The sequence below is a fragment of the Simochromis diagramma genome, unplaced genomic scaffold (assembly GCF_900408965.1).
Source record: "Simochromis diagramma unplaced genomic scaffold, fSimDia1.1 OVJJ01000216.1, whole genome shotgun sequence".
Lineage (NCBI taxonomy): Eukaryota > Metazoa > Chordata > Actinopteri > Cichliformes > Cichlidae > Simochromis > Simochromis diagramma.
The window spans coordinates 8,899,504-9,043,682 of record NW_024386883.1 but is presented as its reverse complement, the minus strand read 5'-3'; the positions used below and the strand labels follow the sequence as shown (position 1 = coordinate 9,043,682).

Here is a 144,179-nt window from a genome sequence, read left to right as displayed (position 1 = left end):
CTGTTTGTGTTGACTGATTCAGTGATATTAGATCTGAACACAAAATATTCTAGGCTCAGCTAGCTCCTCCTCATCGGTATCTTAGCATATTTGCTAAAAATAGGAATGATCATACTCTCCAGATACCAAGGTAGAACTTAATGCCAATGTAGTCTAGCCACAGGAAAAAAACTGCTGCATTTGTGTATTTTAAAACATAAATGAGACCGTTTGAGTTTGACATTTGTTTGAGTAGCAGCTAGGTAGAAAATGCCATAGCTGCAGGCTATCTATATGATACGATCGATCATCCTGTCATCATGTAAAACATTTGGAGAAGTCAAAGCTTGCGTCCACTCTGGCCTTCCTTTTATCTCCTTCTCTTTCTCTTACACACACACACACACACACACACACACACACACACACACACATACACACACACATCGTGATTCACACATTATTTCATTACCTCCTTGAGGAGTTGTTAGATAATGAAGTCAACAGTCTCAGGGATAACTAGTGGGGCTTGAGTGTAAACAAGTCACTCTCACGTCTACTTTAGAATTCTCTTTATTCTATCAAGGATGTCCTCTAAAGGAGTCTGCAGGCTATAAAATTGGCAAGGTAGAAGAGCTTGAAAATTCACTTCAGTGCTACTTAACTGGGCGACCTGACAAAAGGAAAAAGGAAGAGGAGTACGAATAGCCATGTGGAAAACACAATAGCACATTTGTAAAGAGAGAAATCTGTGTGTGTCAGAAGTAAAGTTTGAGTGTATCTCTCATAAATAAAAGGTTAACAACTCACATATTTCATAGTTATTGAAGAAAACAACATAAATGCTTTCAGACTATAATACATGATCACTACACTAACTGATTTCATAGGACGTACAGTTGGAAATTTAATCTACACAATTGGTAACATCCTTTACTGCGGCACTTTCATGTCAGGGGTCACTCTTTGTCTTCCTGGATATAAAGGCGATGCAGAACCAGAAGGCAATTTAGATGTAAAGTAAGATGCACCACCTTTAATTTTAAAAAATGAATAGCAGGAAATAAATAAATACATATTTAAGAGGTGGCACTAAAGGAACAAGTAGAAAAGGAAAAAGGCCAAGAGATCAGGAGCACAGACAAGCATACTGATTTTGTTTTTCGAAAGTTAAGGACTTGGAGAAATTTAAAAGAAACTGAACAATTACCTGATTCATGTGTTTGCCTCGATTCTAGATTAACATCCTTTAGTGAAGTCTTTCCATTTCCAACTAGTTGTTCAGTCAAAAAGTATATTTTTCTGTCACCAGTTGAAATACCACAGCTTGTCAAAAATCAGTGGATAATTTACGGTACTTTGATCAATAAGAAAAATGCTGTTTCTGCTCTTCAAGTACAGATCTAAAGATGGTAAACAGTCTCTAAAGATTTTCCACAACAACATTTTCCCACTGCAATGGAAATTAAACAAACAGCCTAAAATCTATGTCTGACTTCATTTACAATTGTTAAAAATGAAATTTATAAAAAACAAAAACTAAGTACACTTTTACTGCTTCCATAAGAAGTCCACAAGTTCAAACTGATCAGAATGATCAGAGAAATTGCAACAAACCCAAGAGCTGCATCTTACTTACTCTCTTACTTTGCATGTATGTGGTAAACGTCATGACAGTATAGTTAAAAAGAACATGCCAGAATACATCTAAGCAAATCACATGACTTGTGGAACAATGTTCTTTGGACAAGCAAAACCAAAGTGGAGAAGTGTGGCCATAATTCACAGTGCCATGTTTGGTGAAAACACAATAGCATATCTGCACAAACACCTCATACCAACTGAAAATTACAGTGGTGGTAGTGGTGGTAAGACATTCATGGTCATGATTTTCAAAATATTCTAGAGTGAAGAAATCTGTACAAACACTAAAGCTTTGTACTAATTGGCTCATGCAGCAAAGCAATGATCCTTAGCACAGCGGCAAGTCTACAACAGAATGACTGTAAAAGAAAGGGAATAAAGTTGTTGCAATGAGGTCAAAGTCTAGATCGCAATCAGATTAAAATGCTGTAGCAGGAACCTAAGAGAGCTGAGCATAAACAAACACCCACAAACTCCAATGAACTGAAACAACATTATAAAGAAAGGTGGGCCAAAATGCCCACTCTGCAAGATGTTTGAGACTACATAAAGTCATGATGAAAATAAGTACTGTAATGGCCCAGTCAACATCCCAGGCTAAAATACTGAGGTGGGACCTCAAGAGTGCTTTGCATAAGTGAATGCCAGTGGGTGAGCAAACCATCGATTGTATCATGATAGCGCAAGTCTGCACGCAAAACCACCACACACTTGTGCCCTCAACAGCTCCCCCAAAACTGTTCTTGTTACGGTCACTGCAATTCCCAACTAACGATCTTTCTGTATCAATCAGCTTTTCTCCCATAAGGTAATCTACTGCTACAGCTGCTTCCACCATCACAGCAACTCTCAGTCTCTGTGTTTCCACCAGTCTGCCTCACACTGCCTCAGTCCAAGACATGTTGGAGAGCGGCCCAACAGGGTGTGAATTGATGCCTCATACCCATCTCCTTTTCTGATTGGACTCCAGCTCTTCAAAGATGAGCATCTTCTCAGCAGCCGGGCAGAAGCTGCCAAGGCTGCTGTGATGGGATTATGGTGATTATTGTGTGGCACATGCAGCCAGTGACAAATAATAGCTCGGTTGACTGACTGTCGTTCAGTATGTGGCCATTTAGAAAATTGTTTTACAGGTACGATGTAACAAAAGTTTAATTTGTAAATGTATGTTATTATTTTTCCTTGTGATCCAGTCTTAAAAAACAAACATGACTACGGGAACGTTGTTTTCTGTTGTTCTCACTTCAAAAGTGTGGTGAGCTCAGATTAGTGCCAGTATTCTAATACTATTTCTCTTTAAATAGCAAAGTGTGTTGCTGCTTTATTAAAGTTTAAAATCTTATTTATAGAACCTTTAATTCGCAACCTTGCACCTACCCACACAAAAGCACTAACCTCATGCCTAATCAACTGAAATTACGTAGGTGAAATTGCATGGTGAGATATACTGTTATTAGCTTGTCCTCTATTATAAATATTTTATATTTTTTCAAGCTGTGCACCATTTTCAACAACATGAAAAATAAAGAAAAACATTTAGCTTCTGTTTATTCACATTGGCAGCAGAAAGTGCCATTATTTTTCTTCTTTTCTTCTTCTTTGGTCACTTGATCACTTAACAAAAGAATCAAATCCTCAAAGAATGAAAATCTGTTCCTCTTTCTAACCTGCTTATCACAGCAGGTTTCAATGAGGGTGTAATTGATGACCAATCAAGGTGTCTTCTGCTTCATATTTTAGTAAACATCAATCATTCACCTCTTTAATATTAGGAGATATAGTACTTACATTTCAAATTTGCCACAAAACTATTTAAAAAATAGTTTTTTATGTATCTGTTAGCTATATTTACTTACCCCTCAATTATTAGTAACTAAAAAGAATACGTGAACACGCTTCTATATGCTACATTAAATGACAGGATAATAAAAATAAATGATTTTACCTTCCACTCGTCTTTATCGGAAATACACTTTACACGATATTGCTACCATCATTAATAATCTATAAGTCTTGCCACATTTATATCACTGTGACACCAACTTTATACCAACCATCTTTACTGACTGTCTCAATAAAATAGATTGACTAAGGACCAAATAGATTTTTCAGCCTCTTGTCTTCTTGTTAGGAATGAAATGTTCATATTTTAAATACATTAAGTGCATTAAGGGGGTCCAGAAGAGCCATTACTTGCTAGCATTACCTGCTTATGTAGCAAAACACAATAATTATTTAAGCTGGCTGTAAGCCAGTGATCCCTTTCTTCTGTAGCCTTCTTTGTTGCTTTCAGTAGAAGATGTGCAGGTCCACTTATAAAGGGCTCACATTTGAACACACACAGTACATTTGGGCAATCTTTGATACAATTATCCTAAGCTCATGCAAATCCAAAACAGTGATAGTTTTTTTTTTAAATTTAAGAAGATTATTTATTGTTATGATAGATGCATTTCCATATATACAAGCAAAACGTGTGTAATGTAAAATAAATAAATAAATAAGAGCCATGCATTGTGCTTTCCGGATCCTATTTTGGGATTTGTACACATTTCTAACCATAATGTAATATTAAGTAAATTGTAAAGAAGGCCAAATGTAACATTCTCAGAAGGAACAGAAAAATAATATAATGTATAGAGGAAAGAACAATAGATTTGTTTTCACAAGATAGGGTGAAGATTGTGTGTTTCTTGTGATTTTTATGATTTGCGCTTAAAAAAATATTCCAACAAGTGAACACGCCAGATAGACCTGCAAATGATCTGATTTTTTTGTCATTGTTAGTAATAATACTTTTGTCATAGTCAGTAGAGCCGTAGGACTCAATATGCAGGACTTGGAAGGATCAGTTACAGTGTGTTTATTCACAGAGCAATAGGGAACAATGTTAACAATGGAAGGTTTGTTAGTAAGTGGGTCCAGGCCTCCAGTATTAACAGGTTCTACAGAATGAATGTTGAGCTGCAGTCCACGAAGAGCATCCTCAGGCCTTCAGACAGGTGGGAACCGTGGCATGAGTCAGGGAGAAGTTGAACAGCCTGATGAGAATCCCTGTCAGTTGGTCTGGGCAGGCTTTAACCACAGCCCCTCGGTCAGGGCAGGCAGCTCTCCTGGGGTTCGCCACTCTCAGGGGGTTAGGGGGCTCTGGGCTCTTCAACTTGGGTGTTGAAGAGAAAGCCCTATATCCTCCTCCTGTAGCTCTCCTTGCCTTGTTTGAATCCCCTCCTCAGGTTGGCTCTGGCAGTGCTGTACAGAGAACTGTCCCTCAGCCTGAAGGCTGAGTTACTTGTTTTGATCAGAGCTTGTACTTCACTCGTCATCCAAGGTTTCCGGTTAGGTTTTAGTCAGTGTCAAATCCTCTACAGAGCACTTAATGTAAAGAAGGACAGACTGAGTGAAGGTCTTCAGGTCCTGCTGTTCAAAGCTGGACCAGTCTGTCAGATTGAAACAGTCCTGTTACTGGAGGAGAGCATCATCTGGCCATGCTTTAATGACCTGGGTGCTTGGTAGGGATGGGTACCGGTATCCGGTGCCATCATGGCACCGGTTCTGACATAAATGGTAGTAACCAGACCGAAAAGCAGCGCACATTTCGGTGCTTTATTTCGGTGCTTTTTTTTCCTGAGATGTCATACACTTTGAATTCTAGCCAATCATTTTACGTTTCCGAGGATAGTAGGCGGGTCCAGGTACGTACGTTCTTTTAGAGCAGAGCTACAGATTAAAAATGCCCAAGGCGAAGCGGTCAAAAGTCTGGCTGTACTTCACAGCAAAATATGCAAACTCAGCAGCCTGCAACAAGTGCTTTAAGGTGATACTGTGCAAAGGAGGTAACACCTCGAATCTGATGAAACACCTGGCGACGCATAGCGTTTTTTTTAAAAGCCGAAAAATGCGCCGTATTTGATAGCTTGCTGCGAGACCTCACACCAAGCGCATCTACTGCGGGTGTGGTGCCTGTTATCGGACCCGGAGTTAGCAGCATCCCCCAAAAACCCGAAGAGGAGAGTCCTGGCCCCTAGCCCTGCCAGTGTAGTAGAAATGATGACGGATGATGACGGCAGCAGCAGCCGTTCTTCTCTGCGTGAGTAGCTTAATGTTGTTCGTGTATAATTTACGTTGAGCAGGCTCACCACGTTATTACATTAATGCATGTAAGGTGAACTAGCAAACACCATGGTAGTTACATGCAGCTGTCTTCTTGTGGAAAACAGTTAAACATGAGAGGTTTTTGGACAAAGTTTGTGTTTTTTCCATTGTTTAAGCACTGCTTCCAGCCAAGAGCGATACCATATATGCCCTATAGCTGCAGAAAAGGCTAACATTGTTATCTTTTTACAAAAAAAAAACAGCTGAACATGAGAGGTTTTTGGACCAATTTTGTGTTCTCCATTCTTTAAGCACCGGTTTAAGCACCGTTTAAGCATCGGCACCGTTTCAAAAGTACCGGTTTGGCACCGGTATCGGATAAAACCTAAACGATACCCATCCCTAGTGCTTGGAGGAGTTTGTTTCCTGAGAGGGGTGTGGCCAGGGATGAGAAGCAGAGAGAGGTGGTCAGGTTGTCATAGGTGGGGGAGGGGTGTCGCTCTGTAGGTATGCTTGATGTTACTGTACACATGGTCCAGTCTCCTGCCCCCCTGCAGGTCACTTAACATGCTGGTGGAATTTGGGGAATACAGAATGCTGAGCTAACATTAGCACTGGTAACAATAGCTACCGTTAGCTAGTAAGGTTCAGCAGGAAGACGCAGTGAAAAGGCATGAGAAACACAAAAAAGGTGTGCAGTATTTCTTGAGGGCACAAACGTGTGCTGACATTAAATTTATAGTGAAGTAGCAGGTAATGTACAACTTACCAATATAAGACATGAGCTACAGGCAGAAACACAAAAACAAAGACGTCTCACTTACCTATCTCACTCATTTTCATTGAATGAGATAAATAGTTGTGGGACCTCATATAATTTGCAGTTTAGTAATAAAACAAATGTAAAATTTTTTCCAGTAAGGCAGCATCAGAGTTAATAACATATGAGCCATGACAGTGATTCTGAAAGAGAACTGTAGTCACACACCTCAAGCTGATCAGCGTCAGGTGAAACACAGTCGTCAATCACGTTCAAACAAAACCAGTCTTCATCATCAGCTTTCACTCCCAGGTAATGGAACCCTTCTGGTGATTTTTTTATTTATTTTTTGATTGGCATGACTGATTACTCTGTCCATCAGTGTGCCTGTTTCAGTTCTTATTACCGCACTGAGTGATCATTTTTCTCACTCTGTGAATTTTGTGTATCACATATCTCATGTGACACTGAGTCTTTTGGGCTCTGCTCTGCGCAGCACAGTGCAGATTGCTCCAGCCCTGGCCGATTCATACTCTGTGCTTAAACACACTGGGGAGTGCCTTCAGGAGCAGAGCCTATTTCATGATATGAAAAGCCCCGCCTTTCCTCTATATACAGTACATCTCCCTCTCTGTCTCTAACAAGAAGGTTGTGTGAGGACCCTTTTTGTCTTAAATTATAATTGGTAGATTTAACTTTGCCTTTACTGTGTTGCTCAGTGGTATTTGCACAAGGTAGTTTGTAAACAACAGGAAATCGACAGAAACAACATGTGGCACAGTTCACTTTACACTAAAGGATTGTTTACATACCGAGAAAGGAATTCATTCTAGTTTGCTGTTGCATAAATGTTTGCTTGCTAGCTTCTCAATTCCACTTGGGAGATGCTTTAGGACTATAAATTGATTTCTGTTCTGACTGATAAATATTCAGTATATGATGAAATGTTTGCATTTGTTTCACCCTGAAGCAGCAAAGCTAGTTCAGTCAGGGAGATATCATGCTGGTCTGCATTTGCCTAAGGGAGATATTTTGCTGTCTGGCTTTTTAAAGAGAAACGATTAAACCCACTGTTTGGATTCAAGACACTCTGCATGTTTTAGTTGCCCTTCTAACCGCTTTGCTGCATCATAAAACCTGCAGTGTCTGAATTATTATTTTTTTTAATCAAATCATGGCTGTGAAATTAGTTGGAAACGCACTGGATGGTGCAAAAGTTTTCGATGCTTTGGATGTTGAAATGTTGAAAGGCTTTTGAATCATTCTAAATTCAGTCTACAGCATGCCAATGACCCTAAATATCTGTTGTCTATATAGCAAGAGACAGCAAAAGGTAGACGAGGTGTCCCACAGACAGTGGAATTGCCCCCACAAAGCCAGTCTGGAGCTAAATGAAGATGCCACTGAACCCACCGAGACAGCTTAAAGACGAGCTCCGCCAAGTTCCCCAGGAATATTGTACATTAGTCAGTCACCACCGAAACAAAATGACTTAAACTGTTTTCCTGGAGTTAACATGAAGTTAAATAAGAAGAATATTCTTGATGTGACTTTAAAAAGCATCCTCACTTTGTTTTTAATGGCAAAAACTTTTTGTGTGCTTGCTAATATAAGAAAATGTACAGGCTCTGAGCGGCAACCTCGAGAATCTGCTACATGGATGAAGTACTTCATTTTTTCAATCCCTTTAAATAACTGCAGCTAAATGTGGTGATGACTAGCTAGTGAAACCTTTTTAAAAGTCCTAACTGTATATAAAAGTTGGCTGCTTCCCTCTTTTCTTTTCTTTTCTTGAAGGCCAATAGGGTGGAGTGGTACCTGTGTTATCAGGTTTATGAGCAAGCATTACACAGACATATACAAAAAAATGCTACTTGGATACATTTCAAGAATGTCACTTATTAAAAACAAAAGTGATAAACTTGCAGTCATGTGTATCGTTATTTTCCATGTTTCAAAAGTGTTGCTACCACTCAGCGAGTTGCAGGCAAGTGTTTGTAGACAAGTTGCCATCTTCTATACAAACTACAGGCTGTTGCAACAATTTTCTTGTGACCAAAGTATTCACAGGGACATTTTTAGTCTTTGTGACCATTTACATTTCAGGATATACACTCTTTCCTATTGCAAGCTGAGCTATAGGCCTGTGTGACTGGGCCCTAAGAGATTGCTGTCACCTAAAGTGGCTGTGCACCTGATTTTGATTTATATAGGTTTCAATCTTATAGCTTAAGGAGCTATAAGGTTGTCATTATGTTTCTTTAAATTTAAATCTAAATTTGGGGATTTTGACATGGAGACCTGTGGGGTTTGACATGATTTTTGGCCATTTGAGGAACTTTTTTTTGGCACCTCACACTGGCTTCAGCTTTCAGCCACATGTACCACAATAACGTGTCAGTACTTGTCATTTGTGATGCCAACTTCCTGAAAGGTGCCACCTTCCTGAAAAAAAAAATTATAGTTAAAAATTATTACACTTTTAATTCAGTTTAATTCAATTTCATTTTTATAGCATCAGTTTACAGTATTGGAAGGTAAAGACTCTACAATATTAGAGAGACGTCCCAACAATCATAATGATTCCAATAAGTAAACTCTAGATTTTAAAGTAGTTTCTATCTTTCTGTTCATATTTTGCTGTTGCACAAATGACCATTGCCACAGGTCTGCACTGTAGTACAGCGGTTAATACTTTCACCTCACACTAAAACTCTAAAAAGGAAAGCAGGTATGGCTAATGCTGTGGTACATTTGCCTTAGTGCAGACCTTTAAATCAGTCCACTCTACTGAATTGACTTTTTTTTTTTGATGGATATGTTATGTAATAAGCTGAAAATTCTCTCTGATATCAGGCAATTTAAAGTGCGCTGCAGCGCTTGTAATGGAATAGGTCAACAGTTTTATGAATTCAGTCCATAAACTGCAGAATTCCCCATCCTCTGTGTTTTGCGGTAGTTTAATCTTTTGTTCCTAATTCCGGTGAACATGAAATTTGCCAGCAAAGCCTCCAGAATGAGGAATTAGAGGCAGCGAAAAGAGCCATGCTCAACTGTCGTTGAAAAGCCACAAAAAGACTTTAATTTGTTCTCCAACTTTCTGGATCTCTCTCACACATGCATGAGCAGGTGCGCATGCTGGGAATGGATAGAGTCATTAGAAGTTTCCACAAACTTGGAGGTGGACTCCAGGGATGTAATTCGAAAGATTCGTCACAGGTTTACTGTCTCTTTGACACCACAGTCTAAGAAAGCTTTTAGTATTCAGGATGTTTCCATATAGACTGCTTTGGGTGGCAATAGGCCTGGCCAGCCGATAAGGCAGGTGGAAATCACATGACACAAATTTTTATGGGACTGATTTATAAATTCGGGTTTTAGCTGCACTCTCACCCTAAGGCAGTACCGAAAGAGGGCTTTGGGTGTTGGACATTTGATGGGATTGTACAAACAGATTTTTATTTTTCTCATTTGCTAACACAAGAGGGGGGGAGAGTGCTGTAGACTACTGCACATAAACTGAAACTAAGTTGCAGCAGGACACACAGGAATACATAGTTATATATTTACATGATCTAGCACTAAAAACAAACAACTACGGGATTCTGACTTGATGCAAGAATCATCCATGGATGCTGGTGTTCTCAGACAGTGCAAAGAGCATTGCATGAAGTCATCCTGTTTTGATGGTGTGCAAGAAGAAGACCATTGCTCACAGAAGGGGAAAGAACCCTGTTGGACACTCCCATGCTTTGGTCAGATGGAACCAAAATGAATGTATTTGGATTAAACATTAACATGAGGCAAAAACGTGATCTCAGTGACTTACCGTGGCATTAGTGTTGGATCAAAAATGCGTGACACTCTTCTTTGATGCTTTCGTTTTTGGATTTTTAACAGTCCACAAGGTTTACTCAGAAAGGTTTGAAAAAAAGAAAGAAAGAAACACTTTGTTGATGAGAGAGGCCAGAGGAGAATGGCAAGGCTGGCTGAAGCTTGAAGAAAAGCTACGGTAACTCAGATAACCTCGCCTTATAAATGTTGTGAGCAGAAAAGCATCTCAGCATTCACAACACATCCTTGAGGCAGATGGAGCTTCAAGAGAAGTGGAAGTTCACTTTGGGTTACACACATGTCAGCCAAGGAAAGAAATCTGAGACTGCAGCTGCCAAAAACTCGCCGAAATCGGAGTTTTTATACAAAGAAACAGATTAAATTGAGATGGTTGTAGCATCAGATATTTCCAGATAGATTTAACTTTATTGTACGTTGCTAGAAATATGACTATCATACTTATTGCTGATGGTAATTTTTACTTGTTTATTTCTTTGATTTATAATCACTAATTGTTGTGTTGTTAAATGTTAATTGTATTTGAATACTTTTTGTAATTAAAAGGAAAATGTGATTGTTACTCTCCCTGCAGAGAGGTCAGAGGTTGGGAACAGCTAATAGACGCTGAAGCCAGGGCGAGTGGGTTGGAGTAGCATTTCGCCTGACAGAGTACATACTTGCTGTGATGAAGGTTTAAAGCCACAACAGCTTCTCTAATCAGCTTCTCTCTAATCACTGCACAATCACTATCCTGCTGCTGTGATCTAATAAAATGAGGCTGTAGCCAGATAATATTCTAATATTTAGCTACTGCTAAGACATTATGCTGGTAAATCTAAAATCTAGAAGATTTCTTCTTTTTTCTCCCAGAAAGTATCTAATTATATGAAAACTCCTCAGTACTACTCAAAGAGAAAAAGTTAGGGTTTTCACCAACACGTTATTGTATGAGTGCTTATGATTAATGCCCACAGGCTGCTCCCGGCTTGTTTCCTTTGTGTTATGGGCTTTAGGAAATCACAGATATTTTTATCTATGAAACACCAGAAATGTTGAATCCACTAGTGAGGGGACTGTGCTCTTCTCAATTTAAAAGCCATTGTTTGCTAGCTGCCGTGGGAAGACAGGACATTATCTCAGATTGCAGTGGTTTTGGTGTTTTTATAGTTTTGGCTCCTGTTTTTTTTATGTTGTAGGACCACGTTCCCAGTATCTCAGCTGCTTCCCAGGCCTTCTCTTTCCCCCCCGTTTGTTTATATTTGCTTCTAGTGTTTTGGTTAATCATGCTTTCATTTCCTGTCTTACTGGGTTAATTTTTCTTGTAAGTCTCTGTTGGTTTTACTGTCTTTTGATGTGTCTGTGGACTTCTTATTGATAAATCAGTCTTCTCTGAGCTTCTCTGAACCATAGATAACACAATGAATTTCACATTTCTCAGACTGCAATGATTTTGGTGTTTTTATAGTTTTGGCTCCTGTTTTTTTTTTTATGTTGACCAAAAACCAGCATATGAGATTTGCACTGAATTTGAAAAAAAGAAAAACACCTTCTAAAGTTTAAGAAGCAGCTCTCGATGAATAAGCTTAAGATGTTGATGAAATGCATATGAGAGCATGAGGGTGGGAATGGATGTTTGTGTCTGTGTGTGCCTGTATGTCTGTGTCTATATGTCAGGTTGGGTATCAGACGCCACCTCTCTGGGGACATCTCAGGCCCTCCAAGGTTTGGAGGCCTATCTCCACCCACCACCACTTCCCCTGCCAGTGGTGGACTCCCTCAGGTGTCGGTGCGTTGGTGGTTCTTTGTGTCTGGGGGTGGGCGTCCGGGTACACACCGGCTCACTCCTTGGCGGCCGCTTATCGTGGCCTGGAGCCTGGGGCTCGCTCGGGCCACTTCGGAGGTGGGGTGCTCGGTCACTCAGGCACAGCTGGCTGCCGGCGGAGCTCATGGGTGCGTCACTGCAACTCCCCCTGGCTTTTACTCCGCGGCTGCTGAGTGAGCCCTCATCTGGGACTCTCCTCAGCTCTTACTGGGACAGTGGCGCGGCTGCCCCTCTGTTGGTCTTCCTTGGTCTCTTGTGTTCTGGGGGCCTCTGGATGTCTGGAGTTTTGATCTCCTCCATACCTGCTTCATACCCTGGAGGACGGGGCTGTGGCTCCCCACACTCCCTAGCAGATCGTTACATGGAGAAACCTTTGGAATGCAAGCATGCTGATCCACACAGGTATGCACACAGGTGTACACACGGGTATTCACAGACGCGGACTACAGCTTTCTTGGCTGCTGCCTCAAAGCACATTGTGCGCTGTCTATCTTGCGTGCTGCACAATATCGTTTATTATTTAGTATCTACTGATATCTACTGCTAGCTAGTTTATTGTGATGGTGCCGGTTTTTTTTATTATGTTGCTCTTTGTTGTTTGCTTTCTCTTCTGTTTTTTTTCTCCCTACAGGTGACCCAGGTGTTTTGTTTTTTTTGGGGTTTTTTTGTTTTTTTTCTTTCTTCCCCCCCTTCTCACCGTCTCTTCTCCCCTTTGGTTTTCTTTCTCTCCCTCTCTTTCTTTCATTCTCTCTCCCTGTCCTATCCCCCAGTCATGTCTGTCCCGTTTGTAGCAACTGAAAATAAAATAAATTCATAATTATAATAAAGGTCAGTCAAATGGACCAATATGGCAAGGCCATGACGATCCACTTGGTAAAATAAATCCGCTTGGCACCTTTCTTGGCCTTAAGACAACAATTCTGATGGCTAAAGATCCAAACGGGACACAAAAAAAAAAAAAAAAAAAAAAAGATGTTGATGAAATTTTAGTCTTCACTGTTAATACACTTGGGCTGTTTTTGCATTTTACTCTTCATCACTTGTACTGTGGTGTACTTATTTTTTGTATTTTCACTGTGTGTTTTGTTATACAATCAGATATCCCTGTGTCACTATTGTTGTCATTGTTGTTCCTCCATCGTCATAATTAAGTTGACCCAGGGCCCATACTGCAACTGACCAGAGATGTTGCCTGAACATTCAGTTAGACAAGAAGTTAGCTAATGCTATTAAAAACAAACCAACACGAATAACCTAAAATCTGGCTGACAGCAAACCTAACTTGATGTTTATTAAACTGTTTAGTTAATAAAGAAAACAGAAGGCTTGAAATGTTCCAGAAAGGAGTTAATACAGTTTAATTAGGCAGTTTTTTCCTTTTTCCCGGAGCTATGACAAAGCTATGACATCACAACATTACATCCAAACATGATTGGTCAGTTGCAATGTTGATCCTGGATCAACAATATTATGATGATGCAGGAACATTATCAACATGCATCACATACACTCTGTGTTTGTATTACTAGTCTAAGCAAGATTTTTTTTTTGTCTTTACCAGCCCAGAGATGTTTAATAATGAGTCCTATTATTTTGATTTAATAAAAGCTAAATTAGAAAAATAAAGTAAAATAAATTCATAAAGTGTTTACTGAGGGTTCTGCATAACCCGACATCCATTGGCAGCCAGTGAGGATGCTCCCTGCTGGCCATTAAGAAGAATGTATGTTAGGTCACGTCAGCATTAGGGATGGGTATCATTTAGGTTTTATTCGATACCGGTGCCAAACTGGTACTTTTGAAACGGTGCTGGTGCTCAAACCGGTGCTTAAAGAATGGAGAACACAAACTTTATCCAAAAACCTCTCATGTTTAGCTGTTTTTTGGTAAAAAGATAACAATTTTATCTTTTACGTTAACAAACGTAAAATGATTGGCTAGAATCTGAAGTGTATCACATCTCAGGAAAAAAAAGCACCGAAATAAAGCACCGAAATGTGCGCTGCTTTTCAGTCTGGTTACTACCGTTTATGTCAGAACCGGTGCCAGATACCGGTACCCATCCCTAGTCAGCATCGGTGTCCTTTTTTCATACCCAGAAGTTGCTCCTATTTTTCATAAAGTCTGTAGTGATGAGGCATCACAGACAAAACACTGTGATTCAGTCTATGAGTACATGAAATGAATAAGCTCCCAAACCTAATCAGACTCAATCATACAATTATGATTGTTTCGCTAAAAATAATTTTTTACACACTTCGATTTCCTGCGCTCAGTGATGCCAGTAATTTGAGTGATTGGGACAGGTGAAGTGGGATGATATTTATCAGACTTAATGGGCTGTATTCCTGTTTTTGGGTACCTATGCATAATTACAGTGCATGGAGGTCATCACTAATTCTCGGTGACTGGCTGTCAACACATATCCAAAACATGTCATGCTTATCAGGTCTTATTGCAGTACAACTAAGGAAACTATAAAAGAAAAATAAAAAATAAAAATTAGCACTTCTTATTGAGTCTTAGGCATAATTATTAAAATATTTCTATGGGGATATAGATGAGCTGGATGTGTGCATCCTGGGACATATAATCAAATGTACAAGGGCATTTTCTTTACCGAACTTTTCTTTACTTTTCTGCACTTATTAAAAGTAACACTTGTACACACAGCTACGCTTTTTGAACTTACAAAGTGTGTGATTTCCATTCCCCAGTGAATATCATCTGTCTCAATTCCCCTTTCTGGAGTCCTATAAACTTACAGTATTTAGTGTTACACTTGAGTGTTTTTACCTTCTCCCTTATCACTGTAGGTCCTGCAGGATAGAGGAGGCCAAGAACAGTGGCAGTGACCCAGTTTCCCCTCACTCTGGTTTACCCCATGGAATACTGAGTGAGAAGCGCTAAAATGACAACGTTGGAAAAACACAATTTTAACTTCTGCATGGGTGGCAGATTTTTTAAGCAGAGAAAGAGAGTGAGACAGAAAAAGAGAGAATGTAGAGTGAAAAAAGAATAAGAGTGTGGATTTGGGCTACCGTGGTCATCCCAGAAATAGACAGAATCTGATTGCTGATGGGGCTTTTGACCAGGCTGCTGCTAACCCTTATAGTTTCCTTTTAAACAGAATAAAATAGTTGAAGCCCAAGCACAAATATAGGTGCAGAGGCAGGGATAGAGGGCTCTAATGGTGCTTGTCTGGCATGACTTTTTGCCACTGACATCCCAGAAGATGTGGTCAGTGCTATTGAAAAAGAATTTGATTGATCATCTCTGCCTTGCCAAATAAAAGGTAGTGGTGAAAAATGCTACTTCAGCAGCCACTGGAAAATGTCCTGGGGATCATTGCAGTTCAGATTTGATTATAAAGGCATACTAAGGGGAGCATGCTGTTTTGAACTGCAAACTATAGTCAAATGCACAGACATGAGAAATCCTCTGATTTTGGACTTTAAAGTTAAACTTTAAAGACTTGAAAAAACCTCATGGGTAGATTTTATTAGCGCTTGCAATGAGTTGATGTAACCTTGCAAAAATCAAATGCATGAAGGTGATCACTCAAAGCTGACAACAGCAGTGTCAGAGCTATTAAAAGCTTTTCCCAGTGAGGCAAAAAGATTTAATTTTGTTTTCCTTTTCTGTTAAATCATCCTCAAATGTCATGATAGAAAGTAATATGGTTGATTGCCTTTGATTTGAGGTGCAATGAATACGATGCAGAGACTGGGGATTGTGTGGCGTGTTGCATGTTTCCTATTTTTCAAATTTGTAACAATAAACAACTAACTCACAGTAAAAACAGCCATCTGAGGAAAGACTTTTAGGTAATCAAACATGTATGATTGGAGACAGAGAGTGACGCATAAGGCTCAGTTAAAAGGCAGGAGACTTTTAGGAATAAAGTCAATAAAACATATGCTCACTGCAAGCGTCACTGTTTTAATAGATGAGATCTGAAATGTTGCCATGAAAACATGTCTCCATGGGGACCCTGGGATGTGGATTATACAGAGGACAGAGTAATCTGATCCATACAACAATCCTTTTTGCATCAAAAGCTAAACTTTAAAACAATAATGAATAAAATAAAATAAAAAACATTGAAAAGGTATTCAGGTATTTTTATTTAATTAATTCACCCCCCAAAAAATGTGTAGATATATCTTTAAATGATCTAAAAGTGTTACAAAACAATCCCAATCTCCTGAGCTGGTCTACAATAAATCACTTCTGTCATTTAAATCATTATTTTCATTCATATTTTCATCCATAACACCTCTTAGACTTTTTATTATTAACACACCATCTGAAATCAATACTGAGAATGTCAAACATTTATTATCTGTTGAGATGAAAAGTGGTTTAAAAAGTTTGCATATTTACCCCCCACCAACGAGAAAAGCTCTGGTCGACACGCACGTCTGTGTTGCAGTAACACCGTTATTTGGGGGGAACTCACATTAAACATCATCTCCTGATTATTGCTGTCGCCGTTTATCAAACAGTCCCATTTGTCTCATTCCTCTCTGTATTTTTCTAAAAAATAATAGCATCAATTATCCCGGTACAACCCATTATGTTCAAGTGAAAAAGGTTTCAGTGTCTCTGGTGAATAGACAGGGGAGCTATGAACAGGGAACCCTTCCCAGTAGACACAATAAACTGTGAAATGTTTGCATCATTTTAATTAAAATGATAACTCTGTTGTGGAACCAGGTTTTATCAGGATGAAGGCAGCAGATGCAAAATAACGTGACAACAAAAAAAAGCGATTATGTATTTGTGTTATCGCAAGCCATGTTCACTGCACACAGTAATTGTATTTTATGATTTTGTGCCCACAGTCACAATCCCCCTCTCCAATGTCCAATGATGGCTTATGTTTCCTAGTAGTGCACCCCACCAAGAACGTTTTGGATTAGAGCAATACTGCCACTGAGACAATTCTGACAAACCCGTAGCACACTGGGCTTACACTCACTCAGCCACACACTCTCATTCACTCACTCACACGCTCACTCTCTCACTGCCAGATATGGGTGTCAGCCAAATGGTGCTATTTATTGGAGCAGGACTGGCACTTCTCCAGACCATAGGGGTAACAGGCTTGGCAACGCAGATCACTGATGGACTCATTGAAGCGGTTCGCCAGCATGGACAGCTTGCTACCGTGACACAGAGAGCAGGGAGCGGAGCCTGAACCGCCACAATGCTGGCAGCTGTCAGCCTCCTGGAGACAGAAAAAACACATTAGGAGATGGAAGAGGGGTCCTGTGAGGTGAGCAAAGGGGTCACAAAGGGAGGAAGGGGTGAAAAGAAGAGGGGATGCAGGGATAAAGATTGAGCTGAAAAGGGGAGTCGGTCAAGTTTGAAGGAAAGGCTCACGTCCCCCCATATCTGAAGGCCTGTATGAAAAATGTGTGCAAATGTTTGTTGCTTTTGAATTACAAACATCTGTTTCTGATAATAAAACAGATTTTTCCACTTAAAGTTAACACAAACATTTACAGTGCCACCAAAGGCCGCGTCATAATCAGCAAACATTAACGCCGCTATCATGTATAACTGGCGTGCCTGCTGGCAAAACACTAGAAACCTTAATGATACAAAGAATTTTTCCAATAATATTTCTAATTAAATGGCTGTGGTAAGTAGCTGTGCTGCAGGATAATGTCCAGCCAGTCTGTCATTTATTATACCCAGTTGGTCATTATTGCAAAGTTTACAGTAATGAGCAGCTGCTCTGTATGTTATCAACCGAATGATGACTGAACAGAAACAGAAGCTGAGCTGTGAGGTTACATTTGAAACAGGATAATTAAAAAAAAAAAACATATTCACTTAGATCCTTCATGAGTCCCAAATTGTTGTAAAAGGAAGAGCTAGACAGCTTGTTATGCAAGGGTCAGCCAGAAAAAAGTCTATAACACAAAAGAAAAAAAGTCAACAACAACAAAAAACCCTCTAAAGGTGCTGATTTAGTAGGGCCCATTATTTGCTTCTATATGAGTGCAATACAACAGAGTCATATAAAACAGGACACGGTATTTTCCAGCAGAAAGCAGCTACAAAAATAAAATGGTGCTGAAATTCACAAGGCAAAGGGGCAGGTAAGGTTTGTCTTTCAATTACAGTTTATGTTCTCACTTATAGCTTTGGTGACTCCAAGATAAACATAAGGATGCTTGTATATACAGCTATTATTATTTCACAATCAGGTTCATGTCCAGATTGTTGTCCAACAGTTGCAGAAAATTTTCATGTATAAAATCAAGTGTGAATCTAAGCTCTTCTTGGAAAAAAAGGAAGACGATGAATATAATGAATTGAAGATGGTGAAGAAGAGAACGGAACAAACAGGAGTGAGATGACGAAATATAAAACAAAAAACAGGCTGAGAATGAACTTGTATGGAGGCGGAGAAAATGCGAAAATAACAAGAGAGCTGAGAAAATGATGGAGGGATAAGGGAGAAGAGAACAGTAATCATCCAAGGAGGTGAGAGGGAGGGAATAATAGCGACCTGGGTATCCTTGCTGGCTGGTAAGCAGCAGGCAGATGCTGCAAGGGCAGAGTAAAACTGTGGACTCATCAGTATTTGTTCACAGTTGTCAGATAACACTAGGACAATAGGTTGGTGGCTGTTGCAGCAGGAAGGTAGAAAAGAAAGCGAATAAGGATACAAACAAGTTTGCATTTACAAGGAAACACAGAGGAGACTTTGGTGTGAGGCAGAAACAGAAGCAGATCCTGCAGTTGTTTTCTTGAAAGCAAAGATAAAGTGAAGAAAAGATGGCTGAAGACACATGCAGAGAAAGTGGGATGGGGAGGAGGACATGGCGAGAGTGAGAAAAGCAAGAAACAGAAATGGGGTGATAAAACCTTACCACACCACTGAGAATAATTTGACCAAGGATCATTACCTTGGTATCAGTGTCGCAGATCTGTTTCTCCTCCTTCTCCGCCTCCTCCTGTGTGAAAACTGCTTTAGCCCTCCTCCTGCTCCCCCTTTCCTTGGCCTTTGGGTATCCTTCCAAGTCAATGAGAGGCACTGTGTGCTGCCGAAACATTTCAGGCTTCTTCTGCGGTGCTTTGATAATGCGCAGATTGCTGGTATAGATGATTATCTTACCAAAGTCCAACACTGGGGACTGAAAGAAATGTAAAATATCAGATAATCCTGCATCATTTTCTATTAACAACATCAGTGCCATGTTGTTGTCTGTGTCTGTCTATGTCCATATGTCTCTCATCCAGAATTATGAGTTTTGTTGGTTCATGATTTCTTTTTGGTTTTTAGGAAGAAATTTATGATTTTTAGTTCTTGTGTATTCTTGTAAGCTACAACATTAAAGTTGATTTTATTTCGTTCATTCACATCTCCCCAGTCCTGCATCTGAGTCTGCATTCTGTCTGCCACACAGCTGTTTCATGACAATTAGGCCCAAACAGACAAATAATTTTAATTAACTTATACATATGCTAGATGTCGTCTACATTTCCCAACTCCAACTGCTCTCTGATATTAAGAAAAAAAGATTTCATGTTGAAAAGTGTCATCGCTTGTCTAGAAAAACATGCACATCCGCAGTGGTTATCTAGACAATGAAACAGTGCATCTGAACAGGGCAATAGCCCTAATCAATGCTAACAGCTGACCTAATTGTCTACCTACAGGCACTGTTTTGGGGGGCAATAATGTGCAAATATTTATTCTTTAATCTATTATTCATACCATTTTTGTAGTTTTTATCCACTTTAAAGTTTACTGTGTTGTGTCTGACGTGGGATAGTTTTCCAGTTTCACTGTACTATTGTAAGTATGACTGTGCAATGACAATAAAGAGTTATCTTATCTTATCCTATCTGTAATAATGACAAATATCGATACTTTTTATATATATTATATTCGCTGGCCACTAGTATCTGCTTGGACCCCCTTTTACCTTCTGAACTCCTTTATTCTTCATGGCATGGATTCAACAAAGTGCTGGAAACACTCCCCTGAGATTTTGGTCCATATTAATCTGACAGCATCACAGAGTCACTGCAGATTTGTCAGCTGCACATTCATGATGCAAATCCTATTCGCTCTGTTGGACTGGGCTCTAGTGTCTGTGCAGGCCATTTGAATATATCAAACTCCTTGTTACTGTATGTTTAAGATTCCAGTTTGAGTTGATCTGAGCTGTGTGACATTTTATGCTATACTCCTGGAAGCAGTCATCAGAAAATGGATACACTGTGCCATTGATGGACATGGTTAGAAAGAATACTCTGGTAGGCTGTGGTGTTGGTACTAACGATCCCAAATTATGCCAAGAAAATATCCCACATACCATTATACCACCCCCATTTGGTTATGCCAAATTCTGACCCCTATAATCCGGATGCTGCAGCAGAAATCTAGACCCATCAGACCAATTTTTTATCGCACAGTTTTGGAGAACCGCGCAAAAAGACTCTGTGTTTGCAGCTGATATGACTGGCATCCCAGTGTGGTCTTCTGCTGCTGTAAACCATCCGGTTCAAGGTTCAAGGTCATCTTCACCATATCTATTTTAGAGCTTTTTTAAAATAAAAAGAAATTCTTCATTACATTTAACCCTTTGTTATTTTGATGGCTGCTTTCTGTGGGAACAAAGCAACCAGAGAAGATTGGCAACCTTCATCTTATTATGCAGGGATGTCTTGCTGAATCCAGACTCATGTTCACACTCTCTGCAGTATTCAGGGTGATGTAAAAAAAATTAATACATATATATATATATATATATATATGAAAATATGAAAAATATACAAGCAAAATAAAAGAAACATATTGATTCAATTTATCTCACTTACTTTAAAACTGAAAGTGAAACCCTAAAATAATGCAGCCTAGAATTATCATTAAACCTTGTTAGGTGAGGGACCTCTGTAGAACCATTGTGCCATCCTTTCAATAATGCCCTAAAAGGATAAGCTAACTCCAGATTGCTGCTCTCTACTGATAAATGTGCTAAATACTGACTTGGTGACCAGGGCCAAGCATTCCTTTGTTTGGAGGATAAAGGAATGAAACTGACATCAAGCCAGCAGGCAATGTGGCTGACCTCCCTTTTAGCCTGCTGCACTAATGAAGCTGCTGCCGTTGTAGCTCAGTAAAAATGCATTTTTCAGTCAGATTAACAATTTTATTGCTTTTGTTGCACAAATTTCATTGAGCAGCATGCAGCTGATGTTCTAATTGCCTAAGATCCCTGTTTCATATTTTAAATCTGGATTGTATGTTTTGTTTTTGTGTAGCCATAAATTAATTATTACATAACTTTGCATTCACTGATAATTGTGTAATGCTTTACTGTGGTGTGTCTGCTTGCTTTTCAGTACATGGACTCTTACTATGCATGTGTATAGTGTATAGTTTAAATCACTGAAATCAGTTTTTAGGTGTGACAACTGGCCATAAAACATATTGAGAAGATCATGTAAACAGTGTAAAAACAAAACAAAAAAATCTTGATCTGCATAATATAGAACTCAAGATTATTCATTAAACCAAATATATTAGAAATTTACAGTTAATTGCTAGCTCAAGTCTGTAAAATCTGCGATATAGCTCGTTGGTGTTAGCAATTTCTTTTAGCATTGCGTGGTCTGACTTTGGGCTAAATTTGTTGAGAAGTCTGCATTGTTTTTTTACACACCTGAATGCTCCGGAGCAGAAAAGTGCGATTAAGAGTTTATGAGTTTAAGAGTTTATTAAGTTTACAAAACATTAGTTTTTGTCTTGATTGGCATTTATTCTTGTCAAAAATTATTTTTAGTTTTCTTACATAAAAAACTATTAATGAAGACAGATAATTGCTATCATTAAATCCAGATGGTGTATTTGCCAAAAATATAAATGTATTATTCTAAATCAACTGATGCATGTAAGTTATCAGGCTTCCTCTACAGCAGCGGTCTCCAACCTTTTTTGCGCCACGGACCGGTTTATGCCCGACAATATTTTCACGGACCGGCCTTTAAGGTGTCGCGGATAAATACAACAAAATAAAACTAGTACCGGTACCGAAAAAAAGAAGATTTATTCATAACACACGTGAAAAGACCTGGGAAAACTGAGTTAACGATAAAAACAATAACAAAATAACGCTGAAAACCGATAAAAACCCTGAAAAACATACATTTCAGACCTGAGCCTCAACTCTCGCGGCCCGGTACCAAACGACTCACGGACCGGTACCGGTCCGAGGCCCGGGGGTTGGGGACCGCTGCCCTACAGTATATGCCACAAAGTAGCTACGAACTGCCCATGGAGACAACCCTTGATATTTGGTCAGCTGTGATGTGCTGTGATATACAGTACATGCTGTAGACAGGGATGGTTATTGCAAAACAATGTGATGAGAAAACTTTTACAAACCCAAAGTATTTGTTTGTGCATTGTATACTGTTTCATATACCAATCTGGACCAATCTGAATATCACCTGGTACAGCTGATACTGGCCAGCCTCTTTTTTATGTACACACTGTTCCACTGTAACCCTAGGTGTCTGTATATCAGTGCTTTCATTTTATATGCAGAGAGAAACAATGACACTTTATGCTTTCCATAAAGCATCATTGAGATGCTAATGACTCAATTTCGTTGCCAGTATGTTTTTTTGAGAATAAAAGTTAACTAAATCGTTCATGAAACTCTTAATAGCAACTGACTGTTTTGGTTCCAGCTCATTTAAACTGACAAGGGAATTAGAATCTTTCAGAATTTACAAAATCTGAATTATCAGAACCAAATGGACAGTGTCCAAAACGTATTTACTGAATTAATCTTTTTTTTGGCAAAACCTTGAACAATTGTATACAGTTTGCATATAAACACATTTTGACTGCAGTGTGTCATAACAGCAATGATGGGTGGCAGAAAACATGCAGCACAGATGCCATTGCATTAAAAAAATGCTACAAAATTGTTCACATTTGTTGCTAATGACATGATAAAACCAGTAAACACCAGTTTGCAGTGCACAGACAGCAGTGAAAATAAAAAGGCACTAAACACTTATATTAATTAATTAAAAAAGAGCATGCCGCTTAAGAGATTAAGTGGTGTTGTATCTACACATCACAGATAACTGATGTGCTAGCACAAAAAAACACGCATAGTTACCATCTCTTTTTAAACAAAACTAACAAAGTTTCATAGCATTTCTGCACAAACAATGTGATTCCCATAGAGCCATTGACTGAAAACTTGTCATGCCATAGCATGGAGTGCACCCAGATTAATGTAAAAACCAAACAGTTGCAGTTTCACGACTTTCAGTAGTCCACAAGATTAAAAGCAGTCACACTGACTTCTGTGTTTTCTCAACCCTTTAAACTGACTTAGACCCAAAATTTCAGGTCCTTATGTAGATTATTGCAGGAACAAGCAATGTTTTTTAACGTTTTTTACACATGTGTACAGTCCTGACAGTACTTTGACACACTCAACCCCCTCAACTTTTTTCTGGCTGTCCTTCAACTCAAGGGGGGGGGGCACTCATTAAGCAAGTGTACAACACAAACTTAGAACGATCAAAGATGGGGTCAAAGCCTTTTCTCTGGTATTCTCTAGCTCAAAAATGTGACGCTGATGAATAACTATCTTGTTTACCATATGCTGTAAGATGCAACAAGTCAGTGAGTCAAAAGTAAATGTTTTACTTGTATATGCGAGTAAAGCATTGATCTTGACCGTCATATATGATTTATTTGTAAGTTGGAAAATAATCTGTAGTTCAGCAGTTAACACATTTGCTTAATTCACAAAAGTTTCCCAGCTCAGGATCAGGGAGAAGACACGAATGCCTGGGAGGGTTTCGTCAGAAAGGGCATCCGGCATAAAAAATCTGTGCAAATCAAATATGCAACCCCTTGCAAAAGGAGCAGCTGAAAGAATCTTTCTTTTTTTTCTCATGACATCTTCTTATGTTACAAATGAAGCACCTTTCATGAAATCTGACACCTCAGCCCAGACCTATGCATAAAGCACATTCCTAGCCTCACAATTCATGCCCAAACGTAGAGTTCTTTAAATTAATGTAGTCTGAAAACAATGTGTTTAAAATTTTGAGAAAAACAGACATATATAATTGGCACTGTTAGTGAAAAACCTACAATAACTCAACTAAAATATAATATCAAATTCTGGATTTTTACCTTGCTGTCTCCCTCTCCTTCCTCAGTCTGGCCAACTGCAGGTTTGTAGCTGCCCATTCCTCTATATACATTTATTCTCTGGGCTATGAGCCCTGTTGGAGGATAGACACCTGGGTACAGAATAAAACATGTTGTCAGGCTAGAGTGAGAACTTGTATACAGTATTACAGACTCAAGTGCAGTTTTCATCTGTAGCAACAGCATGTGCTCTATTTCTAACACATCGATGTGCAGTGATCACATAGAGCCAACTACTGAAACCAAGCCTATAAACAGTGGTATCCAAAGTGGCTGGTGGGAGTGTGGACCAGCAAAAGACATCCAAAGTGGTAGAGTCCATTTCCTTAGAGCTGTTTTTCTTATTGGGTGTGGATAAGTTGTGGAACACTTAAAATATTGCGACCGTGTCCAATCAACTTGCAATCGCTCTGCCTTTGAAATGGTCGCTTTGAAGAGGGAGACGAGGCTTGAGGCCACTCTAGTCAGTTGCCCTCTTCAAACCAACTCTGTTGCATCAAAACAGTGATAAAATGGTGATAAAGTGGCAATAAGATGGGTTCAGATTGCTATCTGATTTCCCCAATCTATTTGTGATAATACAGCAAATAAATAAATAATGCATTTGTTGCCGTCTGTTGCAATTCTTTTGCCCTCTGATGTAGATGGCAACCAGTAGACCATGCAGAATTCACAACTCTCTCAGCCACAGACTGAGACAGATGGAAATAGGACAATACAATTTATAAATTTAGAATATCTAAATTTATGTAAAGTACAATCAAAGATGAAGATACTTCATTTAATCAATGACCATAAATCTACTTAGAGAAGTGTACAGTAGATCTGCATAAAGCTTCAAGATCATCAAGCAAGAAACAGATGACTAACAGCTGACTAATCAACAACGTTAGGGGGTGGCTGTAGCTCAGGAGGTAGAGCTGGTCACCTACTGATCGGAAGGTTGGTGGTTCAATCCCTGGCTCCTCCAGTCTGCATGTCAAGTATACTTGGGCAAGATACTAACCCCAACTTGCTCTCCGAAGCATCCATCGGAGTATGAATGTGTGTGAATGTACTTAGAAAGCACTACGTATAGATAAAGTGCTTGTGAGAATGGGTGTGATTGGGTGAATGAGGCATGTTGTATAGAGCACTTTGAGTAGAAAACTGCTATATAAGAATCAGTCCATTTACCATTTAGTTAGCTGGTTATAAACTCCCATTATACCAGCTAATCTTAAACTTGAGTGTCCTAAAAATAATCACACTTTTCCTCTGATAAATAGTGTGATTACATTCTCAGATCATAAGTTTATTTGTTAAGTGTTTGAGTCCCACATTGTTAGCTCCACTTCAAAAAGAGTTTTACTAACGCCAGCTAATAGCAGCAAAACCAACAATGCTAACCAACATAAACGTTCAGGATATTCTCAACAACTCACTTCAGTATCACTGTCATGAGACAGAAATGAGCTTCATCTACTTGTATTGTACACCTTTTATAAAGTTTTACAGCCTCCTCCAGCACAAATAGAAGTGGACACCTGGCATATTTGCAGGTGAGGTAACACTGACACCTTACGATCACTACAGATGAACAGCAGCCAGAGAATTCTGCACTACAGCAGCCGCTATAGTTAGGACTATGCATTTGAACTGGGAGGGTAAGAAAAGAGAATTCAGCTGACTGAAACTACTGACATCTAGTGGGGAAATTTTACACACAGTACCTTTAAATACATTGATTAGGCAGTCAAATAATCATCTCGGTCACCAACATCAAAATGGGCTTTAAATTCATTTTATGCTACTGGATTCATGCTACTGGATTAACTGTGCATGTTTTTACTTTAATGGGGAAAAAAAGATCACTTTATGCAAACTACTACACCTTGCTTGCCTTGCCTCCTCCCAGTTTACATGCAGTACTGCCCAAACAAATAATCCTAAGGGCAACCATGCATATAAAGTAAAAACCCACTCTGTTGGTCTCCATGAGTGTCCTCAAATCCGCAGAGCTGCTCCATCTCGAGGTGGCTGGGAGGGATTTTGCGGTGGATAAAGCTGTGAGGGTATTTCTCCTCGGGGCTGTCCAGCTCTTGACCGTCCTCGTACACGTGCTTCAGCACTCGGCCACTGTAGGATGATGCCAGCTTGAACCTCACCTGTAGTTTGGAGTGGAAGGTGACATCTTTGATTCCACTGCTTGTTGTTGCTTGTCACACCAAAAACATTAATTAGTAACTAATGAGTGATTAACAAGTAACTGTAGAGTTTCTTTTATCTTATAGTACAAAGCACGTTGAGGTGATTGTTGCTGTGAGTGGGGCTATATAAATAAATAGAATATAGGTAGGTTCATAAGCAGAAAAATATGGTATCTGACCATGTGTGCAAATATTTGCAGAATGTTAATACACACATCAACAGTCCTGTGTCATTCTCTATTTGCAGCTTCACAACATGAGCTGCAAATAGAGAACTCTTTAACTATGTGCTTAAAATCACCTGCTAATAGTTTTGCAATTGTTTAGAAAAAAGAGAGAAAGAGGAGGCTTGATAATTGAAACGACCTTAACAAGTCTTTTCCTCTGAAACATTTATAACGGTGAAACCTATAATTTCAAAATAAAGTGGTGTCATAAGAACTCACCTTTCTTGGCTTGGTGTCTTCGTAGCGCTGATTCAGTTTTCTCTGGAGTTCCTCCATGATGGCTGATTGAAGAGTGGATGCAGAAAGGGGGTCACTCCATCCAATGAGCTCCTTACCTTCTTCTAGCTGGACAGCGTGGAGCCTGCTGTGCTGAAGGGTTGTTTGTAAGGATGGATAAATTCAAACTTGGATTAATATACAGCTCGATGGAAGCACAGCAGCCGGACTAAAGAGCTGTAAGTAAGGAGTGGGCGGATGACAAAGATAGGATGGCAATGCTCTCTCTCTGTGTCCTGCTTCCAGAGTTTGCCTGTACCTGCTGTTTTAAGGGACCCACCTTTCTAGCTCTCAGTGCTAAATTATTCACAGATAGATCGAGTGTACAAAAGGGTGGTTGCGAAACCAGAAGCCCTGTCATCAAATAATTATGATCACAAAAATAGAAAGCATTTGGAGCCTGCGTGTTGCTCTGTGTGTTTGTGTGCAAAATGGAGAGAAAGAGAGAGTAAGGCAGTGAGTATGGGTACATGTGGGAGTTGTTAGATAGTTGTAGCTGCAGCCTGTCATTGGACAGGAGCCGAGAGTATCTGTGGTGGAAAGTAAACATGGCATTTGATGTCTGTTGCTGTCATAAAGAAAACATTTAGCCTTATCAAAATATCTCTATAATTAGCGAGCTTCAAGTGGCATCTGACTGAAATAACATATTACTTTTGTAATGTGTCTTCACATTATTATACTGTTAACAGATTGAGTGGCTCATCCCTGAAAGTCTAATCTGAAGTGCCGTGGAAGTGAAACACTAGTGTTCTAATTTATATGTGCTTGGGTCTGATTGATGTAAATTTCATCAACAAAGAGTGACCACAAGGCTCCAAGAAGACCTCTGTGTGACCTCCCAGTGTGAGTCTGTGCTACCTGCACTATGAAGGCACCTTCTACATATGAGTCTTTCAAGTGGACTATGCAATAGGATTATAAGAACTTTCCCATTATATCTGTTATCCATGTCTGCAAATCGAGGGAATTCTGGCATGATGTGCCCAGAATCACCACAACCTCAAAATCACCTTTGCTCCATGAGTTAAGACTTCACAGACATTCCAGAAGATTTTGGATACAGAAATATCAAATATCCCAAATGTTAGTCCTTCACAAAAAATTGAAGGTTACTTCAATGCAGACATGAAATAAATATTACTAAACATTGGTTTAGGCTTCAACATTGTGATTTACAGACATGAACTTAGAGCAGCGGTCCCCAACCTTTTTTGCACAACGGACCGGTTTATATCCAACAATATTTTCACTGACCGGTCTTTAAGGTGTCGCGGATAAATACAACAAAATAAAACCCAGTACCGGTACCAAACAAACAGATTTTTTTTTTCATAACACACAGGAAAAAACCCAGGGAAACCGAGTTAACGATAAAAATGATTTAAAAAATAACGATAAAAACTCTGAAAACCATAAATTTCACATGCGAGCCTCAACACTCGTGGCCTGGTACCAAGCGACTCACGGGACACGGACCGGTACCAGTCCATGGCCCAGGGGTTGGGGACCGCTAACTTAGAGCACTCCTCTGTGCCTTTTCTGGACAAACTTCAAGCATGAGTAAGTTCAAATGGTACAGAAAAATGACCACAATGATTTTTTATATGAACATTTTATTGATAAAGTAATATGGGATTTAAATGTTTTGCTTTATTGATGCAGAGATCTTTTTGCTACCTATAGTTATAGTATAGTATAGTGGAAAAAAGTTTTCATAGACCTCTGTGATGTCCAGTGGAAGGTAAACCTATAGCTTCCATAGAAATTAAGAGGATACGTAGCAGCCAGGTGCTGCTAAACAAATGAACTTGATTAATTGGTCATCTGCAAGTATGAACATACATCTTTTTTGAGTGTATGATAAAACAATGTCACAATCAATGAACTACATCACAAACATGGCAACATAACTTAGATTTGCAAAGTTGCATCTGAACAAACCACAAGACTTCTGGTATAATGGTATATAAAAAGAGCACAGTATATCAGCACAAATACCTCATACCAACTGTCAAGTACTGCCACAGGACCTGGGCATCTTGAGGTCATCGAGTCAACCATGAACTCTTCAGTTTACCAAAGTGTTCCAGAGTCATATGTGATGCCATCTGTCCAATAGCCAGAGTCATGTGACAGTACGATGACCCCAAATATAACAAAACATCTATAATAGAATGGCTGAAAAAGGCCCAGGGAAGGTGCAGACCTCAACCCAATTAAACTGCATTATATCAGCAAGATTGATAAGCATTAGTGAGACCTTAGAGTTGTGAATAAACAAATGTCTGCAAATTTCAGTGAATTTAAACAACATTGTAAAGAATAGAGGGCCAGAATTCCTCTACAACGATGTGGCAGAGTGATGAGGTCATACAGAAAAAGATCGCTTCAGGTTATTGCCACTAAAGATTGTTCTACAAGCTACTGAACCATGGGTTGAGTTAGTTTTTCACGGAACAGCACAGAGTCCCTAAAAAATGTTCACAACTTGCCCAATTAAGCAGTGCTGTGGAAGTTTTCCTTTTAATAGATATTATATCAAATCCAAAACAGTACATTATGTTACACTGCCCACCAAACGGAGCCACACACTTTCTCAAGTTTAAGCCTTTCTAAGAGGGTCTTTGATGTGAGCAAAGGAATACACTGCTTTCCAGGAGAAACTGAATTTTACACTATGTACAAGACTGATATTTGATGCCTCTCTAATGCCTTTGATAAGCAATGTTTTTTCTGTTTTTCAAATGATCTCATCATATAAAGGGGTCACTGATATCTCTGATTGTGTTCTTCATCTTTTCCAGAATTGGCCCATCAGACTATTATTAGGACTAACTGAGTGTGATCAGCATTCATTTAAGCTTTATCCACAAATATAAAGAGTAATTTAAGATTTCAGCCACAATTTTGAGTGGAGGTACTAAAAGAAAATTCTGCATCCCCTCTGCTTAGTCAGTTGTAGGTCATATCCTGGTATCACGTGTGGGGCCTTGTGTGTATCTGTGTGTCAGTGAGTATGTGCATCTATTTTCCAAAAACCTGTGTAAATCCTATGTAAACAATGGATCTGGAATATACCGATAGCTATTTGAATTGCTCTGTTTACACAGTTTTCTTATTCAAAGTTTGAAACTGCTGACGGCAGTAGCAACTTTTCCCCTGCATCTTCAAGAAGCGATTTTACAGAACAAACACTAATCTAACAAATGGATCTCATTTACTCCATGCATGTCGAGATCAATCTCACAATTATCCTTACAGATGACTGTTATTAAATCGAGAGGGAATGGATGGTCTTAAAGTAGGGGGTGAGAGCATTCAGATCACACAGAGAACCTCCCTTGTCTCTTCCGTGACCGAGAGTCAGCTTAATCAGACTGCAGAACAAGCAAGTATGCCTACTCAGGCGAGAAATTGTTTTGGGTGCATCGCAATGAAGGAATCATTTAATGTGCCAGGATTCTTGCTGCTTTCGGTTTAAATGATTGCCACTGTAAATGCGTATCTCTGTGTCTCCACATTAACAGTTCATGTATATTCTATTATCCCCATTAAAGCTCCCCCAATACAATATTCAGTATGAGCTTCATCACTCAGGTGCAATGCATGGTGTCTATCTATAAATCACCTAATTCATTTTAGTGCTCTAAAGACAGTGATCAAAACTGGGAAATAACAGTTTTGTTTTTACTGTACTGGTGATAATGCCCTTTGACTCAAGTGAATAAAAGAAGCTTCAATGAAGCACAAATTGAAATCCAAATAGAGGTCCAGCCACCCAGATGGCCTGATGCAACATCTATGTACTAAATTTGGATTTGTAAATTAGAACTACAACTATAACTTGTATTGCACCAACAAATCAGTAATTATTAAGATGAATGCATGTTGTTGCTCTGCAGATCTTTTAATCTAGTTCTGGTCTGTTACACCCCGTGTACATTTAATGGCCTCGTCTCAGTTGTTTATGCCTCAAACCCTGCGCAGCTATTGTACCACATCTTACCTTATGCTACATCAATCATACACACTTTGTATTTAAGTTATCGTGTGTGGGCTAAGTTTGATTATCCACACCCCCCAACCCAAAGAATCCAAGCGCACTCAAAGGAACTTGGTGTGTTTTACTAGACAAGTCTCACTTTCAGGGCCTGAGGGCAGCATATGTCCTTGCAACCCTTTTTGTATACCCTCAAAGTTTCCTCATCTTTGTCTCTCCAGATGTAAGTGCAACAATAAAATGAAAAAAAAAAAAAAAAAAGAAAGAGAGAGAGAGGTGAAAAACTCACTCACAGGAGACATACTCATTATTTTTTCTTTTTCTGACACCCTCCCAAGGGGGATGATATTGACTGACTCTCACACGAGCTGCCTATTTTCAAGCAACAATAGAATTTCTCCACCCTGGTCGTGATCGTGAAGGCAAATGGTTTGGGCAAGGTGGAATTAGTGACATTTAAAGAGTATATAACTATGAAAAAAAGAGGACAGGCGCTTTGCCATTTTTAATGAAACCACTTATATTCTACAGCCTCGCTCTCTTTATCTACCCGTTTCAGTACCAACCTCAAATTTTAACTCTACTGCTCTGCCCTTAGCAGACTAACAGGCAGGAGCATTGGAGGAGGAAGAGAAAAAGACAGAAATTAAAAGAATTGAAAGGCTGAAATTAGAGATGGATGGGACTATGAGGGTGGTACCCAAGAAGAGATAAAGGAGGAGTGATGAAGCTACAGATGAATTTGAAAGACTGTATTTATCTTCAGACATTTCCCAACACACTAATGTCACATCTTTTCTGAAGGTTACAGACAAAAAGAAAGAAAAAATGGACCCCAGACAATAGACTGGGACAGTTTCTTCTGTGTTAACTGAATGGAATACAATTATCATATGTTCACTGTAGAAAGAGATCAAATTTACGATTTGCAGATGATATAACATGTTGTCTAGACACATGAAATAGTATAACTAAAATTACTGTGTGAACAACCGAACAACTTCTTGTTTTCTTCTTCTTCTTTTTTTTTTGATGAATGTCATTGAGTACATCAGGAAAAAACCCTGGTTGATAACTTCACACCACAATTTTTAGCCTAACAGTAATAAAGGCAAGTGTATATTGTAAGAATCACATTTTTTTAAAAACACATGAGAGCTAGTGGTCCAAGTTTACAAAAAGACTTGATGACAACGCATAAACCTTTAACACTTAATTTAATTAAGCTGCCATTTAAAAAAAAAAATCTCTTCCACAGCAGCAATGCTTTAAATAGAACTACTTATGCATTTAAACTTCATTATCTTAATTACAGTGTCTATCAAATGATAAATGTGGCAAGTAACACTGAAATTAATATTTAATATTTCACTGGGACTGATTTTCTATGTCGTTTTAATTAGCTGTTCGCTGGTGATGATGGTGTGTGCAGCTTTCATAAAAGCTTATGCACATGCAGAAACTCATGTCTGGGATGTTTCAAAGGCCTCCTTCTGTGACCTCTCCACCCCACTCTAATTTCATCTTCAGGAAGAAAAAAAAAGTCTCAGAAATGATGCACGGCTGTCTCTGCCAACTGCAATCCCAGCCACAATGAGATTCAGGACAGCGGCAGGGAAATCATGGCCAAGAATAAGCATTCCACTCGTACTATGCTTTGTATTTTGCTGCAAGGCCTATTTGATTACATTGTCCAGAAAATAATTGAAGGTGGCTTGAGGTGGTGCCCACAAGCAAGACAAGTTAGTCTCGCAAGACAAGTTAGTTCAAGTGGAAGAGGGAAAGAATTAAAGTACAAAAGTTCAAATATATTTAGACGCCTTTTACACTATACTTATAGAGAGAAGTGCTGCGAACAAAGATTTATTATAAATCATCACTATTTATTTGTCACCATCTCAGTTTAGTGTGTTAATGTTAAAAGCACTGATGGGGCTGTGATTAATTTTGCACTTTTTATTTTATTTTATTTTTAATATTAATATAAAATACTGGCTTTTTTACTTAACCTGCATGAACTCACTCAAATGATGCAACAACGTAACAGCAAGCAATCCATCTGACAGAACACTGTCGCTAGCATGGCTAAAAATACAGAAGTATTTTGAGTAATTGTTACAAGTTGTTTTTCTTAAGCAAACCTATTGATGTGAAGGCTAAGAATCCACTTACATAAAAAATAACCACCAATAGAATTATGTGTCACTGATAAATCAGCCTTGGCTGACAGAACTAGCCCAGTGGGACCTTTTCAGGTTGTCTAGCTAAAGTCCTAAGTAACTAAGTTAAGTATGTAAGCAAAATTTATCATAAAGCACGATTCAAGACACCTTTTTACTGAACAAAATGTGGTACATAGTAGTAGGAAATACGGTGCTTAGGAATAACTCATTTACAGAAAACACAAATATTTTACAAATCTGTCAAAAACTTAATACTTAAACTGATGTTTTGGCACACCGGACTTCTCTGAGAAATCAGAAATTATTCAAGCATCACACTCAACCACAAAAAAACAACTAATTATTCTGTCCAGGAATACAAATAAATAACTGTAATTTGGCATCTTGATCAAAAATGTAATGTGCTTTACTGCTTTTTTCAGCTTGTAAAGCAGTAAATTTGAAAATGAATGGATGACAATAATTACATGTCAGTATTAAAAAATATCATTTTGATTAAAGTGACTGCAAATACTAATATAGTTAACATTACAGAAACATGAACAAAATTATTTTGGTTATTAGCAACTCTGTTGATTTAGTGCAGCTGTGACAGAAACCTTACATTGACTGATTAGACAGACAGACAGACAGACAGACAGACAGACAGACAGATAGATAGACAGATAGATAGATAGATAGATAGATAGATATCCATAAAAATATGAAAATATTATAGATAAATACATAAGACACAGATTAAGAGACCTTCACCAGTATACTGACAGCAACAACCAGAGAACAGCGAAGGAGAAGCAGAGTTACAGACATAACAACAAATGGGAGATTAGTGGGCTGGAAAGGACAGGGAATAACGGTGAGTGTTGAGCCTAGACTTAAAAGCAGAGATGGAGGCAGCACTGAGGGAACATGGAGGGAACTTTTGATTTGATGCGTGACCTTGGGGCATGTAACTTTCCCAGTGGAGCTGAGAGACTGGAGGCAGAATGTAAACAAATGGGGTTGGTGGTATATGTTGGAACCTGCCTGTTAAGAGCCTTAAAAACAATTAGTAAAATATTGAGAATATTGAGTTGAGTGCAGAGAAGCCAGGATACGAGTGATGTGCTTCTATTTTCTAGTACCAATGAGTAGTCTTTTGCTTGTATTCTGCACCATTTGCGGGGGAGACCAAGGTCTAAGAAACTGTAATAGGTGACTTTGGCAAAGGTGACTTTTTCCAAATCATGATGAGACAGAATAGACAAACTTATCTGGTAAAGTCATATAGAATGACCTCATACCAAAGCCCACAAGACAACCTGGACATAATGTTGTTGGTACATCCCATAGAAAGGCAGACATTGTGATTGAAGTTGAAGTTGTATATAATCTGCAGAATATGACACCGGAGACTGAATGAATTCAAACTGACTGAGGTCACTTGATTTTAAACCATCTACATACTGTAGTAAATACAGTTTTTCTCAGTCATCTTGGTGCTTTTCTCAGATCAGAATGAAAATTCTCAAAACCATTAGTGCAACCTCCAAACATTTAGTCGTTTTTGCACATCATAGTAGCAATGTCTCCTTCCTCTGAACAAATTGCAAATGCTCTTGGACATGTATCACTTGCTTTCATACAATTATCTGGCGTCGACAACATTATCATTTGCTTATGTCATGTCAGTCAAAATGAACTATACTTTTGGATGCTGAATAGTCATTCCCAATAAAACTAATAGTCTTTATTTCATTGCTTGAGTCATTACATACAAAATTGGTGAATTCGTTTTCAAATGCTGTCTAGCAAATGTTATACCTTTTTTTATTATTATTTTTTCCTGGAAATGAAGCCGAAATTGAACAATTTCTTCAACTTCAGCTTTCACTGACAAGAAGGTGTGTGAAGTATTAGTTGTAACCAATGACAAGCCACTTGTTCACAGTCACTCATCGATCAATCCCATGAACCCTTAATTGGAAAGCATATATGAATCGAGCAGGACATAGTGTGTAGGTCAGCATCGTGGAAGAGGGGTGAGGATGCGGGGGGGGAGAGAGAGAGAGAAGACGTCAAATACATAGGCAGATCCATAATGAAATTAGGGCAACACTTGTTGACCATGTTGTCAATCACGGCCTCACAATGGATGATGCTGGTCGGAGGGTGCAACCAAATCTTGGAAGAATCACTGTGAATTCAATCATTCAAACATTTCGTAGGGAGAACAGGTATGCATAGTATTGGACAGTAATCCAACATCTCATAATATCTCATGTTTAGTGTACATTACTGTAATTTTACTATACACGGCTGTACAAAAAGTGTATAGTGCTGTCTAGAGCATTTTCAGGTAGTGTCACCGAATTCTGACCTACTGTGAACTGTCATAATGGAAACATGACAAAGCCATTTGACTATCTTGTTCATCAAGATGATGTCAAGACTTCTCATTTTGATGACAATGGCAGTTTCATTGACATAAATACTTGCTTTTGAAGAATGGATTATCGATTTTGAGCAAGTGACCTGCTTTTGCAGGTTATCCAGTAGGTTTTGCAGTTTGCACCAATTGTTTTGCGAAATACACTAACTGCTGTGCAAATGTTAATAGTGATGTGAGAAAAGCACCAAAGCAACTGAGAAAAACTGTAATACACTTTCATTTCCCTTTTCCCCCCATTTTTATTTGGTAACAAAGAACTAACAGTTCATATTTTATACTTTTATATTTGCATTACAGTTACCTAATTACCAATGTTCAATGCATCATGCAAACCTTTTAAATTAGAGAAGATCTCTGTCCCGAGAGAGAGAGAGACAGATAGATAGATAGATAGATAGATAGATAGACAGACAGATAGATAGATAGATAGATAGATAGATAGATAGATAGATAGATAGATAGATAGATAGATAGATAGATAGATAGACAGACAGACAGATAGATAGATAGATAGACAGATAGATAGATAGATAGACAGACAGATAGATAGATAGATAGATAGATAGATAGATAGATAGATAGATAGATAGATAGATAGATAGATAGATAGATAGATTGTTGGAAGCTGTGCGGAGGTACAAGAGTTTTGTTGTTTATTCCCTTGGTTCCAAAAATAACTAAAGGAGCAAAGGAAATTGAGGCAGCATGTGACTGCATCAGGCTCCATCTAATACTTGTCACTACTTTGGAGCAGCCCTTCATTTCAAGAGGATCTGGCTGTACAGCAAAGAGAGAGATGGCCATGGCAGATGTCACTTGAGTAGAGGGAATTTACTTTGGAGTGAAATCAAGTAAACAGACAATTATTAATCCAATATAAACACAATGGCTTCACAAAAAGCTAAGAATTAAAATGAGGCTGTGCACCACCAAATGGAGGCTTTGAAAAACCGGAACCGTGTTATACATTATCAGGAAACTTTAAAAAAAAAATGCGTTGTGCAAATTCTAAAAGAACTTTTTTTTTTAGTATGTCTCATCAGTTTCCAGTTTCCATCACGGCAGGCATGGCAGGTGGTGAATAAGCTCACACCCATGTGTTGAAGTGTATTTTTGAGATATTTTTAGACAAGTGACACACACGGATTGGCTGCATCCACTGTTTATTAACCCATCACTAAAGCTGTGTGTAAAATGATTTCTAAAATCAGATTCATGACTGAAAGAGACTCTTTTTTCAGGCTTACATTTTTAAGTCTCACATGCTCATATATAGACATAAACGCAACTGCAACTCCTCACATCTTTCAAAAGAAAATGCTGTACAGTTTTTAATCAATGCTTATATGAATTTGATGTTTTCTGTGTTAGTTAAATTAAATAAGAACCCAGCAAATGTACCGTGTTTTCATTACAAAACCTGTTACCATGCCTCCAGAGTAGGTGCAGTAGGTTAAGTTAAGTGAGCACATGGTGCAACTGGCTCCTGATGAAGAGATCCATGTACAAGGAAGCGTTGCACAATGAATGGGAAATTAAATGTCAGAAAATAATTAACTTAGTCATGAACTCCTCATACCTTTTTACATTTCTCTTCCTATTGTTGTGCATAATGTACCATAACAAGTCTGCAAAGTTCTGGAAATGTAGTTATGATTATGCAATTTTTGCAAATGAATTCCCCGAGGTGTCACATTTGTTTTTCATCTTTGCTGTCTTCCCCAATCTCTCTTCCCCTTTCCCATCCAGCATGATAATTGGACTAATAATGGCATAGACAGCCTGTGGCTGTGACTCTGCACTCGGTGTATTCACTCTAACTCGGTGCTTCAACCTGTCATAGATTTCCATATTCCTATAGGGAGAACTCATAGTGCTCTCTGTGCATGCCCCTTTGTTCAGATATTACTTCTCTCTGTGTGAGTTCACTGACATAAAACTCATGAAATTCACTCTCTTCTTCTACTCCTTGAAAATGTTGGTGAGTGGTAAAATTTTGGATTAGTTTTCTTCTGAGGAAAAAAAGGCGAAATGTGATCATGGATCTCACAGCGACTGAGAAGAAAATGTAATCTGAATACTCTTCTATGCCACACGAGCATCTAGATTCTGGTGACTCCTGTATGACGCAGCAAATCTAATGATGACCTTTAGAGCGATATCACTGTACATTTATAAAATAGGCACATAGGATAAGGCCAGAGAAATGTCAAAATATTCCTCTCCTCATATTTATTATAGCTGTCACTGTTGAATATTATAGCTACAGATGTTAGAAATTAAAACCTCCACAAAAACTTTTCCAAACCCCACTGCAAAATAGCCCACAATGAAAAAGTACACCAAGGTAAACTCAGTTACTTAATAGAGCAGGATAGACGACCATGCATTGTCTAATGTTATATTATGTATAATATATAGCATAAAATTCTATGCTTGATCGGTACAGCAGAGAAGCAGCAATAGAGAAGCGCTGCTGAAGCCCTGAACCAGGATGCTTGACTGGTTTGCAGAGCGAGCAGTGAGGCAAGCAGTTTACTGCTTTTTGTACTCTGTGTCTCTCTCACTTGTGCTCTCTCTCTCAATCTGTGTGTGTGTGTTCCTGTATGTGTGTTCTGCTATCTATCTTTTTTTTCTGCATAACAAAAAGCAGCTTAACATCATGGCTGGCTCTGTTGTCTGCCTGCACAGTCTGGTCTACTTAGCCTGTCCATCTCCTCCTGAATCCTGTATGATAAGCACAAAACAAGAGAAACATTGCCAAACAAACGCAAATACACATGCACAAAAGAACATTTGAATGAAATAATTCAGAGTCCCACAACAATACAACCAGTGGAAAATAACAATTTTGACATGCCAAAAACAAATTGGTGCATCTGCAATCAAAAGCTACTGCTTAACAGAGCAAACAATGCTGCTGCTGACATACATGTAGTAGTTCTGCTTCTAATAGTAACAAGAAAATGTACAAGGACCTCAGAGACTAGAACACCAAGCAATGAAACCTGAAGACAGTGCAGTGTAAATTTGAAAACAGTCAATATGAATGTGAAAGAAATAAACACATATCAGAGGAGTCGTGATCTTCGTTTTGTAGAAAACTGACAAAACATGCTAAGACATGCTAACAGGGGAGTTTGAGAACAGCCATGATGCAGTTTTTACCTCGTGCATATCCATTTGCACGTGCTTGTGTGCATTTGGTCATTTTTCCACGGCAAATGAATTGATTTAGTCAGCAATGGCCTTTGAGCAAATGTTTATGCTTCAGGCATCATATTGCAATTCTGTCAGCGACTTTGGCATCAAAGCAGTCTTTAACAGTCTCGAATTCACAAAATATATGTACTGCATTTATTTCACTTGCATATTAATGTCACTTACACTGAAAAAAATGAATTCTGTCAAATAACTTATATAAAGCTCAAACTCAGTTTTAATAGACATTCAGTAATTCAGTAAGTCTTGATTGGATCCTGCTTCTAAAATCAAAATCCTGGCTTCTTTCCTTCTGGAAAACTTTGTGAAAATCCTTCTTCTCCTTCTATTTCTTCTTCATCTCCTTAGGGGTCATCATAGCATATTATCTGACCCTAGTATATTCACTTGCTGCATAACCTCTCTAACTGCATCCATGAATCTTCTCTGGGGTCTCCCTCTCTTCATATTCAACATCCTTTGTCCTCTATATTCACGATCCCTTCTGGGCACATAACCAAAACATCTCCAACTTACCACTCTAACTTTATTTTTTTTCCAAAGCAGTCGGCCTGTTCCTCTCCTCATCATGTCATTCCTACTCACTCCCAACAAAACTCCAAGCCTCTTAAACTCTGTCAATGAAAGGGTGGGCTGGCGTTCAGTTATTAACTTCTCCTTTTTTAGATTAAGTTGTATTGTAATGTTATTTCCAGTTAATAATATATGAAAAACATAATGCAGAGTATGCATTCTAAAATCCTTCAAGCTCCGTTATAAGTAATTATGATGTAATTATTATACATAATTCTCCTTGACCCCGTGGAGCTTTGACCCAGGGAGAGTATACCCTCATATCAGCTATAATAGGCTCCACCCCCTCCACACCGCTAGGTTAAATAGCCAATATTAAATAGTAAGTAATGACAAGCCTACCAAGAGCCAAAAAAGTCAAAATTTATTAAGATTTAAAAACAAATGTTTATACTACTAAGAATATATGTTAAAATTGACACCTGTCTGCTTACATTTCTTGAACCTGATTACAAAATGCTGCTGTTTATCATCTTTCCAGGCCACTGATGAATTTTGACAGCGCTGAGCTGAACACACTCATGTAGCACCCTGGCGGATGACATCGTCTCCTAACTCTTTTCCGCTCCACACTTCCTCCCCCGCATTGACCTCCATCTCTGCTCCCCCTCTCCCTTCAGTCCCTGATCTTCCTCTCTTCTCCTCCCTCTAAGCCTGATTTGTCTGTCACACTGTCACGTCCCCCCGGTCTCTCTCTTTCCTCCCTTCCTCCCCCAACGTATTCCACTTCTTTTTAACTCTCGGTAACACACAGCCACTCTGCCTTCCTCTGACTTAGCTAACAGATTTATTTGATACCATGAGTATTCTTTTACAAAGCAGAGTCTTCCTGAACCAAGGCTAAGCATTACACATACAACTCTCCTGCACAAGCAGCTTTAATTACACACGGCTGTCTGCACGACGACCGAGTGCATATAGAGCATGACACAAAGCCACAGTGACAGAATATATAAGGACGGGAGGAGGGAAGGGTGAGGGAGAAATGAGGAAGGGAACAGCTAATAAAGAAGCAGTAAAGGATGGCTGATGGAACAACATGGAAATATCAGGTAATCTAGCTGAAGGTGGATATTACTTCAATTTTCATAAAACAATACACAGGGTTTGGCACACCTGCTCAGCAGTTGAGGATATTTATGTCTCTAAAACTGCATTGACAGCCACTCTCAGCAGACTGAGACAATGCTCTAATCATGGCAGACATTAATATCACCCTAACCAGATAAAGTTATTTGAATTAATGAGAATATATTGATTCTGTCAATTACTGGCATTCAATTTTTAGCACATCATGGCGGAGCAGGTAGACTGGTGTCTGGAAATAAAAAGGAAAACACAGCATTTGTCTATTGTAGCAGGAAACAGCTACATTTACTTTGTTGTTTTGCTTTGCTCTGCTTTTATTTTGGCAGTAAAAAGTAGCAGAAGACATACTTTTATGGAAACCTTCATATTAAACATCATTTTCAGTGCGTTTGTGTTTTACTTCCAGTGTGTGACAGTCAGAGATGGGCAGCAACGCATTACTGTAATCCGATTACTTTTTTCAAGTAAGGAGTAAAGTAAGGGATTTCTAAGTAAGTAAGTAAAACTTTATTACTATTGCAAAAACGGTAATTAGATTACTGTTACTTCCCCGTAAGCACGCTGCGTTACTGCGTTACTAAAACCATGATTTTTTTGCGAGAGTGTCTCATGACAATGATGTAAGCGAGTGCGACGTTTGTGACAACAGCTCTGTGCAGATCAAGAATGGATTATATATCGAGTGCGGGAGAGAGTATGAGCGTGCAGCGTTTAAAGCGTGGAAGTACTGACCTTACTTTGAGTTTGATTCCATAAAAAGTGACAAAAACATTAGCGTCCGTTGTGCGTGGGAAAAAAACTTCTTTAGTCTAAGTTTAGAACCCCTTAGCTTCCAAGCAAGTACCGACAGTACGCTACGACGGAATGGGAAATTCACAGACAAACTCGCGGATTCTTCAACTGACAGCTGCGGCACACCTGCACCAGGGCAAACCTCCGCCTGCCCCACTCCTGCTTTACAGTCGAAAATAGAGCAACAGGACCGCTAGTCTTTGATTTTATTTATTTTCTGCTGTGTTTCACTTGCATTTATTTGAAAGAGTGAGTGTAAACACAAAAAAAAATTTATTTTATGTGCTGGAATGTGCAGAAAATAGGTTTAAATGTTAAACAAATTTCTTCTGGTGAGTGAATGTTGCATATAATTTAATGTTTGCTTGATGAATAAAGTTAAAAGATTAAAACTAATAAAACAAGTTTTAAAAAGAGACTTTTCCATTTGATTACATTTTGTATGATGAATTATGCAGAAAAAGTAGAATTGGGCTGAAAGATCTATCGCTTTATCACCTATTCAGGTTGTAAATCGTGTTTTTAAAAAGTAACTAAGTAACTAAGTAATTAATTACTTTTGAAAATAAGTATTACTTTTTTTGCAGAAGTAATCAGTAATTAGTAACTGATCACTTTTTTCACCAACACTGGTGACAGTAAGGATTGTGACAAAGACTTCATGATCTTTGCAACAGTGAATATAAATGCTAAAACTGAATATATTGGATAGTGTTCCCCCTGCACCATTAACAAATGGTTCAGCCCATAGCAGGACCGTCTTTTTTCTTGTTTTCAGTAGCAAGCCATGCTTATGACTGTGTCAGAGCACATTTTGAACAGCACCTTGGGAATTTCGCTTTTTACACAGGTGGTTGGATGTTACACTCTGGAAATGGAAGGAAGGTGAGTGTTATTAACCCTGTGTGGTCCACCGACAGGCTGCACCTCCAAGTCACATGACTATTTTCAGCTGACATAGCAACAAGCTGCAGCCACGCTGAGTCTCTATTTCAACCCACACTGAAAGTTCGGACTTCAAAGTTTTTAAATTTTAATTACAGGCCAGTAAATCCAGAGTTATGATAATATAAATAAGCCCCGCTTTTTTCTAAATGCTGTCCTCACGTTTGTGTGTGTGTGTGTGTGTGTTTTAAGCGTTTTCTAAGGACAGCGCGGAAACAGTAAAGAAAGCAAAAAAAGCTACCTCTTTCCTATCGGTGGAAAAATGCACCATGTCGACCAATTAGAAAAAAAGTAAACATGTGGGATTTGGTTGTTCAGGAAGAGGGAAAAGTTTTGGGAGTGACGGTAACGGCAGCGAGACAGAGCGAGCGAGTGTGTGTGTGTGAGAGAGAGAGAGAGTTTTTAAATGTGGGAGATTTGTGACGTTTACTGTGGAGTGCATACTTAGTGTGTTGTTTTGTCTTGTGTAGCTGTTCTGTTGTGTAGTCGTTTTGTTTTGTGTGTCAGTGAGGGCACTAATGAATGTCACAGAGGCACATTACAATGTAAACACTGTCACTGCATAGAAAACCAGCGGAGTGATACACCTCCTGTTGTCAGGCCTGCAGGTTTATCCCTGTGCTGTTCTCCTCTGTCTTTTGGTGGACAAACCTTTGTTTTTTTACTGGCACACGTCATTTGTGGGGCATCTTATTGCAACACCTGATTGTTCTCTCATTTTAGTTTTAGTAATATTTTTAAATGGTTGTACAAAATGAAAAAAAAACGGCAGGTGTATTGGCTGCATTTTTAGATAAATATAGTTGTATATGTTTACAAAATGTACAATTTATATTTTATAAGTTATAAAAATTTACTCAACATGTCTGTTTTGTTTTTTACAGTAAAAAATACTACTAGGATTTTAAGTTCTTTGTGTGATTTCAGATCAGTAATAGTACTATTAATAGTAATAGTAGTACTAATGCAGTATGTCAGTGAAAAAAACAACTGAATTCAGTTGAGCTGAAAAGAATGATACCAAACAAGCCAAGTGGGGAAAAAATAAAATGAAACAATCTGAGGTCTGAAATACAAACAGTTGTATTTCAGACCTCAGTGGGTTAATCCAACAAATCATGGAAAATTAGGTTTAAATTTTTGTTCATGACAGTGCAGATTTCAGACATTTTGTGTAATTTAAGCATGTAACAATTTGATTGTTTTCTAACAAAAGACAGTGTGAAACTTAAGTTAGACTTGTCGTTGTAAACAAACCACCCCATGTTGTGTAGGTTTCTGGATTTTATACTTATTGGGCTACATATTTATTTATTATACAGGCTATACAGTACATAACATCACAACTCACATGTTTTATGTAACTAAAGTGTGTAATTATGTGGACTACAGACAATAATTAAGTTATAGACTATATTTATATGAAAAACATGTATACTTACTGCATTTGAATCATTTTAACCATATGTAACCACCTGCATATGTGTTTGGGGGGGAAAGGCTTTGATTTTGCCACCCCATTTGATTTCTTTGCCACCCTCACGCCACCCTAAGAAAATTTCTCTAGACCCACCCCTGATCATCTGATGGAACTGCAGGAGAGATGGCTAATGTGCACATCAGACAGATTTAACATTAAATGGTATTTAGCCTGTCAGCTGCCTAGTACAAACAATGTTGTTCAATGATGTTAGTTTGTGCAAATGTGAGAATCCTGCCTCCCACATGTTCAATTCCAGCAGCGAAGGCATGTCTGAATTCGACTACCGCTTGCTGTGTGCTACATGTGAAAGAAAAATGATTTAATAATGTCCCATCCTGATTCTCTTGACATTATCTTGATATTATTGTGCATATTTACACATGTATACTATTTTTTCCAGCAAGTCCACAAAATATCCCTGCATGACAACAAATTGCTGCTGTTCTTAAAACTTCTTCTTGGGTTTTGATCCGTTTTTGTGCACGTTTTGATTTATTCGTCCTCACATCCTCTCTTTTTTTCTTTTACGTTGACAGATCATACCATTAGTGTGCCTTTAGCATCTCTGCCAACATCCTGTCCCTCAGGAGCAGGACTGGGAAGGCAGTATTCATATTTATGGAGCTCAACAGAATTCTGTGATACACTGCTAAAGAAAAAAAGATGAGTATCTAAACCTAAAAGTAATAAATAATATAGTAGCTGTACATAAACAGTCTGTCGAGGTTCCAGGTTCTCTGCTGTGTAGCTGTGCCAATCCTCTGCAGCATAACGCTGAACAAATCATTGGGGCTTGTGTCAATACCTCTAGTCCTTCTCCTTTCCATATTTGTACATGTTCGTGGATGATGTTACCCTGCAGAATCAGCAGAGTACAGTTTGTAAGAGTCTGTGTCGCTGAACTTAGATGTTAGCAGTTAACTCCGACCTCATACCCTTAAAAAGCACCTAACCTGACCAAGTAATTAGGGTGGCTAAAACTAATCAAACAGCCCATTAAAGAAAAAGTAAGCAGTGCTTAAAAAAAGTAGCTGAAACAGATGAGGCATGAAAGACACATGAAGCTACTATTGCATACTGGCAGCACCAGTCAAGTGACAACTATGCGCTAGAAGGCAGTGGAAGCGGCTTAAAGACAATATGCATGAGACTGATAACTAAGAACACCCATTTAGTGAGTTGACAACATTTGAAATGGGGTTCCTATACACCACACACCTATGTGCACTCACTGTACACTTTATTGAGTACACCTGTCAAACTGCAAATATCTAATTAGCCAATCACATTCAAGCAACTCAATGCATTTAGGCATGTAAACATGATCAAAATGGCCTGCTGGGGTTCAAACTGAGCATCAGAATTTGGAAGAAAGGTGATTTTAATGACTCTGAACATGGCATGATTGTTGGTGCCAGATGGGTTAGCGAAAAGTTGTTGATCTACTGGGATTTGCCAACACGACAATCTCTAGGGTTACAAAGAATGATCGGAAAAAAGAGAAACTATCCAGTGAGCTTGAATCAAATGCAGCCTACAATAGCAGAAGACCACACTGGGTACCACTGCTATCAGCTAACAAAAGCCTCAACAAAATTTGACAGTGGAAGACTAGAAAAATGTTGCCTGGTCTAAATAGTTTAAATCTGCTACTACATTAAGACAGCAGGGTCAGAATTTGGCATAAACAATATGAAAGCATGATCTTTGCAGTATTAAGCGCCTTGTATCAGTGGTTCAGCCTGCTGGTTGTTGGGTAATAACATGTGGAATCCCATGACACAGTACCAAGTGAGCATTGTTTAAACCCCATGTCATGGACATGTCGGCAACATTGTTGCAACCTTGTTGGTGACATGTCCACATGACCACAGCATACCCATCTTCTGATGGTTTTTCCTGGGTTTTTCCCAAGTCTGCCCTTGACAAAGAAATATCTTGTGTGAAATCTTGTACCTGTGCTGTGACTGCTGTTTTTCTCCAGTCTTTCTTTAAGTATCTGACTCAGCTAAAAGATAAGTTCTTCAGGCTCTTCTCACATACATTTCTAAAGAAAAATGGGTAAAAATCTGGTCAGGACCTTGGTCAAAGCTGTTGTTTCTCAACACGTTCTCACATGACACACACAGCAGGAGAAATCTGCATCAGCACACTTCTAATGGACATACTTTGTTATTCCTGCCAAAACAAGCCCAGGAGGTACAGACCTCCAGTCAGGGAGGCAGAAAACAGTCAACATCCTGCATGACAAATAACACTTTCTCTTCTTTTTGCTTCTAGTTTCTTTTAATTAATGGCACTTGGCACAGAGAGTAATTATCTAATAACTACAGACTACACATGATTTCAAGTGATGAGCAGTCTTTTTTCTCTTTATTTTTAAATGTCTTTAGTTCTTTACTGTCTGTGAAACATTGCACTAATTTGTGGTGATGGCAGGGGACAGACAGCCAAATGTCTTCAGATGTCAGATGGCCTTGCTAACACTGCTGCTTTGATTGCTGAACACCAAATGCGCTTTTTCAGGAACTCTACTTTCCAGTTATTTGTGAAGTTTTCCACTGTGATTTGAGATTTTTTTCCCCTTTTGTTTACCAAGATGCTTCTACCTGATTGTAGTAAGTAAACAGCACCTTAATTTTATAATTATATGTGAAGCGGAAGACAACAACATGTACTCCACACACTTTTCTCTTTTCTATTTGTCAGTAGCTAGCTCACCAAGTTATGTGTCATATTTCATTTTACTCGTCTTCACTGACTGAAAGGTTTGGCACAAATGCACTATCATGATGCTTACACAACTTTGTGTAATAATTTATCAGTCAATAATCTGATACATCTATGTGATTATCAATCATTTCATTAGCATATTGTAGCCAGTAATGCAAATTCACACACATATAGATATATCACTGATCAGTTTGATTAAGCTTGTTTGCTAGTTTTAGTTGCTCCCTTGTTTATAAGAGGTCACCAGACTACACCAGATGCCCTGATGACAGAACACCAAAGGGATTTGTTTCTTCTCCCAGAATCAGACCGATGATCGTGTGTTAGGCAAATTTGTCATCTGCATTGGGGAAAACTCTGTAGCAAATGCTTTACATTCTGATCTTTCTGAATGTTTATTTCAGCCAAACTATTCCAATATTTTCAAAGATATGTTTCCATATATGAGAGTGAGACCAAAGGTGATGGATGTCATTATTCACAAAGAGCTTCCTGCACTGTAATCGTCATGTTCATGACCTTACTTGCTGAAACAAATAGTACCCTTGTATCACCTTGCCATGCCACCAGATTTTATGTACTGTACTGCTCTGATACAAACCCTGAGAATGATAATCCCGTCAATGAAACAACTGCATTTAAAGCACTGCATGCAGAATAGTGCATGCAGAATGAAACCCAAAGGTATTAAATGTGTTTATGTCTTCACAAAAGTAGTTCCTAATGAAATTTAATATGTACTCATAGCTTATATTTAGATTTTCAATTCAATTCAATTGTCAATTCCACCTTATTTATGCTGTGCAAAATCACAACAGCAGTCACCTGAACATGGTTTATTTTGCAAGGCAGAGACAATATAACAAAACCCCCTCTGAACAAGGACATGGCAGCATAAAAATTATGGCGAGAGCAGGTTTTCTTCAGAAAGGTGAACAGCATATAAATTCATACAAATACATACATTATGGAAATTACTTTATATCAAGGGACTTACACTATTATTTGTGTTACACCAGATATCAACATCCCCATTGAGAAGTCATAATCTCACACAATTTCCCACACCCCATCTGAAGTCTACTCTCCAGATAACAAAACACAATGCGCATGTCAACTTTCAAAAAGCAGCTCGACTCTCCTCAAGACCCTAAAAGTAGACAAAACAAATATTGCCACACCTAAGACGAGCTCCAAAAGGTTCCATCATATCTGACCATATTCAGTTTCTCACTGGATATTGAAATCTCAACAAATACAGGGATAACCCAAAAAAATCCATTTCCCTGACCACTTACACTCGTGCAATGGACACTAATAATAATGGATTGGATTTATATAGCGCTTTTCAAGGCACCCAAAGTGCTTTACAATGCCACTATTCATTCACTCTCGCATTCACACACTGGTGGAGGCAAGCTACGGTTGTAGCCACAGCTGCCCTGGGGCAGACTGACAGAAGCGAGGCTGCCATATCGCGCCATCGGCCCCTCTGGCCAACACCAGTAGGCGGTAGGGTAAAGTGTCTTGCCCAAGGACACAACGACCAGGACAGAGAGCCCGGGGATCGAACCAGCAACCTTCCGGTTACAGATACGCTTCCCAACCCCCTGAGCCACGGTCACCCCACTAAAACTCCTTAAGTGACTTTAAGACTTGACTTTTTGGCCAGTGCCAAATGTGGCAATGAGGGTGGGTGTTGATCAAAGAAAGCATGAAATTTGTTTTCAATGCAGGTGATAGGACATCAGGAGCACATGGACATTGCCCAGGGGCCTGAGGGTCATTTTAGCCTGCTGAGCACTTAAGCAGATAATATAAAAGCAGGAAAGAGTAGACGGGCGCCTCAGAATGCACCGATCAGGCTCAACTCCATCACACCCCAGAGACGCACATGCCTGTGTACACAAAGCTTATCTCTCTCTTCTCAACACATAGTGTTGGACAAGTCCCTGGTGTAATGAGCGCTCAAAGAAATGTTGGAAGTGAGAGAGAGAAAATCATTTATTTTTAAAAGAGAATGATGGAGCTAAATGCTGAAATGTCAGTCAGAGACCAGGCCAGTCAAGGAAAACAATAAAAACTAGCTAAAGCACAATTGTCTGTCTTTACCACCCACCACATATATTGTGTGTCATTCATTTTCCCAAAATAGACAAAATCAACATCCCATAGGACTGTTTTTTTATTTTATTTTATTATAATAATAGACATCCGTTAATATCACAACACATAAGTGGCTGTGAATGGAGTCAAATTCCCAGCCTGAGTTACTGTTTCAATCCATCCCTGAGCAGTTAATCTGGTTTTAGTCCTGACCTGAGGCATCGCAGTCAGACCTGGTGACTGTGGACTCTTTAACTGAAAACTTCTCTTTGGTCTCTGAATCATAGCATGAGACCTAGCTCTCATCACCGGTGATGATCTTCAACACAAAGTCAGATCAGTCTGACAGAAGTTGATGTTGGCTCTCATAGTTGTGCAACTGTAAGTCGTGCAGACGTATCTCCTGGGGAACAATCTAAAAATAGCAGACTGGCTGGAAACTGTCAAGGGGTGCACAAAGATACAACTTTGAGGAAGCCAAAGTTAAGTCAAGAGATGTTTTTTTTTTTTATTTGTTTTAGAGGCAGTTGTTTCACTTCATTTTTTAAAACTCACTTTATATATTGTTTTTATTTACTCTGTACGATGTTTTGGCAGCTTTATGAGCTGAGATTTGCAATTTCATGTTTCTATTTTCTGTCAACATTTATAAAAAATAACAGTAAATAAGTGAACAAGCACAAGTAAGTATAATACTTTATTTAACAAACACTCAAGAAAAGATATAACCATACTTTACCCTTACAGAAAGATGCAGTTATAATAATTTCTTTCTAAAGGGCTAATCAGGGTAACTGTTGGATGAAAGATCATGTTCAAGGAGGAAGAGAGAAGATAAGAGTGCTCAAGGACAGACTGTTTGAAGTTATTGATTTTAACTGCCTGTTTGAATGACCTTGTTGTGCCGTCGCATCCAAGAAGGAAGTGCTCATCACAGGATGCAGATCCCCATGTATGTTAAGTATAACAAATTTAATTAAATGATTCATTTTAGCAATTATTTTTTTGTCAGCCAGCACACCCTCTGACACTTTAATATAAACATCTTTCTCCACTTTGTTTATTTAACTGACCTCTCATCAAATAAATTTCTTATTCTTTGCCCACCTTTTGTGTATATCTCTCTCAGTTCACCATTACTTTGCCACATTGAGGGGAAAGGTGATTTCATTGTAATATATAACAGAATAGGGCAAGAAGCATAGAAGCATTAGTCTAACATATCTTGCAGTAGCAGAGCAAAATCCATATTTCTGACATGGTTGTCTCCAATGGAAAATAGACCTGAAACCCTTTGGTGCCACATTCTCTCAGTTCAGCTACATTTGTCATGGAAAGTGCAGCAGTGCAGTCTTGCAAGGCCGGCCATATCAGTGAGTGTGTTTGCAGCTGTACATCTGGAGTCAAATGTGGCTGATTTTAGCACAAGTATGGGTGGAAAGGGCTGATTGGATATTTTATGCAACACCTGGAGAAAGCGGTACAACATAAAAAAAGAGAACAAACCTATTCCATGCCAGCTGTCTCCCAACAGATTTCTTTACCTTAATTGTATATCTAATTGAATTTCACGGTGCTCTGTACTTGGTGCAGCATGTTTGAGCAGCTGACAACGGCAATATTGCGGAATCGTTTCATGCAGTCACCATGTGGCTAATCACAAAATGTGGGTAATTACATTTTATCTGGTTTATTATTAGTGTTTCAGTCTTGACCCATGCAACACTGCATCATAACCATACACAACATCAAAGATCTACTATTGCCATGTAAGAAATACTGGTGTAAGTTGGACTTCGGCTACCTTATAGTATTGGAATTAAAGAAGTGGATTCTCACAAGTCAAGACTCTTGTTTTTATCATAATTATGAGATAACTTTAAGTTGTGATGGTGCGTGGGAAACAGAGGAAACTGGAGAGTACAATCGCAGAATCAGCTTTGTTGACGAGCTTATTAAGTAATTGGGTTCCAGCTCTTTATTTGTTCTCAATGTATGTAACAAAATAGACAGCAGGCTTTACTGACAATAGCAACATGGCACAGACAAGAACAGCACATATAGCATGTTTATATATATACGTTTGAATAAATCATGGAATAAATAAGAGATCGATTACTTGTTATTTTATATACAGTTTATACATGAGGACTGGCTATAAATATAGAGTATATAGACATGTACAGAAAAGCTGGTCCGGCAACAATACCTGATCACATCTTACCTTACCCTGCTTAGGTAAACACTGACTCTCATCATCATGAAGTCCTGGTCATCCCACACATATGAGCCCTCCTTCCTCCTGGACCATATTAGTTTGCATATCAGGCTAACTGGTCAATACTCTTCTTCTGTCCTCCTCATCCCCTGCCCTAGACATGAAAACATCCTATGCTGGACTGCTGTTCATAGATTTTAGCTCAGCATTTAATAAACTGATCCCGTTGTAGTGTATACACAAACTGGACCAGCTGGACCTGTACACCTCTCTCTTTAACTGGCTGCTAGACTTCCTCAGTGAGACACCACAAGAAGTTCTGGTCTTCACTCTGCTGACCCATGATTGCACTCCACACTACAACAATAATATCTTTAATAAATTTGCAGATTAGACGACTTTTGTGGTCAACTTAAGAGCAATAGTGAGACACATATACAAGCAAAGGTGAATCAACTGGCCATGCGGTACAGTGACAACAATTTCTCCTTAAATGTGGAGATTATCAGTGATTTCAGAGTGCACCCAGCATTCCCTCGCTCACGATCGGTGGTTCTGCTGTGGAGAGCACCAAATCTTTGGGTGTGCACATCACAGAGGACCTCTCCTGGACACACAGCACTGCATCACTGGCCAAGAATGCAAAGCATGCTTCTACTGCTCCTGCAAACTGAGAAGAGCGAGGGCCCCAGTTACCCATCATGTGCTCCTTCAACCGAGGCACTGCTGAAAGCATACTGACCAGCTGCCTCACTGGGTGATTTGGAAACTCCTTTGCCGCCAACCACAGAAGCCTGCAGCGCATAGTAAATACAGCAAGAGAAATCACTGGTGCCTCGCTCTCCTCCCTCCTGGACCTTTATAACACGCACCAAGCCTGCCAAGCTATCAGTATTGTGTGCCAGTCCACCCACCTTTCATACAACTTTTCCAGTCCCCTGCCTTCAGGGAGAAGGTCCTGGAGCCTCCATGACTCCTCCAGCAGACTGAGAAACAGCTTTATCCAACAGGCTGTCAGGATATTGAACTCCCTTTCCTCTCTACCAGCTCCCCATTCTCAAGAAGACTCACACACACACACACACTCACAACAGCCACTTCACTTTACATAAAGAATATTATTGCATCGGTTGTACGGACACTGCAACCAGTTTTTAGGGATTTAATATTTTATAAAATTGGCTGTATACATCAGTAACAATAATTGTATATAATAGTTAAATAAATCTTTTGAGCTTGTGTACTGTACTCTTATTTCCATATTGGTATCACATAATTTTATAGCTCTCTATTTTGCTTAGTTTTATTTTTGATTCATTCTTGTTCTACATCAGGGGGAAGTGGCATTTCCATCTAGCGTATGTAATGTACATCTTGTAGCATTGACAATAAAGTTTCCTTTGACTTTCTGTTCTTCACCCGACTTTTATTTTTTGCAAATTGTTCCACTGAATGACAGGGTCAAATTATTCTCCTCTTCAGACAGTCAGAGTAACCCTGAGAGTTTGGTGCATTAGCAGTTTCTTTCTTTAGATAAGTATTTGTCTGGTTTTGCTTCTGCCTGCTTCCTTCCTTGCTATTTTTATTGCAGCTTTTTTTTTAAATTTCAGTCTTTTCTTTTGGTCTCCCTTGTCACTTTTCTGTCCTTTTCTTTGTTTCTCTCAATCCTTGCAGAGCTCTCAGTTGTACTAATGAAAGAATGAGTGATGTGGGTGTTAGCTTGGAGATGGAGCCTGTCATATCTTTGCCAGTTATCTGGAGGGCTTGCCTCGGGCCAGGCTCACCTCGACCACAAAGGCTGTTACCGCCAGAGCGTTTCGTTCATGCTGAGATGGCACATAGATGTAACTAAGGTACAATGTATTCATACATATGCACATACTGACTACACACACACACACATGCGCACACTCCTCCCATCCTGCTGTTGACACTGACAGACTGATGTTTGCCGATGTCTCAGGGAGTGGGAGTCAGAACAATACTCTGTAATTGAATCCCTGTTGCCACTGTGTACCTTCCTCCCTCTTCCTCATTGTGGCAACAATCTCTTACATACAGTCAATCTCTCTTGAAGAGTGTTTGCTTCTTGCATGTCTTTGATTTTCTGTCTAAATCACCTTTTTACATGCTCCTCTCTACCTGTCTCCTTTCCAACCCACTCTTCTCCTTTTCCTTAAAAAGTAGTGTTCTTCCTGTGCATGCTTTTCATAGATTCCAAAGGATAGAACACAGAGGAGTTCAGCGTCTTGGTTGGGTAACTGTATTTAAATCATTGTGATCCTTTATATTATGCAATTTCTGAGTACAATATACAAACATACAAATTGTCATATGTTTGTTTGCATGCTTGTATCCTCTCCCTGTGTATCCTTTGTGCACTGACTGACACCTCAACCAGTCGATCTCCTCCATGCCTCATCGCTTTTCATTGTTTTCCTGTACGTTTGACTGACATGTCATCCTCAAAAGATGTTCGCATCGTCTAGGCACTCTAGATTGGACACGCTTGCGCGATCCCAGCCGGAGCTGCGTTTGAAGAAAGACAGGCAGTTTGGTTCTGGTTTATTTATAGTCTCCCATACTTGTTCACACTCTGCAGACTATGTTTTGATTAGACGCCTCACATGGGGAGATCAGGGCCTCAGTTGTCTCACATTATCTGTAATATTTGTTGCAGTGTTCCAAGATTGCTGAGGTGTAGCAAATCAGGACAAGTCATATAATTTCTTCAGAAGTTTTTCCTTATTGACAAAAAGCACTAAAGCACAAACATAACTCCAGTGCATGCCATATTGCAATGGGACAAACCACGCAAAATTAAATATGTCATTGGAGTTAGGAACTATATAGAGCTATAAAAAGAATAAATAAATTTAAAAAAAACATTGCAAGTAGGCCACGGACATATAGACGGGGCCTGAATTTTCAACATCCTCATTCACTTCACTTCAGAATATGAAGTGTCAAGGGAGATTAATCCAGGTCAGTCCCAAGATGCTGAAAGATAGTACTGAGCCTCATTAAAGAATATTTGCTGAAATTTAACTGAACTCCCAGGAAATTACTGCCAGGTTTGTAGTCTTTTTTATTTTTTTGTAGATCATCCCTGCAGCATTTTGCTGTGGATGGTGATTGGTTAGAAAGTCCACCCCTCTGGTCAAGAAGGAAAAAATAATAATTTTGATAGATTATGATGAAATGTTTCCCAGGGACATCTCCACAATATGGACTATCATCACGTTATGATTGCTATTCCCATCAGGTCAAAATTCCACTTGTTTTACTTTGCTGTGGTAAACTGTGCCAGCTACGAAATGTTTTTATAAACTAGTCATTTTCATGCATGTACTGTAGCTCTGAGCTTTCCAGTAGATTATCTGATAGAGGTACAAAAGTACCCAATCAAAAAGTTTTGTGTCACCCACATTTCAAAAAGGAGAGATAATTTGGAAGAACTGAGACTGATTTATTATGATACAGAATTCAACGGTGCTATTTGGTGATTAGACTCTGATGACCCAACATAGTAGAGCAGAAATTATAGGAATTTCTGGAGTCTGGATGCTGGTTTCACAGTTTCTGCGTTTTGAGATGCTGTGAGTTGATGTTTCTTTTTAGATTGTGAGAATGGTTTATGTTTTACTTTTATTCCTTGTCTCTCTGGTGAATGGGGTTGTCAGCTTCTTTATTATTTATTGTTACCGTTCCTGTAGCCTGTTTGTATTTTGCCTGTTTATTGAAGTCCTGCATTTTAAGTTATCCTTGGGCTTGAGTTTCTGTATTCCTTGGTTAGCCTGTATTTAGTTATTATTTAATTATTTCGATTGTTATGTCTTTCATTTTCAAGTTTTGTTTATTTCACATTTTGTATAGTTTCTTCTGTTTTATTTAATAGTTATTTGGGTCCAACCTGATATCAACTCGAAGCGTGTTATAGACCCACTGGTCCAACATGTGGATGTCACACATGGCCTCTCCAGATGTGAAATGGACGTACATGTTTAAGTTGCAATGCCACATGACGGATGGTTGGATCTACACTGTTTGCCCTGATCTTTCTTTTTTACATTGTTTGTTGAGGCTTTTCTTGTTAGTTTTAATTACTAATGATATTTGCTTTAGTTGTTTCCCTTTTGTATTCTTTTTTGTTTCAGTCTCAACTGTGTTTTTGTCCTTTGCCTTTCTATTTTCATCTGTCTAGTAATTCTGTCCTCCCCTTTGTCAAGTTAACCCTTGTTCCCCGATCGCTTGTATCATCCTGTTTTATTCTGGTAACTGTTGTTCTCTGTCTTGTGTTACATTTTATTTCCCTGACTTCATTATGCCCAGAGTTTCTAGCTCTGCACTGCCCCTGCGTCTCTCCTCTTGTTACCCTGAGTGTACATATTGTCTCTGGCTGTCTTGTCCGTCATGACTTTGAGCCCTGGTTCTGTGTATCCCTGTTCTGAGTTCCCCTGTGTTTCAGTATTTCCTGGCATTTCAATACTGTTATTCAGGTCCCCATTTGTTTCTGCATTTTTAGACTAATCATCATTAAATTCTCATTTTGGGTTTACTGCTGCTTCCTGTACTCTGTGTTTAGCTCACATATCTCCATTTCACAGCTGGAGGTGGTGAAGATAAAAATGGAGGCTTGGGCGGGGCTTTGAGAAACCAGGTTGAGGCAGAGATGGACAGAGGGTGATTGTATGAATGAGAGTCTAAAATGGAGACTGGGAGAAGAGTATTGATATTTAAAGTAAGCAGAATGGAGGCTGATTGGCCTGAAGAAGGTGATGATCGGAGATGATGATTGGATTAAAGCAATGATGTCAGAATTGAGTTTGAGAGTGTGGGAAAGTGAAAGAAATGTAAAGAACGCCCTGGCAACCGAACACCAAGTGAAGCAGCCAGATGAGCGATTACAGAACTGAACCTAAACATAATCTACATTTCTTTATATTTTGCTTCCAAGGGGCCAGACTTTCTTTAATTTTTTCTTGTCATTTGACCTTGAAGAGGCTTTCTGATGGTCCTTCAAAGTTTTCCTTTGGACATTGGCTGCTTTTTCACTCACTTTGTACCAGCCCATGTACTTGACCACTTTTAGAGGAAGGATTTTTGTTTTGTTTTATTTTCGTTTTTGAATCGTTCAAACATTTTTTAAAAAGGACACCAAACTCAAGGAATGAACCAGTGTTGTGTCTGCACAAAACAGACAATTTAGCAAGGAACCAATTTTAAATTACATCTTTTGCCACTTAATTACTAGCACCCTGTTATAGTTAATTTCTCTAATTGAATCTATGAATATTGCCAAAGTCAACATAGTTTAACAGGCGCAAAATAGTTGGGTTTTTTTGGTTTGCTTTTTTTTTTTCATCAACAAGGTGATTCCCAGAGAGCTATTAGCTGAAAACTTGTTAGATATTGGCATGGTGTGCGGCATCTTCTTAAGGAATTGGGGAAAACCGAGCAAGGATGACAAAAAGAAAGAAATTGAAGGGTCTTGACAACAGATAAACAGTTTCTGAAAGTCATGTACTTAAGAATTAGGAAAGATTTCACCAAAGATCTGACACAGGGACACAACTGAGGATACAATCACAGACAGGCTAGATTTGGAAAAACAGGTATGCAGCTCCAAGTACAAAACCAGAGCCAAAAAGACCCATAAAAGAGAAAGAAAACAAAAAAAGATAATCAAAAATATAAAACTAGAAAAACCCTAAACATCCCCAAAATTCAAAACTACCTGGGTCCTAGACCTCCAAACCATGGCAGAATTTCTTTCAGTGATGTTGGTGTAGTACTTTAAAGCATAACATCCAACCAGAGTCTGTGGATAAAAAGACAGGCCTCACCGTGAACAGCTTCCACTGGAACTACCCTCTTGTGTCTATGGGAACACCCAAATCCCCATAAGTCTTATTTAATAAAATCACTCTGATTTTGTTAAATAAGACTATCACAGAACACCGTACATATTTTCAATATATTTAAAGGTATTTTGGTTGAGGGAAGGTTACAAGTGGAAGATGTGGACAGGTAAATAAGAGAAGCTTATACAAACCCAACAACCTGGAAAGGAAGTTTTAAGGTCATATCTCAAGTGACAACTGCGACAAGCAAACACATACTCATCCCAAGGTCTGTGATAAGGTAATCCATTCACCGGTACGGGCTACTATCCTGCTATAATGCTGAATGATGAAAACCATGCTTTCATCATTCAGCTCTTTCCCTCTCTTCCTTGCTGTAGCTCACTCAAACCGAGACACATACCTTATCTTTCCAAGGATTAATCAGCTTAGGGGTATATGTAGGTGGTGAGGAGAAAAACGTAACCCTACACAGATCAGCATGTTTTTACTTGAGCCACTAGGCAGGTGTAATTCATTCACATATTCTGTATTCGGTTTGTGTTTGAGAGATCCTTTCTTTGACAAAGTTTTGTACATTGTGATTCTATCGACATGTCAGACTTCTCTCCTGTTCAAATATTAGACAGAGGTTTAATGTTACTGAAGGACATTTCAAAGTGGTGCAGATTAATGCTTGTGCAGTAAAACAGTCTCTACCTCTGGTGTTTGGAAAAAGAACAGCTTTGAAAGGAAAGAAGAAGAAAATCAATTAGGTACTGCAATCTGATACGCAAATACACACACACACCCAAAAGTATGTATGCTGTTTGCACACACACCTGTCACAGAAGAACTTCTGATATTAGGAAGTCTGAGTGTGTGTCTTAATGAACTCCGCAGAGCTAAACTTCCAGTGTTACTGAAATCTAGCGCATTTGGCACCACGCACATTTCTTTCCTTTTTGTTTTTTGTACTTTGTGTATAGATAAACGCGCATAGGCATTTTATTTGCTGCTAATTAATCATTTTTATATTTGGACAGTGAAGCTGATTGACTAATGTTACACTTGGTCTCTGAGGAAATTCAAATAAACAAACAAGCACCTTATTCCAAAAAACATTACGCAGGCTGGGTGCAGTGTTTGTTTGTTTTTTCTCACAGCAATTCTTTACAAAACCTTAAAGATGCAGTGAATCCGAACACTGTATGAATATCCTCCCTGAATATCCACAAAATCCACATTAGAAAAAAAAAAATACAAAGTAAGTATGGATAAAAAGTGGAAAAATGGGCTAGATAAATGCTGACTATTGACAATTATGATATCCATCAGTGTTGGCTTTGTGGCTTTGATTTGACTTTTTACCTACACTTTAGAAAATATGTCATTGTTATTTTATTACTGATGATGATAATATAAAAATGTATATCAAGCCAAGAAAACCAAGAAATACTTTTTATCCCATATTTCATCAATTCTCTTGTTACATGCCGTTATAATAATAATAATAATAATAGGATTAATAATAATAATAATAATAATAATAATATAAAATAGTTCTAAATTAGCAAAGCAAAACAGAATTTTCTGTGTTAAATTGAACAGCTGCCTCAGGGTGCTTGAAGTCTTCACCACAGCTTTAAAAGTGTGTAGCCAAGGGTAGCCAATCCCAGAGCCAGTGTTTCTGATCAGTTTATTCAGTCTGTTGGTGTCACCAGCTCCAATGCTGCTCCCCCAGCAGACCACTAGTGCCCCTCACTTGCCCATCACTCCTACATACATCCATTGCAGGATTATCAGAGTATTCCTGTAGGTGGCATTAGCTGCAGTCTCAAATGACAGAGCACCGCCCAGTCTCATATCTTGCAGCCTCTCTATCAGATAGTCAGTAATCCACAAGATGGTTGTGTTCACTGACATTTCCCATAGCAACATCTCGAACGTATTAAATGCCCTCTAAGAAGGTGATTCACACTCTGTAGCCATTAGCATCTTGCTGGGGCTACACTCTCTGTACCATGTAGATGATTGCATCATTCACTCACCGATTTGGTCTATGTGCAATATAGAAGGTGTCTAGAGATGTTTCTACATGCCGTCACTTCAGTACCTTCATCACATCCAATATGAGAGCAACCGGTTGATACTGATTAAGCTCTAATGTTGTCAGCTTCTTCGCTATGGAAACTAAAACGGATATTTCCACAGTGCCAGTGCCTTCTCTGCTTCAGATTACTTCAGGCTGTAATTGTGACTCAGGATCACAGACAGCTGGCAAGCACAGGTCCTCAGAACTTTGGGGATGATACTATCAGGGCCTGCAGCATTCACTCTGTCCTTTACTATGTTTCATCTTTTATTAATACTCTCAGGGCTACCAACCAACATTCTGTAAGAGTTGCTATGGGGAAGTCTTTTCTGAAAGACATCTCTGTTTATATTCCACAGTAGATAAACTACAGTTAAATACACCATCGTTCAATGAATGTTGTGACGAGGGGAGAGTGTGGCACAGTGAGTGAAACATTAGGTTGTTGGGTTGAATAAAGGAATGACACTGACATTTTAGTGTTGCAGGAAGAAACCACATTCAAACATTAAGTGCAGGCTGTAGCATGGAAAAGGGAATATTAATCAGTCAGTCCGGATAAACAACGTAATTGGAGTTGTACCTTGCTCTAATAATCCTATTATCATGTGCATATAAACACAGCCTTTGTCAAGTTTGACTTCACCTCATTAATTTTACAGTTCTTTAAGTGACTAATAGAAAATTGGCTTCAAATTAAGTGAGCCATAAACAGAAACTACCACAGCTACTTTTCTTCATTAGAATAGGTCACCACAGTGTATCATCAGTTTCCATCCAGGACCTTATGATCTGGTATGGAATTTTTCTGGTTCACATATTCAACCCTCTGACTGATTTCTGATAGAAACCATAATAAAAACAAAGTAAAATAATTAGTCGGGCTCAGTTTAAATTTAAAAAAACATCTTGTGTCCTCTGATACTTTAATGAGGGAATTATAAAAGTGTGAGTAGGCTTCTTATCCAGTCTGGTTGTTACTCATTGTTTCTTATGCCAACCCAGGCAAATTACCACCAATGGTAGACCAAAACTCTAACTCTGGGAATATACTGGGTGTGAGTCTTTGACATTTCATGTCCAACTGCATTTTGTTCAGCTATTGCATGGCTTCAAATTACACCAGGGGGATTTGAGAAACTGATTCATTCACTCTGCACAGGGTCTTTTATTGCAAAGACTGGATTCTCTCTCTGTCTGACTTCCTCCCTTCCTGATTTTCTTTGCGCTGCTTAACAGGACTTTGGTAAAAATAAAATCGAGAGCCACTTCGCAAAACACACGGTGAAACATTACAGTTAGAACGCAAACACAGATGCGCTCAATGTTAAATTACTAGTGTAAGCCCTGATCCATAACAATAGAAATGATAAACCCAGTGCTTATGTGCGTATTAGCTAAAACACAACATGTGTTGTTGGCTGTATATAAATTCCTTCTCTTCCTGATAATTATTATGTCAAAAGTTGCAAATATGAATCAGAGGGTTTATAGTTAAATCATTAATGATCTGCAGCTGGGGAAGTTACGATGAGAAATGGGTCAAGATCCCCTGTGATCACAAGCATAGGAGGAATAAGGGAGGGAAGATGCAGGAAAGAAGTGCATAAAGGTTGCAGGATAGAGAAGAATCCCCAAGACTTCATTCACACTCACTCTTTTTTCCTCTCTGGACCACTGCAACTGGCTTCACAGCACACACCTACACATTTTCTGCACTGCAGCCTTTTGACATGTAGTAATCACACACACACACACACACACACACACTTCTGAGGTGCCAGTAGATGAAAGAACACCCACATCAATGGCAGGACTGTGGAAGTGTGTGTGTAATAGAGATAAAAACATTATGCAACACAAGCCACAAGCCTGTTATGTCAGCTATTAGGCACAGCTACATATATTATCGAATGAGCATTTATAGATCACATAGTATAAGGTCCATTTGTATGGCAAGACAAAAGACGTACAGTAGAGAACGATGATAATGCACTAACGGCATAACGGAGACTCATCTATGTGTTTCATGCAAGTGAATTATAGACAAGAGAAAAACATCAGGAAACTTCAAAAGACTACATCATGAGGTAGTTAATGGATTAAATATTAACCAGGCCGAGGGTATATAAATACATAGCGTAGCCCAGAGTGAAACAGAGTTAAGCATGAAACCCACACACATTCACATTATGAATCATTAGTGTTTTATCAGAGAAATCAATGATAGAAACAACTCACAAGAATTTCAGGGATTCATGGGCTTTTCAAATAAAACACACAGCGTAGAAGTTTAACACACCGAATCCCATAAGCACCATGCTGGCTTGCTCGCCTAGTAAGTAAGATCACCCCTTACATAGCGTAGGCCGTAGCATACGTACACAATGGCATTGCTATTGAAACACCTTCATTTATCAAATTGAATGCAGCACACTTGACCTTTTCCAACAAGTGGTCTTCTACCATTGTACACTGACAATAGTTACTATGGACACAGGTCCAAGAGCTTATTTGAAGCATCAGTCTGTTGAAGCTGCTTGCTTTCTACCCTCCTGTGTCACATTAACCAGCATTTAGTGTACAGCAGGCAAGTATAAGGGAATAAAAAAAAGCTTACTTCATACATCTGTAAAAACAAACTGTGACAGCTATCTGGTCAAAAGGAATTTTTGCACTTAGTGTACTACATAAAAAATTAATACATAAATTATTGTTAAAGTGCTACCGGGGGGTGTCATTTTAAGCTGTTCTTGGTTACAGATGCAGTATTCATTCATTTCTTTTCCTTTCTCTGAAATACCTCATGGGTATCCAGATTTTTTCTCTTCCTCTTTTCTTTTAAAATTTGTTTTTTAAAAGCATTTTTCTTCCTCATCTCACTGTACATACATTTATGTATCAATAAGAAGTACTGTTCCATATAAATAGCTATACTTCAGAATACTTATACAGTAATGTTAGGAAATTATGCTATATATCACTATATAATGCAGTATTAATGCAATGGTTTTTTTTTTCCTTTTTAAGACTAACAGCTACAAAACAAATGTTAATAACAAGGTAGAAGTTGTCCCATAAATTTCAAATTTCCCAATTAATTCTTCATTACTTATAATCTCTCCCACTATATTAAAAATTTTATTTTTAAGCACCAAAAATATTTGCTAAACTTGCTAAATCACTTTCCTTAAAATCCCTATTTGCCATTTTTATTTTATAATAAGAAATTATTTCTGTGTAATATTACTGACATGTGAAGAGGCTGGTGAATTATGTTGATGCACTGCTACGATGGAATTAAAAAGTAATTAACTACATATCTTACTATAATACACAAAATCTTGGTTTGTTTAAAAGACTAGTTAAAAAAAAAGTATATTTTCTTAACTCTGATTTTCACATGAATCTAACATCTGTGCATAGCGTATTTAAACTGGTGCCCCGAATTACCTTAGCTTAGCATAAAGGCTGGAAGCAAGTTTAATTCACAGGTTACAGGTCAACCAAGGGTGAAGTAACACCTGCATGCAAGGGCCTCTGTTGAAAGTCTGTAACTTGTAGCTGTCAAGTGAAATGGCAAAATGTCCTTCTGGCAAACTGAAGGAATGACCTAAACATTTACTTTGAAGTTGGCACAAGAAAGGAGCCATCATGACACTTTCAAATGGAAGGGTTATCCCCTACGGTTTTCTGTTAGCTGTTAAAAAAAAAAAGGGAAAAAATAGTGCTCCCAACACAGTATGGACCTTCTAAATCAGCAGGGAGGAATTCAGAAGGTGACCAGTAGCAGTAAAAGAAAGCACTTTATAATCGATGTTCACATAAAAAATATGCTTTTACCAAAGGAACTGTGGAGGGAGCAGTGCATTGTGAGCACTTCAGTTTATATATTGTAGCTCCACAGTGGATATGAAAACACTGGAAACACTTTGACGAAAAGAGAGAGAGAGAGAAAGAGACATAAGTGCCGTATGTAAATCACCACCCTGACACAATAGATAGATTCATGCAAGAGCCCCTTCTCCAGGGTGCTCAAATGAGAATAGATGACATTCTTGACATTCATCAGAGATGCCTTTCTGACTAAAAACACAGGCATTCAGTTCCCACAGATGTGCTAGGAGGCCATAGATATTCCTGCCATTTGCCACTCTGCTATTTTTGTACATTCAAATCTTTAAACGTGACAGTTCCAGTTTTGATTGGTGTACGATTCCGGTGATAGCTTTTTATACTATTTTTGACTATTTTTTTGCCATGATCCTGTTTAATATCATGTTTTATTTCCTTTTTTCTTTTCTGTTTATTTTTTGGAAAGAGGAACTTATTCCATAGTTAGAAAACTTTTTTTCCCCTGCAAGAAACCTCACAATCTTTTTGAACTCCTTTGAGTTCAATCCCTTGCCTCATGTTGCTTCAGCTCACACACAAAATGTGGTCACATCAGACCGTGTTTGAAGTTGACACATACTGTACATCTAATTGAAATTTAACTTTGAAGTTAGATTTTTCTGCCCTAGCTTAGTTATATAAAAATGATTTATGTCCACATTTCTTCTAGCTTCTAGGTGACGTGCCATATGACCAATACATTCACCACAGTACACAACGTATTTTGTTGTTGCTAGATTCATTATCACATGTTTTAATGCTTTCGAAGCCTTTTTTTTTTTTTAAACAAATTCAGCCATGTAATTCAGTATGATCCATGGTAAAACTGTAAACATGGTCATATTTGTTTATTTTAATTAATGCTGGATGAAGTTCTGGCAACCATCACTGTTTAATGACCTCGAATGATGCATAGCTTATTTCATGAAAAAAAAAAAAAAAAGGATCCTCCCTTTTCTTGCCAAGCAAATGATAAATGGATAAATGCATCAGCAGTACATATTCAGTCATAGAAGAGAATATATCCTCTTTGAGTTCTAAGGTTTTAAATATCAGGACCTAATAAAAGTAGAAGCAATAATTTGAAGTAATTGTAGCACTTACGTGGAGTTACATAAAGTACCGATGGATAATTACCAAAGTAATAAGCAATTTGGGCTAGTGTCAGAAGACTGAGAACGACTCTTAGAGCTCTGGTACACGAATGGCAGAGAAACCAGACAAACACAGTTGTGTGGCTTTAAAAGTACTTTAGTGATGTTAAGCCTTGTAAAAGAAATTTGTAAACAACACAGTATCACAACAGGTTTTAACAGAATGTCAAGTATAAAAATTTCCCCCAAAGTAGCAAAAAAATAGAATTAAATAAAAATTGTGCACAAGTAAAAGAATTAGTCTTTTTTTTAAGTCCAAATGGTACCGGTGGGGCCCATAGAATTCATCTGACAAGGAGTGTGTGTGTGATTGTCTGTCCTACCGTACTACTTGTACAGTAGAGGACTGTAGTCCATCAATGTGCAAATGAGTGTGCGTGTATATGTATATCGCCTCCTAGGATCTTGGGTTGGCTCGCCATCCAGTGAACACTGGAACACTCTGGGTTCTGGAATCGCTGACCTGGTCTTTGGATTCGTCCCATATAAAAACCTGACCTATAAACAATGGCCAAATATATGTCACGTACCCTTTAAGGATGACTCTCACAAATTAACCTAAGGTAGTGTCACAGTGCAGTAACAACTATTCAGATCAGCTATCATCAATTCAATCATCATCAGTTCAGTCATGTTGTACAACATTAAAATATCAAGTTTCAAAGGTCAAAGTATCAATATCCAAAATTTCACAGTATCAAGGTTCAATACTTATTTGTAACCTGCAGTAACATTAAAGATTATCTACAAGGTTGCAAACATTCAGGAATTATAGTCACCATATAATTCACTTTCATTGTAAACATTAATTACATCCATCAAAATAACTCACTGTACATATATATCTAATCACAAATAAATAAGTATATTACCCCTTTTAAGAAATGGAATAATATGCAAATGCTTATCAGAAATTGAACAAAGTGCAAATAATCAATTTCAATAACACGTAAACACAAGGACTCAGTCCACAAATAGGAGTATTAAAATAGACGTGCTTAATCCCGCTTGTACCATAGGCCTACTAGTACAAGTGGAAATACACTAAAAATTACCTCCAAGTGTTAAATACTGAGTATTGTAAAACAACTGATTGACATCAAAATTTAACCAGGAAGCAGGATAAAGTCTGCTTACAATTATCTCTCATAAAGTTATTTTTAGCTGCTTTAACCATTTACAACTTTTCACATGTTAATGACTTAGTTAATGATCTAACTAGCATAACAACAGTGCGTTTCAGAGACATCGAACAACTGTACCCACACTCCGCACATCACGTGTCTGATTAGCCACATTTAGCTTACCGCCGTCGAGTGAATGCTCAGCATTTACGTGGAGCCACAGCTCAGTAAACCCTCCGGTTTCGCTCTGCCCTTGACAACAACAAGTGCAAATACATAATTTGTGAAAAATATCAGTTTAGATGGTATTTTTTTAACTCGTTAGAGGTTAATTTCTCTAGCTTACCGATAACAAAAGTTTTAGTCCGTCTGCTCTGTTCGGCTGTAGAAGCAAGAGACTGAAAACTTGGGAGCTGGTACTAAGGAGGGACAAGAGCTGCCTAGAGCTTCACCGATTGGCTGACATGTGAGGAGTGGAGTAAAACAATAGGCTCTCATCAGAGCTCATCAACCCTCTGAGAAAACTTAACCCTTGTTTGACCAGAGTATATCATATATAACCTGCGTCCCTTCTATGTTTAAATAAATATTTTGATCTCATTTCACTTTCATTAACCGGGACAGTAAGGACAGAACAATGAACATTAAATGTTTTAATTTTTCTTCTCTTTTTTGTTTGAGATGATTTTAGGAACTGGGTTACACCCTCCCCTCTTGAATTCATGCAAGTCCCTTTGCATGTCTACTGTGAACTGCATCATCTAAGAACAATAATTCAGCTTTAGCATTTAAAGAGTCAATGAAAGCTGTGGTTAAACCCTGAAATAATGATTTGACCACAGTGACAAGGGGATTTCCCAATTCAGCATAGTCTAGCCTTTTTGGTGGCTGGCGACTTCTTTCTGATCTTCGAACAGGAATTTCTTTGCTTGTTTGTTCATCTCTCTCTTTGTTTACTGTTTCCCTGTCAAATATCAAGTCCTCTCCTTCCTCATCACTCCCTAACATGTCCGAAAGAAGTAGGATTTGTTCATCCCTCATGTCAGGGCGATCCGTAGAAGGTAAGTCTCTTTCCTTTTCAGGTTCGTCACTTCCGGGTAAGTCTCTTTCCTTTTCAGGTTCGTCATTTCCGGGTAAGTCTTCCCCATACGAGGCTTCTCCATAACTCGCAATCTGATTGTCATAAGGTTGGTTATGGTCAGCATGACTGGCTGGAACAACATCGGAGATGGTGTCTGCACAAGCTGGGGTATTACCAGCCAACTTGTCTTGATCTGCCGTCACATCATCTTGACCAAGACTTGATTTATGGGTCAGCAGAAGATCTCGCTTGACAATGTACGCCGAGTCATTTGGCACTGATCTATCTGCAAACCAGTGGACTGAAACAATATCATCCTCGTCCGAGGGGTGATCTGCTCTTTCATTGTCTTTCTGAGTGGTCCGTCGCGTTCTGGGCCTTTTCTTGGGTTCTGGTTGTTCAGGTTTCACTTCCTTGGCTGCAGAGAGGAACCCACAAGGGAGTAAGAGGTCTCTGTGTAGGGTGCGTATGGGGCCATCCCCGCCCTCTGGTTTAACAGTGTAAACGGGGAGGTCTCCAGCTCGTTTCACCACCACATAGATGGTCTGCTCCCATTTATCGGCGAGTTTGTGTTTTCCAAACATCAGCTCATATGGTGTGAATCCAGTTACCTCGTTCTTGGTACAGTTGTACGCATGAACTAAAGGCTTTACAAAATCCTTCCAATGTAACTTGTCTTTGTTCTCCAGAGTTCCAAGCATACTTAAGAGTGTTCGGTTAAAACGCTCCACCGGGTTGCCCCTGGGGTGGTACGGCGTAGTCCGAATCTTCTGTATGCCTGCTACTTCACACAGCCCCTTGATCAGCTGAGACTCAAAATCAGGCCCTTGATCGCTGTGTAATTTTTCAGGAATGCCATAGTGTACTATGAAATGGTCCCACAGACACTTTGCGACAGTCCGAGCTTTTTGGTTCGATGTTGGGATAGCGACTGCATATTTAGTAAAATGATCTGTGATGACAAGAACATCTTTCACATTACTGCTGTCTGGTTCAATGGATAGGAAGTCCATGCAGACTAGCTCGAGGGGTCTTGTCGTCATGTTATTCACCAAAGGTGCAGCCTTCTCAGGTAACGTTTTCCTGCGCACACACCTGTGGCAGGTCTTTATCTTTTTCTCCACATCTGAGGACATTCTTGGCCAGTAGAACCTGGCTCTGACCAGATCGAGTGTGCGCTCTATCCCCATATGACCCATGTTGTCATGTAGGCTTGTCAACACAGACTCTCGCAGGTCTTCAGGTAAGACCAACTGGTAATGTTTATTACCGCCTTCTCTTCGTGTTCTGTAGAGAATGTCATTGCACAGCTCGAACCTGTTCAACTCTCTCAGCAACAGGACTATGTCTGGAAGTTCTTTCCTCAATGTGGGAGGGGGTTTCTCCCCACTCTCCATCTGGGTAATAACATGTCTGATGCACCGATCAGATCTCTGGCTGTCTCTGAGATCTGCCGGTGATAGGTGGGGAATGATGTGTAAGCCTCCCAATGTTTCTTCCTGCTCAAAGCTGTCGGGTACAGCATCTCCAGAAATGGCAAGACTTTCGACAAGGGTTATACCTGCATCATCACCCAAAGCTTCAGAGGTGGTTGAATGATAAACAAACTGTCTCTCACAGATAGCATGAACAACGTCCTGATCGACTGAGTCAATATTGTCTGGATCTGACAGATGTTGTTTTGCGAACTGGCATATCCGGTCTCTCTCTTTTTGAGATGTAAGGTCATCAGGTAGCCTGCCATGAGGACGACGCGAGAGTCCATCAGCATCTCCATTTTGTTTTCCAGAACGATACTGGAGTCTGAAATTGAAGGTAGAGAGGGCCGCCAACCACCTGTAACTGGTTGCATCGAGTTTTGCTGAGGTGAGGATGTAGGTCAGAGGGTTTGAGTCTGTGACAACGGTGAACTGATTGCCATAGAGGTAGTCACTCAGCTTCCCTGTTACAGCCCACTTTAAAGCCAAAAACTCGAGCTTATGTGCTGGATAGCGGGACTCACTACTTGACAAACCTCTACTCGCATAGGCGATAACCCGCAGCTGTCCCTCCTGCTCCTGGTATAAGGCAGCTCCAAGGCCCGTAGTGCTCGCATCCGTATGAAGGATGTAAGGCAGCTTTGGGTCAGCAAAGGCCAGGACTGGAGGCGACGTTAGCTTGTCAATGATAGCCTCAAATGCTTTCTGGCATGCAGGGGTCCACCGTCCATAAAATGGCTCCTTTGGATCATGATACTGATTACTCCTCCCTTTTGATTTGCCATGCTTCCTCAGTGGTGGATAACCGGACGTTAGATCGTTCAGCGGTTTCACAATACTTGAGTAGCCTTTAACAAACCGTCTGTAATACCCACAGAACCCAAGGAAGGATCTTAGCTCCTTAAGGTTCTGAGGGACTGGCCAAGTTTTAAGTGTGGCTGTCTTTTCTGGGTCAGTTTCTACTCCGTGTTGAGAAACAACATGCCCCAAGTACCGAACTGAGGACTGGAAGAACTTGCACTTTTCGGGAGACAGCTTTAAGCCATACTCCTTTAAACGTTCCAGGACTTTCATGAGTCTGGCTTCATGCTCCTCAAGGGTTTTCGAGAAAACTATGAGATCATCCAGGAAAACAACAACTTCCTTCAGATTTATGTCTCCCATGCATCTCTCCATAAGCCTCTGAAAAGTACTTGGCGCGTTTGTCACTCCCTGTGGCATACGGTTGAACTCCCAGAAACCTAGTGGACAGACAAAGGCAGTCTTGGGCTTATCACTCTCTGCAACTTCGATCTGATAATAGCCGGACTTAAGATCGAGTGTACTGAACCACTTGGAACCTGAGAGTGCGGTGAAGGTGTCGTCCAGTCTTGGGAGGGCGTATGCATCTTTCACTGTTTGTAAGTTTAACTTACGGTAGTCAACACACAGACGTACCTGACCGTTCTTCTTCCTGACCACAACAATTGGCGAGGAGAATGGGGACTCGCTCTCGCGGATTACTCCAGTTGCGAGAAGCTCTTGCAGATGCTTTCGAACAGCCTCTATGTCGTGCGGGTGAATCGGTCGGGCTCTGTGTTTGAATGGTGTCTCATCTGATAGCTTAATGTGGTGTTTGACCTTGTCCGTCCTTCCAAAATCCAGATCAGTCTGGGCGAAGACCTCTGGCATACTGCTCAGCTTTTGAGTAATGCGGTCTTTCCAGTCAGAAGGGATAGGAGAGTCAGCAAAGTCAAATGTCACACTAGAGGTCCTGGATGGTTCACACTCTGATGGCTCACTCACAATTTGTTTGTGAGATAGGACAGTCTGTATTGCACTGAGTTCTGCAATCACACTCTTTGCTGGGATGGTAATGTCATGCTCTGACTCATTGGAAACTACTACAGGTAGCTTGCACAACTGGTTACTTGGCAAGTCAAGGAGACAGGTTTGCACCAAAAGCCCCCCAGGCAGGGAAGATACTGAAGGATATTCCAACAGGGCAGATCTCTCAGTGTAAAATTCCTTGATTGATACTGTCCCCTCAAGAACGACTGTTTTCCCAGCTGGGACGATCACTTCATCCTTGCCACGCATCCTCACTAATCCAACGTTTTCATCTGAACCTTGCTTTTGCCGCAACTCCAGTACTTTGAGTACGGTTCTGTACCCATGAGGAATGGGATGGTAGCCCTCTGGATTTGCCTCTCTGTACATTTCATACACTACATCAAGAGTGTTTGTTCCAATCAATACACAAGACTTCGTTAATGTCCCGGTGTCTGGGACTACTAGAGCTAGCGTTTTGACTTCTAGTTCAACACCAAGAAAGTCTTTAGGAAAGGTGATTCCAATCTCAACATAACCCAGGTAAGGTACAAGCTGCCCATTGGCCCCTTCGACCTCCAGAAGGTCATGTAGTGGCTCTATCTGTTGCTCAGACAAATACTGGTCATAGTAGGACTTGGTGACAGTGGTCACTTGAGAACCTGTGTCAAGGAGACAACTGCACACCTTACCTTTGATCGTGACTTGACCTGTACTCTTTGTGCCTATGAGCCTCTTAGGTAGTCTGAAAGGTTGTTCTCCAACATGGGATTGCCTCAAAGTGGCCTGTGCTCTTGGTTTAGCTTGACTTCCAGATTTAGCGGGACGATGTTGACCTGCTTCAGTCCCAGTTTGCCCCACAACTGAGACTGCGTCTAAAAATCCTGGTCAGCAGATGGAGTGTTTTGCATCTCCCAAATGCGACGCTTCTCTCTCAATTGCTTCCTCTTATCAGCGACAAGAGTGGGGTCTGGGTCATTACTGCAACTTGCTGAGATGTGGCCATCCTGACCACACTTGAAGCAGTACCATGGTTTTGGCTGGGTGCTCTGCCGCAAGTTGGCAGGCTTCGCACTTGTGACCTTGATGCTAGGTGTTGCCATAGCCATCTCACGTAAATCACACTCAGCCTTGTCCTTAGGCTTCGAGCTTTTCTTCTGTTTCTTTGCCATCAAATTAGTAAGCTGACTCTGTAGGGATGCAACTTGCTTCCTCAGATCTGTCAACGGGTCAGAATCAGATTGAGTCACTGCCTGCAGATCACTACAGGTGCAAGTCTTTTGACAGTGTGCCACAACCCGCTGCCGGGTTGAGCCAAGGTGTTTCCTCATCCGTGTAGCTTTAGCTGCCAGTCTATCTTCTTCTGTTCGGAGCATTAATAGAAGTTCTGAGAATGTTGGAGGTTGGCTTTTCTTGTTTTCAAGATTAAGATCCGAGAGCAAAGTGTGGTCCCAACATCCACGACAAAACTGCTTGAGAATGTGTTTATCGGCATCCCCAGCAGAGACTCCCCCCCTCTTCAGAGTAAGGTTCAATGCGCCCTGAAGACGGCAGAGGTACGCAGAGGCCTTTTCACCAGGATCCTGAAGAGTGTTCATGAATTGGGCGAAAAGCTCCTCTCCATCTTCCACTGTTCCAAAAGCTGCATCCAACAACTGAAGGTAAGTCTCAGGTGTAGCTTCTGGGCTCAGTCTGTTGACAATGTCAGCTGCAGGGGACAACAAGCTCTCAAAGATCTTTCTAGATTTTTGAAGTTCAGACATGGCAGGGTCTTTCCTGAGAAGTTCGACATGTGAACGCCATGTGTCATAATCTGTCTCACCGCTGGGTCTGGGGATCCTGCCAGAGAATGACCGGAGTCTCATTGGAGAATATGAATGTGCAATCAAGTCATCTTTCTTCACGATGTGTTCCACAATGACTTTCTGAATTTCAGGTGGGTTGAAACTGTTTGCCGCACTAAATGGGCTCTTTTTGAAATCAACAGGTAGGTGTGGCTCCGCACCACCTTGAATCAATCCTACCTGGGGTGGATCTTCAGAAAACTGCTGGCGTGCAATCTCAGAAGTTTCAAGAGAGGGGTGAAGCTGGTTCTCCCTGTTTGGATCATCAACTTGCATGGAGGAGAGCATACATTCATCATCGGTCTCTGAACTCCCAATGATTTCACTGATCTCTGTCATCATCGACTTCAGTACCTCTTCAAAACTTTTGCCACTCAGTTTTGCCACCTGCTTTATTTCATCTAAGTAGGACTTAGTAGCACTGCCACCCACCTTGGCAGTGTAAACGCTGGAGAGAGCTCTTACATGGTATTTCACACCGGGCTTCCCTTCAACTTCATATGTGTACGGCAAAAGATCAGTTAAGGCATCAATGAAGTTACCACTTCGGTACTCAACGATCAGGTTTTTAAAAAATTCTGAGTTTGGATCTACAACTGGGACGGCTCTAAAGGTACCATACTGCTTCAAAAAGTCAAGAACCCCTTCATCATCCGATGAATTGAGTGTACCACTAACAATTACTGCATTGGGGACTTTGATACCTGAGCTCAATACAAAATCCATCTTGTGGCAATAGCAAAAGATGTTTCAATGACAATACACACTTTAAGGAGGTTTCACTGCTGATATTCATGCACCAAAGAGCTCCTGGCTGGCTCGCCACTTTTGTAGCACTTACGTGGAGTTACATAAAGTACCGATGGATAATTACCAAAGTAATAAGCAATTTGGGCTAGTGTCAGAAGACTGAGAACGACTCTTAGAGCTCTGGTACACAAATGGCAGAGAAACCAGACAAACACAGTTGTGTGGCTTTAAAAGTACTTTAGTGATGTTAAGCCTTGTAAAAGAAATTTGTAAACAACACAGTATCACAACAGGTTTTAACAGAATGTCAAGTATAAAAATTTCCCCCAAAGTAGCAAAAAAATAGAATTAAATAAAAATTGTGCACAAGTAAAAGAATTAGTCTGTTTTTTTAAGTCCAAATGGTACCGGTGGGGCCCATAGAATTCATCTGACAAGGAGTGTGTGTGTGATTGTCTGTCCTACCGTACTACTTGTACAGTAGAGGACTGTAGTCCATCAATGTGCAAATGAGTGTGCGTGTATATGTATATCGCCTCCTAGGATCTTGGGTTGGCTCGCCATCCAGTGAACACTGGAACACTCTGGGTTCTGGAATCGCTGACCTGGTCTTTGGATTCGTCCCATATAAAAACCTGACCTATAAACAATGGCCAAATATATGTCACGTACCCTTTAAGGATGACTCTCACAAATTAACCTAAGGTAGTGTCACAGTGCAGTAACAACTATTCAGATCAGCTATCATCAATTCAATCATCATCAGTTCAGTCATGTTGTACAACATTAAAATATCAAGTTTCAAAGGTCAAAGTATCAATATCCAAAATTTCACAGTATCAAGGTTCAATACTTATTTGTAACCTGCAGTAACATTAAAGATTATCTACAAGGTTGCAAACATTCAGGAATTATAGTCACCATATAATTCACTTTCATTGTAAACATTAATTACATCCATCAAAATAACTCACTGTACATATATATCTAATCACAAATAAATAAGTATATTACCCCTTTTAAGAAATGGAATAATATGCAAATGCTTATCAGAAATTGAACAAAGTGCAAATAATCAATTTCAATAACACGTAAACACAAGGACTCAGTCCACAAATAGGAGTATTAAAATAGACGTGCTTAATCCCGCTTGTACCATAGGCCTACTAGTACAAGTGGAAATACACTAAAAATTACCTCCAAGTGTTAAATACTGAGTATTGTAAAACAACTGATTGACATCAAAATTTAACCAGGAAGCAGGATAAAGTCTGCTTACAATTATCTCTCATAAAGTTATTTTTAGCTGCTTTAACCATTTACAACTTTTCACATGTTAATGACTTAGTTAATGATCTAACTAGCATAACAACAGTGCGTTTCAGAGACATCGAACAACTGTACCCACACTCCGCACATCACGTGTCTGATTAGCCACATTTAGCTTACCGCCGTCGAGTGAATGCTCAGCATTTACGTGGAGCCACAGCTCAGTAAACCCTCCGGTTTCGCTCTGCCCTTGACAACAACAAGTGCAAATACATAATTTGTGAAAAATATCAGTTTAGATGGTATTTTTTTAACTCGTTAGAGGTTAATTTCTCCAGCTTACCGATAACAAAAGTTTTAGTCCGTCTGCTCTGTTCGGCTGTAAAAGCAAGAGACTGAAAACTTGGGAGCTGGTACTAAGGAGGGACAAGAGCTGCCTAGAGCTTCACCGATTGGCTGACATGTGAGGAGTGGAGTAAAACAATAGGCTCTCATCAGAGCTCATCAACCCTCTGAGAAAACTTAACCCTTGTTTGACCAGAGTATATCATATATAACCTGTGTCCCTTCTATGTTTAAATAAATATTTTGATCTCATTTCACTTTCATTAACCGGGACAGTAAGGACAGAACAATGAACATTAAATGTTTTAATTTTTCTTCTCTTTTTTGTTTGAGATGATTTTAGGAACTGGGTTACATAATCCTTTTCTGACTTTATCAGTCTCTCATATCATTATGGAGGAATTTTGGCTCCTTTCTTTTTTCTTTTTTTTTTTCCTTTCTTCAATATTTCTTCAGTTCATTATGCCTTGCAAGGAACTCGATTTTGCAATGCTCTCCTACCACAGTATTTGCATGAAATCTGGACTTTTCCTTGGGTTTAGCAAAAGAGGACTCAAATACAGATGCATGGAGACAGGATCTTAGCAAAAGGTGAGATGTTTATTTGGCTGAATGTCCAGGTACACAAACAGATCATGACATACAAAGGAAACTAACAATGTCAAATCACCGGAATTGAATTAAGCAAACATTAGGAGACTCAAGGAGCTGGGAAACACTGAACAAATGAGCTGATGAAACTGAAACAATAAATACACAGACAAGTGATTGGTGAGTGAGTGGAGACAGCAGGGGAATACAGTTGGAACAAATCAATATAACAAGACAGGGGAAGCAAACGTGAACAAAAAAGACATAATACAAGGACTATCAAAATAAAACAGGAAACATAATAAACACAGAAACATAGACCCAGACTCAAAACACAAAATTAATGAATTAATGAAAACAACACATACTCCATTAACCTGATTATGGACTTGCATCGTTAAATACAGTGAAACTATATAAAAATAATATGCTATTATATTTTTTTTTAAAAAGTTCAGTATTACTGTAAATTACTGGCAGCTGTGGTTGCCAGAATTTTACTCTGGAAAATATAGTAATAATGCAGAATACATAATGGTATACTTTGCTAATAAATGTAACATTCACAGTGAACTGTTGTTTTTTGCACAATAAAAAACCTGTTGTCAAAATACATTTTTTAAAAAGCTTGATTATCGTCTCCTATTGAAAAAGCAAAGAAGAGCTGTATATTAAGATACATGATTTTTTTCATTCAAAAGTTCTTATTTGTATTCAATTACTGGCAGCTGTTGTAGCCAGAATGTCACTGAAACATAATACGGCTGATTGGCATAAAATTTACATTCATTGACTTTTTGTTATAATTTGCTAGAAACAATAATAAAAAAACAATAGAAACATTGATTTAATATTAAACTTAATACAACCAAAAACAAAAATGTACATAATAAACAGTCAAATCAAATTTGAAACAACTGATACTTCCAGTGGTTTCACAAAGTTTCTTTTTAACCAGACTTGACAGTAGAGGGCTTTCAAGTCTCTGATGGTGTCGTAGGAACTGGAACAGGTTTTGGATCAAACGTGTTTGAGGACTTGCATCTGTTATTCAGATGCACAGTGTAGATTAGCTTTCTTTTCTTTTAGCCTGAAAGCAAATACAAATACTAATTTTAGTAACTGATTGCATTTACTATTAAGCTATAGTGTTTTATCAGACAATCTGAGCTTGTTAATATTCACATTTATTTTCATCATAATTTTCTCAATAATTCTAACACTGTTTTGACATTTTGTTAAAGTTAAAGTACGATATGTTTTGAGTGATTAACCCTTTAAAACCGGTCGGAGCAGGCACACTCCGTTTTCCGTAAATCCCTGTAGAACTGCAACCATGTAAGCTAGCGCAATAATTTTTTTTGCATATGAAACCGGAGGAGTTTTACTTACATCGTATGCCATCAGCTTGTCCTAGGTCCCGGTTTCCTTCCACATATAGCTTTGCAAAAACTGTGACGTCATTTTCGCGGAAATGTAGTTTTTTTTTTACCATCAGGGCCTCATAAGCCTATACTGGTGTTTTTAAAAGTTATGTTTGACTTTATGACTTTCTTTGTTGTTTCTGGGATGCTTAGAACTCAAATTGCACTGCTGGAAATAGTTTGTTTTGATGCATATGCTGGTTTTTTGCAAATTTGCACTATAATATTTATCTTCGTTTTTCCTGCAGTATATAAAAATTGGTGTATTTCAAAAATAAAACTATGAAGACACTCAAAATAAATTTCCTGTGGTGGGAAACTATTTTGTGCAACTTTTTTGTATTTACAGTTTTGAGGGATAAGCCTATTAAATTTCTCTAACTAGAAATATATGTTAAAAAAACAAAAACGATTTTTTTTTTTTTGTAGTTTATTGCACTTTTTTGCAATTTATGTAATTACTATGCACTTAATGCATACATATTATTAAAATTTGGGCTATAATGGTTGTATTGATGTATAGCAACTTGATATGCTCCCAAAAATGGCACTACAGCATGTAAAAATATAATAGCTCTGGCAGACTTGGTTCTATAGTAGTTCTTAAAGGGTTAATATACAGTTGTAAATTCAAATGAAAAAAAGCAGGAAACATTGTCATTCATACAGAATTATTATTTAAATTGTAGGGTGATTAATTGTAAATAATGTTACAGATTTCTCCTGTTGTTTTGAAAGACAATGTGCCATATCACTCAAACTTTATGTTTTTTCAATATATTAGCAGTGTAAAAATAAAATCAATTTACCATTTGTCTATTAACAGAAATTTAACATACATATTACAGTAATTTACTCGTTTTGATTTAATGGTCATTTACCATTGCCATTTCACAGTTATTTACTGTAATTTTTACATACATCTTTTACAGTGAGGGAGTACTGTAGTCTTTTCTACCTAAATTAATTTACATTACCCTAGAGATACATAATATAACAGAAAACTCATAAGCACAAGGAGACTAAATTATACCAACAGAGTTGTTACCAAAAAAGTTGATTTTTCAGTCAGACTGAAGGAGTCGCTTGGATGAGTAACATAACATTTCTCCCACTGAAAACGTTACGTAAAAAATCAGCTTTTTGGTGATTTCCTTACCTGGATGGTTGAGCATGCATCAAGACATATACCAGCAGAGGCTAGGAAACATAAATCACTCCTTGAGATAAAAAACAAAAAAAACAATGACCTTATAATGTTCAAAAAGTCCACAAAACACAAAACACTGACCAAGAACCATGGCATTTCCTGGGTCATTGCAAAACCTTGATTGTTTTCTTTTTCAGCCATTCTGTTGTAAATTTGCTGCTGTGCGTGGCATCATTGCTTTGTTGCATAATCCAGTTTACCTGTTAGACCAGGGGTGGGTGATATCTAAAACCTCCAGGCCTCAAGGGTCCTGCAGGTTTTAGATATCACCCGGGGTCAACACACCTGAATCAAATGATTAGTTCATTACCAGGCCTCTGGAGAACTTGATGAGGAGGTAATTTAGCCATTTGAATCAGCTGTGTTGGAGTGGCTGTTTGGTCTCTCTAATGCAAAGGTCTGGGCATTCCTCGGTACACTGTACAGCAGGGGTCCCCAATCCCAGTCCACGAGGGCCGGTGTCCCTGCAGGTTTTAGATCTCACCCTGGGTCAACACACCTGAATCACATGATTAGTTCGTTACCAGGCCTCTGGAGAACTTCGAAACATGTTGAGGAGGTAATTTATCCATTTAAATCAGCTGTGATGGATCAAGGACACATCTAAAACCTGCAGGGACACCGGCCCTCGTGGATTGGGATTGGGGACCCCTGCTGTGCAGTATACCCCCACATTGTTAAGTTGGAGAGATCAAACATCCACTTCACAAGCGCATGGCACAACATAGAAGAGCCACCTCCAAGGGACAAGACTCGGCGGTCTATCTGCATCTAAAGGACAAAGGTCACTCCTTCGAGGATGCCAATGTCCACATTTTGGACAGAGAGGACAGATGGTTTGAAAGAGGAGTGAAAGAAGCCATTTGAGCGACCATCTTTGAACAGAGGCGGTGGTTTACGACACCAACTGTCTGCCATCTATAATCCAGTTTTGAGTTCCCTCCCCAGACGCCTTAACGCCCACTCACATCCTGGGCCGTCTGACCTCAGGAAATCACATGATAGGGTGGGGCCAGGTTTCACAATGAGCTTACCCGAAACCCTGGCTGATTGTGACCCACACCCGCTTTCACACCTTGGCTCATGTGATTAGGTAGAGGATCATCAGGGGGTCCTTTTGTCCCTCTTTGGGGGGTTACTCCCACGGGGGTTAAATTTGGGACTCTCCACCATGTGACCTTAGAACTGAAGAAACTTCTTGGATGAGAAGTGAAACATCTTCAAGCAAGAAGTCCAGACGCTTTTCTTTCCAAGCTCTTTAGACAAAGATGACCCGGATGACTGAGAACCTTCACAGACAGATTATCTTTGTCCAGAAACTTTTGGCTTTTTATCACAATTTCCTGCTGAGGGACAAATATTGAAAAAGCAAGAAAATCTTCAGTATTGTAATGTTTTGTTGTTGTTTTATTAAGTCAAATGAAACACATTTGATACAATTGAAAATAAAAAATTTTCATTGGCATTTTTAAACCTAAATTCTGAGTCAATACATAAAAAATATACAACCCAAAACATGCCAAAGCTTTTAGCTTTAGGCTGAACAGCAGCTGAATGCCCTCCACCTCCCCGTGCCTCCCGTTTCCACAATGGTAACATGTGAGAGAAAGAATGAAAAACACAGGGAGACAGATGAAGGACAAAGATGAGCAAAAGGGTATCACAGAGAAAGTGATATAAAGACAGGGTATGAGGAAGTGCGTGTATGTGTGTGTTATGTAAACCTCAGGTAGTACTTGTTGTCCTGGATAGAAGCATCACCAGGGGGATGGCTGCTCCTGCTAAGCAGGTCTTACCACACCTCTTTCTTTCTCTTTTTTTCCCGGATACACACCAGTAGGAGTAAGAAACAGAAAAAACATTAACAATAAGGGAGAAATTATAGGATGAAGGGAAGAAGACTGAGCTTACTGACAGAAAGGGGCACTGGATTTAGCTGGTGTGAAAATGGTAACGTAAAAATGCGCGAGATGGAAGAGAAAAGCTTGATCATTTGAGAAAAGAAGAAGCAAAAGGGGAGGTGAAGTGTATGGTAATGTATGTCAGACATGTGGTTTATGAAAGCACAAACACGCCACCCTTAGCTTCTTGTTTTTGGGAGCACATTTTGTATTTTATGTGTCAGTATAATGGTGGCGTTTCTGTAACAGTTCATTAAGAGCACATTCATGATACATCTGCATATATCACACAGACATTTCCACATCCACCCACACACGCACACAAACACAACTCCCTGAGGGGCTGTTGTCAATAACAGCCTGTGCTCTGCACCTGATGCATCTGTAGGGATAGTCGTCTTCATGCTGAAACAGCAGGAAAGAGCATCAGCAGAGATATATTTTATGGTTCCTGTCTGACTGCTGACTTAGATAGAGCTCCACTGTTCCAAATCTTGACCTCTACTACTGCTCTGGAAATCCCAACTGTGACCCCAAATCAGCACTTAAGACTGATTTCACCCCACTGAGAAGCTGCAGGAATCACAAGCAGACAGATGCACCGTGATCTGGGGCAACACTGTCCCCTAATGGCTCAGACCTGGAGGTGTATCTGGTAGAGATGACGTAAGGCAAGGCTGTGCTCGTTGATCTAGTCATGGGTTAAAGATGTATTTGAGGTTTAACTGTAAGCCTGTAACGTTTAATTGATACCACTTGACATTTTGTGGCCTGCTCCATAAAACAACACTAAGTAATTCATTATACGGTGAGTTGCCATTTTATTATGTGCACCTAACTGAAAAGAATGCAGTCAGATCATACAGTCCGGCAGTAAACCTTTCATTTTGTGAAGGTCATTTTGTTCAATTTCTCTTGCAATTGTTTTACTCAGGTGCTGATTGTCCTTTATGGTTATTTCAAATGAAAGTATAGTGAGCCCCATTTATCCTTTCACTGATACAAATGGGGCTGACAAAATAATAAAGTTTATCAAAAGTTTATTACATTTAAAGGACTCTAAGAAAATGCACTAGCTCAGCTGAGTAAATCTGGCACAACAGAAGAAATATTAGCAGCACTGCTACTACACAAGTATGTAAGGATATTACAGTAGTGCTTCATTGCAAGTTGGCTCGAGGCAGTTCCAGTTCACCAATAGGTACTGAGCAGCGAATCCGTGGGAGGATTTATCAATCTCTGCATGTAATCCAGACATAAAGCAAGTAAGATTGTACTAAGGTGGCAACGATTTTATGGTGCAGCTGTAATAAAAAACAAAACAAAAAAACAACAGAGCTACTAACAATGTGGGGTGTTATCAATTATAGTACAGACTTGGTATTGTTTAGAAACAGGGATGGCACCAGAGTCTGCGTCTGCACCAGAATGATATATTTTAGGCTGAAATGGTTTCATTTATTTTATTATTTTCAAATGGGACTTTGTAAGCTTTGTTGCCAGCGTTCATCTGTTTTCTTTTGTTTCTTTGATGTGCTTGGGTACACAGAAGCAAGGTTCAAGCTGTTTTTATAGTCGTCTGTGTAGAATGTGAAATCACAGTGTCCACAGCAGGATGCACACTGGCAGGTAACCCCAGCAAAATGCAAAGCAATGTTTTGTTTTGTTTTATATGCAGAAATTATTGGCAGAAAATGCTTGCACATCATTGTGTTTAATCTATTTGTTCCTGCTTTAAAATGAATGTGCAAATCTTCCATGTAACAGGCACTATTCCACTCTTAGTCATTAATTAAGTGTTGGTTAAGGAGAAGGATTGGGAAAACATTAAAAATGCACAAAATACAATCCAAAAAGAAAGACGTGGCTGCTTAAGAATAGCAGTGATATAAGAAAATGTATTTACATTCAGCAAATTAACTTATTGAAATGGGAATTGGACTTTGTGTAATATATGATTACATTTTAATATTCACATCGCTCCCTTTAGAAAGCAAATCAGTTTCTCTATTCTCCTATTTCATTCGAGGCAGCTGCCAGGTGGGAGACCACATCGGAAAGCCTTAACAAATTTGCCCTTTGAGGACCCATCTGTGTGGCGGATAAATAAATTTTCATATCCCTTCTTTCTGGTTGGCATTTCAGGTTCAGGGAGCCACTGCAATCAGACTAGATTAATAATATGATTGAATGCCAGAGGAGGAATCGAGGAATACATGGATAAAAGAATAACAACAATATGGAAATCACATTCCATTAGCGGCCCAGAGGTGTGAAAAATATCAACATTTCACAACTACGGAACAGAAAACACAACATCCCCAGACAGAGCCCAACTATAAGGAAAAGGATACAAGAAAACCACAAAAGCAACAACATTGCACTTTTCCTCTTTGTGACTGGACAGAATCTGAAGTTGATGTTGAGAATTAAAAGAACATTGTGTATGTGTATGAATGGCATTATTTATTTTGAGCAATTTAATTCAGTTCAGTTCAGTTTCATTTTTATAGCGCCAAATCACAACAACAGTCACCTCAAGGTGTTTTATATTGCAAGGTAAAGACGGTACAATAAAACAGAGAAAACCCTATGAGCAAGCACTTTGCAACAGTGGGACGGAAAAACTCCTTTATAACAGGAAGAAACCTTAAGCAAAACCAAGCTCAGGGAGGTTAAGAAACAAAGCATTTGAATCCGTTCTTTTAAATAATTTGACCAGTTTTCAATAACTTTAGATACTTCCAGGTGATTTTACTCAGTTTGAAACCTGGCTGAGCTAAAAGAACTTTTAAAATGCAACCCAAGTCCCTGAATGACAAGTCAATGTTTCTATTGTATATCACTCTCAGTGGTGTCCTTATGAAGATTTAAAATAAAATCTGAAATGATATGAAATACTAGAATCATAAAGGAATATTTCAACAAACGACATTTATTAATACTGTGATGTAATTCTTGGTATATGTTCATACTGCAGAAGCAGGTTTCAAAGAATTATGACTTCTGAAAATTCTTTTTCTTTTAAATTTCACTCAAGGACGCTGCATAAAGCAGTTTAGAAGCAGGAGATTATTTTAAACTGTCAAATAGGATAGTCCAAACACAAATGATCACTAAAGAGACATTTTGTCTAGACTTGTTCTCTAAAGTGAAATGTGTTTTTTGAAATGTCTGTTTGAGTTCGTGTCTTTGGTTTCGCTTTACATTGCGTTACACATGAGGACCAAGATATTCATGATATACTTCAACAACTGACTGTAAGCAGGACTACTCAGTGGTATTATTCAGTCAGTAGTCAGTATGTCAGTTAATGAGGCAGTTGGCTGTGTTTATCAATTGGACTCACACACTTGTTTCATCCTGTACACGGAAATATATTTTTCAAACTCTTCAAAGCAATTATGTTTACTTAAGTAACCAAATGACTCCTTGGGTCAGACTTAATTGGCTTACAGCTTTCTGTTCTTCCCTGGCTTTACTTGGATTTAGTTTTAAATGGGACATTAAAATGAGATTTGCAGATAGGGTCCTGTGCTCATTGCACAGTTTGTGCCTCAAGGTCTGGGAAGCATTATGTTTCCTCACTTCATCTTTCCTTCACATCTCAGGGGGACTGATCACATTAATGGGTCTGGTGACCTTTGGCATTCTAGACACAATTAACCGGGTGAGTCACACATATCACATACGAGATTTCACAGTTACTTAATTTATAACAACCTTCAAGCTAAAAAATAATGAACTGTTATCAGTGAGCTACATCTAATATCCAAAACACGAGAGACATTGCTTTTGGAAAGACATCGTGCCTCCTGTTGTATCCTATTTTTATAAATGAAAACCCAACTGCAGCCAGTATTTAATATATATGTGGCTCAGTGTCAGTGATTTGAATTTGGCTTTAAATTTAGAGGTGCAATCAAGCAGTTGAAGTAATACAGAATAATAAATTGGTTCTGAATGTGTTTAAAACAAGAAGCTTGAAACACATGACTTCAAAGCATTATATTACAAAGAATTCAGCTTTAAATATATTCATATATTAAATATATGTGTATAAATGTATTGAGTGAGAATTAGACTGCTCTCCTACATAGACTGTATATAAAAAATGGATATGGTAAAAAATTAAAGCCAATGTAGTGCCTTAAATTTACATTCATTCTAATTCATAGTTTTACAGCCGCGTTGACCAACTCGCTACCCTGGAGGGCAAAACATTACTCCATCATGCTGGCCAATAGTGGACAGTTGGTAGTACTGCAGGACAAAAGTGTTTTGGGGGGCTTTTTTTGCCTGTATCAAGCCAAGAATACTTGTACCATCTATCCATGGAGGAAATATTAAGATATCAAGAGAAACTAGGAATTTTGGCGCTTGTGATCCATATTTTGCCCGGCAGCTTTATTTAAATCCCTGAAAGTGGGATGTCTCTCTCAGAGCTCCAGTTCAGTGACATCTAAGTGTGTCTTGAAAAGAATCACTCACCTTACACTGCTGCGACGAAGAAAGCTTTCAAAGTACAGACAGCTACATGGTTTTTTTTCGATCTGGATGGGTAAATAATGGCTCCATGTGGGAGGTAAAGAACAAGATCTAATGTTTTGTTTATTTTGACACTTACACTGTAGGGCCAGAAACTTCCAGTAGTATTAATTTGTCACATTAATGTCGTGGTGTCCCAGTAGCTTTGATGTCATGTGAAAACTATGAATGAAGCAGGGGGCAACTCCTGATGGGTTGCTGATGGGGGTTTTTGCTCTGAAATGCAAATAAACATTTCAAAAAGGAGGACAAAGCAAGGCGAGCTTTACTTTTTAAATGGCAAGTTGCTGGTCAGTAAGCTTGCAGTATTCTTAAGGTTCTTAGTCAGAGCCACCTAACTCTATGCCACTAAATATGCAAACAAATAAACAAACAGTTAGGTTCCCATAGTGAATGACAATCCTTGACCCATCTGATCCTGAGGTTTCCCCTCCCTCAGAGGTCTGGGTGTTACATTTGATTAGGTGTTCAGGTTTGATAAAACATGATGGTTGTCTTGTATGATACTGTTTTTATCATCTGCAGAGCATTGCCCAGCTTTATTGCATTGTGTTTCATCTGATATGGAAATGATCATGCTTTAATTCCATCACACCTCTGTTATTGAAAGTAATTATTCCTTTGTCCGAGCAATGGTCCAGTGTTCCTGCGAGACTTTGGTGAATACTTTCACAACTCCTTATGTTCAGATTAGTGAGCTTTTACATCCTGGTTGTACCACTCACTCCCACTGGATCAGTGGACACTACTGATAACCAGCAAGTCTACTTTTTGTCATTCTATTGATCTATATATAACACCCTTTCATCTTTTTTAAGTTATACTGTGACTTTTATTCTTTAAAAAATGCAGTAAAATTGCGTTTTACATACTTACATCAACCATCAGTCATATCTGGTTTCAAAACACCCAGACAGTAAAAGAAGCACAAAAAAAACCCACTCAGTTTGAAGCTTCACAATTTTTCTGCACTCACCAGAGGGTGACTTCATGTTCAAACATATCTTTTATATGGAGTCTGTGCTTTCATCTCATTATTGCCCAGCAATAAGGTTTAAAACATCAAGAAATTGCAAAAGGTACAAAACATAGCAGACAGTGTTAAGCTTTGCTGTGAGTAGAACAACCACTGGAACAATGTTTAAAAGTCTAGACTGGTTACATGTAAGAATATATTACTATAGTCAATGAATGTATTGATTACAAACATTATATTATTCTTGGATAAAATCATCTTTCAGTTTAGACATGCATGATTATGCACTAACAGAATGGCTGCATGAGGAAACATTATATTATCAAAAAAAAAAAAAAAAAAAGCAGTCTGTTATGTGCCAACCTGTGCAGGACTGGTACTTAGCGCCAACACCAGTAAACAGTAAAATTCCTTTACATATATAAAAAAAATTAAAAAGTAAAACTGCATATTTTGACAAGAGATTACGAAAAGAGAAAGAATATATTTAGTTTTTTTTTTTTAAATGAATGTGTGTTTTAGTTTGTTTTGATGTGTTTTGTTGTTCTCCATTATTAAAGTTTCTCAATATTAAGTACAAATTCCTAATGCAATCACACATCCTTTTTTTTTAACTGTAAGGAGCTCATCTTGTTTCTGTGTGTGTTCTAGTTATTGATTTGTTAAAAGTGTCTGTGTGATAGCGGCTTCAGTGGTGTAGGTAACAGGCATTGTAAAAAGCTAAACTTACTTGAGTCTTTCTAAATTTTCATTATGTAAAATGGCGCGCAGTTACCTCAGTCACAGAAGTTAACCCAGGCTGTTTCTAAAACCAAAATTATAGATGATTTAAGAATTATAAGTGCCGGAATTTAATGCTGCAGTAAAAAGTTGGTTAAGCTGATCTTTCAAATATAATTAATCGGATCAATACCTTCATAAAAAAACTGCTCTGCATTATTCTATATGCATTAATCCAGATTTAATGGCTTTTAACGATCTTTGAATTAACTACATTTAAAAATATCTGCAATTGAACAAAGGCAAGAAACTCATCTGTGTTGGTTCACGTCTTACAGATGTACCTTTAACACAGTGTATGCCATTACTTTAAGTTTTCCCTTTTCTATCACTTTTAAGAATTTGTATCACAGGCTTGTTTTTTATTATTCAAGAAGCCCTCAGGGGCAAGTTCAAATCTCAGAGTAATGATTCATCCTATTGTTCATACCAGTAATCTCTGCTGCTCTTCACACATTTATGATAAATTGAAAAAAAGAAAAAAAAAGATCTCATTTGCTGTTTCTTTAGGAGCATTCGAGTGTAGTAGACACATGATATGTCTGAGTCTTCATCCTCCACTTCATTTCTCTTATCATCTGACATACAGCCAGAGGGTAACAGCAATACACTGTAGTCCAGTCCTCACACACACTTCCCTGTGGATAAGCATGCAGGACAGATGAGTGCATGTCTACATGCAAACACATACAGAAGCACACACACACAACAACAATGCAGTGGGAGCAGGATGGGTACATGATAAGATGAAAAATGCAAACACAGAACTTCATTTACACAAATAACATGAATATTTTACTGATAACCACTTAGAAAGAAGCAGCACAAGGGTCGATTTTCCATTTCTAATAATAATGATAATAAGAGTTGGAGTTTTAAAAATGGCTGAAACGTCACAGCACTAAAAACTGAGTGCGGTGGTGCAGTTTCTGTTTCATTGGAAACTTTATGGCGTTATGAACAGGGTCCATTTTGACAAATTTGCCTTCCTCTGTCTTCAAGGACGCTCTCACAACAGTACAGCATACTGTAAACCTGCACACACATAGACACACACTCACCCGTATCTTGTAGCGCTCTCTGATCCCAACTCGAATGGCAAAAGTGGATCCTGGTAGTAGAGGCATGCACAGACACTCCCCGTATTGGTGAGCTAAACTCAGGTCTAAACAGCACGGCACGAGAGCCCCGAGAATACCTGCGAGCACAACGCAGCACATCATGTGGGTACATGAGTGTTTGTTTACGCCAGACAAAATCCTTCGTATATGTCTCTGTCAGATCCAAAAGTACATTTAGAAAGAGACAATGATGATGTATTGGCTCTTCATTTTGTAGAAACAAGTTAAGTGAAAAGCAAAATACTTGTTCCCAATCATTTTCAGTTTAGAAAAATCTACGTAATCTTAATTAAAAGAAAAGCTACTTAAAGCAGTTGTGCTGAAAATAAATAATCTTGTGATAAAAAAATGCTTAAATACTAAATTGTTTTGCAAGAGATGAGTTATTAAAAGTTTGTTAAAACTGAAATGATGCAACTGAACTATAAAATAAATGGGTAATATTAATTAATATTAATATCATAATTATAGTATTAACTATATCTCAATATATTGACATAACGCAGAATGCAAAGCACCACTGGAAGAAGAAAAAGGTAGTAAATGGATATCTGAAACTGCTGCTATTTGAAATTATTTGCATTTGGCTCTAAACAAAGACTAAGTTTCAAACCTTTTTTTTTTCATATATGAATTGTATGCTATGGTACATCTGATGGTTTAGCTGAATGGAGTTCTGGATAGCTGGTGAATGGTCACCTAGTTCCAACGAGACTGCACCATCAGCAGCAGAGGCTGAGTGATGATCTGAGCTGGAATAATGCAACGTGAAACAGTAAAGCCCCTTAGGATCTCTGAGGGTGTCAAAGTGACCTCTGTGAAATATTTTATGTATTACAGACCGTTTACAGCCACGATATTAAAAAATATATATATATATTTTCATGCAGGGCAATGCACCACCCTATACTGCATTAAACTTCTGTTGCTATGGGAATAAAAACAGAAAATAAAGGCTTGGTCACCATAATTCCCAGCCCTTTGTCCAACTGAAAGCATGTCATTAAGGGAGGTCTATGTAGAAGGGCAACAGCATACCTCTGGAGAGCCTCCTCAAATGAGTTAATGCAGAAAGTGTAAGTTTATTGCAGTGGGGCAGAGGGCTGGGAATTATGTCGATCAGGCCTTTATTTTCAGCTTTTATTACCATAGCAACCCAAGGATGGTCTTACAGTTCAAGAAGTTAAAGTTCAAAAGGTGGAGGAGCTGCTGTTAAAGAAGAGCTCTTATATGAGGTGTGACCATCAAGTTCTGTGACCTTATAGCGTCTCCCTTTTAATGGTCTCTTTGGACAGCATGGCCGTTACTTTTAGATTGTTCCATATTTTTATGAGCTGAGTTGCTGTTTTTGTGTATCAGGTTTGTTTTTTTACCAAAAGCTAGACAAAAGTCTAATATGTGTTGAACTTGTTATGGCCTTCATTCGGCATTATTATTTAGAACAATCAATATTTATGTTTTTTTTTTATATTATTGTGTTTATAAAGTAATCTAAATTATTTAGGGTTAAAAGGAAATGTCACATTTGCTTACTGTCTTGTGAATGAGAGGCCTGGGCTTACATAGGAATACAGTATCTGGCTGTGTGTCTACATTACATGTTGTCTTGTCTCTGCAGACATCAAGCAGGCCAGTGCTCCAGTCCCCTCCAGTCTGAGTGATGGTGGTGATGGTGGTTTTGGTGATGCCAAGGCCGGGCTGCGTCACTACTGGTTCCAACGCAGCAGGGGCTTTGTTTGACCCCCAATTATCTTCACTTCCTGTGGTGACCCGCCCCACTTCCTTCTCTTGAAATGCTATTGCTGAGTCTGTGGTGAGCACCCCCACTTCTTCCCCTTCTTCCTCTTGTAATACAGATGTTGAAGGTGTGCTTAACACTCTCACGTCTTCCCCTTCTTCCCCTTGTAATACAGATGTTGAAGGTGCAGTGAACACCCCCACCTTTTCCCCTTCTTCGTCTTGTAATACAGATGTTGAAGGTGCGGTGAACACCCCCACCTTTTCCCCTTCTTCGTCTTGTAATGCTGATGTTAAAGGTATGGTTACTAACGGTTCTGCACTGAAATTAAATTTTGAATAAATATATTGTTAGATGGGTTCATCATCATCTAAATGTCAACTGTTACTCAAGTGCAAGAGAAACAATTTCAAATCAGCAACCTGGCCTCGTGTTTTTCTGCATTAAAAGCAAACATCACATTGAGCTTGGCATTTTAATCCAAGAAGTGCAAATGCAGGAGCTGCAGTAACAACAGATTCAAAAGCTTCTGTTTCTTTTTTTATTATGATTTATCATAGAGGCAGAAGAGAATAAACACAGCAGCATTATTAAGTTGGGTAAGATAAAAGAGCTGTTGGCTGTAATTCTATTGTGTTCAGCGCTGACAACAATGTGTAGTGGTGGGGACAAAAAAACAAAAACAAACACTTACTCGTGTGTGACTGTTGCATCCTCCATGACTAGCAGCTACTGGCATCCAGACAGGGGTAAGACGACGAGGCGAGAGAGGACAGCGAGCAGGGAGTCAGCAGGAATGAGGAGGTGGAGGAGGGGGCGGAGTGACACTTTCCCAGTGAGAGGGTGTGCATCAGAGCAGATAAACCAGCAGTCAGATGGCTCGGCCAAAAGCTGTGTGACAGAGATAAGTCTTGTAGTTTTCTTCCGTCTGAGACTTTGCCGTGCACCCTGCTAATACAGCAAATGCAGACTCGGCAGATACACATCAGGGTGCATGAACATGAATGTCTGGAATAAAATAATGTGGATGCAAGTGCGCACTTAATACAAACACGCCAGCAGGTCAGAAGACCTCAAATCTTGCAGAAAGAACTGAAACCTACCAAAAACAAACTGAGAAAATGAGGGAAATGCAGTAAGCAGGAATTATTTTATTGCTTGATAAATGGTGGAAGTTAAGAATAAGCTCAAACAAGAGAGCAAACCTATTCTTTTGTTTGACCTGTGACTGATGAATTTAAAACCACTTACAGTAAATGTTACGCTTACCCTTAAGGTAGAAATACAAGTCTATAGAGTGGAGTGCTGGGAAGTGAGAGATACAATGAATTACTTGTGGTTTATGTTTAGAGGCAATGTGTTCATTTCCTGTGTTCTCTTATTGACCTTTATATTTAGACTGACATATTTCATGTCTGACAGCAGGTAACGAAAAGCGAAAGAGGGAAGCAAGCAGCACTTTGTACGTGGTGGAGAGACATGTAGTGAAACTAATGATGGTTTGGACGCCAAGACGGTTCACACAGAAGTACACCCGAAGAGAAAAGTGAAGGGGAACATAGTAAATTACTAAAACATTATACTGTTTAATTTGAAGTCCCCAGGATTAAAGCAATGCATCATTTTCTCATGATTATTTTCACTGTCATCCCTGATTAAGTCATTCTGTAAAAGCCTTTCTAAGAGATACAGGCCTGAAGCTTGTGCTTTTCTGTCCACACTGGAATGTTTTAAGTTTACCTGTACAGTGGTCTCAGCTTGGATCTTTTTTTTAAATCAAATTCCATGTCAGTCTATAATGCCAGCTTAGTTTTTTGGAACAAGAAGTTACCATCCTTGGGCAAGAAGGTAAGACTGGCAGGCTTGGCTAGCACCATGCACAAACACACATATCTGCCAATTAGTTCTGCATCACAAAACGATTGATTCCACTTACCTAAACCAAAACTTCTTAGATGGGGCGCAGAACTTGTTTCTCTGTGGAGTTTACATGTTCTCTCTGTTCCTGTGTTGGTTTCTCCCACAGTTAAAAACATGGATAAAATAACTGGTGTATCTAAAAAGGCCATGGATGTAAGGTGGACACATTTTTTTAAGTGTAAAGAATAAAGTGCTGCATGAATGTATAGTTAAAGTGTGACTTGTAGTTAAAAGCTCTTTGAGTGGTCTGGAAGACTAGAAAATAAATGTGATTATATTATATTATCTTTGCATCAACAAACACCAGAAGCATTACAGAATAATCTAAAAGGAAACAAATTACAGTCAATTTCTTCTGAGCTTACTGAGAGCAGAAGTCAACAGAGTGGTTGAGGGAGGTCATAATATTAGAGTGGGAAATGTATTTACAAGTTCCACACATGCAAGATGTCCTGTTACTGCGTTGAGTGCACAGATTTACTCGCAATAAGCAATTTTTGTTCATTATTGGTAGTTGTGAGGATTTTTGCAATCAGCGAGCATAGAGTTAAATTATTATAATGGTGATAAATATTGAATTCCAACAATCTGAGAATTTTCTCACCATTTTCACTTTAAAAAGCTCTGGACTATATTGTGAAAGCATTAAATATGAGCAGCCTGTGGAGGTTAATTCCATTAAAAATGTTCCAAAAGGGACCAAAAGCACAAATGCGGTGAGAGCAGTTTTCAGGCCTGACAAACACCTTGGATGGTGTGCTGGGAGACCTGTCAATCAAATCTATTTCCATCAGGCTGTAAAAAAGATTTTTTCCCCAAATATTGCAAGTTTGACATTTTAACATGAGACTCTCAGACTCAATTTTTCAGCTGCAAGATTGTTGGTTGATTCTGACAAAGAGGTAGCGTAACCTCATGCACAGTGTGTGTTTTTATATTTTGGTTTAGAACAAAGATTTGGTGTATTAACAGAAGAGATATTGGCTATACAGTAGTTGGATCCAGGCTGCTTTACTCCTCAAATGACCTCTAACCTTTCACTATAGACATCTAGATTTAACTCATGAATCTTAATTTTAACACTTGAGCTTTAGTTCCCTGTGAGATGTGATGGAGTAGAAGTTAACAGAGGTGTGAAAAGCACAGAGATCTCAAACATGCCCATAAGTATAAATCTTAAGTAAACATATTTTGTTTTATTGCGCAACTGCCAGCATAGGGGTTAGAGGGAGACAAACACCACAGAGGTTTAATGTTTCATAGGTTTTATTATTCATCTGGAAAAGCCAGACAAGCACCATCCACAGCTAGAAAACAGGAAAGCTGTCTGACAGGCTGACAAACATAAGGGAACGATGCGCCTCACCTTGGATGTATAAAACAACACAAGGCACGTTACCCTCTGTATGAAACCATCAGGCATTCTGGAGGATGCAGGAGCAGTCTCACAACATAAACATACATCAAAACAGTGGTTTTCTGTGACGAGAATAAACTCTACAGACGATTTTAATATGGACACCGCTGACTGAGTTCCTGAGTCCTGCAAAACAGATGACAAATTCTAGTGCTGTCCTTGATTGCAACCATGACAAAAAAGGTCAAAACCTTTAGGATAAGTTTGCAGTATTTTGTTATAACTGTTTTGCAATACTGACTTCTTAAGGAGAAAACTGTACCAGAGGGATAGCCCAGAGGCAGATGTGGATGTACTACAAATATAGAATTTTTTTTAAAGAAAAGAAGACAGAAGCCATCATTTTAGGTCCAGCAAGTTTCAGAATTTCCTGATGTCACACTCATCAGTTTATAAATAGAAATATCAATTATAAAACAGATACAGCTTTGAGTTGCTGCCCTGATGCTTTAAATCAAAAAGAGTTGTTTTGCTGTAACATTTCTTGATGTGTTTGAATCTTCAACAAAGCTCAACAACTACTGAACATGCCACCTCACCTCTGTGTGTGTGTGTGTGTGATCAATGTTATTCTAATGAACCAGATAAACCAGAGTGTCGCCAATGTCTACAGTTAGGCCGTTGTCAGCCAGAGTGACCTTCTTCTCCTCCAGATTGATGTTGAACACAGATTTGTTGGAGATGAGCAATTTGCCTTGTTCCTCCTGTCCCAGGACAGGCAGCCGGCGAGGGCCGAGCAAAGGGTCCTCATACCTCATCAACTTGACTCTGGACAGATCTGGTGGAGTGAAGGTGGACAGAGATAGAGGTGAGGCAAGACAGACAAGAAACATGGGAAACAAAACAACTGAGAAAATGCAGAGGTACTGGAGGTGGGATAGATAAACCAGTACAAAAACAGAAAGCTATGCTTGAGATTGGGGAAATTGGAGAATATAAAAGAAGAAGCAGGATGGAAAAATGAAAAGAAAGAGAGACTTCACTGAGATATACAGAAAAAAAAAATTGAGATGAGACATTACAGGCAGAGAACAGAGAAGTGAAAGAAAACAGGCTACAAAGAAAATTGGGTCATATATTGAACTGTTCTAAGCCAACATTATTCAGTTTTTCTTTTCAAATCTGAAAGCATAACACAAAACTGAAGCCAAACATAAAAGACAATATGGAAACAGCAGAAGCAGAACCTCTCAAAAGGCAGAGTGCCTGGTGGTGTAATCACAGCGGAAAGCTTTCTCAAGCGGTTCGCACAAATTTGATGAAGGATGGCTGATGGTTGTTGTGTTAGCAACACACTGGCAGAGATATTTGCCACAGTTTTAACGACATGATATGGCTGTCAGCTGTCATCAGAGAGCTCACATAAATTAGCTTGGAATTAAAGATGACTGAAGCGAAGGTAAATGAATGCTCTACAGTAAGTGTCTTTGTGCAGAGACACTGAGGCCATCTAAATAGCTGAAAGAGAGTGAAAGAAAGAGAGTGAGGTGGTGGATCATCCCAATGCTACTTTGCTCAGCAAAGTTGTTAATGATATGAAGGAAGTTGGGACCACAGTCACCAAGAATACCACTGGCAACACACTACGCCATAATGGGTTGAAATCTTGCTGCGCCTGCAAAGTCCCCGTGCTCCAGAAGGCACATGAGGTCATGAACTGTAAAATCTTGGATGCAAACCTCCTTCCCCCACGCTGGGTCTTCCAGCATGACAGTGACCCAAAACATACCACCAAGGCAACTAAGGAGTGGCTAATGAAGAAGCACATTAAGGTCATGTGACCTAACCAGCCTTCAGATCTCAGTCCTATAGTAAATCTATGGAGTGAGCTGAAGATTCAAGTTACCAAGCACCATCCAAGAAACCTAAATGATTTAGAGACTTTCTGTAAAGAGGAGTGGGCCAAGCTCCCTCCTGAGATGTGTGCAAACCTCGTGACCAACTACAAGAAACATCTTACCGCTGTGCTTACAAACAAGGGTTTCTCCACTAAGTACTAAATCATGTTTGGCTTGGAGATCAAATACTTATTTCACACAATGACATGCAAATCAATTTATCACTTTTATGTAATTTATGTAAAGCTTGGGTTGATATTGTCTCTCTTTATTAAAATGAAATTTTCATGAAATTAGAGATTGTTTATTTCTTTGTAAGTGAGCAAACTTACAAATTCAGCAGGGGACCAAGAAATTATTTTCCCCACTGTATATTTAACCCCCTGTGTTGTTCACTCAAACCTTCCCCACTCCTATATGATTACAACAGGCTGGGGAAGAGTAGAAAAGATGGGTCAGAAAGATATAAGAAAGATATAAGACAAATGTGTGTTGAACATCGCATGATGTTGGTTAACTGAACCCAAATGCTTTCAACTAAACTGAGCAAATACTTTTATCCTCTTTTGATTTAGTCACTAAAAGTCATTTTGGCTTTATTTATTTTTGTCTTACTAACCTTTAATGAGTCTGTTGACCTTGGCTAGCCTGCGGACGATGCTGTCTCTGCTGTCCCCCTGTTGGATGTCAACCTTTGTAGAAAACATGCCATTGCACGGCTGAGGGTTGACCAAGGACACAGAAACTCCAGGCTACGGGGATTAAAAAACGAGGAGAAAAGAAAAATGCAAAACTGGCTTTTTGATATGAGTATAAATAAAATAAATTACTTTGTTCATCACTGGCTGCTGCACAAAATGAAATAGGTCAGTAAAATGAGCACAGCCATAAAGAACATATGAAAACTGTGGACAAACGTGTTAGTGAGGAAAAAAAGCTAAAAGTGATCCTCTAACACGCAAGTCTGGCCAAAGCTAATAAGCATTGAAAAGTATTTACCTCTGATCTGAAAACACTGAACGGTTTCCCTGGGCAACAGTCCTCCTTCACTTTGTCATCAGCCTCAGAAGCAAACAAGATGTCAATCTGCTCCAACTGTCAAAGAGAAACGATGGAGGGGAAAAAAGATAATCAGCTCAGCAGTGTAGTCCACAGGGAGTATGTTTACAGGTGCGTTTGGTATGCACACTGGCAAATGCTGGGCATACTAACCATGCTACAGTAATGAGAGACTAGTTTGTACTTGGGTCCTTAAAGAAGACCACAAATGGCAACAGACAAAGTGCTTCTCTCCTCATCTGTCCTATGATCTACAAGCCTATTTCAAGCCACACCAGTTAACCCACTTCTTAGAGTTGGTTTGTGAGTAAGGTAATGTATCACCCTTTTTTAGTCCTACATGATACAGCGTATTTCATTTCATTCTGTCTTCCTTGTCATCAACTTATCTTTAGCTATTATCTATCAGAAACATGAGAATTTAAGCCGAGCTTTTGCTTTGATGTACATTAAGTGCAATTTTCCTTTTCTGTGGATAAATCTGCTGGTTTCGCAGAAGTATCCTGGGGACTTTGGGCTTTTTTCCCCCCCTTTTTTCCCCGCCTAGGCTAAGCTTTTGTGCAGACAGTGGTATTAAGGGGATTTTCTGCAGAGAACTGAGCTCAGGATTTCCTCAACTTACTTCTGCAAAGGGAGTAAAACTCAGCTTTAAAGCATCTCTGTGCGAGTTTGACATTTATGTGAAGACACACTGAACCAAAGTTCTGCACACTTTGCTGCACAGTTGTTGTCCAACAAATTTTAGACACCAACAACGTGGGGTAAAGGTTGGATCATAAAGCTTACCTCCAAAGAATTAGTCAAGTAGACCAGGTTCTCCATGAGAACTGCTCGCTCATCAAATTCCAGCTCCAAATCCAAAACTCTGGGTCCATTCTTCTCCAGGTTCTCCTAAAGAAAAAAAGAAGATCCCATCGTACATGATAAGAATCAGAGCTATCATCACGAATGATCAACAAGGCAATGAATAATAACTCCATTGAGGAAGTGCAGAGGATTTCCTTGGTATAATTTTACACAGAAGCTGAGATATTTGGAAATATAAAAATTCATCTCATTACTGAGGCAATCATGCTTTCGTTTATAATACAGCGCGCACACAAAGTTCATTGCTATGTTGATGCCACCACCACAAGATTATCAAGAAACAAATGTTTATGAGCCAAAAAAGTTAAAAACAAACAAATAACGCAGGGAGATAAATCAACATGAAAGATACAAGACCAGCTTGAGAGACAGACCGTGGATGAATACAAAGCTCATCATGACTATTTATTAGCTTCATTCTTTTTGATCACTGCAGTGAAAGAGCGAAACCTGAACAAAGCCCAGAGCACAAGAGATGTGGCTTCTAAAATTTTAATAAGCAACAATGCTTCTGATCATTTATTAGCACCACTTGATCTTGAGTGAATATGTAGCTTTATATAACAGAAACAGCAACTGCAGGCATAATGTTATTTGTGATATTTGTATCATCTGGTGGTACTGCTTTTAGAAACGTTTTTGTAACATGAAAGGTGGGGATGAAAATTGTAAATTAAGACATGCAGACCTGCGGCCGAGACAGTGAACATATTTTTTGTGGATGCTGCAAATAAATGGAAAGTGGCTGACACAGCCCATCAAAAGTGGTTTGTGTTCTTTTCAATCAATAAACACATTAAACTGTGCAGAACAAGTATTCCTGAAATTTCTCTGTAATGTCAGTGTAACACTTGTTCAGATTTTTCATTGTATTGTCTACAGTTTTGTTATTATTTAACACAAAGCACTAAAAAAAAAAAAAAGAAAAAAAAAAGAAAATAGCTTTTCAACTCCAATCTTCCCAACAAATTATCAGGGAAGACTTTCCACCAATCAGAAGTTGATCAGTGTGAAAAAACAGTCAACTTATGGGTTGGCTGTTGTGCAAGAGACTTATTAAAAAGGAAATCACAAGTGAAAAAACGTCTCTGGAAAATTCCATCTATGTGTAAAGATGACAAAATGGTTTATGATCATTGGTGGAGAGTGGGCTGTGTACGTCTTCATAGTGAAACATTAATGTTGGCCTTTCAATATTTTTACCTTGATCATGGCTACAAAAGGCATGACTCTCTTCATGTATTTCTTCAGTTCTGGCAGAGCGCCTAGTTCACTCGCTATCACTTTGTTGTCCGGAAGGACCCCGTTGTTGGTCTAGACGTACAAACAGGAACAGAAAAAGAAAAAAAGAAACAATTAATAAACTTAAACAAACAGGAGCATCGATAGGAAGACACAGAGAAACTGAAAGAATTCAATTACATAATCATTTAATTCTGAAATTATTGATTTACAGAAATAAGCATATTATTGCACCACTAGGCAGACCTGCAGTTCTTCAGCAAACAATAAATCTTCAAACCTAATGCTGTGAATAATGTTGGGCTTTGTGTGTTCGTTCTCTACCTTGTAGTGCTTGCCGAGCAGGGATAAGGCACTGTGCTGCCATGGAGGGTAGCTCTTGGCCACGTAGATGGTGCAGTGGGAGGGCTTGGCTGGAGGCTTGGAGTCACCTTTCTGTTGGAAGGAAAACAGGATTAATGTTTGTGTTTATAAGAAGCCTTTCACATTCATCTTGTTTATTCATACATCAGGTCCACAAAACAAGGTGGCCTCAATCACATTCCAACAGGGTTTGGATTATTCAAGGAAAAAAGCCAAACAAACAAAAAAGGTGTTGTGTGTGTGTGTGTGTGTGTGTGTGTGTGTGTGTGTGTGTGTGTGTGTGTGTGTGTGTGTGTGTGTGTGTGTGTGCGTGCGCCCTTTTCTGGGCAGATTTAGAACTCACATGCTAACAACATAGGTGTTACTGCTGAGAACGCTTATGGTATGAAAAAATAACAACTATATTATCCTTTCTCCTTTTTCTTCTCTTTTCCCATCATCTTTCCAATCCTACCTCAATGGCAACAAAGCATTTCCAGTAAATCAATAACGGGGGCCTGGAAACCTGAGATATTGCCTGTCTTAGATGTTGTCAATACTTGTTTTGCTTTTCTCTAAGCTGCCTACAGCCACTTATTGAAGTGCGGAACTGTTAACAAACAATAGACTGGCTTTCCTGCTGTGAACACAGACATAAGCTCGCAAGTGTATCAGAAAGGATATAGGATGCTGCTGTAGAGTTACATCAGTCTGTTTTATGTTGCAACTCAAAAGTTACAGCATATCCACGAAGGCAAAGTGTACAGACAACTTCATATCTTACCTTGCTTTTAGGCGGAAGCATGTAGGCTTTGAGGCGAAGACGAAGGTCGTGAGCAGTTTCCATCAAATATTGAGAGGAACGAATCAGAACCTCGTCCACGGGCCCAGCCACAGGCCATGATGCCTTCATCAGAGAGCCAGTCTGTCAAGCAGAAATAGAGAAGAAAAAACAGTCACTTAGTGAGCAGTGTAAACTTTTAAAAACTTTCATGGCTGGGCCCAGCTCCAGAATATCTGCTGGGACTGCTGTTCTCATACCAAGTAGTACACAGCCTCAGATCCTCAAGTAGAAACCTGTTAATTGTTCCCTCCTCAAGTTTAAAGACAAAAAGGCAATCAAGTGTTTGCTGTTAGCCCTGCCCAGGAAATCTGGTTTGCCTCATTAGTGTTTTCTTATTAATCATTTATTTAAAAAAAAAAAAAGCTTTCTGAAAAAAAAAAAAAAAAAAAAAAAAAAAAGCTCATATGTAAGGCTTTCTATAAAATATACATTTTAGTATAGATTTGATTTCTTTTGACATTTTTAACTCCATCGTTTTCTTTTTACTTTTAGATTTGTATGTTAATTTGAAGTTATTCATTACAATTGGAATCACACTGTATCTTATTCCAATTTTGAAATTGCAGTTAAATCTTGCACGGCCTATGCTAAATTGATTAGTAATTTCTTTTTAAATTTTCTCCTAGTTTGTTCTCTTACTCTGTGTTTCTGTGAAGCATTTGGGTAGCATTGGTTTTGGTAACTGCTACACAAACTTTACTGTTATCATAACTACACAACCAGAGGTCACAATGGTATCATAACAGTGGCATGTGTAAGTTCTCTGTGTACCGAGTGCCTCTTAGCTCTTTAGTTAGTGGTAGTGAACACATGACTGGAGAACATACTGGTGTTGGGGCTTTTTTTGTTGCCTAGCGACAGCCAAAAACCCATTTCCATCACAGCTGCACTCCTTCATATTCATAAATTTGAGTGTTAAAAATATATTTGTCTCCCTGTGCTATTTGAAGTGTGCACCTGTGTGTGCATTTGCTTCATGCTGCAGTGAGAAAAAGATCCATAGTGCGAAGATATGCTCCCGGTGGATATGTACATCAACAGTGAGAAAGTCAGTAACCATTTCACACAGGTAATGAGCAGCGGGCCCAGAGCTACCCAGAGGTCTACCTAAAGCTGTAGCTTTCAGCTCCTTGATCCCAATTCTACTCATGAATACAAACAAACACTGGATGTTAAAATGTTTCTTTTGACTGTATTCCTGTTTTACTCTAAAATATACAAGACAGATAAGAACTAAGGACAGAAAGGAGAAGTTAGATATGAGTCAAGTCAGAGCACAGAGACAACTCAGAGCCTGAAAACAGGAATACGACGCTAAATCCATCTGTTTCTTACCTTGCCAAGCAGACCCCAAGTGTATTCACAAAGGTGCGGGCAGATGGGGGCCAGCAGCAGAGTTTGCCTTTCTATGAACTGGAAGACAAGGTCTCTGTGCATGCCTTCGATGGCCAGCTCCCGATACTTATCTTTGGCTGCCTAAATACACACAATAAAACAACACAAGGTTCATCAGCGAAACTCGAGTCAGTCTCTTCTACTGATTTAACGATGACCGCAGTATCTGGAATCTAAATGCTCTACTACTGTTGTAGATTATGGGTACTTGAAATCATGCTACATTGTCTCTTATATGATCTCATCAAATTATTAAGGACTCTCAGAGGTGGAATTTTATCAATTTAATTTACCTGAAATTCGAAAAAGCCACTTTTCAAAGCCTCCTTGTACATCATCCTCTCATAGTGCTGCTCTGTCTTCAGGATGCCTGAATTCATCTCACTAAACAGGAAAGAAAATTATTTTTAAAAAATGTACTTTCAAAACATTTAACCACAATCAGGCTTTCGCCTTACATTTATTAATGCAGACATAGCTGTGGATTCTTTTGCTTTATCAAGGCTGAAATTCAATAAATTTCAGAACTTGTAAATCCTTTTCATTCCAGACCCTTTTAAATCCTCAGACTACCTGGAAAAAACCCGATCATTAAAGGTGTCTGCAGGTCCCGTCCTCAGGTTGTTCTGGTTGGCAATCATCTCCTTCACCCATTCCACCCAGGTGTAGAGGCGCAGGATGCCAGCATCAGCCATGGTCTCAACAAAGTTAGCATCCTCCACTGTGTCTCCAGCATCCGCTAGAGCCAGACGCATACCTGAGAATGGAAATGAGAACATGTGTTAAAACAGCAGAATGTACAGGTACAATATAACAGATGTAAAACTGATATACGGTCACTCTCACAAACGCAACTGCCTTTGTAATTTGCTCCAGTTTAATATCCAACTATCTGAATCCTCTATTCAGGATATACAATGAACACAGCACTTTTTTTCTATTCTGCAAAATAGTTCAACAAAAGGTGAAGTACAGAGGCTCTGTGGAAAATTCCAAAGCTTGAGAAAACGTCAGTTATTCAGCAGACATCCCTCCTAGCTTTAAGACAGGAACAACTTTATGTGTCTATCTGCTGGCAGACCATGAAGCTGTTTCCTCCCACAGCAGGATATCTTCTATAGAAGCATGAACTATCCATCTATTCTTCAGCTCATTGAAGATATATAAAAAAAAGAAGGTGGAAATTATCCATCTATCCATCGCTAACGTAAAGGAAAAAAGTAAACATATAAAGAGGAAAAACATAAGTCTTCAATTCCCTGTGGATAATCAACATTATACCAAACATAAAAGTTGTAACGTTCTCACTTTCCAGCCATTTCTAAAAACACAATTTATCTTCCTCTTATATTCTTCTAAATATTTTATTTGCTTTTTATCTTTTGAAACCGCATTCCTTGAATATAATACATCTGTAAATACATAATACATGAATGATAGAGGCAATTCTTTTGCAACAACAAAACAAAATGTTGAACACTAATTAAAAGCTTCTCATCTTAGAACACACATTGATATTGAGAACATCATGCATTCTCTATTTTAAAGTGTGCATATTACATAATTATACAGAAATGTCTTACTTACAGTCCACTGACTGACCTGACAAATACAACAACTCATAATACTCAACATCAAAACCTCATCTATCTTATGAAAATGGGTTCATTTTCTAAACACCTTCACCAGGGGATAAGAGATGTTAACAATATAATCATCCATAACAGCCCATGCACTGGGAAAACACAGTTGAAATCGGTTCCAAATGTACACCTGAAGTGTTTTCTCCCAGGTTTCATGTAAAGATGAAAGCGCCATTGAGAAGAAAACTATGAAGAGGGAAAGAAATAAAAGAGACAGAAGGAGAGATAAATCAAGAAGAAACTGATTATACCGTCTGCTGAAAACTTGTCAATGGCTTGGCTGAGAGTGAGGAAATTTCCAGTTGATTTGGACATCTGGTCGATAAAAGAAACAGATGTTAGCAGCCGCAATCTTTCAGGTCTGCCCACCCACACAGTCTTTCTGTGTTTAAAACCACAAAAGAACCCAACAACAAAATACAATCAGCAGCAAAAACAGAAAATGGCATTCCTAAAACCATTCAGAACTTAAAGCTTATTTGAGAAATGTTTGGCTGTTATGTTTAAAATCTGTCGGTCAGTCAAGGAACACAAAAGATCCCATCAAATGAAACCAGAAAGAAAGCGAGATTTCATGTTAACTAGGTAACTTTAGCCCTAGCTTTCCTGGACTGTGAAGGCAGTTCTAACAGGGGGGACCTCTGTGCATAGAGAGTAGCAGAGTCTAAAATTTTTCTATTGTATCTAATATCTTTGTATTTCTATGATGAGCATTAGTGGTCAAGGTACAGTGGTCAGAGGCTCTCAACGCCAATCCTTTCATGACAACAAGCACTTAGCTAGATTGGGAAACCCTGTGTTATTTTAGTGAGATGATAAACTGCTTCATGTGACCTGCTTGACTAAACTGACTAAACTGCAATAACAGAAAGATATTTTTTTTATTAGTCCTTTATTTATCCAGGTAAAAAAATCTCATTGAGATTAAAAATCTCATTTCCAAGAGAGATCTGGTATCATGGCAACAAAATATCCTTGTTTGTTTATATATGGGGTATGTTAGACTTGGGGCATGGTACAGGGCCCTAAACTTACAGGGTTATAACCTAATAGCAAATTAAATGATTTTAAAGTAATACATACAGCTTAATACTTCACATACCTTTTCAGAGTTGAGGAGCAGATGTCCATTAGCTCGCACTGCTTGTGGCCACTTCCCGCTGTAAAAAAGAAAAAAAAGAGAGAGAAAAAAAATAATTTTTTTATTGTTAACTTGTTATTTTCATCATTACTGCTGTTATCATAGTGAAGTTTACCCAAATGCAAAGCTGAGCTCAGTTTATTAAAAATAAAAAATAAAAAAAATTCGGCAAAACAAAAGGAAGATTGGCAGTATGTTAAAAAACATCATTATGACACTGATAACATTACACTGTATTGTGATTATTGATTTACATCTTAAATGGTAAAAAGCACAGTATTATCACATTCTGATAATGCAACATTACCAAAACCTTAAAAAAGGCATATAGTACCTGACATAATTATAAATATTCTATTACTGAATCTGAATTATTGTCATCTCACCTTACTGTAGTGTCACCGTAACATAATGTAAAAAAAAAAAAAAACCAAAACTTATTTTAACTTATGTACATAAATACAGAAAGAGTTACGGAAACTACGACAAAATAAGATCAAATCCAATGAGTCCGAGCCAAGAGTGACATCAAATAAGGGTATAAAACAGACTCAAAAGGACTGTTTCCATGGCAACCACTAGAAACTCCAAAAAGTTACTCATCTAAGCCAAGAATTAGACCAGTGTACCAGTCGTGAACTGCTGAAATGTTTTTACACACTTACTTTCGCATGTATTAAACTAATGGGATATAATGTGTTAATTAGAGCTCTTTAGAGATGCTTGTTGTGTTGGGCACACTTGCCAAAAATATTCATTTAACTGTCAATCACATTTTTATGGAATATCAGCTAAGTGGATGTGAAAAAAATGTCACAATTAGACTAGAGAACATCATTTTTGTAGCATGATAAGAGTGTCATTCAAAGCTGATAGCTGGAGGTTCGAAATTTTGTTTGTCGCCCCTCATTCCTGTCCTCTTTTTTTGTTCTGGTCAGTCCAGTGGGCAAACTTACTTGTCTTTGGGCCACATGGCCACATGGTTGTACAGGTAATATGACAAATGGTTGGGCACCAGGTCTTTGCCAGATACACGGACATCCACGGGGTACCAGTACTCAAACTCCCTTCTAAGCCTCTGCAGATGCTCTTTAGGGATGTTGGTCTTAGGGAACGGAGAAGTCTTAAAGAAGATGAAGTCCCACACCTCTCTAGTCATCTGCTCTGGCCTGTGGTAGAGAAAAAAAGAGAAAAGACATAAATGAGGCAAGAAACAGAGACTTATTGTGTTCAAGTGAGGTGAAAAGAAGAAATTGAATGCTTGGTGTGACTGTGTGCGTTTTATATAATTCAATAGCTGACTGTACATGCTTCATTTTAATTTGACATTTATTTTAGTGCAAAAGAAGGGACGAGACTTAAATGAACAATGATTTGGAAATTACTGGTTTCTGCATATTTGTGTGCACATGCGTGTGATGCATCCATACTTGATGCCCAGTGGTGACTCTCCTTGGCCGTTAAGCACACCTCCCTGCAGAAGGTGGGCTACGGTGTAGTAAGCCATGTAGATGGTGGAGTCTGACAGGGACTCAATCAGCCACTGCTCGTCCCAAGGCAGCCGCGTTCCTATGGTAACCAGGGGATGCACGCACGCACACGCACACACACACACACACACACACACACACACACACACACACACACACAAAGGAGAAAGAAAACCAAAATTATTCATTTTATGACAACCGACATCTCATCTGTTTTAAAACAATGTTTTCTTGTCAAACTGCACACACACTGGTGCCAAATATTGAGGAAATGTAGAACAAAGTCTTGGCTTTACTGTGTGATCTTCTGTACACAAGCCGAAATGTAACTCTGTTGTCAAATAAACCAAATCAAACCAGACACCAAAGTAACTTGTGCTTTCACACAAATAGTTTGACACTTTTTTCCACAGATTAGATTTTTAGGATTTTGGAATCCCTGTTTAGAAGAATTTACAAAAGATCGACTATTTAAGCAGCCTGAGATCAGCTAAACTCAGGTTGGTGACAATGTTAAACGTCTTACAGGCTAATTGTCTGGTAAAATGACTGGATACACTTTGTGTTTTTTATTCTTAAAATATGTGGAGAGATTTATACAGTGAGGAACAGTTTACAGCTAGCCTAGACTGTACTGCAGTGTCCTGCGCTGAATGCCAGCTGGCCTTCAGTCTGCATCTATTCTTATAAAAACCATCAGAGATTGAGTGTTGCTAGGTGTCCAATCATTAGTCCTTTGTCTCCATCTATAGACCAAGAGCATCGCTCAAATACAAGTTCAAATCTTTATATTAAAAAAACTGTTTCCAATTAGACAATCATGATCTTAAAAGTGCCAGCAAAGCTAAAGATAAATAAGAGTGGTGGTTAGTTATAAATATTTACTGAACACACACACACACACACACACACACACACACACACACACACACACACACTCTGAAACCACCTACCAAGACCATAGGTACGTGAGCAGGCATGCTCTTGCAGCCAGTCCAAAGTTGCCTCAAAGTTTCTTCTGGTCTCCTCACAAAATCTGTATGGTGTTGCAAAAGAAACATAAAGACAAAACAAAACATGAATTAGACAAGACTTTGGACGGAAACATTTTATTTCCAGCATAAAGCTTATAGGCAAATAATAAATTGGTGTTCTGAACCTTTACAAGATCCCCCACAAAAACACTAGAAAAGACAAATTTGATATATAATGCAAATCAATTGCATCAGAGATCTTACGTTTCCAATGACTTCAGGGCTTCGTTGGCCTGCTGCTTCCACTCAGCATCCCCATAATCCAAATACCTGTGGGATAAACAAATAATATTTGCATAAGGCTTATTGAAGACAGTAAACACTAAAAATGTTTTTAAAAGTTAAAATTACAAGAGTTTCATGACCAGAATGACTGAAACTAGTTTAAACTTAACCAGCTGTTAACTTTTTGTCACTTTGTAATTCAAAGTATCAAACACCAACAATTATGACTTTATTTTACAGTTCCAGCAGCACTCACCACTGGTCACAAAGAGCCACCACACACTCGTCAGCTGAACGTGACATGACCTGCTTTTCTGGCTCCATGTAGATCATGGCTTCTCCCTGGAATACATGAAAATAGAGTCAATAATAATAATACAGAAATAAATAAACAATAACTTTTTGTGACTCTGCAAATAATTTTTTTTACCCTTTCAACCATCATCTTCTGGATGGGCTTCTTGACATCCTGGACCTTCTGGCCCTTGTAGCCTTCCACAAGCATGATCTAGGACAGAAGATTATTAGCAGAAAGTCAAACACACTGATGCACTGTTTGAACTATTTACAAGATTTACCAGCAAATTAACTATGCCTCACAAATGGTTACAGAACTTCTTCTTGCTTCAGTGTTTAACGATGGTAAACAGAAGAAAACTACCTGAGGGTACCTAAAAATCCACAGACAGTTGATGAATGATTTAGGCTAGCCTTAAGCTTCGAATTACTTGATTTGTGCCTGGGAGATAAACAATACAAGCTTCAAACCTAAAATGTATACCTGCAGGGCTTTTGCAGACAGACCGCATTTTGTTAACTAACATAGATGCTTTGAATGCTAATGGCACTCACCCCCTCATAAAATCCCTTCAGATAAACCTTCTCCTTGGCTTCAGCCAGTTTCTCCTTGTCATTCTGGCTCTGGATCTTCAGCTCATCACACACCAGAGGAGCAGACAGGTTGCCATATCCTGGAATCTCAATGATAGGGATCTGCACACAAATAAAAGCACAATGACTTTGCATGGTGACACTGAATGCATGAATTTTGTGCAGCATAAGTAAAATGAATGGACTTTACTAGTTCAGCTTACCGGCTCAAAAGGCAGAACCATCTTGTCCTCAATTCCATACTTCTCCCGCAGCGCCTTTTATTCCAAGTCCAAGAAAGAACAGTGACATCAACAAAAAGGATGTGAGAAGAAATGACTACATTTTGCCCACAAAACTAACATCAAATTGAAATATTACGCACTTATGTGAAAGGTTCAGAAATTTTGAACTTATTGCTGGATGGTATCAGAACCTTTATATTTCTTTTGATTCTGCTATGGAAATGGTAAATAAGTGTAGTGATTTATTGATACATCTGTACACATAAATGGAAATACAGCAGATAAGGCAAAAACAGAGTCGGCACAATTCTAATGAGCTATTCAATGCAACTTGAACTCTCTTAGGCAAATTTTCTTGTCGTTTCTTTAAGTAGCCTTCGCAAATAGTTCTCCAGGCTTCTTGGAGGACATTCAAAGCTCTTCTTTGGATGCTGCCTGTCTTTTGTTTTGTTCTCTGTTAGTAGGATCCCACAGTTTCAATAATGTTGAGCTCCGGGCTCTGGGGAGTCCATCCCTTGACTGATGGTGTTCCACTTGGTTTTATTCATGATTAATTTACTGAAATGTGTCTGGGATCATGGTCATCCTAAAACATGACGACATTACCACAGAAAAAAAAACTTTCTGGTTTTTTTTTTTGTTTTTTTTGTTTTTTTGGTGGATTAAAATGTCATGATACTTTTTGTGTTCATCATTCCATCAGTTTTAACAAGATCACCAACATCACTGGCTGGAATGCATGACAGAGCCTCCACCGTGTTTTACAGATTTACAGTTATTCACACTCTCTGTTGTATTTGTCTCCTGACACCAAAATTCCAATTTGGATGAATCACTTCCTAAGACCTGCTGCCACTGATTCCATCGTGTGGTGTAATTTGGCATACCTCAGCCTTTTTTCCCCTGTTTTCTTTACAAATGACATCTTGACAGCCACCTTTCCTGTGTCAGGTTTTTGCTGTAGTTTTTCACATTTCTTAAAGAAATGACTTTTAAATCATGTTCAACTGATATAGATAATTTTTAGGACTGTCACTCCTTGTTGTGTTCTCCACTTGTCCAGATTCCTCAAAAAGCAAATTTCAGGACATACTGCACACCATGTCCAGATATGTTTTCCTCTAAAAGCTTATTGTAAATCACCTTGTTAGTACAAAAATAATATTTTATGACTGTGGAACTGTTCAATCATTAGCATTTTTTGTGTTTTCAGAACACGAGAAACTCGTTTTTTTTGACAAGCTGCTAGTATCAAAAATGCCTGAAGTAACAAAGTAACAAAGTTCTTCGATATGTTTACTGTCATGTGTAGACACAAAACTATTCATCCCTCGAGTTAGGTGCCTTTTTCCGCTTTGATCAGATCAGACAAAAAGACTGGATTAAAAAAATGAGTGCAAAAGAAGTCAATATCCAAAGAAAAACTTTGAAAAATATAAAGAAATGCAGGATGGCTCAAGACCTTTTCGTAGGTTTATATCATCACCTGTTTTTTCTTGATGTCCCTGAGAGCAGCAATGTCATCAGGAGCATCAGATGGTACACTGGTAACAACCCCAGTACCTAAGACAGACAGGAAAGACACAACAATGCATAAAATCTATAAAATGATAATGCAGTTTTTTATTCTTTTCCCTTACCCGTCATAACCCTCAGAAACATGATGACACAGGGGGCATTTATTATTAAAATTGTGACATATCAACCTTAGTCATTGAGAAATTCCAATTATTACTAACTCTACAGAGATTCATCAATAGGACACATGAGTACAAAGAGACAAACTACTACCCTGGAGCAACACAGACAAGAAAAATAGAGAAGTCTGACTTCTAACAGAATAGAAACACTCTGCAATAAGGTCGATTTTAAATGATTGCAAATGTTATGTGCTGGAGGGAAACAAGAACTTATAGCATCCATCCTTTGACATTGCAAACAATGCTTCTGAATTCTACCTTGACCTTGTCCTGCTATTTTGAGTCCCAAGGATTTTTCTATATAGCTCAAACAAAATAAGACAGTGTTATAAATTAGGATAAATCAAATTTCAGTCAGATTCTGTGCAGAAGACAGCAAGAGGTGGAAAAACTGAACTATTTAGAACTACTTGTGATTAGGGCTGTGCGATATGAACAAAATCTCATATCCCGATATAAGAATTCTATTGTCCGATAATGATATAAATCACAAAAATGTAACATTTTCTGTAAATTCTGTGAATCTCGGGCAGCTCGACTTGCGGGAAGTGTTTCCAGCTGCGCGTCATGTAGCTGGAGTCGAGTGTTTTAACCGATGCATGAAACTATACATTTTTAGACATAAGTTGTAAAGCCCACCGTTTTCTTTGTGAGTATTTATTACACGGCGTGCAGCGGGGAAAAGCCTGTTCTAACGTTTGAGTCTGAAGGTTTATTTTTTTAGCACCTGGCGGCTCTTTTTTAATTCTCATCCGTAAATAATCTGCTCTTTCACGTGATTCAGTTTATTTTGAAAAGTCTCAACAGGATCTTGAGGTTTATTGTGAAAGGTTTATGTGGAACATAAACAAGCGGACACGCGATGGTGTTACCGTCCTTGTTGCTAACCACAACGCATAAAAACAGGCGCTTGTCCGTCTGTAGTGGTTACACAAAATATAAGAGAAAGAGAGAACGTTAAGAAATTAATATAGCCACTACAGTGACCATCAAAACGATGAAAAAAATGTTACAGTAAACAGTTTATTTTGCGACACCACGAAACAAACGATAGCGTAAAATGAAACATAGACATTTTTATATCGTCATCCGATATATATCGTTATATCGAACAGCCCTACTTGTGATTGCCAAGTACATAAGAGAGGAGGGTGCCACTCCTCAGGAATATTCCTGCTGTTTTGAGTGCAATCATCAACAGCGTCCATCTACAACTATGATGCTTAAATGTGAGAAATTTCTGCCTCAAAAGAAACGGCACAATTTCTCAAAAACAAAAATGTACTGAAATTTAAGCTACAAATCTAATCCTAGCGTTTTGGCTCATACCTTTATCCTCCTTGATGGTGAGCATAGGGAGAGCATAGATGATGTTATAGGAGGTCAGAGGAGCACTCAGGGCACAGCCGAGGATATCCTACAAAGACCAAAAAAAAGAAAAAAGGCCACTGAATTAGATACACGAACTGCTGGTTTAATATTAGGTAGCATTTTATTTTTTATTCCACTGAAATTAAATAAATCCATCTAAATGATCTGAACTTATTTGCTCTAGCTGGAAGCAGCACATGAAAAAAGTAGTACCTGTCCCAGTACTTCCATTATTACTGGCACCACTCCATTTTCCTTGGTGAAGCCCTGGAAAGACATATTCCTGGCAGCCCTTCTGGTGGAGATGAAGACGTCCCCATTGGTTGTCTCAAAAGCAACATACTTCATGTCAGGTCTCACCCAGCAGTTGGTCTGACCAAACATGGTCTCTGGTCTAAGTGTAGCAGCCACCAGGAAGATGTTTTTGCCTTTCATACCGCTGTGGGAAGTACCGAAACTAAGGCTTAGTGACAGGATTTAAAAAGGATGACAGTTATATTCAAGAGGATTAAATCAGTCTTTCTTTGTAAACCTGTCATCTCCAAGAAAGTTTTGTTTTCTTTTTTGTGGAAGTACAGCGTTAAGTATTTGTTACCTGCTATAAAAGACCTTGGATTTGAATTTTGCTGTGTAGGGTTCAACGACCTTCATCTTGATCAGGGTGTATTCCTGAGGTCCAACTCCCTATAAGTGAAGCACAAATGTTAAGGAAGAAAATTTGATAAATAAAAGTTCCTCAATCACTACAATTTAAATTGTAAGAAAGTTTTGTGGTAAAATAAGTAAAACAAACATTTTTAAGCATTTCCTGCAGTAAATCTGTGGTTAAATACGCCTCAACATTGTCACTTTATTAGGTATTAAGTCACTTTGAATGTGGCATTGTTGTTGCTGCTGTTATTAGTCTACTTGGTTTTTATGACACAACCATCTCTAAAGACAGAATGATCCAAAAAGTAGAAAACTGCTTCGACCTGATAGGAAAGCAACAACAACTGAAATAAGCCCTTGTTACAGACAGAAGGACATCTCTGGATGCACAACATATCGAAACTACGAAGCAGAAGACCACATGGGGCCCCACTCCTGCTAGTTCTTGTTCTGACAAATCTGCAGCAACTATGTGATGCTATCATGTCAATATGGACGGGGCCAACCCTGACACTAGTGAGGTGTACCTAATCTTAAACAATACTACAGTTTCAGAATAAATAATTTTTTCTGTCAAGCTGAGGACGTCTACCTCTCCTGTCTGTCTGTCATGGTCCATGCATGGCTGTCCATCCTTGGGACAGTAGATGGTATACCTGCAGGGGAGTTCAGAATAGTCACGATATAGACTCAATAATATAAACAGAATATACAGACTCAGAATAGACTCAAAGAAGACTAAAAGGAAGACATCAAATTAAACAGAATTGAGAAAGAAAGCCACTTAAAAAAAATCAGTCATATATAAACTATGATGATTTTTTCCCTATATCATTAAAAAAAACAAACCTTGTGGTAGACGACAAGAAAACCTGAAAGCATCTCACCTTTTACCAAATTTGATCTTTTTCCTCTCTTTTAGAGTAACAAACTGCCACCTGACAAAGGAGTCGTAGAAGGGGTTCACGTCTGTGGTGATGAATGAACGCCTCCAGTCCACCTATGAGGTAATGACATAACAGCATGTCAGCACAACTGAATAAATTCAGTGCCTTCCTTTAGCCATGAAAACATGGATGCATCAATGTCACTGTACTTTTTGTGTCTCTTATTTGAAAATTACAATGTTTTGCCACATGAAACTGCATGAATGTTTAAAAGGTATGTGCAGTTTAGTCTTAAAAATAATTTGAATCAAAGCACAGAAAGAATAAACAAACAAACAGAGAAAGCCACCTTGACTCCCATCCCTTTGAGATCTTTGACAGCCAAAGGAGGGAAGTAATCCAGCCAGTGTTCAGCATCAGCAAACTTGACAATCTCCTGGTCAGTTAAGCCCAGGGACCTCATGATGTCCCACTGGAAAGCGGAGGATCCAGATTTGGCCACTGCTTTACTCTGGCAAAGAAACAAGAAAGAGATTGCAGAATGTTAACAAACTTTCTTTTATCTGAAAAAATGGAGAAGCCATACACTACTTAGATAACAGACTAATTTTTTACACCTTCAAACCAAATTTTATGGTACTGCTTTCATCTTAACTCTGCAAATTCTGTCCTGAGTAATAAAGGCCTTAAAAAACCAGCTCAAGCTTTTGTCATAATAGCATAAGTATAATAAATTCATTTTGAAAATAGCATTTCTGCCCTGTGATCCTAACCTTTTTGCCCTTTGCTTTGTCCTTGATAATGATTTCATCAGATGTTGTTTGCTGTTGTTTCTCTTCTTCCTCCTCCTCTGGAAACTGTGGAGGGTTTCCATACAACTCCATCTCTCTCTTCAGCTTGTCTGCACAGGCCTGATGGATACAATTATTGATTAAAAATATCAGAAAAAACACAAAGATCTGTTTAAGAGAGATGGATTATGACAGATAGATAGCAGTATAAAATAGTTATGTTAAAAGTTGATTTTGGGACAATAAGAACAAACTGTAATTGCATGTTTATATGATGAAAAGTGATAAGATTATGTCAGATTATAGACACCTAGAAATCTTATGAAAAGTTTCTGAATAAAAAAAACAAACCCAACATTACTTACTTTGATCGGCATTCCTGTACAGTGCAACCCGAATGGAAAGAGGCATTTCTTTCCCTTAAGAGACTGGTAACCAACAGCAAACTGCAGGAAGAGAAATGAACAACAATGGGTAAGAGACCACATATCAAAATTTCTCAATCTTAACTTATTTGCAACAGGTGGTGACTCAGGTCGATGTCTGCCTTTAAACTTACCTCACATTTTGACAAACTGAATGTATGGCCAAGGTGCAAACGGCCATTCATGTAAGGATAGGGAAAGGTGACCAGGTACTTGTTTTTACTAGAAGGTAAAAAAAAAAAAAAAAAGATAAGGTAAAAAACAAACAAACAATTTAGCTGCAACCCAACAGGTTTTCCCAAGATTGTAGTGTGAACTATGAAACAACATCAGACAACATGATTCAGCAACAAAAAAAATGTACTACATACCTATTACAATATATTTAGTTCTACAAGTAAGTTCTACAGAAACTGCTTTCACATTCCAGTGTGCTGCAAATCATTGGAAATCTTTCTTTATATATGGGCTTACAGTTGCATATTCTCTATCTGGAACAATTTGAGAAATACTGTAAAACTGTTCAGAAAACTGATCACGTGGTTGTTCTTGAAAACTGAAAAGATACTCACTTTGTACTTTCCCCGACTGTTGTCGGTGCATCTTGCTCAAATGTTCTCTCCCTCTCCCATTTCTCCTGGATTTCCAATTCAATCTTTCTCAGAAAGTCCAGCTTTGCTGTTCCTTTCCGCTCCTGAAATGTACCGTCAAGCAAAGAATCACAAACTGAATGTCATAACAATAACAGCCGCAATATCCAGCTTAACAGAGTCAGACTTTTTTATTTCTGTAATTGTCTCAACAGCTCATGTTAGCTAACTTTGCTAATAGCCACATTGAATTAATGCTCTAAGGCAGAAATTTTCTTTTTTACAAAAAACTAGCATCAACCATTTCATACTGCGAGTAATTAAAAGATTGGACCTACCGTCATTTTATCTAAAACTGCAAGTAATTAGTTATACTGTTCAAAAAGAAGAAATAGTGTCTAGTTTGACAAGAGAAACCCACGCCACCGGTGCCTGGCTGATGACACCTTTCGCTTGGTTTTCTGGGAAATGTAGTCCATCTGACTTTTCAGACGTATCTTAACCTATCTGTTGTATTTGCACATTAATTAGAATAACTAAGATTTATTAATCTTAATTAATTTGATAAACAAATACAAGCCGTCATATGTGCGGCTTTTTTGTTTGTTTGTTTGTTTGTTTAAATGCATAATAAACATCCGCCGTCGTGCTTGCGTTACGACAATTTGACCATGTTGCCATGCCGTAAAATATTTTGTACGACCTGCCTGTGAAGAGAGACAGAAGGCCTTAAAGCTTATAAATTTATAGACGATGAAAGTAGGGTTGTCAAAACGCTCTTTCTTTTTGTAGACAGTATTGTAGTCCTTCTCACAATGATCATAGAAAATGTTGAAGCCTTGAAATCGTGGCTGGCAAAGCTCCTGGAGCCGATGTGAGTATTGAAATGAAATGACATTTAGCGTGCATGCTACGTAGCTGCTTTAGCCTGCTAGCCGCTGGGTTAGCCTGGCATCAATGGCAGATTCTTGCACGAGTAGCTAACCATCGCTTGTTGGCCTTTCGAAGCACAGAGAGGCACTTTTACTTTTCATTAGTAATGATTGTGCATGATGTAGTGAGTTTGCTTGCGTTTGATGCACTGCGAATTCTTGCATTCTGACACTATGGTAGTTAAGAACGCAGTTGGCGCACGGTAGTGTAACTTTATCACAGTTCTGTAGCAAGCTCCTAGCCTTCAACGTGTAGCCCCTCTTGCCTAAAACAGCTGTTGTATCTCTGGGAAAAGTTACTAATTAAAACTGTAGCTATTAGCTCGACATATTTCATAGTTAAATGCACACAAATACTTTGCCTTTGGAGTTTCCATAGTAACACATGTTTTGTAAGCGTTACGCTTTCTCTCTGTTTTGCTAACGCGAGATCCTAAAATTCTTTTAAATATGTTGACGAGCTCAAATGGGTAATGGAGTGCATTAAAGGATTTAAGTTACCCCCCTCCCCCTCTTTTTTTGTGCTGTTGGGACAACACACAGTCACTGTTTAATCAACTAATGGAGTAACTCCACAATATTATCGTTGTGTGTCCGAGGTTCATCCTCTAAAAATAAGGAGTTTTTTGCATAGGGGAGAAAAAGTCCTTGCAGAGCCAAAGTGAGGCGTATTTAAGCTGCTTTAACTAAAGGCTGGAGTTCAAGTAGGCATAGTTTCATTCACATTGTTATTACATTTATATTGTTGGTAATTATTAATCATTGGGAATTTCCATGGTCAATGATCCTGTAGTTAAGGGTCAAATTTGACTGTAGCTTTAGTGAGTCAGCAGTTAATTAACTACTAGCAGCTTGTTGCTTGAACTTAGGGCTGTTCGGTATAACCATATATATCGGATGACGATATAAAAACGTCTATCGTTTCATTTTACGCTATCGTTTGTTTCGTGGTGTCGCAAAATAAATTGTTTACGGCAATATATTTTCATCGTTTTGATGGTCACTGTAGTGGCTATATTAATTTCTTAAAGTTCTCTTTTTCTCTTATATTTTATATAACCACACTACAGATGGACAAGCGCCTGTTTTTATGCGTTGTGGTTGTCTATGTTCCACATAAACCTTTCACAATAAAGCTCAAGATCCTGTTGAGACTTTTCAAAATAAACTGAATCACGTGAAAGAGCAGATTATTTACGGATGAGAATTAAAAAAGAGCCGCCAGGTGCTAAAAAAATAAACCTTAGACTCAAACGTTAGAACAGGCTTTTCCCCGCAGCACGTTGTCTAATAAATCCTCACAAAGAAAACGGCGGCCTTTACAACTTATGTCTAAAAATGTATAGTTTCATGCATCGGTTAAAACACTCGACTCCGGCTACATGACGCGCAGCTGGAAACACTTCCCGCAAGTCGAGCTGCCCGAGATTCATAGAATTTACAGAAAACGTTACATTTTTGTGATTTATATCGTTATCGACGATAGAATTCTTATATCGGGATATGAGATTTTGTTCATATCGCACAGCCCTACTTGAACTTGTTAGGAAGTGTTTTTGTCAAGGCTTTTTTTTTGGGGGGGGGGGGGGGGGGGTTCGGTTCCAGTAGTTCCATAGCTGACAGTCTCGGAGATCTTTTACGGTAGCTTGATTTCTATTTTTTAAGTTTAAAAAAGCAAATGTTGTGTAAGTGGAACATTTAAACTTTTAAACTCATAAATTATTTTGAAAAAGTGCAGGTAAACACACTGAAATCGTTTTACCAGGCTTTATATTAAATTTTAAAAAGGCATTTGTGCTCAAACTGCAAAGATTACTCTGCTGTTAATTGATTTATTGAGCTTCATAATGCATTGGTCCAGTGCTATATGTCTGATAACTTTGATACTGAAAACCAGCCGCAGACTTTTACTTGCATTTTGCAGTGAAGTATAACAAATTCATCCTGTCAGTTTGCATAAATACAAATTACTCTTAAGAAGACAGCGGTCGTAACTGCAGAAGAAGCCATCTAGTTAAGATGCATACATCGTTTCCCTAGGAGACTGTAATGTTTCAAACATGTCAAACAAACTCAACCATTGGCTCAGTTTAAAAGAATAAAATAGGTTTGATGGCTAAACTGTAACTATTGTGAGCACATGATGCAAACTGCAGCAAAACTGTATACCAGTGAGCATAAGACGATAATGATCGTGTTTTACGCTTTATGGGCTCTGAAGCTTACATATTTTGTTTTTGTATTTTATTTTGTATCACTTTTGTTTTCCTGTACTTAATTTATGTATTATTTTCTGCATTCATTTGTGTGTTACTAGTTTATGGAACTTGGTTGATTTTACAGCTGTCTGTCTTGGCCAGGACACTCTTGTAAAATATATTTTTAATCTCAAGAGTCACATTTTCCTGGGTAAGCAAAGGTTAAAAACAGTGTAGATAACACTGAGCTTTTTTTTTTATTATTTTATTTGAAAAGCTAGCAGTAAGTTAGACAGACACACCTTGACATGTCCCTCATTTTGTCTTGACATTTAGCTTACTTTGCAGGAACATCTGAGCATTTTCTTTATGCCCACAGAAAGGGTGACCAGAGTGACCAGCTGTAACACAGTGAATTGCAACGCTTGTGTAAAAAGCCAAACCACAACGACACTTCAGACATAGTCACTGCCCTATGTCATTTCTTTCACATGCTCAAAAACCCCTACATTGCATGCATTGTAGCACATCAGAGTTTTCAAAGAATGTGCAGTTTTCAAAGAATGGTCATCAAACTTAGTTGTAATCATAATTAAATTTTAAGCTATATTACCAATGTTAAGAAATGCTAGCATGGAAACCTGTACTCCTTTCTTTCCTATATGAATAATAACCTTTCTTTTACTTTATGCATTTGGTGGATTGTTTAAGTTTTGTGGCAATGATCTGTCCCCCTTTGAATTTTACGCTTTGCATACATAGATATGTAAATGAATTTGATATGCATTATATTTCAGTTGGTTCAACTAAAACATTTCTCTCAGTTTTAACAGTTTTTTCTTATTAGATATATGAATGAGTGTGTGTCTATAGATAGATAGATATGTTTTAATAAATACATTTTAATCTGCAGATGTGATGCTGACCCCTCTGCATTAGCCAACTATGTAGTTGCTCTTGTGAAGAAGGACAAACCAGAGAAGGAACTGAAAGCACTTTGTGCTGATCAGCTTGATGTCTTCCTACAAAAAGGTATACATTTTATTTTGTTTATATAAAGCTTTTCTGCTAATGTGTCAGCAGGCAATTTTGACATTTTGCAGCTCTTCCTGGTTAAGGTGGAGGAAAAACTTTTGCTCCATCATTAAGCTAACAAGGGATTTATTCGTACTCCCCTTACACATATCAGACAATAGAGGCTTTGCAGTTAGGTCACAAATCCTTTGGGAATCAGACCTGGTGGCATTGTCGAGGTCAGTGACTAAACTGATTATTAAAAATTAGTTGCTAAGTTTAGAAAGATCAGAAGTTTTTTTCCTGCATACAAAAAATGCAGTACCCCTGCAGAGGGGATTTCGTTTTCTTTTTTCCCCTCATATGCCACCAAGACTGTACTATATAGTTTAAGTAGCTCAAACATGGAATACATGTGGTTATCATAAATAATATTGAAATTATGCAACTTGTTTGATATAGTAAAACAGGCTCTTTGTCTTAACAATGTTAAAAAACTTGATTGAGGCTAGAAAATGACCAATATGGAAATAAGTTGATCAGAAGCATTTGATCCAATTGATGTGTCGTCTTGGCTTCAATTAAACTGATAATGTTAGCCATTACTTGGGATTTTTGAAAGATTTGCTTTGGAAGAATGTCAGATAAACAGGCTCAACATTTCTGCAACACAAACTGCTTTTCAGCCCCCAGAACTCATATGTATTACCCATTAACAGTCACACTTATGTAGCCTGCATTCTGTAACAGGCCATGTTAATGAAATATCACCTGTATAAATATAGTGAGGCAGGCAGAATACAATGAAATGTATAGTGTCTTAAATTTGAATTGGAACATTAGCAATGCTATCTTCCTCGTGGATGCCATTTGTGGACCCCACATGTGGCCACCAGAGGGAGTGTTGCATCGTTTGATAGTGACTCTGTATCCAGTGTGATGTGTCCTGATTCAGTCTCTTTATTTTTAGCTCTACACTATTAAAATTAGTTTAGGGGTTTAATTTAGTTGGAAAACATGTTGATGGTTATTACATATGTCTCCTGGATCACTTTAGAATTTTTTAATGTTACATTTTTTTAATCAGGTAGCTTTCCCACATTTCATGGATGCAGTGTTCATATGTGTTATTTTTTATGTGTGTGTTATGTTTTTAGACTTTTGGCCCTTTTTCACAAGACTGAAAACTGCATGCAGTTTTTAATATGTTCTCGTGATTAATTTTGTCCTTGCAGAGACGGTGGGATTTGTTGATAAGCTTTTTGAATGTTTGACGACCAAGAACTACCTGGGAAATCCTGCTGCCAAGGAAACTCCCAAAGAGGAGATTAAACTGCCTGCAATCAAGGCTGAAGTTGTTGAGGTACACCCTGAAATTGAATAGCTCGCCTTTTGAAAATGAGTGTGCACGCACACACACAAACACACACACACACTATTTTTTTAAACTGGTTGAGTGGTTTTGTTGGAATGGGCATTTCAATTTGAAATCAAAGCTTTTGATAAAATCACTTATTTTGAATGCCTTTTTGTTTATTAAGGCTACGTCCACACGTACATGGGTAGTTTTGTAAACTGAGATTTCTCATTTTCATTTAAAAAAAATTAAAAAATATCTCGTCCACACGTGCAGTTTTGAAAAATTATCTCCGTCCACATGTAAACGCAGAAGTAGCTCACAAAGAGCCAAAGTGAAGTCCTCGACCTGTGAAAATTATCTCGCCATTCTTCTGGAAGAAACGCGTGTGAAAGAAAGGCCCAAACGCATAGAAAAAGCTGCGTTTTCAAAAATACCCATGTATTTGTGGACGTAGCCTAAGTTTTAAAGTTATATTATAGCTGATGTTTTTTGTTTTGTTTATTTTGTTTTTTCCCCTCAAGGCTGAAACACCCGAGGAAGAGAACAGGCGAAGGAGAAGTCCTCTGAGAAATCGCTCTGACTTCAATGAGTCCAGGTATACGGCTTGCATTTAACTTTGTCTTTATAAGCAGCTAAAACATTTGCAGGTAGGACGCTCTTGTTGAACTGTTTAGTACATATTGATGTTGTGTAGTTGTATAGCGATCTTACCAAGCAGCTATATTTCCAACCCTCCGAGTCCTGCTTTTGGCTTGATTAGGCCCTCGTGTCCACTAATGTGTCCCTTGGCTGTGGCATATCTAGTGTTGGGTGCAGATGGGAGAGTTCATTCACTGATATACGATGATTAACGTAATTTGAAAAGAGTTACGTCTTTAATATGCAGGTTCTAATTTAGCATTTTCTGCATATTTTTAGAAATTAAGTTGTCATTAATTTATTTATTTTTTTACTTTATTTTAATTTCTTGAGCTTCTGCTGTGAAAAGCTTCTGTTAATGAAACTAAGCACTTCCCAATAGTTTTAACACAAACAGCCCATTTGGGGACTTAATGGGATTGTGCACACATAAAACAAAGGTAATTAAGCCTTTCCCTAATAACTTGTTTCAGATAAAAGCGTACTTCTCTCAAACAAAGATCATTATTTCAGGGTTCATGTTATGTTAAAGACATACAGAAAGAAATGATCCTTGCGTCTTCATTTGTTATAAGAAGACCCACATTCGTGTCTGAAAACCTGCGAAGTATTCCTGTGTGATTTATACATTTGAAATCAGCAACGCCTCTAACTTCTCATCATCCACACAGGAACCGCGATGAGAGGAGGCGAGACGAGCGCAAGCGCCGTGACTTTGATCGGCACGGGAAAAGCGGCAGCGACTCCCACCGGGAGCGTGAGCGCCACGAGCGGCGCAGGGGCAGCCCCCGCGGGAGAAGCTACAGCAGGAGCCGCAGCCGGAGCAGGAGCGGCAGTCGTGGAAAGAGCAGGGATAGGGAGCACAGAGGAGGCAGAGGTGAGAAAGTCCCCCCTCCCACAACCAATAACAACAACAGCACAGGGGAACAAAGATTGAGGCGCGAAGAAGCTCCTGAATCTCTCGTCAGCACTGCTAAACGGTGCATTAGTGACAGTGACGTGCTGTTGGAGACATGCTGGTGTGAGGCGCTTTAGATGAGAAGACTTGTAGAAATTACGGATGTAGCCAACTCTCGTTTTTATTCCTGTCGGATTGTTGGACAGTGTTGCTGGGAGTTGGTAGAAAGGAAGGGAGAATGTGGACAGCTTTGCAGTCCTATCACTGGGGGTTCAACAACATGGGTTGGGATTGGTCTTCTTACCACCAAGGTTAATCTGCTCATCTTTGTCATTACAAGTCTCTCTCTTTTTGTAATCTATTATTTAATGTAGTGCTTTTAAAAGTCAGCTATGATACAGTACACAATGATTTATGTGATTTACTTGTTTTCAACAGACTTCAAGTCAAAGTTTGAGGCAGAAAGGAAGGACACTGACGGATACAACTCTTCCACCACATCCGGCTCTCAGCAGCAGCAGCAGCAGCAGCACCCGCCACCTCTCCTGCCCTTACACACACCTCTGCATCCCTTTTCCTCTTCCTCCTCGTCTTCAGGAGCTGGGGGTGTACCGGTAGCAACACCGGCTCACTTGCCCGACAGCACTACAGACAGCTGGTCTAGCTACTACGGAACGAGGCAAGATGGTGTTTGCAAACCTTTCAGCAAGGCTGCTTCACTCAAACAGCGCTGCAGGGATTACGATGGTAGGAGCAGAGTTAATCATCCTGTTCTCAATTCCTTTGATTCCTTCTTTCTGTCATTTCGTGTGTCTGTGTGTCTTTTATTTTATTTTTTATTTTTCCATCTGAGGGCCTTTTATCTGCTACAGCCCAGTAGCATTAGGGAGATGTTTTCTGTGCATTTCAAAGGGGATCAGAGTAACACTGGAGCTTTTTGATGAGATTTAAAGGAAATGTTAAGTTTATGACGGCTGTTGTACAGTTTGCTCAAGTCTCTAGTTTAAACACTACCTTTTTCTTCCCCTGAGGCTTCTGTGCCTTGTTTGGTCTCTTCACTAATGACCACTGCTTAGCACTCATCCTCTTGTCCCCAGTGAAAGGTAGAAAAGCAAGCTGGTTCCCTCTCACTCCCCTCTACACTGAGGCTCAGGAGAGTTTAAACTTACCCACTGTCCCTGAAGTACACTGCTTTCTGTCACAGTGCTCAAACACAGCCACTTGGGACCCAGTTCCTTAATGAGGCTTTGGTGTAAATACATGAACTGTGTGACTTAGCTGCTTTAAACTCAGATGTTTATTCATTTTGTTTAATTCCCATGAATTTTTTATGTTATTGTGTGTGGGGTCTTTTTGTTTGTTTGGCTTTATTAATGCGTGTGTGTGCATGTGTGTTTTGTGACTGTAAAGCAGCAGTTTATATAAACTCCATGTTGTGTACGATATTTATGAATAATCGCTTCTCTCCCTCACACAGAAAAAGGATTTTGTGTCCGTGGTGACCATTGTCTCTATGATCACGGCAGTGACCCCCTCATAGTCGACGATGTCAATCTACCAAATATTATTCCGTTCCCACCCCCACCTATTCTGCCACCCGCCGGGCTGCCCATGCCCCCCATCACTGAACCACCTCCCTCCCTCAGGATGCCTTCTATGCCACCCTATGGCCAGCCACCACCACCAGGTGTTTTCCCTATGACAGGTGAGTATTAATGCTCCTCTAATCCATCAGTTTGAGCTTCATCATATTGCGAAGTTTTACAATTTGCATCTACAAAATAGTAAAGCCAGAAGAACCGTGTTCCTCTCTCAAACATTTGGTTTTGTGTGAGACGCGTTGTTCTTCCACTTTCCTTTTTTAGTCTGGTCACAATATACATACCTTTCCTTTGGCCTGTAGTATCATTGATTTATGAAGATATTTTTGCATGAGTTTCCCCAATTTTTGAGAGCTAACAAACATCTCTTTAATATAATAGAAGTAGGATTAAATCATAAATCGTTTTCATTTAGAAACAATTTTGTCCCCACTCACAACAAAATCCAGCTAACTAATATGGAGATGTTTGTTGAAAGTGTAGCAGGTCACATGTAAGACATCGTGGCCTCAGTAATGTGACACTGTACTCGTTACTCTGATGGCTGATTTGACGACACCAGAGGTTTTAAATATGTAAAGATTCAAATGAACGGTATATTGAAATGAGATGTCACCACTCTGGTGTGTAGAAAAGCAGTTGTCTTCAATATTGTGTGTGTGTGTGTGTGTGTGTGTGTGTGTGTGTGTGTGTGTGTGTGTGTGTGTGTGTGTGTGTGTGAGTGTGAGAAAACACTTGCCCGACTTGACAACGTGCTCAGTTGTAAAGAGTTTTTGTTGAATTGCTCAAGGGAAGAAATCAACCTGTGCAATCTTCCTGCCTTTGAGTTGCACTATTGCCGATCAGTTTCACACTGGCTGTGTTTTGTTTTTGCAAATCATCATGATGATTTAAAAAGCTGTATTTAAATCCAAAGCTCAAAAATCTTATGTATCTACATACGTTTAGACCAGACGTGCTACACAGTAGATAGCCGCCCATTGATCATAAACAGTACATAAAAAAAAATATATATATATTTTGCCTTTTTTAAAATATATTTCAAACATGGGGGGTGATGACTGAAACATTTGACCTGATAGGCTTTTATTGTTTCAGCTACTTTTTAAGGCTGTTAAAGTTATGAGATTTCTATCTTCCACTTGATAAATGGATAGTGTGTCATAAAGTTTAAGCAAATCTATCGAGAAGACGCCGCAGTTTCCCGGTGCATCTGCTTTTATATTAAAGCAGTCAGATTTTCACTGAAATACTTCTTTAATACTATACATGTAATATACTATAGAGTCATTGCAATTTTGCATTTTGTCATTTTCTTACTTTTTTTTTGGTAATTTTTATTTCATTTTGATTTTTTGGTTTTGATTTCAGTTGAGTTTCATTTAGTTTCCAGAGTTGATTTTTCTCATTTATTAGTTTTATCGCTACATTTAGTTTTTGTTGTTATATCGACTCTATTTTATTTCATTTTAATTTTCCCAGTTCACAAAATAATTTTAGTTGGTTTTAACTTTCTTTTTTGTTTAATCTAGTTTTTAGTTTTCATTTAATTGACTAATTTATTTTCTTTCGCATCTAGTTTTAGCTTTTAGTTGTAGTTAACTATAATGACCTTTTGTACCTGAGATATCAGCTTGGGCTTGTGTCTCCCTCAGGACCCCCACTGATAGCAACCAGTGGGATTGATACCCCCAACCACCAATCTGCAATCACTTCTTCTCCTCCCGTCGGACCGCCTGGTGTGGGCCGACCTCCTACACTTCCTCCTCCTCCTCCTCCACCTCCTTCCTCGACCTCATCTGTGTCTCTTCGTCCCCAATATGTCCAGTCTGAATGTAAGCAGGGCTGCTTTTGCTTTTCAGATTGGGACTGTGCATTTGGAAGAGATTTTGCTGTGTTGCTTTTTATTTGGGTGTTCCTTTTAGTGTGTTTATGTTGTTGAGTTGTTATTTTTTACTTCTCATTTCTGTGTGCTTTAATAGTTACAGTATAATAAAGGTTAGTTTACTAAATATCTAAAATAACTCGGATGGTAAGGGTTATTTAAAACAAAAACACTTTTTGGTTCTGTTTCTGTTTCCTGTCACTGTTAAGTAGTTGTTGTATGCCATGTGTGTTTGTGTGCACAATTGGCATGTGTTTCTTGAGCCTGCAGTAACAGTTGTGGACCAGAAGGTAGCGCTGTGTATTAACCTAAAAACAAAAAAACCAAGCATCTCTGGGAAATTTTGTCGTGACTCATTTAGTTGAGTGCTTCCTGCTATGATTATGCACATGAGGGTTTCAGTTACAGACTCTTTAAAAGACTTTAAAGAACTAAAAAGAAATTGGTCTATTTGGTATTTGCAAACTTTGGGTTTGTGATCTGTTACCACAACTGCCGTGAAGGGCCTCTTTCTGATAATTTTGCACTTGTGTGTCACAAATGTAGATAAGAATGAAAAGCATCATCTTGGTTGTTAATTTTTATCTTTGTTTGTTTCTTGCTGGGTTATTTTGCGCACTTACAATAACTGTAATTTTTATTACTCGCATTTTGTAGGTTTTGTTCATAAATTTTCAATTTTAAAATGTGTCTTTATCCTGGACTACATGTTAAACTCATGTCACGGGTTGCTACATATTCAGTGGTTACATTTAAAGTCAAAGATTCTTTTTTATTAATATGTTTGCTTGCATTCACTTTTTCATATTTTTACATTTTTTCATATTCCCCCCCCTAACGGTATGTGCGTCTGTTCACTTTTACACATTAGACAACTACGATGCAGAAGGCTACAACCCAGAATCTCCAGGCCTGACTGTAGCAGGACGTAACCCATATCGTCAGTTTATTCCCCGGGTGCAGACTCAACGCTCCAACCTCATTGGCCTCACCTCCAGTGAAGGTCAAGGCTCCAGAGGTAACAACCTCTTTTACAGTGTTTTTTTTTTTTTTTTTTTTAATTCAACCTGATCCTGGGAAATTGACCTTCTCACACTGATTTGAATTCTTGCGTATCTTCTAGCTGCCAACATAGTGATCCAGACAGAGCCAGCTACTGCACCCAGCACTCCTGGAAGTAACGTGTCCCGTTTCAACACAGAGCAGGACAGCAGGAAGAGGACCATGGGACCCAGTACAGCTGAAGGGCCAGCACCTAAAAAACCCTGGATGGAAAAGTAAGAGATTAAAGAAAAAAATGTACATATTTGATTTAGGATGTCGTTTATTCTGCACAGTGTTTTGTTTTCTGTGAAGAAATTGGAGTACGGTAGCCAGCTGAAATGTAATCAAATTGGTGCCTCACCCCATTACTTATTACTGCTAAGGAGCTTTGTTTTAAGGTGAGGTGAGTCAGGTCAGCAGCAAGTGTTGTCTCAGTTGTAAGCAGGTAGATACAAGCATCCCAGTCATGAGGATTTCTTTGCACCACCTCTACTTGGAGTACATTTAAACTGTCATACAGGTTGTAGGTTGGAAGTAGTCTTCTGTAAATAAAACCATAATATGGCCAAAACTTGAATCCCAGATCATCAATCATCGCTAAATTTTGATTAACTCATCTGCTTTTTTCCTTCATTTATTTTTTTTTTTTTATGAAAACAAAACTACCAAATTAGTGATGTTAGCACTGAAATGTTCTTTTTAGGCCGAGCTTCAACAACCAGCATAAGGGTGCTTTTCCCAAGAGGACTTTTTACGTGAACACAAAGTTGGAGGTGCGCAGGATCCCGCGCGAGCTCAACAACATCACCAAACTCAACGAGCACTTCAGCAAGTTTGGAACCATCGTCAATATACAGGTAAAATGCATCCAGTTTTGTTTGTTGTTGTTGTTGTTTTGCTTTTTTTTTTTTTAATGAGTGCTCCCAACAAAGTTCATAGAGATTAGGCCTGCAGGAGAATGAATTCAAAACATTTACGGACTTGCACGTGCACTCTCAATCCAGGTTGTGTTTGGCGGAGACCCAGAGGCAGCATTGATCCAGTACACAAAGAATGAAGAAGCCAGACGAGCCATATCCAGCACAGAAGCGGTCCTTAACAACCGCTTTATCCGCGTGTACTGGCACCGCGAGCTTGGTGCTAATGCCACAGGCCTTCAGCAGCAGGAGCAGAGCTCAGGGAGCCAGGTTGCCGGGTCAGTGCCCAACCAGGGGCTGCAGCACAGCAACATGCATAAAGTTGGTATTAACAGCGGAGACATTGAGAATCCTTTGATGACAATTTTATATATTTTTTTTTAAATATCCATTGATTTACCCTCACTCGTTTTATCTGCAGGGGATCAAGCAGCACAATCCAGCTGCTTATGTGTTGAACAAGACTGTACCCAAGCATCATCTGTCTGCAACAGCTGGGGCCACGACAAATGCCAAGTCGGACAACCTGAATCCAAACACGGACACGGCTGCTGTATGTTTTAAGTTTATCTTGCAGACAATATCAGGCAAAGTGGATATTATATAATATACAAAAGTATAATATTATGATGGCACGTGTGTTACAACATTTTCACAGTGATTTATGTGTGTTTGTTAGCTAAAATTGTATTTGTAAAGAAATTAATTATATATTAATTTCCTTTTTTTGCCCCTCCACCTTTCTCCTTAGGTGGTGCCTGCTACTACAAACACCCTGAAGGGACACTACACTTCCACAGCCACCAAGTCTTCCTCAAAGAGCCTTGGGAAAACGGGAAAAGCACTGGAAGCACATGAAGCTCTCAAGAAAAAGCAGGCACGTTGCTTAAATTGGTTACGCATTTTGACCATTAAAAGAATAGCAGAGCTAAGCAATTTCCTTCTCTCAGGAGCCACAGCTAAGAAGGCTACCACTGAGAGAGAAAACTGTTTGGGGGGTTTTTCATCTCAGTGAATGTTTTTGATTCCCTTTTTCTTTTTCCCCTCCTTTAGGAGGCACTAAAACTCCAGCAAGACATGAGAAAGAAGAAACAGGAGATGTTAGAGAAACAGATTGAGTGTCAGAAAGTAAGACATTTAACATTGAAACTATTCTTATCTGTAATCCTTCCTCTTTTTCTCCAGTGTACTGTCAACGTTCTTTCTGATACCGTTTTTCATGCCCTTCCAGGCGCTGATAAGTCGGCTGGAGAAAAACCGAGGCATGAAACCTGAAGAGAGGGCCAACATCATGAAAACGCTGAAAGAACTAACGGAAAAGATCACCCAGCTCCAGAATGAAATGAACCTTGCCTCCCAGGTCTCAAGCGCCAAAACTAACCACAGCCAGCCCAAAACCAAGACTGATGTAAGTTTGGCTTCCTTTTTGTCTTTGTACGTAACTGAGAGTAGGGGCGGGAAACTTAGGCCGAAAATTATATCACACATTGGTAGAGTTGTTTATTTGCCTTTTTTCACACTTCACAGGTCCTTTTTAAAAAGGCGTTTCTTCACATAAAAAACATTTTTATATGAAGAATAAAACTGCATACTGCAAACTGTATAGTAGGTAGATGTTTATGAGTTTAAATTTTTTTATATACATTTTTTGTACTCTAAACCTTAGATGCTGGTGTATTAAGGTATTTATGGGGTCTTTATTAAGCAGTAGAAAGAAAGAACCTCCAGATCTCAATTTATAATATCTTAAAAATATTTGCTGTGTGTTTTCTAAGTTTAAGAACTATATAATATCTCTGAGCCACTGGTAAAGGGAAGGGGGAGTACATTTCTTTCTTCTTTTTAGGGTTAGACAGCTTGCCTCGAGTGTGCTGACCGCATCAAGGGGGGGGGGTTGGTGAGAGTGCGTAGGATTCCACTGATGTTAAACCAAAATGTGTCAAAAAACATTCTCTAAAGGCTCTAAAACTACTTGGCCACAAGGTATAGACATTTACGTATATACAGGATATATGCACACAGGCTGTCCTATATACCAAGTGAATAACCAATAACCGCTCAGCCTCAACAAATCTTTGCTGTTTTCACATTCGTTTTCTCCTCTTTGCATTTAGTTGTGTCCTAGTCCTAGGCCCTTTTCAAATTTCAGCTGTGTGATGTTGAGTTCCTATATGAGTTCCTATACCTGGGATTGGGTCCTTTTTAGTCTGAATGCAATGAAAAAAAATTGGTTCTTTTTGGGGGGGGTTGTTATTTTTCCTGGAAATTCCAAGGAATGCTTATCTTTTAATCCATATTGAAAGAAACTGTTCTTACACTAATCTTAGGTTTGCAAAAACTGAAAAAAGATCAAAAAGTAAATGTTGGTTTTGTACAGGACAGAAGTAGAGGATCTGTTTGAATATTGGGTGCATAGGAATAAAGTTTTGTTTTTTGTTTTTTTTTTATCACAATTTCGATTCGCACAGTTTTGTCTTGATTGACCTTGTTAGACCAACAAGCACGCTCCCCCCCCCCCCCCCCCCCCCCCTCCTTTATTTGTAAACACAAGTTGATATTTGTGTATTTAATTGCTTCTCTGGATTAAGTAAACAAATTTCTTTTCTATGACATGCGATCAGGCCCACAAGGAGCTGCTAGATGCTGAGCTGGACTTTCACAAGAAGATGAGCTCTGGAGAGGATACAACAGACCTCAAAAGAAAACTGGGGCAGCTACAGGTGGAGGTAATACTCTCTCTCTCTGTCTCTCTCACACACACACACACACATTCACACATTCTCACACACACACGCACAGAAAATACACATGGATAGAAACAGACACAAAGTTAATCATTGACAGCATCTTGCATCATCAACACTTTCGTTGAGAACTGAATTAGAGGATGTGATACCAAGAAATGCCTTAGAGGAAGTGTGCAGATGAGATTATAGTCGCAGCCTGTTCTGCAAGGGGTGGAAAGAGATGGTATCTGTCCACCAATAAAATAAATCAAATAATATATTAAATTCATTAGTTTATTTGTGTTCTGTCAGACGTGTCAGGCAGAAAGGGTTTTTTTTTTTTTTTTTAAAACCATCTATGTTCTGTTTGTTTTATTTGACTCTGTGATAACTGGAACCTGATCCTGCAGTTTCTGCACAAGCTCCAGATCCGCTGTGTTTAGTGTTATTCGCTCAGCTCGAAGCTTCGTAAGAGTCCTAATGAATCTGATGCGAACATCTTGGTGATACCACAAGACACCTACACAAGATGTAAATGACCTATTGCTTCCTTCCTGTTAAAAGGGAGTTTCTCTTTCCCGCTTACCCCAATCGCTACTCATAGGGGACCAACTGACTGTTGTGGTTTGCACACTATCGTCACAAGGTCTTTACCTTGCAGCATAATTGCCTTGAGGCGACTGTTTTTGTGAACTGGCCTTATATAAATAAACTTGAATTGTATTCAGTAATGAAAAAGGAAAAAAAAAAAAAAGAGTTTTATGGTAAATTTTCAGTTTACCTCTGTACTGTTATCTTAGTCGGCTCCAGTAGTTGCCAGACGCACTCCTCCAGATGCTTGCTTTGTAGTCCCCTCGGGGTTTTGACACATCAGATTAAACAGCATTTTATTACTACACTCCATCAACGTGTAAGGAGGTAGACTTACACACACTTATCTACTGAATTGGTGGCTTTTCTTGAGGTAATTAGTATTGCAGTTTTGTTTGGAGTCTTCTTTATCCTCTAAATTTGCTGTGCACGCAGACGGCTGTGGCTTAAGATCAGGCTAACAACAACATAGCTTTTGTTAGCAACAACCTGCTTTGCATTTTTTTTCCTTTAACCCCAGGGTCTTAAATTGGCTAGTTGTTTAAAAATGGATATGCATCCCCCATCCATCTAAACTCAGCCCGCCTTCTGCACATTAAACTGCAGCCACTTAAGCAAGCCCAGAGGAACATCTGCTAACGAAGCCAAATAAGACACACGTCCTACACTGATGGAGCTGCGCCTCATTAAAGTTTGAGACACTGGTCCTTGTAAGAAAATCGCAGGATGACAATTAAAGGGAGAGTGGTTGTGAGCTTGTGGAGTGTCTGAGAAGGAAGGAGATGTTTTTAAAAATGGAGGAGTGACAACTAGTGGTAAAGGGCAGAAAGTGAGAGAGTAAGGGTGTGTAGAAAATGTTTCAGCTCTGAAGGGTTGTGATGGCCTGCTCCTTTTTGTTGTTGTTTTTGTATTTTTCCATAAACTTTTTTTTAAAGTTATTCAATATATAAATTAGACACACAGTGGTGTGTAATTGTGTACTGAAATCAAACAGCGTCCAGTCAACCGCCCTTTCTGTCCTCCTTTAGGCAACACGTTTGGGTTTGATCTGGCCTCCAGCAGGTCGAGGTCGCGGCCGAGGAAAGCTGGGCCCAGATCCTGGTGCAATGCACGTGGGCCGTGGCCGGAGTCGAAACCGGGAAATGATGGCGCGCGGCGGGGCTGTGAACCGTATGGTGGTTGATCACAGACCCAGAGCCCTGGCTATTTTAGGGGTCACTCAGGAGGAAAAAGAAGAGCTAATGCCGCACTTTGTGGTAAGAATATGGCAGGATCTCTCCCTCCAGTAATACAGCACGATGTTATTGCTAAGTAATAAAAACTGTAGTAATAAATACCACTTTATTCCCTCTTATATCTTTTAGATATGTTAAGTGAATCATTTTCCCTGTGATAAGTCATAAATGTTTTGATGTGTATAACTATATCCTGATTGGCCAACTGATATTTTTAAACCTAGAAATTTGGTGAAATCGAGGATCTCCGTGACCAAGACGCCAACAGTGTCGTCATGACCTTTAAGACACGGAGTGAAGCAGAGAATGTAAGTCACATGGCTCCAAATGTGTATGGGCTACATGTTCTCTTAATCTTGCTGCTTTTCCTCTAATCCTCTTCTAATAATAATAGAATAAATTAATAAATTAAAATAATTAAAATACTCCAGTATAGCATCTAAAAGAGCTGTACCTCTCTTTGGTGTTCTAGGCAGCAAACCAGGGAGCTAAGTTCAAAGGTCGTGTTCTGCAGATTTCCTGGTACAAGCCCAAGACGCCCTCTGTTACAACGGAGCCAGAGGAAGAGGAGGCTAAAGATGAGGACAGTGCGGTATGACAAATACACACACAGCTTCATGTTTTCCCAGTAACTAAAACAAATTAAGGAAAGGGCGTTGTGTACGACACAACTTGAAAATCTGAGTTGGGGAAACTTTTGAAGTTTTTAGTTACATTCACAAAATTTTACTTGGTTATTTCTTTCTGCTGCTTGTTAATTTTTAACAGCAGCTCCCAAAGGAAAAGGAGTGCTAGCCTCTCAGTACTAAGAGCATCTTAGCCCCATGAGTAAAACTGCATTACTGTCAGGTGAAATCCTTATGCTGTATTTATTTAAGGGGTTTGTTTCCTCCTTTGAGGTTGTGCCATTTCTTATATGTAACTTTTGTTTTTAAAGGTACGGTTGCCATTCTGAAAATGTGTCTGTGCACAGGTAGAAATTTGTGGTGCTTAGGTTTGTGGTCAGATTTCCTCTGACTGCAGATCTACTTATAGCCACTTCATGCTCGTCACGTTTTATCACAGGAGCTGAAACAGACAGATTTCTGGACAGGTCTACAGACTAGTTTGACTGGCAGAGTTTAGGATTAATTTCCTGAGACTGATCAGCAGGTCACCTGTCATGGTGGATTCACCGATGGCTAACCAATAGAATGGAGGATGTCTAAATCTAAAGCATAAGAAATATCAGAAGCAGGCAATCTGACCACTATAGGATTTTTAAGACCAGTACCAATATTTGGTGATTTTAAAATCTGATATTCCAGTATATTTTTGGATTGTTTTTTTTTTTTTTTTTTTTTTTTAAACAGTTACCTAACATTTTTTATTTGTTACAATATTATTAAAAATAGCTAATATCAGACTAAATAATTTCCCTCTGCTACACTTTGAATCACTTTCTGTTTGCTGTGTTCTAAACATGCATGTTGCCAGGAGGAAAGCTGACTTAAAGTTTCCAGAAAAAGCATAAATATAAATGCTAACATGGTATTTATTTCTACAGAAGGAAGCTAGCTCTTATTTACCTGGGGAGGAAGAGGAAGAAGAGGAGGAGGAAGAGGATGACGATGAAGACGATGAGTACGAGAGTCGATCTTGGAGGCGATAATGACATTCGTCATTATCATTAACTGCTCTCCGGCAGAATCAGTGGTCTCCCACTCCCACTCCCACGCAGATTAAAATTGATGTAAAGGAACTCGCTTTTTTTTTTTTCTCCCTTTCCAGTATTTTCAAAGTAATTTTAGACTCTAATCAAAGTAAAAGAAAAAAACGTCTTTACTTTATTGTACATGAAAAGAAGTGTAGATGGTCAACAGTTTTTTGTATCCCTCAACTAAACAGTTGTTTAAAACATCTCACTTTTGCTGAGAAAGATACATGTTTAGTTGTTCTTATAGCTAGAAAAACTTATGTAAGTTTCTGTGTGCTTACCAGATGGACAATATCAGTAATGCACAACATTTGTGTCGACTGTGAATAGGTATTTTTATACATACTGTATTTAAGCTCTTTTTCTCACCAGTTTTTGTAGAATCTTGTCCTCCGTTCAGGGACAGCCATTCCATCACCAACAGAACGTTCTCTGCCGCTACCACAGAGAAATTTATTTATTCTTTTTCCACACTGCATAAATGCACTGTGCCGTACCGATATTGGCAAAGTATGGTACAGTTTTCACTTCGCTCATAGTTTTGATGTGGTAAAGCCCAACGTGTTAAAGGATTGCGTCTTTCTTTTCCCCTAAATGTGTGCTGGTATGAATATTTGCCAGTGCACATGCATGTTGGCGTTCCTAATAAACAGACAGACCCATAGAGATGCTGTACCGTGGCCATACAGCCAGTGCAGGTACAGTAGGATACCAGTGCAATAAAAAAAACCCACAATCAATGTTTACAAACTTCCATGCACTTCACATACAGTCATGTAGTCATGTTTGGGGGAAAAATCGCCCCCACACACTTGTATTTTGTTGCTCACTCAGTTGTCCAGTGCCACTCTGTGTAAATACACACCCAAACACATGTTGTAATGTTCATCTGCTAAGAGTGCGTAACATTTTCACTTGTTTTCTTCTGTCGCTTGGTCATTCAGAGGCCCTGACGGGACAAAGATCAGATCACCCATTTCAAAAATGTGAGATCCATAGACAGGTGTTTGAATGTAATGCTTAAAAAGAAAAAAAAAGGATATATAAATAATTTCTTTGCCTTACACAGTCAGCGGATTGCTGAGTTTTTACAGGACGTGATTTACTTTTGTAAATTTTGTAAATGCTTGAAAGAGAAATTACTGTTTTGTTTTTTTTCTAAGTTTAATATTTTTTTGTTTTGTTTTTTTTCCCTTTTTTTTTGTTTTAACGACTGATGAGGTTGTATCAGGTAGAAAATGTTGAGCAGGAGAGCTTAGTATCTCTGCTTTAGTCGCAAGAATTTTGTATTTTCAGTTCAACCAGTTCATATTGTTATTTGACTAAACTTGTCATTTAAGTAGGCTTTTGTTTGTTTGTTTGTTTACGAAATATAAGAGCTGCTCCGAGCTGTGGAAAACACTCTGAAAGACACTGAGTCATGCCCGTAACAACATTGATTTAGCTTAAGTGCAGCTTTGCCTCTATCTGAATATCGTCAAACTGTGCTCCGAAGCCACTCTGTGAGTAAAACCACAGTGTGTGAGTTCATGATAAATATTTTTATTTTCTGTTTTGCCTTTTTTTTTTTTTTTTTTTTTTTTTTTTCCCCCCCATATACTGTATTTTAGAATCCTCAAGGTGGGAGGAATCTAAAACCATTAAAACTCACATACAAATGTATTTGGTTAAAGAATTAGTCCTGTCCCTTCCACCAGATACATTTACATGCAGCTTAATGACGTTTTGTTTGATTTATGCTTTTCGTAACTCAGCTAAACTGATCATATCCAGTTTGAATGAAGCACCATAGGAGAAGAAAGACTTTAACTTATTACTGTGCAGACTTTACACAAGACATGCGTGTAGAAATGTGCACATATATATAATAATATGCACATTTTGGCCTGCATGGTCATATATTCAGTCAGTGATTACAATTGGTTTTCTTTGCTCCCTAATGCACGCTGGCACCGCATCTAAAAGGGTGCAGATCTTCCTCCCACCTACAATGTTGGTAGTGCTCTTGTGTGGATTGCATATCTGACTGTTGACTGATACTCAGACGCCTCCTGCCAGTGACCTCATTGTCCCAAAGCTGATGTTTTTACTTCCAGCATTAGCGTCAGAATGATGTGTGTGTGAGAGAGGAGAGGCTGTTGCTTTTCCCTTTGTACTTCATTATGATTTTCTCATGTGATGTTTTTTTTTTTTTAATTTAATGAGGTCACTGGCAGGTTGAAGGGAAACCTATACTGGCGAGGTTCTTGCTTTGTGTGAGTGAGGATTCAGAGAAGGTCTCCCACTTTTTGTACTATCACACAATGGTGTAAAAAAATGTAAAGTGTTTATTGGATAATAGTTTTGGATTTGTTACTGTTTATATTTGCAGGATGTGGATGTATTTTCTTCATGTATTTTGTTTGTAAAAATGGATTTCTAATTTACTAGCATGTTTGCTTTTGCCAATAAAGATGGAGGAATTGGGTGCTTATAAGGCCATTTAAAAAAAAAAAAAAAAAAAAAAAAAAAAGAAGAAGAGGGGGGGAAAAAAAAAACAGAAAACATACATAAATATAAATTGGATTTGGGACGGAAAAGAAAAGTTAAAGAAAATGAAAACATGTCGGCATTGGCAAGGGGGGGGATTTCCAGGCAAAAGCATTCCAGAAAATATGAACCTATTCTCTTGTGTGGTCTCATTCTTCTTGCATGTGCTCAGTAATTAAATAAGTCACACTGCAGTATCAGTACTTACAATTAGGCATAGCATTAAAGATTATACCTGTGTTTAAAACACATCAAATGTTATGACTAAACAGTGGAATTACTGAAAGCCATTAGATTTTTTCCTTATACTTTTAAGTACTTTGATGCATGAGTGCATTAACCTTTTTTTAAATGGTGCGTTTATCAAACCTGACAATTTTGTTTTGCTACATCTGGCATTTTTTGCAATTTATGCTTAAAGTTCGGGGTGAAGGCACTGATGACGTACAAGTGTCAGAAAAGCATATCACAAATGACACTTAAACCCCTTATAACACTGAATTTCCTTATGGTAGAACCTACTTTGAAATTCTACTCTATGTGTGTATTCACATTTATCCAAGTGTTATTAGGTCAAAATTTTAGCTCTTTTTATTGGGGGTAGGGGAGCTCGAGCCTATCCCGGCTATCATAGGGTGAGAGGCAGGCTGCAACCTGGACAGGTCATCAGCCGGACACAGGGCTAACACAGAAACATGGACAATAATTCACACCGATGGGCTATTTAGAATCATCAGTTAACCTATCTCCATTGCATGTCTTTGGACTGTGGGAGGAAGCCAGAAGAGAACCCATACAAACACAGGGAGGCCCCAGGCAGATTGTGGGGTCGAACTCGCGACCTTCTTCCTGTAATGCAACAGTGCGTGCCACCATGCTAGTCTGGGAAGTGTTATAGGGTCATTTCCAAGCATTTTGAAGTCCATCATGCCATCAACATGATTATTCACAAGTGGAAAATATTCAAGATAGCTGCTAATCTCAGGAGTGGAGGTCCCAGCAAGTTTATCCCAAGGTCAGACTGAAATACGCAGAGAAGCTGCAAAAAAACACGAGCTACATCTCAGACTCTACAGGCCTCAGTCAGCATATTAAATAATAAAGTTCATGACAGTACAATTAAGAATAAGACTGAACAAGTGTGGCTTCTTTGGAAGGGTTGCCAGGGGAAAGCCTCTTCTCTCTGAAAAGAAGATGGCAGCATGGCTTAGCTTTGCAAGAAATTGGATCTGAACAAACCACAAGATTTCTGGGGAAAAAAAGTCCTCTGACCAGGGGAAACAAAAGTGGAGTGTGCGCCCATAATGCAAAAAATTAAGCACAACATATTAACAGCATACCAACTGTCTGTGTACTTTGCAGTCACTTCTCTGTATCCCAAAGTATTCTAGAGTAAAATGTGAAGCCATCTGCCCAACAGATAAAGCTTTGCACAACAGCTGAGAAAAAAAGAAGTGAGATTCTGCAACGGCCCAGTCGAAGTCCAGATGTCAGCTCAACTGTACAGTCATGCATAAACAAACGACAACCGTCAATGAACTGAAGCAGCACTGTAAAGTCGAGCGGGCCAAAAAATTCCTCCAAAATAACATGAAAAACTGAAATCATACGGAAAAAGTGTACTTCAAGTTATTAATTGCAAAAGTAGTTTGATTCTAACAGATAATTAACTGTGCGACCTCAGAGTAAAGTAATTCATTTAAGGAACAGTCAAGTTTGAGAAGCATCCTAAAGACCATTAATTAAAGTAAGATGGGTCAGCGCCCCAGCGTCACTATGTGATAATGATAATATGAATAAGTAGATGGGATTTTTTTTCATGAATTTCCAGAACACATGAAAACAACTTTTGCATTTTTATTTTTGTAATATTACATAATGAAGGATAATATTAAAAAGAAAATTTGTAAAGGAGATCGAGTTACATAAAAGTAGGGTCAAAGCTGATTTATGACTTAATAATTAGCCAATAAGACAAGCCGTTATGGTCATGGGCGTACGTTCCCAAGCAAATCCCAACGCATCTGAGTGAAGACACCACAGAGCAGCTGCGACATATTAAAATATCACTGAATAATGCATGACCATTTCTTACTTTAGGAAGTCAAGTGAAAACACTCAGAATCTGTTTAGCTTAATGCAAGAACTTCCAGCTCGTCCCAGGGGAAAGGACTTGAAGGGCTTGACAGTTCAACATTCCAGATTTCATTCTGACCTGGTTACTGGGAGGTGAAGGAACAAGCACTGGGAGAATTGACTGTGCTTGTGTATTTAATTATATCATCAAAAGTAAGCTGCTGATTGGTAGCGCGCTTATTTATTTATTGTTTCTTTCCTGAAATTATTCATCACGGTGTGTAATGAAGGCTGTGACAGTAGTTAGATCGTCTGGTGGAACTGAGCTCCAGATGTAGCCTGGCCAGATGGATGGGCGGTGCTGATGGCGTGGTGTGGGGACACGTTGGAGAGGTGGTGCTGCAAATATGACAAAGCTCTTTATAAAACACGCCAGGGCATCTTCAAAATATGAAGAGTGCAAAGATGACATAGTACAATGACCACTAAATTATGAATAACCCCAGCAGTGTAACAGCAAGCAGGGGTTTCATGCTTTCTACAGACTAATGCGGAGATGCAGGTTCTTGTATCTGATTTTTATTCTCACGCTGATGAAAAATGATATCTTCTGGTGAGATCTCACGTGTTCACAACTCAGTTTAAATAACATGTTGGGTAACTAAAAGTGTCCCACGAGCGACCAGACTCAAAAAAGTCAATCAGGGGTCAATCTCTTTAATGCATTTAAAAGGAAGAAACTTTGAGGGTGTTTTCTTCTGCTGAAAGTGAAAAGTTTCTCAAAGTCTGAGAGGCGTGCTTTGTGACATCACGCTTCAGCCAGAGGCCAGTCGAGGTTGAAAAGGCGACTTGCAGAGCTATGTGGAAACTTGAAGCCTGTATTCACATACAGTGTGGATAGTCTGTCAATGATGCAGAAGATTATAGTTAAATTTTCGAAACTAAAAAATATTTAGTTTAATATTTTAGAGGCATACATGCAATGTAATACCAGAATATACAACAAATTATCGTTCAAAGGACGTATATCTGCGTTTGAATTACACCAGGAGAAGATCATTAAAGGTATCTCTATGAGTCTGTGTTGAGTTATTTGAACGCAGCACTCGCAAATATGAGTTAAGGCCACATGCTCTTCGCAACCAAGTCTGAAAGTCAAAGTTTGCCCGGATCGAGAAGTCCTTGGCTGTTTTAATCTGTGTAATGTATAAGAACCTGCCAGTGTGGTAATGGATGCCTGCCACGGTGGTGCTAAATTATTCACAGTCTGGGGAACCAGAGAGGCAGCAGGATCGGATAGACTAGGCTGTGTCATCGGGAGCCTCTGCCAACCTGGCTCCTCTTTCCGACCGTCCAGGCCGGCTTCGTGAGTTTTATCCAGGCAGCCACATGAGAAGACCGTAAAACAGCCCGAGGACTGGCGTTCACAGTGGATGGGACAAAGCCAAGGCCGTTGGGTCGACCGGTCAACCAGCAGGCCTTAGATACAGTTTGGAGCACGCAGGACCAAATCCATCCATAAAGTCATCCAAACATATCCATCCACGGTTTAATACACACTCAGTACTACTACTCAAAATGCTGCGCTGTCCTCGGTGCTGAAATGATTGAAACGGTCTTTGTGCTGCATAATAATTGCTACATTGCAGCCTGCTGTAAGCCTTTCACTCTGCTTGTCACCTATGACCTCATCGTTGGCAATGGTGGGGGGCTCGGAGGTATCCTGCATGAACTTAACACTGGATTTATAGAAATAACAAAGGCTGTAAATGTCGGTGTGATAATACACATCTAGGGGAGACCGGGGATAGTTGTAACGTGGGTCAGTTGTAACACTTCCAATTTCCCCAATCAGGGCTAAGTTTCAAATGATGTGACTCATCCTTTGCATGCCCAATTTAGTTCTGCTATCACATGTGAAAAATCAGCACATTTTGTCAAACACAGACAATTTAACACGAAAAAAAGTAATTTGTATGCCAAAAAGTAAGTTTTTCTACTTTATTTCAATTTCTAATAGCATTATCTGCTTTGCAGTTAAACTCATAAAACTTAAATTATGTTATTTGTATGTCTATGGTGATATATTCTGTGTAGGTCTTTAGTGCTAATGTTTTAGCCGTTGGCTGTAATGTTAGCTAGTTCATGGCTATAGGAGTCTGGGTTAGTTGTAACAATAATGCAGATGTTACAACTTACCACACTATTACTTTAACTTATATTAAACAAGTTGGGGCAACGACATCAGCAGAGAGAGGTTCACTGGTTGCTTTTGTATATGCGGTTAATGCCATTGGCAACACAATTCCTCCACTGTTTGTGTTCCCACACATACATTATGCAGACCACTGTGTCAGAGATGGACCAGTAGGAAGTACTGGTAGTGGAAATAAATCAGGATGGGTGCACGAAACAGATTTCCTCATCTTTCTGAAGCACTTTGCAAACCACACCAAGGTAAGCCCTGAAAAAAATAATGGAATTGCGATGCTGGTGAACAACTACATTTTTTCAGCTTCATTGTTATGTTCAAAATTGGTGCAAGAGTTGTAGGTTATAATGCCCACTGAGCCAATGAGGCCAAACTCAAGGAAGACCAAACAAAATTAATGAAATATTCAGTTGCAGAAAATTCCATAATTTGTCTTTTTTGGGGGGTTGGAATATGTTCAAAAGCTAGATTTCTGCATTCTGTCACACACACACACACAGCTACATAAATGGCTCTAAGTGCATTCATGTGTTGAATAAAAAAGATTACATGTTAATGTTTTGTTAGTACCCTTATTTCATTGTGTTACATTTTACCCCAGGATATGTTACAACTAACCCAGACTATGGGGTTAATTGTAACATTTCACTCTTTGTGTTTGAGACCATACCATGCAATGGGTAATTGTGCTGCAGAGAAAATAGCTGCACTATTTAATAGCCGAGACATGTAAATACTTTGCATTACATTTTGAATCCACTACCTTAAAAGAGCTCCAATTTACAGACAGAAATGTGAAAAATGTTACAACTATCCCCGGTCTCCCCTATATCTCAGGGGAAAGGAAATTACACGACTCCAAATATCAAGGATGCCGTCGATAAACAGCCTTTTAATTAAAGAATTGTGGGGCTTTTTGGTTTTGCTTATTCTTAGACGCTTGCGCACAGAGTCCACGATTCTGCAACCTGTAAGTTGAGCAGAAGAGAGGGTGGGTGGGAGGAGGGAGACTGAAAGAGGAGGAGGGGAGGGGGAGGAAGCGGGAGAGGGGAATGCCGGGAGGCGCTGCTGATGTTAACTGTTCAGTCTGGTGAAGGAGAGCAAAGGAGCCGTGTAGCTGTCCGTGCCCCGACTTTCATGTCAGGGGCCACACTGCTAGCGAGGTGCTTGCAGGGAGGATGATGATGACCATGAACGGCAAGCAGCACTTCTCCATGCACCCGGCTCTGCACGAGCCCAAGTATCCCGGCCTGCACTCAGGCTCGGAGGGCATGCGCAGAGTCTGTCTGCCCGCCCCACAGGTACGTTCAGGTCAGGGGAGAATGACTGGAGTATACTGGGTGAGAGAAAGGGGAAAATATCACACTGGAAATGTCTGTAAAGTTGATTTGACAGGACTTTGTTCTATCCGCTATCTCTCCCTCTCTCTTCTGTCTGTACCCCCCTCCCCCTCCCAACCCCATCCTCCCCATCTCATCCACATGTCTATTCAAGCAATGCTCTTGCTTTCATATTAATTTTTATGACCTGCGCTTTGAGGAGGGTTCTCTTCTCTCCTCGGCGCTGCTTGCCTTTGGAAAATGTTTTTTAGATCCTGAGAGCTGCCTGACAGAATTCCCCACTGACTCCAGTATGCGCACTCTTGCTTGCAGCTGCAGGGCAATATATTCGGAGGCTTTGATGAGAGCCTGCTGGCACGGGCAGAGGCTCTGGCGGCTGCTGACAGCATTGTCTCTCACGGCAAAAGTCACCCGTTCAAACCAGACGTGACTTACCATACCATGAACAGTGTCCCCTGCACCTCAGCTTCATCTTCTTCCTCTACTACCGTGCCCATCTCCCACGTTCCTTCCACCATCGCCTCTCATCACCACCACCACCTCGGACAGACCCTGGAGGCCGGAGACCTCCTGGACCACCTCTCCACCAGCCTGGCTGTGACCGGGATGGGTGCCCCAGAGCCTCCAGGGATGACCACGCCGGCGCACCACCACCAGCACCCTCATCACCACCTGCAGACTATGGGGCAGCTGCACCAGGCGATGGCCACTATGGCCCACCCTCACTCCCTGTCCGTTCACGGCGGTATGGCTTGCGTCAACGACGTAGAGTCGGATCCCAGGGAGCTGGAAGCCTTCGCCGAGCGGTTCAAACAGAGGAGGATCAAACTCGGGGTGACCCAGGCGGACGTCGGGTCAGCTCTGGCCAACCTCAAGATCCCAGGAGTGGGGTCTTTGAGCCAGAGCACCATCTGCAGGTTCGAGTCCCTCACCTTGTCCCACAACAACATGATCGCGCTCAAGCCGGTTCTCCAGGCCTGGCTGGAGGAAGCCGAGGCTGCCTACCGGGAGAAAAGCAGCAAGCCGGACCTTTTCAACGGGAACGAGAGGAAAAGAAAGCGCACGTCCATCGCCGCGCCGGAGAAGCGCTCTTTGGAAGCGTACTTTGCCATTCAGCCCCGACCTTCCTCGGAAAAAATTGCGGCGATCGCCGAAAAACTGGACCTGAAAAAGAACGTGGTTCGAGTGTGGTTTTGCAACCAGCGGCAAAAACAGAAACGAATGAAATACTCTGCGGTGCACTGAGTTACACAGATCATGAATAAAATAGCCTACTACATTTTTGATCGAGTGATTAATAATAGCCTAAGTAACCTAACTAACAGGGATTTTGCAACGTGTCTCATTTTGGATTGTTCCCAGAAAGACTTTTATTTCATCCCCATTTCGTGTCACGCACTCTTCATTGTTGCACTTTTTCGATTTTGTTATTAATACGGGACTGATAAATGTGTTATAGATCTGTAAGGAGGATGACTTTGATGTTGTTTGTCTTGTATCTTGCACACTCTAAATGTGGATTTTTAGGAAATTCACCCTGACAATTTGTCACATTCAGGGATTATTAACTCACTTTTTATAAACCATTACTTGGAGTACATGGAGGCTGAATTTATGGGCTGTTTAAATGTTAAACTGATGTTATCTGAAGAGACAGACAGAGTCTTCAGGAATTCAAGAAGAAAAGAAAAAATAAGATTTTGTAAGATAATTGGTTGAGACCTGAGTTTGTCCTCCACATCACTGGCTCATATACACTGAACTATATGTCGTTTTCACCGCTTTCTTTTTCACCTCTTTTCTTTTTGAAAACTTCAGTGGAATGTGTCCTCAGTGTGTTCACCTTTTTAAATCACTATTTTTTCTTGTTATTTTTCTTTTTTGCGAACTAATCAGCTCTCTTCGTGAACTGTGTGAAGGTAATTTACGCACAAGCAACAGTGACTCTTTCACAAGGTATATGACACTGTGAGTCTGGCTATCTTTAATTATTTAGAAATGAAAATGACACCGTCTTATATATATATGAGGCACAGACGTGTGGCTTTGGCTGCTGCTATATTTTAATATTTTGATGTGAACGTGTTTTGGACCATTACAGGTGAGCTGTATATTTATCATATTGGTGAGATATATCCAGTATACAGGCCTCCATCACCTGATCTAACTATTTATTTTTTCTCACTCTTGATTTCACTTGGAAAAAACATGTGTGAATTTTAAACTTAATAAATTATCGGTTATTTTTTAAAATCCCACTGGGGCGACTTTATTTCTGTGACTTATGAAGCTGCATTCATTTACTCTTGAAGTTACAGCGCAAGAGCCGTTACCGTGACGAACAAATCGCAGGCCGAACCAATGGGCCATAACTTCATTGTAAACAGTTTGTTTTTATGGGACCTCGCCAGACTGTTTTATTTATAAATCCCCAGACCTCTGCTGGAATTAAATATGTATCGTTGTATATGATAGCCGACAAGGACCAAAGAAAGAGACGGGCCTCCGTTTCTACAGCGATGTTCACACCGCAGAGCGCTGACTGTGTGCGCCCTCTACACGCTACTTATGGCCCCTTTCTCTAATTAGCACGGTTTTAATTATGGATGCCCTCATGTCACCGTGCATGGGCTTTGAAATTATTAAGTAATGACGATGCAATATTAATTATATATTGGTATAAAACGAAGTAATGTGGAAGAGTTGGAAGTAGAAGCCTGACTGGGAACTCTGGGAACTCTAGGGAGACATTGGCTGCACCACAGTTTAACGCAGGAAAGATGGGAATGGTTTTTATGATTTTTTTTCTGTTTATCTAAGTAAGTATTTAATTTTATTTTTTGCTATTTACATATTTTGTGTAGTTTAAAACAAATATTTTAATATTTTGATATAATTATTTGGGGGAAGCGCGGAATAGCCTATCGCACCCAGCTATTATTATTATTATTATTATTATTATTATTATTATTATTATTATTATTATTGTTGTTGTTGTTGTTGTTGTTGTTGTTGTTGTTGTTGTCATATTTCTATATGGAAAATATCCCAGTGCTTTTAAAAATAGGCCCAACCAGTTTGTTTTAGTTTTAACAATAGTATTATTAAATTAAATTAAAATAAAATACATTTGTTAATAGTTTCGGATCAATTTACAAATACACGGAAACGTTTTGGGGTTTGTTGATGAGAAGTGAATACTCACAGTGTAATTTACGGGGAACAAAAAGAATTTGAGAGAAGACGGTAAAATAAAATGCAAACTCTCACCCAGTTGATTTTTGACCTGTAAACGTTAATTTCATTTAATTAAATCTTATTTTATTGGCCTGTAAGAAAACATTTCACTTTAATTGTTATTAAAAATACTCCATTAGCGTGAAACTCTTTTCAAGACCAGAGCCAAATTTCTCTCTAACGGCCGGCATGTTTGTGTCATAAAAATGAAGATAAAACAAGAGCTTGGCGGTGTGAATAATTGATTTTTGGAATACCTGTATTGATATCATAACGTCGTCCCTATGCGGTAAGTTGAGCTGAAGGCTTGTGCGTTAGCGACATGTGGCGACTGAGGGCACCTCAATTATTCAGCAGCAGCTGAAAGGTATATTGCGTTTTCTCGTGCAATAACAGAGACGTGATCAGGGGCAAATTCATGCGTCATCTGCAAGGCTATATATATATGTATGTGTGTGTGTGCAAACTCACAGCTAAAATAGTGACGGGTGAAGGACTTGAGACTAGTAATAATAATAATAATAATAATAATAATAATAATGATGATAACAATGGTAAAAGGAAACAGGGCTAACACTGCGATAAAGGGAGCAGGGCTCTGTGAAGATATAGTGAAGATGTTTTCATGCTGGGATGACTATTTTCAGAGGTGGCTGTACTTAAGTAAAATTTTCAGGTTTTTGTACTTTACCTGTGTATTTATTTTTGTGTCAGCTCTTTACTTTTACTCACTACATTTCTAAACAAATATATGTCCTTTCTACTGCTTACATATTCAAAACAGGCTCGTTACTTTGGTTTAACACATTTGAGTGGAGTTATTAGTTCACGTCACTGTGGGTCTTCAAACATCAAACTGATCTGAGTCTAAACAGTAACACATGACAGGCAGTCCCGTTTGTGTGTTAGTTACCACGGAATGAAAGGTGCAAGGCCGTGTGCGTGTGCCATAGTTAAAGGGGTTAAAGTTTGTTTTCGTTTTGTTTTTTGGCACCGGAAGAACTGCAAGTGTACATAAGTTGCATTATCATGATACTTCAGCATCTTCAGCACTTCAGCCCTAGGAAGAGGAGCCAGCATAAACATACAAACTTTTTTTTAAGCGGCAGGTCATTTCAAATCCAACGTTTCTATCAGCTTAACAAACATTAGTAGTTTGTCTCACAGTGTGTTGCTAGCTAAAGGTCCAGCTGCTGTATTTTACAGGGAGGGAAAAGAAAAAGAGCTAACTTCACCCAGAGATGGAGAAAGATAAGAAAGACAGGACAGGAGAGGAAGAGAGGTTAGGTTCAAAGGTAAGGCTGCACATTTAAAGCGTACATTAAGTCCTCATGATTTTAAATCCGATGTATGTTTTTATGTTATGTTTTTTCATATTGTGAAACGTGCTGTAAAACAAATTGAGGCAGACTGCATGGAAATCCGCTGCAGGTTAGTGCAGGGTAAACAGGTTAATTTGCTGTACTGTGATGAATTTAGAGTAAAGAACAGCGTGTGACTGGTGCACAGCTGCTGTGGGTTAATGCTCAGAGAAACGTTACTCTAAGTGCCTCAGAGATGAGTTTGAAGTTGATGATTAGATTCATTGACTGAATTCCACCTTCATACCAACTGTATACTGTCTAATATAAAGACAGCATATAGTACAGTTTACTGTCAATGTAGAGGATGGAACTCAGCCAGGGCAATTCATGAAACATCTGTATGACATCTGGTTGAATGCAGCTGTGTAAATCTTTGTGGATTTACACAGAAGAGCAGCAGGTCAGGTGATCACAGCCTGTACACTAAGAAAATAGAAATGATTATGAGCTGTGATTCTTTTTCCCAAACTGAACAGAACTGAACAGAACACACACACACACACACACACACACACACACACACACACACACACACATATATATATATATATATATATATATATATATATATATATATATATATATATATATGTATGTATTATTGTTTTTATTGTTTGTTTGCCTAAGCCTAGGCTGCTGCCCCGGCGACCCGGCCTCGGATAAAGCGGATGAGGATGGATGGATGGATTGTTTGTTTGTATTGTTTAAGTGAATATATTTACGAGAATCCAAATTTAGACTCAAATAAAGTTTGTAATTCCATCTACTAATATAAATTAATATAAATTACATTAATATAATATAATATAAATAGGTTCAGTTAGCTTTGCACAAAAACAGGTGGTAGAAACTTCAACTTTTACCTGAGTATTTTTCTAACATTAGTATATGTACTTCTACTTAAGTAC

The 144,179-nt window shown here is 39.0% G+C and overlaps 5 protein-coding genes across 8 annotated transcripts; 2 read left to right on the top strand and 3 right to left on the bottom strand.

The window, feature by feature from the left end:
• Nucleotides 1-15,284: 15,284 nt before the first annotated feature.
• Nucleotides 15,285-28,294, bottom strand: LOC120733764 (glutaredoxin domain-containing cysteine-rich protein 2). 2 transcript variants are annotated; one of them, XM_040032160.1, is made up of 5 exons: nt 26,981-28,288; nt 26,309-26,492; nt 24,328-24,437; nt 19,058-19,285; nt 15,285-17,364 (listed from the first exon to the last, which is right to left on the bottom strand). In XM_040032160.1, exons 1-5 carry the CDS (start codon nt 27,035-27,037, stop codon nt 17,191-17,193), a joined length of 753 nt encoding a protein of 250 aa, XP_039888094.1. In that variant the 5' UTR covers nt 27,038-28,288; the 3' UTR covers nt 15,285-17,190. The 2 variants fall into 2 exon arrangements, with proteins under 2 accessions (XP_039888094.1, XP_039888093.1); XM_040032159.1 differs by having other exon boundaries at nt 17,256-19,285; nt 26,981-28,294.
• Nucleotides 28,295-82,925: 54,631 nt separating this feature from the next.
• plac8l1 (PLAC8 like 1) lies at nt 82,926-88,836 on the bottom strand. 2 transcript variants are annotated; one of them, XM_040032158.1, is made up of 4 exons: nt 88,485-88,825; nt 87,651-88,111; nt 85,993-86,129; nt 82,926-85,569 (listed from the first exon to the last, which is right to left on the bottom strand). In XM_040032158.1, the coding sequence occupies exons 1-4, from the start codon at nt 88,508-88,510 to the stop codon at nt 85,438-85,440; spliced, it is 756 nt and encodes a 251-aa protein (XP_039888092.1). In that variant the 5' UTR covers nt 88,511-88,825; the 3' UTR covers nt 82,926-85,437. The 2 variants fall into 2 exon arrangements, with proteins under 2 accessions (XP_039888092.1, XP_039888090.1); XM_040032156.1 differs by lacking the exon at nt 82,926-85,569 and having other exon boundaries at nt 85,607-86,129; nt 88,485-88,836.
• Nucleotides 88,837-90,958: 2,122 nt separating this feature from the next.
• Nucleotides 90,959-112,252, bottom strand: LOC120733761 (leucine--tRNA ligase, cytoplasmic-like). The gene is made up of 32 exons (XM_040032153.1): nt 112,116-112,252; nt 111,760-111,881; nt 111,322-111,409; nt 111,128-111,208; nt 110,745-110,882; nt 110,321-110,482; nt 109,972-110,084; nt 109,677-109,740; nt 109,029-109,117; nt 108,647-108,872; nt 108,392-108,479; nt 106,849-106,925; nt 105,342-105,395; nt 105,100-105,240; nt 104,678-104,755; nt 104,504-104,589; nt 104,227-104,292; nt 103,942-104,024; nt 102,929-103,067; nt 102,455-102,667; nt 101,460-101,517; nt 100,609-100,672; nt 99,288-99,471; nt 99,008-99,098; nt 98,655-98,795; nt 97,260-97,400; nt 96,458-96,568; nt 96,095-96,205; nt 94,811-94,915; nt 93,965-94,060; nt 93,585-93,717; nt 90,959-91,905 (listed from the first exon to the last, which is right to left on the bottom strand). The coding sequence occupies exons 1-32, from the start codon at nt 112,119-112,121 to the stop codon at nt 91,700-91,702; spliced, it is 3,555 nt and encodes a 1,184-aa protein (XP_039888087.1). The 5' UTR covers nt 112,122-112,252; the 3' UTR covers nt 90,959-91,699.
• A 211-nt stretch (nt 112,253-112,463) lies between these two features.
• On the top strand, nt 112,464-133,176 carry rbm27 (RNA binding motif protein 27). 2 transcript variants are annotated; one of them, XM_040032154.1, is made up of 21 exons: nt 112,465-112,651; nt 115,821-115,939; nt 117,157-117,284; nt 117,803-117,876; nt 118,592-118,797; nt 119,257-119,565; nt 120,296-120,523; nt 122,075-122,254; nt 123,176-123,322; nt 123,428-123,581; nt 124,052-124,205; nt 124,353-124,586; nt 124,687-124,818; nt 125,017-125,142; nt 125,319-125,393; nt 125,497-125,673; nt 126,887-126,991; nt 128,611-128,838; nt 129,042-129,125; nt 129,290-129,409; nt 130,364-133,176. In XM_040032154.1, the coding sequence occupies exons 1-21, from the start codon at nt 112,593-112,595 to the stop codon at nt 130,466-130,468; spliced, it is 3,144 nt and encodes a 1,047-aa protein (XP_039888088.1). In that variant the 5' UTR covers nt 112,465-112,592; the 3' UTR covers nt 130,469-133,176. The 2 variants fall into 2 exon arrangements, with proteins under 2 accessions (XP_039888089.1, XP_039888088.1); XM_040032155.1 differs by lacking the exon at nt 122,075-122,254 and having other exon boundaries at nt 112,464-112,651.
• Nucleotides 133,177-138,154: 4,978 nt separating this feature from the next.
• Nucleotides 138,155-141,662, top strand: pou4f3 (POU class 4 homeobox 3). Its single transcript, XM_040032152.1, has 2 exons — nt 138,155-138,631; nt 138,983-141,662. Exons 1-2 carry the CDS (start codon nt 138,509-138,511, stop codon nt 139,913-139,915), a joined length of 1,056 nt encoding a protein of 351 aa, XP_039888086.1. The 5' UTR covers nt 138,155-138,508; the 3' UTR covers nt 139,916-141,662.
• Nucleotides 141,663-144,179: the final 2,517 nt, after the last annotated feature.

What these genes read in the sequence shown, in the direction of transcription:
- rbm27 (XM_040032154.1), top strand. Translation starts at nt 112,593, where the DNA reads ATGATCATAGAAAATGTTGAAGCCTTGAAATCGTGGCTGGCAAAGCTC. An exon ending in GGAGCACAGAGGAGGCAGAG is followed by an intron (nt 118,798 to 119,256) that starts GTGAGAAAGTCC and finishes TGTTTTCAACAG; the next exon opens with ACTTCAAGTCAAAGTTTGAG. An exon ending in AAAAAACCCTGGATGGAAAA is followed by an intron (nt 123,582 to 124,051) that starts GTAAGAGATTAA and finishes TGTTCTTTTTAG; the next exon opens with GCCGAGCTTCAACAACCAGC.
- LOC120733761 (XM_040032153.1), bottom strand. An exon ending in ATGACAGACAGACAGGAGAG is followed by an intron (nt 109,118 to 109,676) that starts GTAGACGTCCTC and finishes CTTCACTTATAG; the next exon opens with GGAGTTGGACCTCAGGAATA. An exon ending in AATGATCGGGTTTTTTCCAG is followed by an intron (nt 99,099 to 99,287) that starts GTAGTCTGAGGA and finishes TTTCCTGTTTAG; the next exon opens with TGAGATGAATTCAGGCATCC.
- LOC120733764 (XM_040032159.1), bottom strand. Translation starts at nt 27,037, where the DNA reads ATGGAGGAACTCCAGAGAAAACTGAATCAGCGCTACGAAGACACCAAG. An exon ending in AAGACACCAAGCCAAGAAAG is followed by an intron (nt 26,493 to 26,980) that starts GTGAGTTCTTAT and finishes TCCAAACTACAG; the next exon opens with GTGAGGTTCAAGCTGGCATC. An exon ending in AAGGAGAGGGAGACAGCAAG is followed by an intron (nt 19,286 to 24,327) that starts GTAAAAATCCAG and finishes CATTTCTTTCAG; the next exon opens with TCCCCAGTGTTGGACTTTGG.
- pou4f3 (XM_040032152.1), top strand. Translation starts at nt 138,509, where the DNA reads ATGATGATGACCATGAACGGCAAGCAGCACTTCTCCATGCACCCGGCT. An exon ending in TCTGTCTGCCCGCCCCACAG is followed by an intron (nt 138,632 to 138,982) that starts GTACGTTCAGGT and finishes TCTTGCTTGCAG; the next exon opens with CTGCAGGGCAATATATTCGG.
- plac8l1 (XM_040032156.1), bottom strand. Translation starts at nt 88,510, where the DNA reads ATGGAGGATGCAACAGTCACACACGA. An exon ending in GATGCAACAGTCACACACGA is followed by an intron (nt 88,112 to 88,484) that starts GTAAGTGTTTGT and finishes ATTTAATTTCAG; the next exon opens with TGCAGAACCGTTAGTAACCA. An exon ending in CTGCAGAGACAAGACAACAT is followed by an intron (nt 86,130 to 87,650) that starts GTAATGTAGACA and finishes TTGTGCTCGCAG; the next exon opens with GTATTCTCGGGGCTCTCGTG.